This window comes from Sander vitreus, chromosome 7 (genome assembly GCF_031162955.1).
Source record: "Sander vitreus isolate 19-12246 chromosome 7, sanVit1, whole genome shotgun sequence".
NCBI lineage: Eukaryota > Metazoa > Chordata > Actinopteri > Perciformes > Percidae > Sander > Sander vitreus.
Window position 1 is genome coordinate 14,897,720 of NC_135861.1, and position 124,667 is coordinate 15,022,386.

The 124,667-nt window shown below is 40.9% G+C and overlaps 7 protein-coding genes, 3 long non-coding RNA genes and 1 pseudogene across 15 annotated transcripts in view; 5 read left to right on the forward strand and 6 right to left on the reverse strand.

Moving 5' to 3' along the window:
- rerea (arginine-glutamic acid dipeptide (RE) repeats a) overlaps positions 1–39,265 on the reverse strand; it is a 133,174-nt gene extending 93,909 nt beyond the window's left edge. For 2 of the 3 annotated variants that reach the window (XM_078254811.1, XM_078254809.1), the window contains exon 1: positions 5,160–5,809. The gene's annotated coding sequence lies outside the window, so the exon portion shown is untranslated. Of the gene's footprint in view, positions 1–5,159; positions 5,810–12,771; positions 12,853–38,989 lie in introns of those variants that run through there. The other variant, XM_078254810.1, reaches the window with a different exon arrangement.
- Positions 39,266–41,760: 2,495 nt separating this feature from the next.
- On the reverse strand, positions 41,761–52,094 carry eno1a (enolase 1a, (alpha)). Its single transcript, XM_078254816.1, has 12 exons — positions 51,985–52,094; positions 49,152–49,246; positions 47,056–47,151; positions 46,525–46,583; positions 46,009–46,078; positions 45,006–45,139; positions 44,609–44,831; positions 43,367–43,564; positions 42,844–43,045; positions 42,630–42,738; positions 42,448–42,506; positions 41,761–42,256 (listed from the first exon to the last, which is right to left on the reverse strand). Exons 2-12 carry the CDS (start codon positions 49,234–49,236, stop codon positions 42,193–42,195), a joined length of 1,299 nt encoding a protein of 432 aa, XP_078110942.1. The 5' UTR covers positions 49,237–49,246; positions 51,985–52,094; the 3' UTR covers positions 41,761–42,192.
- Positions 52,095–60,790: 8,696 nt separating this feature from the next.
- On the forward strand, positions 60,791–68,406 carry ca6 (carbonic anhydrase VI). 2 transcript variants are annotated; one of them, XM_078254817.1, is made up of 10 exons: positions 60,791–60,943; positions 61,502–61,681; positions 62,244–62,392; positions 63,117–63,212; positions 66,512–66,578; positions 66,655–66,812; positions 66,991–67,117; positions 67,247–67,330; positions 67,415–67,447; positions 67,552–68,406. In XM_078254817.1, exons 1-10 carry the CDS (start codon positions 60,853–60,855, stop codon positions 68,184–68,186), a joined length of 1,620 nt encoding a protein of 539 aa, XP_078110943.1. In that variant the 5' UTR covers positions 60,791–60,852; the 3' UTR covers positions 68,187–68,406. The 2 variants fall into 2 exon arrangements, with proteins under 2 accessions (XP_078110943.1, XP_078110944.1); XM_078254818.1 differs by having other exon boundaries at positions 60,856–60,943; positions 61,484–61,681.
- slc2a5 (solute carrier family 2 member 5) lies at positions 68,047–75,912 on the reverse strand. The gene is made up of 11 exons (XM_078254819.1): positions 75,868–75,912; positions 75,642–75,740; positions 75,366–75,526; positions 75,149–75,273; positions 73,756–73,908; positions 73,327–73,640; positions 73,021–73,131; positions 72,833–72,934; positions 71,671–71,746; positions 71,302–71,429; positions 68,047–68,897 (listed from the first exon to the last, which is right to left on the reverse strand). The coding sequence occupies exons 1-11, from the start codon at positions 75,910–75,912 to the stop codon at positions 68,673–68,675; spliced, it is 1,539 nt and encodes a 512-aa protein (XP_078110945.1). The 3' UTR covers positions 68,047–68,672.
- Positions 75,913–79,464: 3,552 nt separating this feature from the next.
- gpr157 (G protein-coupled receptor 157) lies at positions 79,465–84,511 on the reverse strand. The gene is made up of 4 exons (XM_078254820.1): positions 84,043–84,511; positions 82,430–82,643; positions 81,722–81,913; positions 79,465–80,864 (listed from the first exon to the last, which is right to left on the reverse strand). Exons 1-4 carry the CDS (start codon positions 84,417–84,419, stop codon positions 80,631–80,633), a joined length of 1,017 nt encoding a protein of 338 aa, XP_078110946.1. The 5' UTR covers positions 84,420–84,511; the 3' UTR covers positions 79,465–80,630.
- On the forward strand, positions 84,409–87,590 carry LOC144520787 (uncharacterized). Its single transcript, XR_013502250.1, has 2 exons — positions 84,409–85,964; positions 86,898–87,590. It is a non-coding gene; the product is annotated as an uncharacterized LOC144520787 (long non-coding RNA).
- Positions 87,591–90,817: 3,227 nt separating this feature from the next.
- Positions 90,818–95,583, reverse strand: LOC144520277 (uncharacterized). The gene is made up of 2 exons (XR_013502201.1): positions 95,346–95,583; positions 90,818–91,505 (listed from the first exon to the last, which is right to left on the reverse strand). It is a non-coding gene; the product is annotated as an uncharacterized LOC144520277 (long non-coding RNA).
- A 7,607-nt stretch (positions 95,584–103,190) lies between these two features.
- On the forward strand, positions 103,191–107,109 carry LOC144520788 (glycine N-acyltransferase-like protein 3; annotated as a pseudogene).
- An 86-nt stretch (positions 107,110–107,195) lies between these two features.
- On the reverse strand, positions 107,196–108,323 carry LOC144520789 (uncharacterized). Its single transcript, XR_013502251.1, has 2 exons — positions 108,264–108,323; positions 107,196–107,906 (listed from the first exon to the last, which is right to left on the reverse strand). It is a non-coding gene; the product is annotated as an uncharacterized LOC144520789 (long non-coding RNA).
- Positions 108,324–110,049: 1,726 nt separating this feature from the next.
- spsb1 (splA/ryanodine receptor domain and SOCS box containing 1) lies at positions 110,050–119,875 on the forward strand. 3 transcript variants are annotated; one of them, XM_078254823.1, is made up of 3 exons: positions 110,050–110,150; positions 115,820–116,706; positions 118,778–119,875. In XM_078254823.1, the coding sequence occupies exons 2-3, from the start codon at positions 116,013–116,015 to the stop codon at positions 118,903–118,905; spliced, it is 822 nt and encodes a 273-aa protein (XP_078110949.1). In that variant the 5' UTR covers positions 110,050–110,150; positions 115,820–116,012; the 3' UTR covers positions 118,906–119,875. The 3 variants fall into 3 exon arrangements, with proteins under 3 accessions (XP_078110949.1, XP_078110948.1, XP_078110950.1); XM_078254822.1 differs by having other exon boundaries at positions 110,072–110,251; XM_078254824.1 differs by lacking the exon at positions 110,050–110,150 and adding an exon at positions 110,462–111,657.
- A 4,200-nt stretch (positions 119,876–124,075) lies between these two features.
- Positions 124,076–124,667, forward strand: part of slc25a33 (solute carrier family 25 member 33) — an 11,507-nt gene continuing 10,915 nt past the window's right edge. Inside the window, exon 1 of the mRNA XM_078254825.1 lies at positions 124,076–124,251. Within this exon, the coding sequence (XP_078110951.1) occupies positions 124,211–124,251 (41 nt within the window). The 5' untranslated portion in view covers positions 124,076–124,210. The remainder of the gene's footprint in view (positions 124,252–124,667) is intronic.

Sequence of the window (124,667 nt, forward strand, 5' to 3'; positions counted from 1 at the left end):
ATTCATTCCTGCTTAGAAAGACGTTTTCCAGATGTGATAGTGTGCAGTCCTCCAGTGCTTCATTACTGGATAAAAAGAGGCTGTTGCTGTGTTTTCCCATTTACGTTGCCAGGGTGACAAATGAAAAGCAGAATCACCCGCACAACTAATCAAATGAGTGAGTGACAAGTCAATATTTTCTTATTGTGTGGACAAGCAATATGTCTACACAGTAACGGGCTGTGCTTCGAGGCTTAGGCAATGCTAGACTCACAGCATTATACGTATAATGTGCCAATAATCTGGCACTGTGCAGCTCTTCAGACCAGTGCTAATAAAGACACGGTATCAAAAAAACAACCGTTACCAAGTATGGGCTAAATTACCAACTCACCACACATCGTCTAGACACTGTACTTCAAACAAACGTACTCCGTTGTGTAAGGGCTATAAGCCAACAAAGACAAAACTGTAATTGGACATTGATCTGTCAAGGTCTAAGGATAAATAACTCATCGTAAGGGTAGCCACGAAGAGAGCGGTATGTAAACACACCCAACCTTACTGAGATGTTACAGAAAATGGGCAAACTGAAATCTAGGAGTACGTGCTCTGCTCAGAGAACTCAGATTGTGTCCATTTTGCTTTAATTCCTTGGGGCTCATTTGTCATTTTTAAAGGACATCTTATTTGAAAAACAGACCAATTATCTTGCTTTTGATTACATTCTTGACCCAAAAAAAAAAAAACTCCCTAAACACAAAATGGAGCAAACATCTCTACAAGCTTAAACACTGGTTAAACACAAGCAAGATCAATGGGTAAATTTATCAGCAAATATTACCATTCACTGCCTGGCAAGTAATCATTAAGAAATGGCACTGATGCATTATTCATTGGCTAATGTATAATTCAGACTTAACAGCAGATTCTATGCATAAATAAAGCTGTGATACATTTAAACACATTAAATGTTTACTTGCTAAAATAGAATATGAATGCGCAGCATGAATGCTTCCCTGCTGCTGTCACTCGATTTTCTGCTACCATGGCTGAGGATGCAGAGACGCAAGGTGGATACTGAAATATAGACTCTGACAGCCCACTCATCATAACACATACACTTAATGGTGGGGGGAAAATAAGCTGCTCCTGGTAGGTGATTGCTAAAAGAGTGTCTTGTTTCTTTGTTGTACTAAATCAATGGAAATTAGGATTGGCCAGGAAAATCACACATTACAGCATAAACAATTTTCCTTCTGGCACCTAAAGAATTATGTACTGTTGCTTTAGCTCCCTCGGACATCGGCATGTGTTTCAAACATCACAGCGGGATTGTGAGGATGTGTCAGAGCTGGTGTCAGAGGGACAGTCAACAGGGAGGACGAGGAGGCAGTGAGGACACACAGGCTCTATCTGACGGTGTTCGGAGCAAGCGGCCCTGTGGGGACCGCCATTCCACTTTATGACCATGCACTGAATTAACGAGGCCAGATGTCCCCCCACTTAACATGTGTGAAAGTGCCCTCCGATGGGCTCAGCTGCTTTACGGATGTACAGACAGAGTGCGGGGGGAAAGGAGACAGGGCCTATTTTCAATTATCCCAATTTCTCACTCATCGTTGGCTCCCGAGGTTGATGTTAATTAAACATATCAGCTTCTTCCTCTGTGCACAAAACAAATTAGATGGAATTTTTCTATGAACAATCAAAGCACCTCTCCGGTCCTTCATCCCTCTATTTCAGTAGTCACCCACCAGAGGGTACTGCCTCCTTAGCAGTGCTTCCACTGTTTCATGTATGTCAATCAGTGGCTAATGTATTATAAATGTGTGACTGGTGAACCACTATCTGCAAGGACAATAGTTCAGGAAGTGGCGAGCTGGCTTGTTCCATTTAGAAATGAAACTCGTCTAAAGAATCAACCAGACCTTGAAAAGATTTATCATCACTGCTCAAAAACCATGAGTCTGCTTCTGTATAGGGAGATGGAAATGATACCAACAATGGTATGGAAGCCATGACTTCTTATTGATTTTCCGCCTGGCTTTATGACACCGCGGCTTTTGCATTTTGGTATTGTTGGGGTCAAAAGTGGGAGGGTAACTGCGAGCCATACCTTTTATGTGGCTGAGATATAATGCAGTTAAGCCACATTCACACAAGCAAAAAGCCAGAGTTGTTATTTACCTACGTTTATCTGATCGGTTTGTTTTCAATGGGTCAAACATCACATCTGTTTTCATTTATGCAGCTTATTTTAATAACAATTGGGTCATTTATTCGTAATTACAATGAGATACAGTTGAGTCATTCAGAATAGTACCCCAATGGAAAAGACATCAAGACCCCAGCAGACTTACTCATTAGAAAGACAATTAGAGGCCCGCCAACATTGCATCAATTACAATTTCTCCAATTCTTTAAGCATTACATCACGCCATTAAAAAAAAACAACACATGGACAACCTGTGTTTTTCTACCAGCCAGCTACTGCCATCATCCTGACACAGGGAGAAAAAAAAAAGGGGGCAGAGACGCAGCGTGCTGCAATCCCAGTGAGGGCCATCATGCGAGCAGATTAAATAACGTTTTTCCAATGCCCTGTCAAACATTCAGCCGCCTCTGAGCAGCTAGACAGCCCTTACAGCCTCACTCTATGAAGCATCTCTCTCTCTGTATGGTCGGAAACTGCTTCTTTGATCCGGATATCGCCCCTCAGATTCCTCAGAGGTGACACTCATACACGCGTCTGTATGTGAGCTGAATGTTTACTTGCTCTCTGTACCTTGTCAACGGTGAGACTTGTGTTTATGAAAGGGGGGGGGGGGGGGTGACTCACACCACTACTATGATTCCCTTGGTTTACAAGAATCAACAACGCAGACTGCAGACTCAGACGCAGATCAAATTGCACATCAGATTTAATTTCCTACAAACACTGGTATGTAGCACTGCAAATAGAGATGATGTGAAATGATACCGACAGCGGTATGGTTGTGTGTACATAATTAAGCTTAGGAGTCTGCTATACTCTCATCTGATAGCAGTCTTACCGTGAAACCCTCAGTGCTCCCATACAAATCCTACACTGCAGAACAATTTGGGCTCTTGTGTACAACTCCATTAAGAGGTCTGACCACTTCCTCCATCATACACTCCACAAGTAGTGAAACTAAATGGATATCGTAACCTCTGGGGAACTGAGGAAGATGCCTTTTCTAAATGTGTTCAGAAAGACAAGTTTTCCCCCATGATAGTGCATGTTTCCCACATAACCAAAATGATTTCTGTCACACTGCTGGTTACCATTTCAGAGACAGGCCTATCACTCGATTCAGTGATCACCAAACAGAAAAGACATTTATGGTCTAAAAGCTCTATGAATCAACCAGAAGAGAAAAGCCTAAGTGTCAGCCAATATTGGTGGCGCAAATAAACTCATATGACAAGTGACATCACCTAAAAATCATCAATACAAAGGGAAGAAGCAAAGCGTGTTGTCTGTAAAGTCTTCACACTCCCATTATTTAAGGACATCTAAAATCAAAGATCACTCCCTCTTAAGATTAGAGAGCACCAACTGGCAGTTAAGCGTTGTGATTTACAGGAACACTAAGAAACACAACCACTGTTAACTTTTTAACTATAATTGCACCTCATGACTTAAATACAACGTCTCATTCACATGACTTTTAAAACTGAATGAGCCTCACATGTTTAAACCATTTTTAGGCGAAGCAAATGTCCTTTATGTTCCATTATCTGCAGTGCTTGTGCCATACATTAGCGCATGCAGTGTCATCCCACTCAAGTGGATTAATCACATCTGAATCATTAAGCTAGAGGTCACTTCTCAGCTAGCAGGGGGACAAAAAATGTGCCACAGGAAGCTGGGCATGGTGGAGATTAGCTCCTCACAATTAGCAATGTAACATCTGAGTCCGTGTAATAGCTCAGTGAAAAATGCAACAGCAGGGGGAGGATTTCAGGAAGGGATTGTTTTTATATGGCGGAGATTGAAGGCAATCACGGCTTCCCCCCTTCCTCGATTTGTATCTTGTTTCAGGGCTGAAGCTTTCTTTGTGCTTATGTGGCCACATCAACTTTGGATTTAGCTTCTGACTGGAGTCACATGAAGACTTCCTATGACCAATTTTACAGTGATTTAAGTAAACAAGCCCTCCTCCCCCTTCTACTGTAACTGGAAAACATTAGATAAGCCGCCTTTCAGACAAATAACTGTAGTCTGCTTTCAAATCCTAAAATGCCCCCCTCCTAAACACACACACACACCACCAGCCCCCCCCTTGCTCTTTTCAACAACAGGCACTGATCTCCCCCCTTTTCCCCCCCCCCACGGTGAGAGCTGCATGTGCTTAGGCCAGAGTTCATAGCCTCTGGGGTGCTGAAGGGGGTAAGTCAAGTTAATTTGGTGGTCCTTCAACAGTTTGCTGGTTCAGCCGGCCTCCCGCACACAGTCCCTTCCCATTCTTTCAAAAATACTCAACTTCTTTCCATTATTACAGTCCAATTATCAATTTATGACACAAGCAAGGCTGTAAATCCAACAGCCAATCCTTTTTATGAGAAACTTGGGGAAATCCCACCCGTGAAAATGTATGCCACTGACTCATCAAGATCCATCAACATTTTTTTACCTGTCAAAATGCAACTTTTCTTTCCTTGAAGTTGATTGATTGCTCGAATACACATGCACAAGTAGTTTTTACATCTTTGATGCATTTTTCCTGGGCAGCAATGTTGCCATTTAAGCTCTCGTGTTGTTTACTTCATTAGTCTGACTTTAAACCCATTAGCTGCTGAAGCCTTGTTACAGGCTGGCCAGGTCATGGAGGTTGCCTACTGGTCTGCTACACATAGTCGAGAGAGAGAGAGAGAGAGCGAGAGAGAGAGAGAAAGAGAGAGAGAAGTTTTACAACAATGCTGCCAACTTTCAAAAACATTTGACTCGAGGTCACACATGCTTCCTACTCCGGGGTATAAACAAAATGAGGATCTTTTTAGCTCAAACTGAGTGTCATCCGGCTTAATTCATCACTATATACCAAGTTCCGTTTCTTTATCACACACACATTGCTCTCCCTGTCCGCGGCCCCCACCTCCTCCTCCTCCAACCACAACCGTCTTTCAATCTTTTTTTGTATTCAACTACTCACCCGCCAGTCTGGTGATTCTTGGGAGTCCCAGAGACTGCTGCAAACAACTTCAAAACGCGATCCTTGACCGAGATGGCCCACCAAACTTAAGCCAGCTGTGGCAAATCCAAGAACCGGGACAAAACGAGGTGAACACGGACACTTTTTACCCCCCACGTGTTTTTTTTCTTCTTTTAAACCCGCTGCCTGCACGGAGGGGCTCAGGCGAGCACTTGTTTCAACAAAAGACGGTTTCACTTTACTGATTTACTGTTTGCGTCCGAAATCGCCGAGCAAAGGCACTATAACGTTAGCTGGTCCCCCTCGAAACGGCTTCTATTCCCTTTGGCCGTGTTGTTGTTGCTGTCGATGATAGTGTCCACATGAAAAGTAACACAGCGCTGGTAGTTGTTTCGAGGGGTAGGAAACCAGCGAGTTCGCCGTTTACAGGCTCCGCTTCCTTTTTCCACACATACACACACACGCACACATGCGCGCGCGCACTCTCTCTCTCCCCCCTCTTCTCTCTCTTTCCTATGCACACACACACACACTCTACGCTCTGCCTATCGCGCTCTCCGTCTCTGTAACCCCCCGTTCTCCTCCCCTCCTCCTCTTCAGCTGTTCAACAGACGCATCCACATGGCTGACCTAGTCTTTCTTTATCCAGACACTAGTGAAGGAGAATTACCCCGACCACAGTCAAAAAGAGGAGAAAAAAAAAAATCCGAGCGAAACAAAAACATGGACTGGATTCAAATAATCGTCAGGGACAAAGGGGTGGTGGTGGTTCGGGGGGACGCCAATGGGGCTGTTGATTGATGGCAGCCCCGTAGGGAAACGCTGAGCGCACCCTGCGTGTGTTTGCTTGCAACTGCATCAGGAAGCAAGATGCACGACAGCCAAAGTGGCCCGACTTACCATCATCAACCGATCAATGGTAACGCTTATTGGAATGTGACTGAAACACTAAAGCGAGACAATGAAAAGCCGTGAAAGATAGTAGAAGTGCCTTGTTAATAATGGCTTAATAGCACACTACATTTCTCCATCTGCGTAAAACCACACAGCAATGACACGTTGCAGTGATTAATAAATACATGGAATGATGTTCTTAAATGCAGGTCGCCGATTTATATCTCAAAACATTAGCATCTGCTGGAAACTGCACAAGAGGAAGGCTGACTGAATGCTGCTCAGGCTTGTGGAGCTCATTTGCATTTTTGGATAATGAATTAATTAGTCACCCCACCCATTAAAAAGGCAGAAACAAGCGGGGTTGATAATGTGAATAGTTCATTAGCAATATTTGGGAAGCTGATTTAAATGGCTATCCTGTACATCACCAAATGTTGTCCTGGTTATTTTCCAAGGTCTCAGTACTTGTTTTGTGGATGAAAATACATTATGGTTTGTTTTCTCTTTATTTTAATGATACCAATGAAAAGAAATCTCCCTCACATGAGAGGAGTGTGAAAACAAAGATGGACGGCATTAAGTTCTAAATTAATAGGATAATTTCCATTTTACTGAGCAAGTAGCTTGACCCATTTTTATTGTCTTGAACATGATATTGGATAACTGTCAAAATCCAATTAACTAAAGCAAATAGTTTAAGCATTGGGCTCTTTTTGCACTAAAGCCAAACACGGGCAGCAGTAGAGACAGGCAGTGAGGATCAATAGCAATTGAGTTGAGGGGGGTGTGTAGGGGGGTCTTTCATTGTGCTATGTTGGTCGTAGCTTCAGTAGCAGAGGGTGGGGGTGCTCAACAAAGTGCTGGTAAAAAAAACCTTTTCCAGCTCCTGAGGCAACTGTCCTGAGAAGTCGTACTCCCTCTGCACATAGTAACCTAACACCACACGGCCACAGCTCCTCCCTTATCACAGTATGTATACATTTCACAAGGTCAATGTTTATGATATTTACACACAGTCTGCCGCCTTTCCTGCGTTACACAAACATCCAGAGGATCCAAGATTGATAGAGGCAGACATGCACATCGCTCTCCTTTTCTGATGCTCAATCAAAGTGCAAAAAAAGGGAACACAATGATATTTCATGCTCCAAAAATTATTCTATCATGCGTTACACAAGAAGAAGCCAGCCAACATTTGCAGTACGTTTGTGAGGCTTAAGTTGGGCCAAGACAACAGTGAAGGGTGAGTGCAGTGAATCCTCTCTGAAGGCAGTGCAGAGCAAAGCTGGAATGGCTGGTGGGGCAGGCTCCCCTCCCCGGCAGATGAGATCCCATTATCAGGCAGACGAGAACTCCACCTCCAGGATTTCACAGCTCCTCTGTTTATCACATGGCTCTGTCAAGTTGGGCACCATTAACCGATAATGAAAGGAGACAACCGGTGCAGTTACAAGCAAAGCACTCCACATTCTACAGGCCTAAGCATGTATCTGGGAAGCTGTGTCTATTCAATTCTGTTCAGCATTCAAACGGCCCATCACAATACTTTTTCCCTGAGCACCCCCTTCTACAGCTACAGTGCCTTCGATCCCGACAGAACAAAAACTGGTTACATGGTGCCTCTTTCTGAATTCAGAGGAAATTAAATCTAACAGAGCTGCGTGCTGCTCGAGAGAGAAAATGACACTTTCCCGCAACAGTCTTTTTCCTAAAGATTATTAAAAAAGGAGAACAATTCCTTATACGAGCTAACAAACCAGAGGGGGCGTATGAGAAGGAAAAAAAAATGGCACAATAAAGCAACACAAACGATCATTTTGAAATATGTTTTCTTCATCCACATCAAACATAATTAGTACAAGTGTTACTAAACAAAAAGTCTGCAAGACAGCTACTGAATCAAAGGCCAACACGGCCCCCTCCTCAGTCTGACTACTCCATTTATGGTTTATAGGATTCTGTAGCCACTTACACTCATTAAAAATGAATACTTAACAAAAGCTGTGGCTGACACATACTGTTTGCTTTAGCCTGCTTTCTCCACACTGGGGGAAAAACAAGCCACTCAGAGAGGCAGCAAACACAGAGAGCAAGTGAGAAAGAGAGAAAGTCCTCGGCGTTACAAGTAAGTCAGCCAGTAGCTGAAACAACAGAAAAAAGCGACATGGATGACTGAGCCAAGCCTGTGAGAGACTTGGCAAGCCTCAGAGGCCTTGGCCTCTTAAGCACTCATATCTAGTAACTTCATTTAATACATTCACCAGGGATGAGCAGACAAGTTGAAGGAAAAAAGGGACTGAGAGAAGAAAACAGACTTGTAAACCAAAAGGAGGGTTAGGTTGTGGCGGTTGTACTTCAAAAGCTCGACTTTAACACGTGACTAAATCTCTACAGTGTAACAAGCTAACTTCCCCGCTGCCAAAACATAATACTAGGAGGAAAAAAACGGATGTTAGATTGAACCAATTTTCCCCATTCTCAGGCAGGTATTATCTACAGGAGCTGTTCTTCTCATATTAAAAACTTGAACACTGCTTTTCCAGATGAGGCTTTAAAGCAGCGACTCTCTCTTCGCCACACGTACTAAATCCATAAAGAACAAAGACTCTGTGTGACTGCTGCTTGAAGTTACTGTTCCTCATACTGACGGCAAGTGCTGATAGGACTCCCCCTTCACTGCTGGCAGGCAAGCAAGAAAAAAAGCTGACTTCAAATCATTCATTGCCCCTTTTAGCCTTCATGGATTCTTAAGAGAGCATTTTACAAGTTGGGGGAATCTAAAGGGAAAATAGGGCCTTACACGACTAATTAAAACACAGACTTTGCCTGGAGGGGGTTGAGAGAAGGGGAAGCAATAAAACAATCCTCTCCAATCTCCCAACAAAGTTAGAAAATTACTCAACTAAATATGGTTAACTACACGCTTGTGGATATGAAGATTCAAGGACTATTGCTTTAGGTAAAAAGAAAAGTACTCGACAGAGTAAAATTTCATTAACCAAAAAAAAAAAAAAAAAAAAAACCTTTAAAAGAATAGAGGTTACACATTTTCTCTGCACAAGTGAACAGCCCTATTATGGTGATAAAAGATGTCAGAAATCAAGATGTACTCTGGAGACAATCCAAACAGACAGCTAGTAATTAACCTGCTACCTAGTGAGCCTTTATTTGCGATCATTAACAGTTGTAAAAATGTGAAGGAAGCCAAGGAATGGTATTTCACTTTAGGCAATCAGTCTAGCCTCACATAGCTATCTTGTTTACATAGCTATTCACAGTCACATTTGGCAGCCTCGCAACACTCTGAAAACCAAGACACTTGTAGGCTACATATGTCTAATGTCTTTGCCAAGCTACACAAGCTACTCAAGAGGGTAAAACTTGCTTGCAACAGCCATTTGGTAAAACTATAGTGTTTGTGTGTATGTATATATATATATATATAAATGAATGTAACTAAACCTTATTCCAGATGGAGGTATCTACCACCTGGCAGACTAATTGATCAAATGTTAGTGAGAGAAATCACAGCATTTTCTCTTTTTTAAAATACAGCCAAACCTGATTGATCATTTGCAGAGACAGTATATAAAACTGCTTTTAATAGAAGCTCACACTGTCAACCATTTTGGATCACAGCTTGCTGAAATGAAAAACAAATCTAAGGTAAAAGAACATCTCTAAGATGCTTATTAACCAGAAAAAAACAACTCTGTATGGCCATAAACTCACACGTAGAGAAAGTGAAAACAGACGCAAACAATTGCACACGTGTAATAACTTAGATGCTATTTCACTGAGCTCCTGATTTTCCACAGACATTCTTCAAGCTCTCACATGGACTGTCTGTGTCTATCTGATTCTCCAGGCAAAACAGGGCCTCATTCATCTGAATAAAAGAGAAGTTTAGCCTGCCATGGCTGCACTAAGAACAGACTCTAAGGAATGAGACTGTATTTCCAAGAGGGCCACAGAGAGACAGAGCGCAGGCTGTGGTGAAAAGAGGAAGTTTACATTTCAGGCAAATCCTTTTTGTGAACAAAGACAAAGCAAGATAAACAAACAGTACATGTGTCTGATGTTTAGCTCTGGTAGCAGTTAGTAAAACCTTATTCCAGCAGGGTGAAACTGTCTTTTAAAGTCATCGGCAGTCAGCAAAGCAAATGGGGTCCATGATCATGAAATGAAAAGAGAGAGTGGCGGTTGGGGTGGGATTCCTGTGTGGTTACTGTCTCCAAGCTAATCTGCTCAAATAGCCAGTGACTGCTCCATTTCACACAGAGCACATGGCTGTCTCACCTCCATACACTGCCACCCTATGGACAGGGAGTGGAGGTGCAGCTTTGTGCTGTGCTAAAAGAGGAGGCGAAGTGGGGAAGCAGAGGCTTAGAATGAGTAAAACAAAAAATTAACTCCCTACACTATAATTCATGACACGCGTATTAAGATGCTCAAAATGGCGCAATGGCCCAAACACAAAGCTGTATCTTTTTCCCCCCTCCAGTACCAATGCTTATTCAGAAATCAATTACTCTGCTGTGGTCACACATGGCTGCTCTCAGTGTGTAAGATAATGATTCAGCCATCTAGTTTACAGATATATATAGTGATAACTAGAATAAGCACATCCATTATAGGTCAGAGGAAGATTCTCAAGTCATTCAAGCTAATTTTTCACATCTTGAATTATTTCATCTAGCTTTCCTCACATTCCTTTTTCAATGTGGCATGAATAATAGCACAGAAAAGTAATCTCAAAGACAAATGTACAGCACAGGGTGCGGTGAGGAAAGGATGCGTTATTCAAAAAGACAGCACACAGACCGGGTGATGAGGCTGTGTTATGAGATTAGACTGTTTTTGTGGGAGCGAATGGGTAAAATCAGTCTGTGTGCAGTCGGAGCAGAGACAGTTGGGAGATCAGTGCTGAGGTCAAGAGGAGCCACTTAGCTGTGCTTTGGCCTTCCAACCCCTACAGTGTTCAGAATCAACCGCTCAACTGTGGGAGTAGATAAAAAGCTTGGCAGCAGTCTTGCAACCAGAGACAGCTACATTTACTAATGCATGCCGGCTTCATTTATGGCTTTTTAAAAAGGTACAAAATGGAAATGAATGGGACTAGGTAGGAAGGTGGGAAGCTTGCTTATTAGCCAGAATATATATTAGGATAGCCTCACTAGTGCAGATCCCCGAAGTCATTAAATCTAGGGGTTTGTTGTAAACAATCCACACAAAAAAAAAAACTATACCTCTCGCAATTAAAACTAAACCAAGGTCATTTAAAAAAAATGGTTAAACTATTATTACGATTTAATACAAGAGATTTAAACCCTACCATACATTATTACAACAGCAATAAAATAAGAAAAATAGTTGTCTCTTTGATGACTCTGGTGAGGAGATATTGTGCTGAAATCTGAGAATAATATGTTAGGTGTCATATTTGATTACATGGCAAGCCCGCCATTCTTTGTCTTTATTGTTTGGACTTATGAATCAACTGAGCATGGAAGTGTGTTTCACATTAGGCTGTTGTGGACACACAGATAATTACTACTCAGAAGTGGTGAGCTGGAAATTCTGCAAATTGCTTGTTTGGATGCACATATTGTGTATAATACATGAGGCATCTAACATATATGCGCGTGTGTGTGCGTGTGTGTGTGCGCGCGTGTGCGTGTGTGTGTGTGTGTGTGTGTGTGTGTGTGTGTTGAAGATAGCGAACAAGTGGGAGAGACTGGGGAAATGAGAGATAGGCCGTCTTTCATATTCGACATTAAGCAGAATGGAAACCCAACATGCAGCATGCTAATTGACTTTAGAATAGGAACAGTACGGGATAGACAGGGGATGCTTGGAGCAGTATTAGCTCCTTAGGTCAGCTTGTAGAGAGGGATAGGTGGAGGGAAAGATGGACGAGGCATGTGAGGGAAGGAAAGACTGAGTGAGGGAGTGCAAGTTGTAGTGCTCTCCCTGTTCCTGCACACATCAGCAGCAGGAGCCAATTACCAAACTAATTAAGTAACCTTCTAGTCGGCTTTGAACTGCAGCCCCCCTTCCATTTCGTGGTCCGCCGCCGTTTTGGACATTCAGATATGCGCTGCTCTCACAATTTTTTTTTTTTTTTTAATAAATGGCAGGAGAGGAAAGCATAAATGGAAAGACCCCAAATAATAACATCACATGCGTTAAAATCACATTGGATTTAAAAGTGCAACGTCAGAAGTGAAATCGCGATAAAAATTATTGGTAGATTGGCAGCTTAAGGGCATCATGTCGCTAAAGACAGCATTGCACTGGCTGCAAAAGAAAGGAGACAGGTGTGCGTAGGTAATGCTAAAACATAATGATGCTGGAAATATGCAGGATGGAGGAAATAATGCATCCAGACACAAACACAGGAGTGGGTTAGCATGAGTTAGCAGCTGAGGGATGAATGAGTGCCGACAGGCTTGAGCTGTTCTCTCCACTGGAACAGAAAGTAGCAGGAAAGATGGGGGGGAGAAGGCAAAGCACAATGAGAGATAGAGTGGTGAGGATGATGATGGAACGGAATAAGGTTGAGAGCACCAAGGGCAGGTAGAGAACATGATCAAGGTCCATTGGTTGGGGCAGGAATAGAATTGTTGGGGGGGATATGAGATGGGGAAATAGGGCAGAGGAAAAAAAACAGTGTTAGTAAGCGCTCCAGTGTCACTAAGCATTGTTGACTAACCTTGACTGCATTCACCTCCTAGCTCACTGCCACACTGCCTCTCAACAAGTATTGACACAACGACAGTCTGCAAGAGAAAAACTGAAGGGGAAGACACACACAGAGGACAGGGGAAAAAAAACAAAACATAAATGATGTGCAAATGGAACAAACAAGGTGATAACAGCTTGACAGTAGAGGTGTATGCATGGGTGAAAACGGAAGCCATATTAGGCATCATGTTGAACACATGGTGAACGTAGCCACTGAAAGAAGGTGCACAAAAAATAATATTACCCCTCACTGCGCAGTTAACATTTTCTATGAGAGATTGTGATCATTTATTGTAAGACAGTATTCATTTCCCCCTCTTCTCAATAAACCTCTCTGGATACACACAGATCTAGGCACTCATACCGCACACACACACGCACACACACACACACACCATGAGCCCTCTCTTCTCTGCCTTGCTTGACAAGAGCTTGGAAATAAAAACATCACAGCACCTGTTCAATAACATTGACATTTCACATTCAGCATCCGCACAGCGAGAGATTCCCTGCATTTACTCTCTTTAATACCCAGAAACGCAACACACACACGCAATCTGCTACATTTCAATGCACATTTTAATACTGCACAGACTTGTGGGGTGTATGTACAGTGGTGTGAAAAGTGTTTGCCCCCTTCCTCATTTCCTGTTCCTTTGCATGTTTGTCACACTTAAGTGTTTGAACATCAAACCAATTTAAACAAAAGTCAAGGACAACACAAGTAAACACAAAATGCAATTTGTAAATGAAGGTGTTTATTATTAAAGGAGAAAAAAAATCCAAACCATCATGGCCCTGTGTGAAAAAAGTGATTGCCCCCCTTGTTAAAACATACTATAACTGTGGTTGTCCACACCTGAGTTCAATTTCTCTAGCCACACCCAGGCCTGATTATTGCCACACCTGTTCACAATCAAGGCATCACTTAAATAGGAGCTGCTTGACACAGTAAGGTCCACCAGAAGATCCTTAAAAGCTACACATCATGCCGAGACCCAAAGAAATTCAGGAACAATTGAGAAAGAAAGTAATTGAGATCTATCAGTCTGGAAAGGGTTATAAAGCCATTTCCAAAGCTTTGGGAATCCAGCGAACCACAGTGAGAGCCATTATCCACAAATGGCGAAGACATGGAACAGTGGTGAACCTTCCCAGGAGTGGCCGGCCGCCCAAAATTACCCCAAGAGCGCAGCGACGACTCATCCAAGAGGTCACAAAAGACCCCACAACAACGTCCAAAGAACTGCAGGCCTCACTTGCCTCAGTTAAGGTCAGCATTCATGCCTCCACCATCAGGAAAAGACTGGGCAAAAATGGCCTGCATGGCAGAGTTCCAAGGAGAAAACCATTGCTGAGCAAAAAGAACATCAAAGCTTGTCTCAATTTCTCCAGAACACATCTTGATGATCCCCAAGACTTTTGGGACAACATTCTGTGGACCGATGAGACAAAAGTGGAACTCTTTGGAAGGTGTGTGTCCAAGTATATCTGGCGTCGAAGGAACACTGCATTTCATAAAAAGAACATTATACCAACTGTAAAATATGGTGGTGGTAGTGTGATGGTCTGGGGCTGTTTTGCTGCTTCAGGACCTGGAAGACTTGCCGTGATAAAAGGAACTATGAATTCTGCTGTCTACCAAGAGATCCTGAAGGAGAATGTCCGACCATCTGTTCGTGTACTCAAGCTGAAAGCGAACTTGGGTTCTGCAGCAGGACAATGATCCTAAACACACCAGCAAGTCCACCACCGAATGGCTGAAGAAAAAACTAAATGAAGACTTTGGAGTGGCCTAGCCAAAGTCCTGACCTGAATCCTATTGAGATGTTGTGGTATGACCTTTAAAAAAGGCCGTTCATGCTCGAAAACCCTCTAATGTAACTGAATTAGGACAATTCTGCAAAGATGAGTGGGCCAAAATTCCTCCAGGACGCTGTAAAAGCCTCATTGCACGTTATCGTAAGCGCTTGGTTGCAGTTGTTGCTGCTAAGGGTGGCCCAACCAGTTATTAGGTTTAGGGGGCAATCACTTTTTCACACAGGGCCATGATGGTTTGGATTTTTTTTCACCTTTAATAATTAACACCTTCATTTACAAATTGCATTTTGTGTTTACTTGTGTTGTCCTTGACTATTGTTTAAATTGGTTTGATGTTCCCAAACACTTAAGTGTGACAAACATGCAAAGGAACAGGAAATGAGGAAGGGAGCAAACACTTTTTCACACCACTGTATGTATTTACAGTATGTCCTGCATGTGTGCCTGCAGTCATTTACGGGGTGTAAAAATCCAATTTAACCATTTTGTGGAAATAGTGTAGTGTAGAATTGTGTCTTTTTCAAGAAAACTGCTCATTGTAGTCAATTATCATCCATCAATTACTTAAGTTTATTCATGTGAATGAAGGTACTTTTCTTAAAAAGGAGGCTGTGGCTGGTTTCTTAAATTATTTCTTGATGACAAAGCTGGTACAAAACAAGGCAACATCCCATGATATTTACCAGATGTACAAAATGATACCGTTTGTTATTATGCATTCCCTGCTTCTGATGCAATACGCCTCCTGAATTCTGCTTGCATTTTGAAGTGAAATGGTCTGTTTTTGAATTTGAAAATAACACCAGGTGTGCAGTGAATGAAGTATTTTTATGTGTGCAATCTCAGTACTGTTCAACAGCACAGCCAGCAGAGCATACTGTAAAAATACAAAAATACACACGACAACCATCCAGATAAGCACATTACATTTATAGACACGCCATGATCAAAGTCAACTATAGAGGATTTTGGGGGTCATAGATGTTTGATGTACACATTTGGCTTGATTTTCTTTTAGATGCACCGTGACACTGATGCATGTTTTCATACAATAGTTGCCACTTGAGGAGAAGATGAAATGTGCAGTGGGCCACCTATTGCTAGGGCTCAATGGTGTGACCAGGTGCAGCTTAACCTGGGTGGCTGAGCAGGGACATCTGCTTGACGGCATTAGAGCCATCAGAGCCCTGACATAACCACAGATTAAATGCCAGTAAATCTGAGGATTAGATCCGTGTATGAATAGCTTACATTGATTTTGAAATCCCTTCAGTAACTCTGGAATTTCCACGGGGACAGACAATGAATGTGGCCATCACACGCACAAACGTATGAACGCAAGATCACTTCCATGCTCCTGGAGTTGAGGGTTATAATATGTGAGCAACATGGGGTGATTTGGATCATGACCAAAACAAATTGGCCTTTCCTTCTATAGTTGCCTGGTCGTAGTCTTAGAATGTGAATATGCATGCGCTGACACACACCCAGCCCCAGTGAGACCTTTCTGACATGACAATCCCCAAATCCCGAGCTGAAACCTCAATCCCCTCCGACCACCGTGGCCCTTTGGAAGCTGGCTGACATCAAAGACAAGCGCTTCGCTTTCATGATTTCAGTCCGCCTCTCAGTCTGTCAGTGTCTCTGGCTGTCCACCACATGCTCTTGAGAAAAAAAAACACTATTTTAACACCAGGCTCATGCTAACCACTTCAAACACCTCCACAGAACAACATGAAGAAACCAAGGATAGCCTGTGTGCTGCAACTTCACCATTTCCATACTGTAAGAGGCGGGTGTCGAGTGTGTTAAGATATGAGCAATGATTCCAAAAGGGGTTTCTAAATAGAAGACAACATACAGCTACAAGAAATTTAGACCAACCTGATTCCCTCATCCAAAAGGGCTGCACTGGTCATCCAAGCTGACCTTAGCCACCTATCAAGCAATTACTTGGTGATTAGTGTGTATTGGGAGGCAGCTCCATCAACCTTTGAGAAAGAGTGAGGAGGCTGCAGTGTCTAGCCAGGTGCAACACTCTCCTTACTACCTCCGAAAAAAGACACGAGTGAGGTGAGAGAGAGACTGAGAAATTCAGTGTGACAGTAGAGCAGCTCCTGTTAGGTAAGCACATTGAGCCGTCAGCCCGCCACATTCATCAACACAGAATGCCAGTCAGCAGCACCAGCAGGCTCGTCCGCCTCTCTGCCACACTACTGTTACTGTGGTGAGGGGGAGAGGGAGGGTGACAGGGAGGCATTTGCAAAGCAGATTTGGACCATTCACCCCAGCATTTGGCACTGCAAATGTTTCTATGCATGGTTTGTGGTGATTTTTACTAGCATTTCCCCTGCCCTAATAGATCGGCCATGGGCTGATAATGATAACATTATCATACATGCAGTGTAATAGTCTGGACGCAGGGTGTGTCCAGATCAATGGACGGCAAAATCTGGATAATTGATTAGACTGCTGCTGTTAAGCTGCTAAAAGATATTTTGCACACAGTCGATGTGTTGTTGGATAGGCTGTGAATAAATGGAGTCCTTGCCTGTTTTCAGAGTGCAGCATCCAGACATGGGGTTATGCAAGTGGATCTGTGCCATATGAGAAGTGAGCCGAATTGGCAGGGCTGATGAGCTTCCTGCACTCATCTTAATGTCAACCACAGCCAATGCCATTACACACAAAACTACAAATTAGGGCTAGAATGACTATTTAACATTGCTGACAAAGTGAAAAAAATGAATACTTCTATATTATTTCTATTGTCCCTTTGTCATTGTGAAAAGTCCCACCACCACAATATAAAAGTAGTTTCATTTTGAAAACCATGTAACCAGCAACAAGCCAACATGTGCTCTAACTTACAAACTGTGTAAAGGCAGATTTTGTTCAACATACATGTTTAAGCATACATCCACGTGTGGAAGATGGAAAAGTATCATCATAGTAAATTAGACGCTTCCAGTAGCATTGAGTTAATATTGCTGAATTTACAGTAAATGCTTATTTACACTATGACATTTAAAACGTTCTTAAGTGTATGACTAAGGTTGTGGACAAAGTCAGCTTATGTTTGTATCAATGGGGACACTTTAATAACACTTTTAAACATTTCCTCTTTTCTGTAGTGAAAATAATGTTGATTTTTATGTGTAGTATGACTAAAGAGTAGGCCTGGTTATTATTAAACTTTGTGAGGCGTGGTTGTTTAATTTAGACCTGCAACAATGAGGCTAGTCAATTAAACAATTAGTTGATCGACAGAAAATATATCTTCATAATGGATTTTTAGCATAAATAGAAAGAAATTAGTGGTTTTGACTTCTCAATTGTGAGGATTTTCTGGTTTACTTACTCTGCTATGACAGTAAACCTTTTGGTTTTAGACTGTTGGTTGAACAAAACAAAAATTTTTCCCAATTTACAGACATTTTATAGACTTAATTAATCAATGAATTAATCGGTAGATTAATCAGTAATGAAAATCTTTAGTTGCAGCCACAGTTTAATTTTGGCTGTGGTGCAGATATGAATTAAACTCCATTGTTAAAACAAAACAACAAAAACAGCTGACAATATAATACAAATCCTTACAAATACAAAGCATCACAATGGTGCCATTTATTGCAGGGTTTTTGCATTGGATTGCATTATATTTTACAGATATTAATTTATCGTGTCCACCTCCTGAACGGCGTTCATGCTTGAATCATAAGAGCTCTCGTCTTTTCCTGCTATGGACCTGTTCTCAATCATGACTGTAATTTGAGAGCAGGCTGATTGTGTTAGGAGGTAGCTGATTGCGCTGATGAGCAGAGAGCTGCTGAAGAGAAGAAAGTAGGCCATCCACGCTGAACAAATAATGACATCAATGACAGGCGGGGTGATATAAGGTTGTCAAAGAGACTATATTATTTTTAAATGATTGCACTGTCACCCGTGCTACAAACTGGCCAGAAACAATCCTGGATGAATTCATCTCTAGTCCAACCTTGAGATAACAGCATTGGCAACAGTAACACTATTGCAATGCAGCAACACCATCTAAATCACATTTTAGTGAGGCCAATCTATCCACAGGGTTAACTCTATTTGTGGCTTTAGGCAGCATGATGCAACTTATTCCAGTATACAAAGGCTAATGCAGGTAAATCACACCTAGTGGACTTGAATGCTTTACACTAAGCTTCCTGGCATACTAGCTAGCTCAAGTGGGCGAGAAATGAACCCTGTTATGTGTCCTGACACTGGGCCCTGCTCCCTGGCAAATGAAAACATGCCTCTCACTTACCGGCTGCCTGCGCCCACAGCTCAATACATCAGCATTATAAAAGGAGCTCGGCAGCCTCAAGGTCAGCTCAATTTCCTTCTGCCGTTATGAAGTATCAGAATCACAGCGAGAGGGGGCACCCACACACATGTAAAGAAATGATTTAGGGAGTAAGGGAGGAGATGGAGAGAAAGAGGGGGGGGTAATACAATAGGGGAACTGTGACAAATAACCAGGAGAGAACCAGCCTGATGTGTGAGTGTAGGCATTTGTGAGAAAATGTAGAGAACATTAAGCCTGCTTGCTCATTCTACACACTAAGAGAATATAGTAGTCTGCAGTATAAGTAATGGGATTGTAGGGCTGTAATCTCCCAGTCGATTTATTGGTCGATACATTCTGGCTCGACCAAAATTCTGATTGGTCGATTTTTTTGCCGTGTTAATTTCTTTCTTTTTTTTGGGAATTTATTTTTATTTTTATTATTATTTTTTGCCATGTTAATTTCATCAGGTGGAAAGCACTAATTGCTAACGGGGGTGTTTTCAGAGCACCCCTGTTTCACAGGTAACAGTCTGTCTTCAGAACACCCCCCTTGTTTTCACTTTTTGGATCAGCCCATCAACTGGAGACAGAATGAAGAAAGTACTAGAAGGCTTTGGTCTGGTGGTTTGCTGAATATTTATTTAATCGTGAGCGTTTAATTTATAGTCAGTCCTCCTCTACCATGTCAAAGACATCGGCAGTGTGGCAGCATTTTACAAAAATAGATAATGGAAAAAAAGTCGAATGCAAAGTTTGCAAGCAACAGTTTGCATATCACAGCTCAACTACAAACATGGCATATCACCTAAAGTAAGCTAACTTGTCTGCGTTTTGTCTGTCTTGTGGTTGCCCCGTCTGTTTTGATTAGGCTATATGAGCATATCAGAATTGGCATATTCTAATGTTTTAGTCCAATAATCGTTTTATAACTGCAGGCGCACCGGCCCGCAACTACAGTAGCATCCCCCAGCGTTAGCCGCGAAGCTGAGCTCCTATGTTCAGCCACGCTCTGTGCAAGGACATGCACAGAGCTGCTGAAATGATAGTGTCTGTCAGTTATTATAACATATGACAAAAACAATTGTCTTATTGTATATTATTGTATAGTATTATGTTGCATATTCCTCAACAGTTCTTGTGCCGATATCACTAGTTGACATAGTACTATTTTCGGAAATCATAGGCTATGATATTGCGCAGGTGCACGTGATGCAACGCTGTCAGAGCTGAAAGACAGACCAACTCGAGTGTCATTTCAGCGCAAAATAATTAGGTTAAAAAACGATTTAATATACTGCAAATAGCCTACTAGTTTTTTTATGTTTATTTATACTTCATTTAGACGGACAAGGCTACCAAGTACTGCGCAGCTAATTAATCTAACTTTTTTTTTTTTTTTCCTTCTTCGCCCCCCCGCAGTCGATTTTTAGTCGAAATTTCAGGACTTCAGTCGACCAAGAATTTCTTTGGTTGATTACAGCCCTATGGGATTGAACAGTTTTTGTTTAACAAGCCGATTCCACTTGTGTAATCGTTCAAGTTTAAGTCTGTGAAACTACAAAGCAATTAGGCCTACTGAATTCTTGTTTCAGAAAAAGTGAATAGGATGTTTACCATTTACTGTAATTAAATTCTAAGCTGTTACATGGGCATAACAGCTACCTAATGTAAACTAAATGTATTTTTTCCTTTTGAGATCTGGGCCCCATTCATCACATGCCCAAGCAATTTGATAAATTACACAGAAGCATGAAAGCTGATCATTTGCGTGGCAGAGTGTGGTGTGTGTGTTTGCCTCTGCCTGAGTCGGCAGTCATCCTTGGCTGCCTCACTGGCTGAGGTTTGACATCTTCAGCTAAGAGCCTGGGGAAATAACCGAAAATTCACTTAATGGCACCACCTGATCTATTCCTCATACAGGGAGAGGAGAGAGAGTTCCTTGAGGTGTTACAAAATGGCTGTGTGCTCTCGGCTGTGCTGCCGTCTCTCCCAACCGTGGGGGTGCAGGTGTGTGGGTAAACGCAGAGTGCATTGAGATCCATCACCGGCCTTGGTCAGCCACCAGCTGTAATTTGCAGTCAACTCTGACCCTTTGCGGGTTTGGTGTGTGTTCGCACATATATATATATATATATATATATATATATATATATATATATATATATATATATATATATATATATATATATATATATATATATGTGTGTGATGATCTGTACGTGCAAAGACAAACATATGCAGACCTAGATGCAGTGACGCTGTGCATGGCTGCAGGTACTTGTATGCATGTTTGTGCAGGTGTAAGTAAGCGTGTGTATATATGTTTGTGTGTGTGTCTGCAGGGAGTGTTGCAGAACCAGAGATGTAATGGCCCCACTTCATCTTTGCGTGAGGTATTGCAGAGCAATCCAAAGCAGCTGGGAGGGAGCCTTGGCTGGCTTGCAGTCAGATAACATCTCAGCATAACAGCAGGTATGCTATCAGTGCAGCCCGAATCCCCTTAGGGCTATTTTCAGAGCCTCTGACCCCAGCGTGACTGGCTGGATGACGTCCCTGTGCCAGCAACACAGGAAGAGCAGGACCCAAAAGCACACCACGGCTTTCTCTCAGCTGCATAAAATTTTATTCCAGCAGCACTGAACAGCTCCGTTATTGTTCAGACGTTTCACTAAATAAGACTTAACTGCTCAATGACTGACACAAGGACCACAATCTTTCAATAATTTACCCAATTGAGACAATGAATTATAAATCACCATGTAAACATACTTTTCTAATTACCCTAACCTGAATACATTCATATTCAGAGAAAGCTTAACCACATCAAGACATTCCAATGGTTTTATTCAACAGCATTTTAGATATGTGTACACCTTAATAGAGTGATGAATCACAATCGGAGCTTTGACAGTATTTTTTCAGAAATCCAACTGCCTGATAAAACAGACTCTACCATCTGAGTCAGCTTTCATGTAGCTGCAAGATGAATAGTACAAAGCACAGTGTTATTCCAGAGCCTGTACAAAGGCTATAACACAGTAGCAACATAACAGAGAGATATGGTACGAGGCTAAATACTGGGAAAAAACTGATGTTGCAACATAATATGGAAGAGGCATCTAAAGATATTAATTGGGCTATGCCGGGTAGGATGTAAATGGGAATTAGTAACCCACATAAATAGCTAATAAAAATATGTATGTAAAATAAGGTCAATTGTGAGATTGTTGCAGGCCATGTACATGAAGTTGATAACCCAATCCCATCCAGGACTGAAACTATACACACAATTATTGTCATTATCATCAACAGTCAAAAACCCAAAGATATCAGTTTATAGCTAGTTTCTATTGTAAGACAAGGAAAAAAACATAATTCTACATTTAAGAAGCTGAAACCAACAAATGTTTAGCATTTTTGCTTAAAATTACTGCAACAACAAAACCTTGTCTGAACAAAAAGACACAGGCTACTATCATTCAGTGCAAAAGTCTACTGCTGTTGTTCCACCAAGGCCACATTGTGTTCTTTGCATACATTTCTAGCAGTGGTGTCTGTTAATAGACCTAGCTGGTAACAGCTGAATAATATGTATCAGTGAGTGCAGTGGTGCTGGAGCGAGGTGACGGATGCCTCCTGTGTGTTTTCCTCTTATATTAAGCTCTTTCTCCTCTCCCATCTGACTGAGTGGCTTCCCACTACTTGGCTCCCCACGGTTAGCTTGTCAGTAAGCTCTCAATCTCTTTTCTCCGCACCTGCACCTGACACTGCGAGTGTTCTGTCACCCACCTCTCCTCACCCCACTGGAGAAAATGTTCAGCCCCGCCCACCTAGCTCCCAGCAGCCCCTGGGGCATGGGACAATTAAAAAACGAGGCAGGAGCTCTGTCGAGCTGTCATGCTGAGTCTCAGATAGGACCTTGCTCGTATTGCTGCAGAGGTAGGAGGACTTAGGTATTGGAGCCCAAAGAAAATAATACACTATGTCTGTTGTACTTGATATCCACAATAGTGCAAGGGGGAGATCTCTCTCTCTCTCTCTCTCTCTCTCTCTCTCTCTCTCTCTCTCTCTCTCTCTCTCTCTCCCCCCCCATTACAAGCCTTCCCCAACTGCCCTTGACTACACTCCCTAACCTCCCTCCTTCACAATCCATGTCAAAACCCTCTGCACCAATAATTTTTTTTTTTTTGCCCCTCTTGCTCCCCTTTTTGCTTCTTCTTCTTTCACTTCTTTTACTTGTCTGTCTTTAGGGTGTGGAATATTTAACAGCCCCATCTAAATACACCTTCAGGCACAGAGTCAGAGCCGTCGCTCTCCCCAGGTAAGAAATAATGAGAGGGGAAAAGAGAGAGGGAGACAGTAGAGAAAGGGTTGGTGTAATATCTCATCAACATTATTAAATCATTTCTCCCCTCAGCAGTCCCTGGGTGGTCCTGGGCTGTGTTATTTCTCAGTCAGGGTTCAGTGGCCTCAGCTCCTAGGGTTGAGTTTGGCCGCTTTGCTAGCCTAGTGCTGTGCTAAGCAGGTGTCAGGGGAGTTTCCCCTCAATTAAGCAAAGGTAAAGAAATGCCTCTCACCGTGCCGGCGCCGTGAATACATTAGTCTTGCTGTCACCACAGGCTAGGGCATCGAGAGGCATGAAGAAGACAGACAGCGGGTTGCTTGAAACGCTGCTGAAGCAGATTAAGCAAACTAACAGCAGGATCGTATAGTATTGTATTCAATAAAGGTTTATTTTAAGACCTCTGATACCAAGCATTGGGAAATGGCCTACAGGATCTGAAAACGCTAACTTATGTGGATGAATACATCAACATAATCAATTTATTATAATAATATAATAATATATAACAAAACAGTAAACAGTGTAATAACATGTTTTAGAGTTGCTGGGAGTTAGGCTAATTAGTTTGTATTAGCTGTCTGAGTGGATGATACTGCATCCTAGTTGTGTTAATTAAAGCTCAATGAAATGATGCCGATGAAAAATTAGCATGACCCACAGCCTCAGTGAGGGATACTGCCAGAAAAATGGATCTCTCTGTTAAGGCATTGTCAAGGCGAGGCTTGGACAGAAAACACTTTTTAGAAACTGAAATGAAAAAAAATTATATATACACCATTTATGTTTGTTACTTGCTAATTTGAAAAAACACCCACAATTACACCAATCTACACTGTCTTAGTTAAAAAAAAATAAAACTGCTTTCTTGACATTTTTAGCCATTACACCACAATCCCCTTACTATTTTCCTCCGTCTGACAAAGTCAACTGAAAAAAGGGTTTATAAAAACACGTCAACAGTAGCAATAATGCATCTTTTGTCAGTTTTTATGTGCGAGTATTACAGTGTGCTGGACAGGCGTATTAAAAAGGGCTGATTGATGGCTTCACTGTAGACTGTCTGTCCACCTCTTTCCCTGATGAGACATGTCAATGTAAAGACACATGAATGCAGCAGCCTGTCCTCCATTTTCTCCTCCTCACTTGTCAGAGGTAGGAAGAATGACGCAGTAAACACAGATGCTGTGTGCACCGTAATTCTGGGGCCCACTGCCTTTTATCTGCCATGACAGCATCTGCTGCTGTCGAAATCAAACGCCCGGGCGCAAGGAAAAAGCTAGTATTCCCTTTAATAAACTGCCAGGCAGAGCAGTGTGAGTAGAGAAAAGGAGGCACTCATCTCTGCTCTGCACTGGCCAGGCTTGGCTAAGCAGCAGCTGAGGGGAGAGGCGAGATAGAAATGGGGAGAGCACTCCTTCAGGCAATAGTTGGTATTATGCAGCTCACGCAGGCTCAGGCATCCAGCATCATTGCACTTACTAAGAGCCAATCGGTCAGCAGGGAGAGTTGGGCAGTCGGCAGATATATGCACACTGAGATGACTAGTGAAAGAAACGGTGGGCAGCACAGTCAGCACCTGCTCTCAGACTCACCACAGCCCCTCTGAGCTGCCAGGGTCAATTAATTACATCCCTCTCTGAACACTCTCCATTAGGATAAACAGAAATAAATAAAGAGCACTGATAACAAGGGGAGCACTAAACCTCCAACCCCCAGCAACACAACTGACCAGCTCCTCCTCCTGTTGATCAATCCATTAGTCATCTACAGAAATGACTACTTCATAATAAAGTAATCACACGATTCACTAATCAAATAAAAAAAAACATTTCCTCAAATTACATCTTCTTAAACATGAGGATTTGGGTCCGTTTTCTCCATTTAATTTTATTGTAAATTAATACTTTAGTTTGTAATGTTGGTTAAACAAAATAACAGATTTCCAGAAATTACTTTGAGCTGTGGTACATTGTTAAAAGATTAATAATTAATAATGAAAATAAGTTTTAGTCACAGCATTACAACTACTGTAGGACAGACATGTCATCTCCCCAAATTCTCCCACTGGTTCATTGTGTGTGCATGTGCGGATGTGTGTGTGTGTGCGTGTGCGCGCGCGCATGCGTTGGCGGGAGGACGAGGAGGGCTGCTGAAAAAGACCGCTTTTTGTTCTGACCCCACAGCTGTCACTAGCATAAGAGAGCCAGTTACAGGCAGCTCACATAAGCATTTTACTTACATACACACCCAGCCTTGACATGCAGAGGGGGTGGGACAAGAGCGTTGCGCTTTAGATACCAAGACCCCTGAGGATACTGTTGTGATGCACAACTGCATTAGATGAGGAGGCAGGAAGGGTAAATCACTAAATACCTGGTCAGTGTTTAGGATCCCACTCCACCACGATGCCCCCAACACCATTGACGTCCTTCCTTATCATCCAATTATAAGCCATGTGTGTCCACATCAATCAGCCATTTTCATCTGAGCCTGTGGACTTCTTTATCACCATTACTGCTACAGTAATTGAGGCAGTGCTATGGAGAGGCTGTGCAGTTTACCTCCATCTGGGAGGTCAAGAGGAATGCAATTGGTTGACAATGAGTAGGCTCTGGCTGATTAGGCTATGGGCTACCGCTGAATATTTAGCACTGATTAGACTAAGCCTGGTAGAGAACCATGTGGCTCACTAACAAAAGGGACGAGCCATAGGGCAGGGGGAGAAGGCTAGCAATCAGCACAGGCTAGCTCAAACAGACTATCAGAGTTTTAATGGCTGGATCAATCGGAGTGTCACATTTTTATGTTGTGTTTAGCAACATTTATGATGATGTTAGTTTTTGTTTAGCAGTTTTTGTGAAGAGAGGAAAAACAACAGCTGTGAATACAAATAATTAGGTTTAACAAATATGCAATCAAATGGTAACACTGAAAAATCCTCAGAGGTAAGAAATTCATCGGAGTGTAGACATTTATTACAACACTGAAATGTTACTGCTAAACTCTTCAAAGAATAATGGAGGTAAAACTTGCTGCAAATAGATTTATACGTTTGCCTGTATGAGAGGAAACAGTCCATACAGCTCAGGGGGAGACAGTGCAAAGAAGAGATGGACACATTAATGAGTGATACACAAAATGGCTCCTCTAATCCCCTTATTGAGATGCCAGCACAGTGATTGTGATATTTACACAGAAACTGTAGTGCACTCCTGATTGAAATAGGGGGAGAGAGGAAACATGGGAAAAATGTGGAGAGAGAGAGAGAGAGAGAGAGAGAGAGAGAGAGAGAGAGAGAGAGAGAAAATTACAGCAGGGATAGCTGAGCAGGTGAGAGAAGGAAAAACAGATGGAGGAAGGCAAAGAGACATGCACTTATTTGCAGAGGATTTAACTGTCTTGATCCTCAATAAAGAGGTGAAACTGATTAGGTTTATATCAAACGGCTGGTTGTAACACGGTGCCTGTCGCCAAGAGCACAAATCACAGTCATGTCAGGTTTTCCTTTTTTCCATTTGAAAGAGCCAGCACTCTCCTCAATTGTCTCTCACTCTGTCCTTTATTCAACGCCGCGCAGCCTCCTAAAGCGGCAGCTTGTCAGAGTGACAGATGCAGACACCACCACTGACCTAAATCACTCTTTTCCAGCACATTAACCCCCGTGTCCCTACACTTTTTACGCGAAAGACAACACCAACACTCCAACACAATCCTTACGGCACACTGCACAATGAGAACTACCCAAAAAAACCCACCCTGTTGTATTATCACCCTCCTCCCTGAATGAAGGCTATTTTTGAAATGCCTAAACAGGAGGGGGGGAAAACAAATCATACCATCAGGCTTAATAAATTACCGTCTGCTGTTCCTAGAGGGACTTTTTTTATCCAGTGACAAAAAAGGAGGGGGGGGGCAAAAAAAAATGTTTGTCCACCTTGGAGCCAACATAGAAAGAATCAATGATACTTTAATTACTGTAGCCTATGCTTATGAAATGCAATAATCATTCATTAAAGATGCAGACAGCGGCAAGCAGGCAGTCGGCCGGCCGGGCGTCAAGACTGCATGCATGGGTAGGAGAAGGGAGAGGAGGACTGGCGTAAATGATTCATGGTTTGATAGCTCTCCTGTATAATGGCTCCTCCGTGGAGCTGCTGGGGCTCCACTGCAGCAACTGACTGCCTGGCTCGCTCTGACTCTGCCCCGGCTGCTTCTGCCACCGCTGCCTGCTGCCCAAGATTAAAAAGCCTTGCCTTCCATGAAAGCAGCTCAGTGAAAACAGAGAGCGGGGTGCACATACACACATAAAAGGAAGCGACTTGATTCAATATCATCTGACAACGTATCTGGGGGCATGCAGAGGGGGGAGTGAAGGAGGCAAGACAAGAAAATATCAAAATCCTTCTAGGAAGAAAACATTGGCTGCAAAGATACTGGGGATACTTGTAACATCTAATGGGAATATGGGAGCATGTCTAAAGCCCCCCCCCATCCTCCTCATTCACCAGCTTATCAACCCCCCACACCCTGTATCTCCTCCTCACCCATGGAAAGACAGAGGAAAAAAATGAAGAGATTAAGGTTGTAACGTGTTGGGCTAATCATAACATAGACAGTTTAGTGCCATCTCGCATAATTAAACGCTTTGCACTAACCACCTAATGCATACTAATTTGGAACAATCCACTCCAGGAGTTGGCAGACCATGAAGCTCCCTGCAAAGGAGGTGCTCGTTTCCCTCTCTGCATGTGTATGTTTTTGTGTGTGACACACACACACACACACACACACACACACACACACACACAGATTTGCAGAGGAGTAAGGTGCTAAAGGTCAGGCCGTGGACTTGAAAGAAAAGGTCAAGCATTATTACAACATGACTAAATAACCAGGCTGCGCACAGCCCCGTGCCCAGCCGCTGTGAGTGCTAGAAGTCTCTACCTACATGCCGTGCTACCTGCCTGTCTGGCTGGTTGGTTGGGATTCAGTTTCATCCCTTGTCTTTATCCACATATCCCTCTAGCTCTAAGACAGCTGACATGAGGACTGTCATATCCTGCCTAGATTCTTATCCCCTGCTGGCTTTATTGCTCTCTTATTCACAAGACACACACACACACACACAGACACACAGACACACAGACACACAGACACACAGACACACAGACAGAGGGAAGCTGCGCTACTGGAGCGTGATTTAAAGCACATTAATATTAATTGCAGCACTAGCCGGAGTGATAAAACAGACAAGATGCCCCTGTGAGGGAACCGGGCACAGGCAGGTCCTGTTTTTTGTTCGCAGCTCTACTCATCTGGATGGCCATGGTGAGGCAGCAGAATGATGAGCATTTCATCTTTGATTTGCTTGTTTTATATTAGAGGGGGCCTACACTTCGCTAGCGAGGCGAATTTGTGTTTGTGAGTAGTTACTGTGTGTGTGTGTGTGTGTGTGTGGGCGTGCACTGAATGATAAAAAAAAAATAGGCAAGATGAATTATTAGGCTAGTGGCTACTAACAACAGCAGTAGGAATGTGCTACAAATAACACAGAGTGCTTAAGCGATCCTGCTTTTATCTCCCTCTACTACTCCTGGCTTGGCTACCTTTTATGTCCTCCACACTGAACGCAATATTCTGGGAGCAATTAGCTCTGCTAAAGATGAAAATAGTCTGCTGTCCTGCAGAGAGAACCAGCTTTTTCAGTACAGTGGAGTAAAAATACAAATCGAGAAGAAGCCTGGGTGCTAAAGCCCATCTCTACCTCTAAGCTTTTTTCTCCCACTGCAGGAAGACCAGGCGGCCGTAGGCATCAACAGATGACAGCTATATCTCTACAGTCCTCCATTTTTACCTCACCCTCTCTTTTTTTTCCTCTTTTGTCAATCGCTATTGAGAAGCCTGACACTGCCTTTACTGCCACCTCCAGTAGTGGATTTTCTGCTGTATGGTTTTGTGCTCCTTTTCTGATTTCCCCCCAAGACTCAATCAATGCCCCATTACCAAGTCAAATCAGGTGGTGCTGCAGAGATTTGCTGAGAATCAAAGCTGCAAGCACAGAGCGACACAGTCACACACACTAGAGAGGATTCATTCAAGAAGCCTGGGAGGTTTTCTACCAGCAGCTCCACAGGATCAGGACCAGGGCGAGGAGGTGAACAGAGAAGAAATCACTGCTGGCTAAATGCTTGTGAGTGGTTTATGGCTCAGAGGGACAGAGAGGGAGACAAAGATGTGGTAATGCATCTCTCTCTTTTAGCGGCTGACCGATCGTTGTAATCTCCTGGGTGCACTGGTCACACATTATTGTTTCTCATTTCACAAACGATTAAAACACGCCTGTCAATTATTGTGCCCCATAAGCTCCCTTACTACAAAAAATAAATAAATAAATCTTAAAAAAAAAAAATCCACTCATATGACCTCCAAACTCCCCCACCCCCCATAACACCCACATGCACAGCCGCATTCCTAAGCCAAATTCCCAGAGAACAACACACACACACGTTCCTCACTTCCATCGTCTTTATCTCTCTTCAACAGCAAATACAAGGTGAACGAGCCCTGTGTAATGTAAGCAGCTCCTTACAGAGAAGTGAAAAGAGAAAAGAAAGGGGGGGTGGGGTAAAGACGACGTGTCCTTTTAGTTTTCTCTGCCTGTTGTCATCCTCTTCACAGCAGCAGCTGAAGAGGCAAGACAAAAAAACTCTGGGGAAGAGTCAGGCAGAGGGAAAGAGAAAAAAGAAATAAAGCAGCACTGTGCATTGTTTTATGTAGAGATTTTCACAAGCCTGTCGTTGATTTGAGTGCTAAATACAGAGGGAAAGAAGGAGAAAAAAGGAAGGGCTGCTGGTTCTCCAAAGAAAGGTCTCTGAGGGCTGCCAGAGGTGGTGGTGTATCTCTTCCCTGTGACAAAGCTGTCGCACCAAGGAGTAAAATGTAAACCCCTGCTGCCAGAAGACCGTTTTGCCTTTCATTACACCGAGTGCACGTGTCTACACGCCTGTGCATGCATCGGAGTGCATGTACATGAGCGTGATACGAAGCCACATGCCACCTTACTCTTCTTACTACATTTGGGTTTTGCAGTGAGTGCTGGCTTTGTGCCGATCAGATCATTTTCTTTGTGCCAAGAATAAAAGGAAGAGACTAAAACTCTGACAGCGTTCTCCTCGCACTCGATCCCAATCATGAAATCTGTGCACAAAACATCCCCAACCTTTCTTTTTTTTTTTTACGATTATGTTTTGGGGCATTTTTTCCAGGCAGCTCACTAGAACCTTCCACAAGCACTTAACCAAGTCATCAATAGCACCCCACTAATGTATAACTGAAGAGGCAAAAAAAAAAAGAAGCTTTTGGGGGGGGTTAGACTGGAATAAGCTCATCTATACAGAGAACCAGGCCTCGCAATGCCATGCCAAATAGCATTTTATTCATTTGAGAAGGCAGTGAATGGGGAGAGGAGGAGGATTGGCCTCCTAGTGCGCTGCTATGCCCCAGTTCGGCCAAGTGACAGTGATTCCTACAGTGAGTCGATTTGCTGCTTTTGAGTGCCTGGAAACTTGTCTGGCAGAGTGCTCGCAAGGGAGAAAGATAAATGGGAGAATGGGGGGGCCGAGCCTCACCTCTCGCTGTCTTCCATTTGTCTGTTCATCCCTGGGGGCCTTTGGGCTGCTTGGTACAACAAAGAGGGGGAGAGGGGACATAGAAGGAGCTCTGCGGCCATCCACAGACAAAGCAAAAGCAGAAAGGACAAGTTTACAGGTAAATAGTGAGAAGCAGCTGGCTTGGAGCTGAGGCAAGCTCAGGTTTCAAACAAACAATCAATCACCACTCACTCACTCCTCCACAACAACAACGATGTGGCTTATAGCACAGTATTCAGTACTCACTCACAGAGCATATCTTATTATTTTCTATTAAAGCTACTTTGCAGGTCTATAGATTCTAAGAGCTTTGGTTAACACCAAAGCAATAATACATAACCAACGAATAAATGTTCAAAGACTTGCGGTGTTGCTGCAAAGACACGTGCACAAACAAATACCAACTGTGCAAAGCAAGATTTAACCTGACTTTCAACTCCACAAATGATCACACAATGCTGCTGGAATATGGGCGGCTGATGACAGGAGTAATTTTCCACATCGCTAATTTGAAAAGGAGTACTTAAAGATGACACAGTAAGACAACTTTATTGTCATCTTAAAGAGGATCTATGAAATCAATGGGAGGAGATCAATGCTGTCTCTCCCATTATCTCACAGCACTTTACATAAGCAGCAATAAGCATCACAGAGGCCATCATCTAGCTCACCGATTTCCTGTGCGGGACTCCCAGACACCTTCAGGCAACAAAGCTCCTCTCACTCCATCAGTGCAACAGTCACAAGGAAGGAGGAGGAGGTAGCGAAGGAGAGGAGCTGAGGGGGAGAAAATACCTCAGGCAAGCCAGAGCCAGATAGAGAGGGAGGGAAGGAAGGAAGGAAGAAAGAAAGAAAGAAAGAGAGAAAGAAAGAAAGAGAGAGAGAGCGAGAGAGAGAGAGAGCGAGAAGTTAGCAGAGCGTCTTCATTAGAGAATAGCAGCTAGCGCTGTCACTGACTAGCAGAGCACTGGAGTTAGAGCTGCTCATCCTCTCAGATAATTAGGGTTTCTACTGCTTCATTTTGGGGCGAGGGACAGGATGTTGGAGGCTTGATTGCCTTTTATTTCCCAGCATAACGGCTCGGCTGCCTCTGACGCTTTATTAATAAGAGATCTTGAAGATTTACAGCTTCGCAGCAAACATCGATTTCAATAATTACAAGAGAACTGTTAGCGGGGACACAATGAAACGCACATCCACTCCAACGCCCCTCCCCTCCGTCACAGGATCTAATTTACATAGATGTGCCCTCTTCATGATTGCATATTATAAACACGTTAAAAACACACAGTGATTTTCACACTTAGCACTTCAAACGCTTTACAACCAATCCTTGGCCTGAAGGGCAAAGCAAATACTGTGAATGTCACATTTACATTCAACTTTGAAACCTCAGCATTTGTGAAAACGTAACGGATGATAGACTATTTCTCTGTGGAGCAATTACAGATGGCTAAATGTGTTATGGTTCAGAATCGGAATGAATAATTTGGAGATATATGGGATCACAAGAGCACATGCTCTTTTACCTATATCGTAGAATTTGAGACTTTACCACTTGACACAGTGCATGTGTAAGACTGAAGTGAATGCTGCTCTCTGACAACAGCAATTGCGAAAAGAAATAATAGAAATCATACTTTAAAAGGCATCTAACATCAGATACAGAGCCAGAGATTTCATTTGAATAAAATCAATAATTGTGTTGACTTGCAGTGCATTGCCTTCCTGTCTTCTCATCTTGCCCGCTAATGTTTCTTTCATGAGCCAGCCCACTGCTGGTGACATTATAGCTACAGCACTTCCACAAGCCCCCGTTGGATCAGTGAAAATGGTTGGCGTAAAACACAATTAGTACGGTCCATATGGCTGCTGGTGGAGGAGGAGCAGGAGAGGTCCCTTGTGGTCCTTATAGAGGCCCGCTCTTTTGTTATCTTAAAGATCAAACTGTTGTCATAATAATGGGGCCATTTCAATTCTGCCGCTTGGTTTTCGTGAAGCAGCACTACTTTAACAGATCCTCACATTGTGGAATGACTCTTAGCAAATAAATTGACCAACCTTGGCTGATAGCCTAATCAATAGCTCCTTCATCATGATAAATGGCTCATATTGAATAATGGGGAAATTTAATGTGAGGGGAGCGTTACTTCCTTATTCCAGCGGTCAGCCCTATCGATTGGTTATAACCCCTCTTTTTGACCAATGGAATGTGCTGATAAGAGAGCAACGTGTCCGACCTATGTAAACTGAGCACAGAGAAAATGATTTACTGTGCTTTAGGCACGTCTCATTCACTGATAGCTCTGTATGCCCTGCCTGACAAGCATTTTCTTGCCTGAGAAACGCAGACACCTTTTACTGAGTAGAAGCGAACAACAGCTTGAGGCAACAGATTTATTACAAATTGATCAGTTAGATAGCACTGCTGTGCTTCACTGTTTTCTCTCCCTCTCTCTCCCCTCCTCTCTCTCTCTCCCTCTCTCTCTCTCTCTGACAGCCTCCCCCTGATGGTAGCTAGAGTGTATCAGAGTTGAAGTGCTACAGTGGCAAATCTAAACCCAATCCTCAGAACTCATTTTCTCTGTGCCGGCTGCTGGAACTGGGGTACATACAGAGACAAGATGTCCATCCTTAAACCTGTAGTTGATCCAGCTGCAAGTCCCAGCACGTAAACTGAAGGCTCAGCAGGCTCAATAGGTGTGCCTTACCTGCAAGGGCGAGCAAGGACACAGTTTACCGGAGGCACCTCGTGAACAGGAGAGTGGAAAGCGCCACAATGTCACCGGGGTCATTTCCTTATGGCTGCATGAACCCTGAGCTCACTAGTAGCCTGTGTGCCTACTCCATTAAAACATCAGTCACAGGTCTGGGCTCTGCAGCTCTGCAAACAAACTGTGCCTCGTGTGCAGTCACAACATCAGCGCAGTACCCGTATTAGTCACAGAGGCCACAGAGCACAACCAGCACATTGTAAAAAGATGTATGTGTAATTCGTCTCATCCACAGTGTTGAAAATCAATGTCCTGCATACCCAATATTGTACAGAAAAAAATCACAACATAACAAGCCACTACAGCCACTTTAATTAAAGACAGATGCGTTTGTCTGGACAATAGACAGCCGTTATTGACAATTCTCTCTATAAAACAATCAAATCAACTGCATCATTTAGACTTGCTGATCAAGGTAGCTTTCTGATAATTACAACAAAGTGACTATTTACCTTTATCGCTGTAGGAAATATGGTAGATCTTTACACTTCCTTAACAGGTCTATTATAAGCCAAGCTAATAGGTGAAAACTGTTAACATTGCTGCTGCTATATAATGGATCCAATACACTCCATTTCACAATATGACAAGATCCATATGCTTAAGGTTCAGCTAACACAGTAGATGGTCTGGCAGGTTATGTAGGCTATTTAACAACAAATCTGTGCTAAAAAAATACTGATGTCAATAGTAACAATAAGCACTGATAGAAAACTGCACAGACTATATTGTGCTTCTTTCCTTTAATCACCTCCATCTTTCATTTGTGCTACAGAAGAATGGAGCGCATGGAGAAAAGGGCTATTGGCTTCCAGAGGCTGTAAATGTGTGTGTCACTAAAAAAAAAGGGCATCATCTAAAAGATGTTGAAATATTCTAGGGAGAGAGTATATGTCTATATAAACATCGTCAGGCAAGCAGCTGCAGGGGGTGTGCGCAGTAAAACACTGGTATGCATGGTTTGTGTTTCTGCACCACTAGCGCCATGCCGTGTCATTACATGAGGCAATCTCTTACCTAATCAGCACTGACACACAGCGGCAACGCACTCCTCCTCATCTCTCCCCCCCCTTTCTCTCCCTCTCCTAAGGGGCCAGCCAGCTGATCCTACACCATTTCATTTTCCTCTTTTACTGAGATGGCAAATGGCTGACTGTTATTTTTGAACACTTTCAATTCATGCTTTTTGGCACTGTAATTGAGTAAGTGCTATTATTAGCACATCCTGCTCAAATGCTGAAAAGATAGTCCATCAGCTGCATGCCATGGTGTGTTTTAAATCTAATAATGCGTAATAGTCACAAATAGACTAAATCTGCTGTGCAGTCACCATCATTACAACTACATCACTACTACTATGTATTCATTGTCCTGTGTTTGCTGTTGCTTCACAACTCCTACAACTGTTAACCAAGCCTCCATGTCCAGTTTCCACACACTCCATTGTACAACCCCTCATGTACATAAATCACAGAAGAAACCGATATGTGGTGAGTTGCAACACTTTGCAATCTCGTAGCCTCAAAGCCACGTACAAATTTGAGGCAAATATAGAGAGAACTTTTTTTGCCGTACCTAGGTACAACACAAAACACAATGTGCCTGATCAGTTAAGATGTGAATCCATGCCAAGCCGACCCAATAAGACACAGGCGGCATTTGCAGGCTGATGCGAGACCGACTTCACTATGGCTGAGCTCAAAGGAAAAGCAGATTTGATCACATCTAGTACATCAAATACCACCAGCAGTATGTAGCAAGACAGCTCACAATTGTTAACACGGATAGTGTTTGCCGATATTATCTCCTTGGCCCAATTGTGGAGCTGCAGAGCTAGGCCTGAATCAAACAAAGATGAGATATGATGCAGCATGCTTGGATCTCCTCTTATGAGAGGTGAAGGGAAGCTGTCAAAGAACACAAAACACATCCGGCATCTTGCCTTCTCTGACTTACTGGGATAAGCCAGGAGGAGGAGGAGGAGGAGGAGGAGGAAGGGAAAGTGTGCTTGCCTCATTTCTGCCAGTGTGCCCTGTGCGTGTCAGTCCAATATCTTAAAACAACACACGCAAGGCTTTGCTACAGCCAATTACCCAGCTCTTGGCACAGGAACTGAAAAACATCTTTGGAGAACAATAAAGAGAGCTTGGCTTGTTGTGCTTGCTGTCAGTAAGTGCTGACAGATTGTTATTTTTAATGAATATACAGCACTTCAATGGCCCATCAAGAGGTCTTTGAGCGAACATTGCTCCTTTGTTCAGAGCATTAATTTTCTATGTAACAGCCAGATATCTTGCAATGGAATTGATATCAAGCAAGCACTGTACAGAAAAAAGCTAAATCACTTCATCCACTTGCTTCCCTATTGTGTCGTCTTTGCAGCAGCTATGCATAGTCATGAGAATATAAATACAAGAATACAACACACTTTCTTAATTACAAATCTGATATCTAAAGATGCTTGATTACACATCATTTCCTGTGTTGGCTCTGTACATCAGACATTTCACTGCTTACCTACCTCTCCTGCCAACATAATTTCATAGTGTATATGAAATCCCTGAGCAAAATTCACAATAAATCCACCTAATCACCTTTATTTGAAACACAATAGCCTTGCTGAGAGTAAAATGCTCCTTTTAAAATACAGGCTTGCCACACCGATGACAGGTTATAGCACCATCTCGTATTGCAACACAATGGCATAATGCTTCAGCATACAGCATGAAGTAGCTCTGAGACTAGACCCAGGCATTATTATGGGGAATCATCTTTCATGACAATTCATGGCGAAGGAGAGATGCAGTGACGGCATCTTGGTAAAAACAGCAAGATGCCATTCGAGCGCAGCATGTAAACACTGAATTCCCGAGCATGTGTATTGACAAATCATCGACAAAGAGGTGTCAGAGCGTAGTGAAAAGGGATTTTCCTTAACATCGTCTGGCCTTCCATTTGCCACATATTACTCATAGAGAGCTGCCATTACTCAAACACACATTAGTCATTAAAAGGAAAATAGCGGGGTTATTACACTTATCATTACTCTGCTGCTACTATAGCCACCCAGCTAGATTAACATTCAATGGATGGGGTGTGTCATTGGATATGTAACTCAAAGTCATTTTTTCTACTGCTGCTCTTGAGATCCCATTCAAATTGAAACACTATAAAACACCCTGCCCTCCTCTGACCTCTGAACTAACCAGATAATGAGGATTTAAAAAGGACTTTGCACATTTATACAAAAGATGAACAATTCAAATGTTCTGTTTTAAGCAATTCTAAATTGTGCTCTTGGTTGAACCTGAAACATTATCTTTCAACAACAATTATAAACCAAGGTTTAAGGTGCTTTTCTGTCAGAGCTGTGCTAAAGTAGTAATCGACATATAGCCTGTAATGGCAGACCTCTGTAACCTAACCTAAGTTTACAGTCTAAGAGGTAGTTTAAGAAAATCTAAATCACAACCACTAAGCTAGCAGCAGCAGGAAAAGCCACCAAAACATCAGATGTGCCATATGCACAACGTATGGAGCTAAAGAGGTGTATGAAGGGGCCGCTTTGGTCACAACTGCAATGACTTGATACAGGATATGTCCAGTAAAATCTAAAGCAGATTGAATGTATTTGGTGTCTTTTTTCAAAGCAAGAAAGGAATATTACCTGTTGTTAATCTTTTCATTTTTTTAATGAATTAACTGTGTAAAAATATGGCTTGCTGCAATATTCTTCTGAAAACATTTCTGACCATATGGGTGCATGCGTATGCGTTTTCTTGCCTAACCCTCTATTGCTAAACCATAATGTGTAACAGACATTACATGATGCTAGTACTTTCAGGTCATCACGTCATATCAAGACTAGTAGTGTACTTGACTGCAAAAAACCTGTCCATGTTAAGTTGTTTAAAGTCATTAAACAGAATGTGGTGTTGAGCATGTCTACGTTTAACTATGCAATGCTGTCAGGATATCAGATCATTCATTAAATATTTATTTATACCCAGCCTAAATACTTTGACAAGTAAGGAAATGCAGACTTTTGCTGTCAACAATATAACTACATACTTTCAGTGGACTGAAAATAGCTCGGCATTTATGGAGCAAATCAAAAGTTTCTCACGCCTTTGATCACTGTGGACATTGTATATTCATTACCTTAGTTATGGTGAAGCCCACAATTGTGCTGTGCTATGTAGCCTGTAAGTCACAAGACTGTAAATAAGTCATGAGTGAGTCATAAACACTCAAATATAAATCACTGGCTATTAATGTCTCTGCCTTTTTAAGTTTAACATATTAACATTAGCAGAAAACACTGTAATGTTGTCTGTAGCCAAAGAGTGTCTTTTGTTTACTATTTTCAAACTTACAATTCATGATAACTTAGACTAACCTCATGCAAAAACTCCTTCACTGATAAAAGCATAAACCCAGCAAATGTCATTACCCTTTATGTAGTCTCTACCACGCAAATGTTTTGAACTACCCAGCCTGTCAGAGGTGAAAAGCGTTCATGCCAATTCGGCAGATTCTATTTGTTGACAAATATCTCCCATGAAGATTTTACAAGCTTTGCATCTTTGTTTTCAAAAGTCAACATTGGTGTGCCGTTAGCCATTGTTAGCTTTGTTTAAAACCAGCCCAGACTAAGGTCGTAAATAATCAAAAACTCTAAGTTAGATAACAATAATTGAGCACAAGTCAAGCACACAAAGACAGCAAGTTAGCTCCACCAGCTAACGTTTCCATGAGCTAATGACAATAGCTGAATGGGCTCAGGCTACTCCCTGTAACAGAGATACTACACTGGGTAACGTTAACGTTAATTCAAAATGGGAAAACGTTTGCTGTGAGGTATTGCAAGGTTACGTGCACGTTAAAGCCAAAAAGCGTTTAATAAAAATGAAGTCATGGTGTGTGTGTGTGTGTGTGTGTGTGTGTTGCATGTGCTCTGTGCTAACCGGTGTCAACGAGCTGTTAGTATCCAGACATTACACTGCTCCTTGCTGGCATTACCCAATCAGTGCTAGTCACTGGCGCTAGCTGCTAACGTTAGTTCATGGTAACCAGCAACAGTAAGGGGCAAACAAGTATATTAGCTAACTAGCTAGCTGATGCTAATAGACAAATTAGCCAAATAGCTAGCAAGCAAGGGTGTACGTTAACGGTCCAACGTTTACAAACTGTTCCTTCATATTTGTCATTTCTTGCTCGTTTGCTGATAAAGTCAAAGGCAAAGAAGACGACTGGTTGAAGCTCACATCACTTACCTTAAAGAGCTTGATCTACAACATCTGTGATTTGTTTGATGAGAAACTGCAACAACAAACAATAGCAGCAGCAGCAGCAGCAGCAGGGGCAATTAGCCAACGTTAGTTAGCCAAGTGTCGCCACTACACAGAGTAGCACAGCAGCTGCAGTGCCACCTGTATATCTTCTCTAATGTAGCTATAACGGAACGGACCACGTTTGATATAATGCTGTCATAAATGATGGACTTGAGAATAAAGAGGAAGTAATCGTTGCCGGAATGCTCAGACTAGTGTGTGTGAGGGGCACTCAGCATGACAGCATCCTTCTTCATCTTGGGGTGAGAACAGTTGGGGGTTCTCAAAGTTCAACCGGTAAAATATCGTCACCCACTGGCCAAAGCTGGGAACATCCACACAGAGAGAAAGAAAGAGAGAGAGAGAGAGAGAGAGAGAGAGAGAGAGAGAGAGAGAGAGAGAGAGAGAGGCGGTGTGGGAGTCCTCGGGGTGTCTATTCTGTAGCAACACTTGGTCTATCTTCATCCTTATGAACCTGTGATACTGCCAGACTATATTTGGACTGTCAGTGAGCCCAGAAGAATAGAATACAATGGAATAGAATCTCTCTCAGGAGATTTGAGTGTACTGCAGTATTGAGTATAAAATAAATATAATAGATTGTTTACATTATAAGGCATAATGTAAAGGAATAATATAATTGGAAGAACAATATGACAAAATCTAACAATGTTTTATCACAAAATAGAGTAGAATATAATATAATTCCGTAATCAGGAATGAAATGCACCTGGACACATTATATAATAAAATAGAACAGAAAAGTTTTAACACCTGGCATGGCAGAACAGCAGAATTGAATAGGAAGGGTAGACACAAAAAATAACATAATAAATGAAGAACAATATAGCAGGAGAATAGAATAGAATACTTAGAAAAGATTTGAGTAAATTGCAGAATTGAATATAATAAAAGAGACACATTACTATTATGTTATGTATATGGGTCCACACATGAGATGACATAGTGACAAATGTAAATTTCATCACAGAATAGAACAAAATAGTTTTAGGAAAAAGCAGCAGCAATCTTTCACGACTGCTCATTCAAACAAATGTTTTATAACAGCAGAAGCAATCATCCTCTTCCCTAACATTTGGATGCTGTTTTCTATTTTCAGCACCGTTGACTGGAAAGGGGTGTACAGGTGCAATAGAAACACTGGCAAATACGTTTTGCCAGTTCATTTTTGAATAATTCTTGCCACATAGCTCTAACAAATGTGAACTTATCAACAGGCGCACAGGGTTTGGACATTATCTGTTTGATGAAGTAATTTTTATGTTAAACCAAGCTGCAGTTAAAGCTAGCAGCACCTATATTACTAATAAAATACACAATATGTGTCTTCTCTGCAACTGACCAGCACCTGTTTACTATGGCCTGTTCAATAGAAGAAGAATGCCTTTATTCACAATTTTCACTCTGTTAGTACAGTTGTACACGCATTGAACACAGGGCTGAATTACAAACATGCTCAGGACCTATACATGCTAAACACTAGTGGAGAGATGTCAGAGTGAGGGGGCTGCTCCTTGGAGGAGCACCCCGAGCAGTTGGCTCAAGAGCACCTTGGCAGTGCCCAGGAGATGAACTTGCACCTCTCCAGCTACCAGTCCACAAGCAGTACTTCAATCCATATGGGGACTTGAACCGGCAACCCTCCAGTTCCCCCTAACCTAACTCTCTACGGACTGAGCTACTGCCATACCCAGTATATTAAGTATCAGTTTGCTGATGATTTTAGGTGGCAAACTGCTGGTGTAACTTTCATAGGCTTTATATTTATATTGGTATATCCACAGAAACATGCCTATAAGATTTGATGAAGCCCAATAAAGTCAACTTTAAATGCAATTTTGGTCTAAATTCTTTTCTGCAAGGAACATGTCAGTAAAGTGTACTGCATATGTCTGACCACTAGATGGCGAAGGTCTCAAGGAAAAGAAATGAAGCATTGCAGTTTCTTAGAAACTCATGTATTTTAGGCTATAATCGACACTGTGATATCAATTACAAGTCACCCAGATTTCCTCCCTTATTCTTTTGAACATTTCTGTAAAAAATATAGTCCATTGTAGTGTGAAGATGTGTTGCTAAAGGAAATCTGCAGCAGATGATAGTCACAGGTTGTTTATAGACTCTGTAATATATGCTAGGTAGTTTCTTTGTACCAATGATTTGTAATACATCTCCTTGGTGACTGCTAAACAATGGAGGCAGGTTCAGACAGGGCTCACACAAAGTAAATTGGTGTGGCACAGACCCAGCTGGCAATCCCCCCTGGTACCATACCACTGGTGACTAGACCCTCATTTATCTTGGCAAGGCTCAGTACAAAAAGAGCTTGCAGAGAGCTTCTGGATTCTTTTACCCAGGGGGACAGAAATGGCTTCCCTGAGCACTGAGCTCATGTTTCTGCCTCTCGGTGGCACTCGGATTACATCACACACTTCACACAGACAGGAGCAGTTACTGAGAGAGCAGCACTTTACTGCAGATACTCTCCTTTTCTCTGTAAGTAAACTATGAATCCTAAATGATTCGTGATCATAACCTTGATAGTAATCAGTAATCATCATTATTATCTTTCAATTAATATTGGAATTGTTACATTGTAAGACTAAAAGTAGAACACAATAATTGAAGCTCTAAAGTAATGCCACGATTTCAGTCAGCACCTGAACATGTGGATAAAAATGAAATCACCAAAATGTTTCAAACTATGTTTATTTTTGCCAACGCTTACAGCAACACAAGACTTGCAACACATTGCACACACAGTACTGTCACTACTGCTTGAGGCAGAGCCATACTACAGTTAAAGTAGCTCAAATACTCAGTAGAGGACCAAAAATTGCAAAAACTCACAAGACGCTAAACAAAACTCTCACACAGTTACACGGACAAAAGATAGGGACCAACACTATTCAGGAGCTTAAGCATTTTTTGAGGATGAGCTAAGCTGTGGTTGTACTAGGATGTACTGTGGCTTCTCCACCCCACAGACTTGGACCTTGGATTTCAGCAGTAATCTCTCCATCTCTTTCTCCAGACAGGGAAGGCAACCTAGTGTGGCGTATAATATATGTGTGGAGATTATTTATGAGCAGTGAACACACAGAGGCCTGAGGAGGTGGACCAGCTCAGATGGGGTGCCTGAAGTTCTGGCCGGCGAAACGGGCCTTGTCGCCGAGCTCCTCTTCAATCCTGGGAGAGAGTGATGACATGATTATTAAAATAGATGGATCAATAGCCTGGGAAAATCTGCAATATTGTGCATCTAAAGAGCGATGACCACACAACTCATACTGTTGATAAAGTTCAGTTTAACTGTAAAAATGTGACTAAGCTTTAATTTAGCCATCAGAAATACGCATACGTTTCTGGTCGCGACTCACCTCAGCAGCTGGTTGTACTTGGCCAAGCGCTCAGATCGGCAAGGCGCACCTGTCTTGATCTGGGAAAGAAATGAAATGACATATAAGACCCAATCTGTAATTTAAAAGCTACACCTATGGGACAGTTTGAATAGTCAGCTAGATCTCAGATCTCATTAGTGACTTGTCTGTTAAGGTTTTACCTGTCCAGTGCAGAGACCGACCACCAGGTCAGCGATGAAGGTGTCCTCTGTCTCTCCAGAGCGATGGCTGACCATCACGCCCCAGCCGTTGCTCTGGGCCATCTTGCAGCTAAAAGAAAGACACATATAAGCCATGTTAGCCAGCTTATACCGTAGTTACTATCTTGGTTTTCGGCAACAAGTGTAATCACACTGCTCTGTTGTTGACACTCACGCCTGCAGGGACTCTGTGACGGAGCCGATCTGGTTGACTTTAAGCAGCAGGCAGTTGCAGGACTTTTCAGCCACACCCTTGGCGATGCGTTTGGGGTTGGTGACTGTGAGGTCATCGCCCACCACCTGGATGCTGGTGCTGGCTGTGAATTTGGTCCATGCCTCCCAGTCATCCTGGTCAAAGGGGTCCTCAATGGACACCACTGTTAGAATGGGAAGAAGGTGAGAGCAGTGTTTCAGCCATTCATAAATCCAAAACGTCAGCACTGATTAAGAAGCCACTGATCAATAGTTATCATCTACAGAATCCTTAAACCTGCAATGACCACTTGGTGGCAGCAGAATCAAGCTGCTAAATGCTCCACTATGTTCATCAGCTAGCTGCTAAATTGTACATTAGTGTACAATTTAATTGTTAAATTAAATTGCTCTCTATAATATCTTTGAAATGTTGCATTTTTGAAAACAGTAAGCAGTAAGAGTTTTAGGGATGTTAAGAAGAGGGGTATGTGTTAAAAACCCACCGGGGTAATCTTTGACAAAGCTCCTGTAGAGGTCAGCCAGCTGGTCAGGGGAGATGTAGCGGCTGGGGTCGTCAGGAGACTTGAAGTCCAGGTCGTACTTGCCACCCTTGTAGAACTCAGAGGCAGCCACATCCATGCCAATAACGATCTTATCAGTGTAGCCGGCCTTGGCGATGGCATTCTTCAGCAGCTCCAGAGCTGAGACAAAAACATACTACGATTATAGCTAATAAAATCCCAACATTCACTTGTCACAAATGAGTCACTTCTTAAGACTCTGCTCCACGGGGGCATTTGCCATATCAGCATCTTGAACTGACACTGGAGTCAGAGGCTGCAGTCAGTGCATTCGTTACTGAGTTTAGGCCCTAATTTAGAAACCAGATGTCGGCCAAAGGATGACATGATAACTTCACTTCCTTGGGAGGTCTAAGAATGTAATGCTTTTCAAGACTAATCACAGTAACAACTTTCTATGATCAACTCTTTCCTGACTAGGGTTGGGTACTGTTCACATTTTTTCCGGTACAGGTATCGAAACCTGAAATTCAGTTCCGGTACCCAACGGTACCTTTTTTTTTGGTCCTTTCCCTCTGTAATAACAAAAAATTTACTTCAGCTGTAAAAATAATTCCAAAACAATTCATTCTATTTACTTAGAAAAAGTTATTTATAATAATAATTATTAATTCTCACAAAGAATTAACTTATTCTTGTATTTCTGTATATCTTTTTAGCCTGTTTTTATTTTCTATCTCATTTTAACTGCTCTTTAATGTTTTATGTAAAGCACTTTGAATTGCCTTGTTGCTGAAATGTGTCAGTCAGTCAACAGGGCATAGAGAACACTGGTGTGCCTGTCTATCCCAGAGGAAGTGTAATTGCACCGCTATCGCTTTCGGCTCACCATTCATATTATATTGCTGTGAACTTGCGTGGAGTTTTGAAAAGTGTAATGACACTTGCAACTGCTTAACCGGCTCGCCCTTACCTGCTCTCAGGTACCGAAATTTGGCATTGTTTGATTTAACGTGAATCAGTCCTCGGTAGTACCGACGTAATTCGGTCGGTACCCAAAAAAGTACCGATTCCGGTACCCAATCCTGACAAATGAAAACAACCCTACAACAGTGTCCTAAAATAACAATTAATGTATTCAGCTGGATCTCAACTCCGTTGTCTTGCAATGGAACTCTGATTGTTAAACAGTGGTTATGGCTCTGATTTAATGTTTCCTCTCACCTTCCTTGTTCTCCAGGATGTTGGGGGCAAAGCCTCCCTCGTCTCCTACATTAGTGGCGTCCTTGCCATATTTCTCCTTGATGACATTCTTCAGGTTGTGGTAGACCTCAGCACCAATACGCATGGCCTCCTTAAAGGTGCTGGCTCCCACAGGCAGGATCATGAACTCCTGCATGGCCAGCTTGTTGCCTGCATGGGAGCCGCCGTTGATGACATTGAAAGCCTGAAAAGAAGAAGAGAGGATCGGCTTTCAGCCTAATGGAATCACAACTGAATGTATGATTCTTTGGATCAAACATTAGCGGTCATGTCAGTTAGGCCTTAATGCTAATAAGAGGCCGTTAGTTTCTATAAAGCCTGTGGTACATGACTTAGATCATTTCACTGTCATGCTCACAGGGACAGGAAGGATGACTTCAGGGTTGCCAGCCAGGTCAGCGATGTGGCGGTAGAGGGGAACACCCTTCTCTGCTGCACCAGCCTTGCACACAGCCAGGGAGACGCCCAGGATGGCATTAGCACCAAACTTAGCTGAGGGAGGGTAGACAAATAGTTCAATATATTGTGAATATTGTGGGTAGAGTGCATTTATGAAACACTAATGTCTTCTGATATCTATATTCTTTGAGCAAAAATCAATAATGCATGAACTTAAAATAATTAGAACTGACTTTTCTGTTGTGTAAACACAATGTATGAGCCTTTTAATGTTTCTGTGGTATTTTAAAAATGTCTGTGTCCAAAACCACTCCCTTGATCACACATTCACTACATAATAGACACTCAGTAGTTCAGCAGTGAGTGGAGATTTCTGTCAAGTTTCTGTTTTGCATCTATAAAAAAGTACTGCACTTGTTAGCAGAAAGAACTGTACATGCCATGGACGTTACTTACATTTTCTTTTTTTAAATAAGGTGTACTATAAAGTGGATATATTTTACACTTATTATTTATCACGGTATATGTAATTGTATATCGCAATATCAACATATATCAAGACATAAAACATTTTCTGGAGAGAAACTGTTTATGGATATTATAACCAGGGAGGAATTTTTTGTTTGGTTAATCCCTCAAATGAAATATCATATGACTAATCAAGATACTTCATTACATTGATGCAGAAATATTATTGTCATAAAGCAGTTCTGCTCATTGTACTTGCAACATTTCTCACAATAGCCTAATATACCCAGAGATATTAATAAATGTATGGCTAAATCTCTGAAAAAAGCGACTGTACTATAAATGTTATGTACATATAAATAGTTTTACTCCCAAACCCTTCCTGAGAGTAAATAGATTGTATTATATTGATAATATAATATTATTAATTATATCTCACAAAACTCTGCGCTGATATTGTCAGGCCAGTTAAAGTGCATAAAGCAGCATCTTACACTTGTTTTCTGTGCCATCCATGTCCAGCATCAGCTTGTCGATCTTGCCCTGCTCAATAACGCTCACGTCCTGGATTAGACAAAACATGACAAGTTATATTGTACGTTTGGAAACAAAAGATTAATAACTAGGTTTAATTCTGGCTAGTTAGTTCAGAAAAGCACACTCAAATAATGTTAAAATAATCACAGCATCTGAGAATTACATCACTGAAGCTCTGCTAATGCATCGGTTTATAGATACTTAAGATATATAATTTTTTATAACAATGAGGTCAATGTTAAATAGGAACAACAAACAACTGCTTAACATGTCAATTTTATGCAATGTCTTTCTTTTTAAAAATCATACAGTTAGTCACTTGGCGATTGTCAGTACTGCTGCCAATGTTACAGATATTCTTCTGTTGTATTTTGAAAATACATAAATAATGAATTCAAGACACTGATCAAAGCTTGGTTTGGGCTTGTGACACTAGCACACAGTAATATTAGTCAAACAACAAATGGTCCTACCTTGCTAACCAGTGCAGGTGCAATTGTTTTATTGATATTCTCTACAGCTTTTGAGACACCTGCAAGGGACAAGCAGACCATAACTGACTCAGACAGGAGAAGACCATGCAGAGCAGGCGGGACAGATGACCACAGAGTGAAGTAAAAATATTATTAATCCTTCTATGATTGTGCTCATTCTTTTTTTCCCCTTTAGATCTGTGAACATCTGTTAGTGCCTGTCAAGGTTAGTTTCCAAAGGCAAAGCCATTCTTCATGCTGCTGTGTGCACTGATATGTAAGAGAGTCATCCTGTTATTTCACACTTTATTTACCTGGTTACACAATGCAGGGGCCAAGAATTCATTTACATATTTAACTGCTCTTTTGACTCCTAACAGGAGGAAGAAAGATGGAAAGTAAATGGAAATAAAGAAGGAAGAATCAGGGACAGACAACAGAATGTATAATAGTTTTGAAAGGACATGAAAGATAGCTACAGAATAGTAGTGAGCAGAAAGTTTAGAGTGGGAATCAGTGAAGATGGCTTACCTTTGCCCATATAGCGTGTTTTGTCATTGTCACGGAGCTCCAGAGCCTCATAGATGCCTGTGGAGGCACCGCTGGGCACTGCAGCTCTGAAAAGACCTTGGAGACACAGAGGACATTTTGCAACAGTCATTTCCTAAAGTGCTGTGTCATGTCCAACAAGCCAGCAAAGGACTCACTGCAGTTTGATTCATGTTGAAATGTAATTTTCCATATCACCCGTTACTGTGACAACCATAACTGTAAACTATGTGATTACTCTGTGATACAACACAGACTCTGCGGGCATAAACATGTCTGACAAGGCATTAAAGAAGAATTTTACTGCTGGAAAGAGGGTCTATTTTTAATACAACGGGGCTGTTGATGCATTCGAATGGCGCAAACATCCCGAGAAAACAGAAAAGAAGCTGTGATATTCCCTCTCGCTTAAAAAGGTAGAAACCTACAACTACCAGAATGCACTGCACCGCACTGGACCAATTAAAGCTCCCTCTGGTAGGTGACATATTAAAAGCTTGTCGAGCTTGTCCGTATTGACTAGTGATAGACCGATTCGGGCTGATTAATGCCATTTTGAAATGATCGGTATCGGCCAATGCCTGCGCTCACAAGCCGGAAAAATTTCTGCAGACACTTCTGTGATGCAACAGTGGGAGACAGGCTGCCAACGGAGCATGTGCAGTGCATCGGTGGAAGGATGCCAAGCCACGCCCATGCAACCATCAACCAAGTGAGGAGAAATTGGGGATGAGCAAAAATCTATTTAGTTTGCTCAGTGGACCGGCAGAGATGGTGTGAGTCTGAGGGGCTTTAGGGCTTAGCCCATGGGTTCAGGCTTAGCAAATCATCTGCATCAAGACATCACCTTGCTGCAGCTGGTGGAGCTGGCAACAGTCCATCAGGCTGTAAATTGAACTGGCGTACTGTCACATCATAATAACATTTTATCTGGATAAAAACCATGGCCCAAACTAGAGCATAAAACAGGAACAGTGACTGTAAATGTCCAGATTACCTGAGCTACTGAAATGATATCGTTTAAAAAACAAGCATAGGAGATTTTCTGGTATGACTGTAACCAAGAGGCAAGCTGGTTACATAACACAGCAAAACACAGATTTGCTCTGGGTGCAGCACACTCGCTTTGATCTGTGCCGTTAATGATGCCAAAATAGGCCTGGTGGACTTAAAAGGGAATCTTGTTAAAAAAAAAAAAAAAAAGGAATAAAAAGGTGCTATTTACAGTAAACTGGAGCACTTAGCAAACATCCCAACTTAATGAAAAGATGACAGGGCTGCAGAATAGAGCAGCCAATTTCCAGCCAATGTATTCAAGACAGTGTAGCCTGTTCCACTCAATTCCATGTCAATGGTCATTGAGGTTGCTTCATTAACATTCTCAGGACATTTCATTGGGTTGAGCTGATCTTTTGTTTTAGCGCTCAGAACAGAACAGCTCGCCAAAAAAACTTCAATCAAAGTCAAGCTATTAGTTAATTGGATGAATTGATCTCAAATGTAGCCAGACGTGTCAAACATTGCAGAGTTTGGATGTTTCATGCTCAGCAGCTTCATTATGTGATCTAGCATACAATTAGGTGAGGGAATACTGTAGATATAATGTATACAACATCTCTACCTTGCATGCAATATCAAGGATTCAACTCAACTCAGAAGTACCTACTGTATGAGCTATCTTTGCTCCCAAACAGGAACCATTACAGTAACAGTGCTGTAGAGACAGTGTGATATTACAGGAGCTATTTTCACACATCCACCATCTGATCTGATCCACTCTGGACCCACTATACAGTGTAGGGCAACACACTATCCTGGCCATCCTAATACACAATTGAACTGGTTTTCACTAGCTAGGTAATTGGGCAAAACACGAAAAAAGTATAAAACTTTGCTTCCAATATGATGCAGCATTACACTTCAAGTTATAAATACGTTCAAATTACCTGTTAAACTATGTGTAGAGGTTGAACATGCACTAACATTTTATTTGTAACAGCCATCTAGTTGTGCCACCCTTGACCACCATTTCTAAACTCAGAAAGTAAATGAAAACATATATATTAATTGTACAGTACCTTTCTTGGTGTACAGATCAACCTCCACAGTGGGGTTGCCACGAGAGTCAAAAATCTCACGAGCGTGAATCTTCAGGATGGACATGGTTCTGGATCTGTAGATAAAACGACAGGGAAGAGACATCAGTATAGTGCTGCTCCACAGGCCAAGCAGACAGACGGCTGCACCGTTACTTACTGAATTTAAGCTTCAAGTCAAAAGAGTGAGTTGGCAATAAATTAAATGCACAATGAAACACGCTGGACAAAATGTAATCTAATTTATAGCTTGAGTTTGGAAATAGAGGAATTTACCGTCTAATGGTTTCTTTAATTCAACATATATATGAGCCGTGCACACCTCCGGAACCGACTGATGTAGGCTGGCTAGGATAACAGATATATTAGTCACAAAAGGGCGTGGCTTATGAAGCAATCTCTGCAAGCAGGGGCAGTTCTAGACCTTTTTAAAAGGAGGGGCCAGGCTGGGGCCACATGCAATTTTAGGGGTACCAAATATATAAAGTGTTACATACCACCAACCCTCCATAAATTTGGTTCTACAATAGACTAACAATATACATATAACAATAAACACAATAATACTCATTCAGTCCTAATCTACATTTTATGTATCATTGCATATGAATAATATCCCCTCTTTGGGGATGAAGGTGGGGTTAAAATGTATGAAAATATTTGCCACAGTTAGGGGGGGGTCGAGGCTTAATATTACGGGGGCACTGGCCACCCTTGCCCCCTCCCTAGAACCACTCCTGTCTGCAAGTCCATTCAGTTTTCCTAATATAACGGATTACAAAGCAATATTGCAAAATGCTTGCAAAACTGAGTTGAGAAACAGGGAACTCTTGATAACAGTAGTGAAAGGTCACTATAAGCAAGAGTAGGTGAATGATTTGGCACAATACATGTTTGGCTTCTTTTTGTCCAAGTTGTACTGTACTGATATGGGTTAAAGTCCTGAGTAGTGGTGTAATCTCAGTGAGCCTTTGTTATCTCTCAAAATTCCAGTACTGGAGGTCAGGAAAGGACAGTCTGGCCATGATTCCTGATGTGCCATTGATTTCCATTTGTTTTATCTAACTTGCCCTGTATCCATGCACTTACTTGCTCATCTACCCACTCAGAATGCACGAGTGAACTTTGAGTACAGCCTCCATAGTTAAACTAGAGTACAGCAGAATCAATGGAAAATCCTCTGTCCTTAAAAGTCTATGTGGAAACTTGCCACTGGCAACAGCAAAGAGGCAAAATCACCTATCCAGACACACACACACACACACAGACCCTCCTCTTCAGCTAAATGGAAATATTTTACAGTTGACTGGGGCTGGGTATTGGACCTCAATACTAATACTATTGACTAATAGTCCATGATTGAAATAACATTTTTAGTTTAGGCTGTTTTACCTAGGCAAAGTTCTTGTAAAGTTGTGTTGTTTTTAGAATGTTGGCTTCTTCTGTTAATATGTGGAATGTATAGAAAAACATGCTAATATTTTACAAAGTAAGGTATGCAAAAAGGTACAGAATGGTAACCGAATCTCAGAAGTTTCAGCTGATACTAAAATTCACCACCCTTTTGAATTGGTAACAGAAACAACATTAGATCAATATATGAACCCAAGCAAAAATGCCCAAAATCTCCAACTTCCAGCAATTGTGAGGATACATCCTCACGCAATTACTTATCTTTTGAGATCATAAACTAAATATCTTTGGGTTAAGCTTGTTGTAGAAAAAAGCTATTTGAAATAATTATTTACTGCCATTTTATTGATTGATAAATCAAGAGAGTAATCGGCCAGATTGATCAGTAATGAAAATAATTGTTAGTGGCTGCCCTAACATATAATACATACACTATGTTTCTGTCATGGATGTCTCACATGCAGTCAATTTCTATTCCTTTTTTTTTTTCACTGCCAGATTAATGCATACAGTATGTGAAGAGCAAGGAGGAAAGCTGTTGGCACAAAATGGCACCCACAGATAAATAAATAATTGAGGATTGATACCTGATATATGTGTACGCATGCTAGTTTGGCTTGATCCTCAATTAAGCTACATTAGGATTTGCCAGCAAGCCATATCAACACAATCTGTTTAATTCATTTATTAAAAAATACCTTTAAAACTGCATTAATACACTTTACAGTCTACCTAACTGAGTGACTTGATAAAAGTATCATCTGCGTCTGTAAAGTAGAGAAATGACTAACCATCACAAAGAGACACACTGAGTGTAATTTTACAACGTAAAGTAATTTTCCTACAACCTGTGGACACACCCCCACGTCTGCTGCAAGCAACTGTTGAGTTAGCTCACTGAGCATGAGCCAGCATGTGTAGTCAGTCTTTACAGTAAAAAGGACTTTACAGTCCTTTACAGCTTTGGACAAAAAAAATACACAAATAACGTTAATTATGATAGCGGTTCTTTAATAAGGAAGGAGACTGCTGGAAGTTGGACTTGCAACTTGACGCTCTTTTTCCCCACACACCCTGCAGCTCTAAATGGAGTGATATCTCGCCAGCTGACGGCCTGATTTAAAAATAGACGGTGGGCTGCAAACTATAAGCCACAAAACCAACAAGTGAGAAATAAGCTGGCGTCTATAATAAATAATAATAAAAAAGTATCCGCTAACACAATGACAATACTTTGAGGTTACCGTCGTGTAAGAGGAACATCATGTAGGCCTACACATTTATAAATGAAGAAAAGTAGTTATAGCACACACTGTCTTAGAATAGGCTCTTTAAATCTTAATAGACGTTGTCCTATACAAAATGTGCATATAAAAAGCAGAAATAACGATATCAAAGTTACCTTTTCCGGGTCTAACTGTGTGCAAGGGCAGTGGTGTCTCTCTCTCGTGCGGGCAAGCAGAGAAGGCGCTCGTGACGTTTCGGGCTCAATGATAAGTGTACGGAATCAGGAAGAAACGGGCAACGGAGCAACGCCATTGGCTGGGACTGGCTCACGAGACAGACTAGTGCGAGGAAGGATGCACGTCCACCGTCACATCACATCCCAAAATGAGGACGAAGAGGATGCGGATGTTTTAAATCTTTGCGAAAGCATCACTTTTGATTAAAAAAAAACAACAACATATAAACATACAGAAAGCAAGAATGATTGTTTGAGGTGAATTATGGGAAAATTGAATTTTTCTTCGTGTGAGGATGAAAGAGGCAGTATGCGGAAAGATGACGCATTATGAGTACGTGCAGAGAAGCAGGCAGGGATCTCCGACGCAGTGGTTAGTTGTTGGTCACATGTCACTTGCGGTCACGTTTTTTGGCAATGGCTTTTCTTTTCCCATCACGAATATAAAAGGGTGTGTGAGGATGTGTGCTTTCTTAAAATGTCAAACACCAAGAAATCGTTGATGTGGTGATTTGCAGGTCAGAATATGTCTAGACATCTAGAGTAAAAAAACAGGTTGAAAAATGAACCTTAGTTTCAACAGCATTTTAACAAATGTAGCCTATACTGTGCATACCTTTTACATGACCTGCATCACAAAATAGGCTATATCTAAATGCTGCTGAAACATAAATTGAGCCCTATGTATAACTTAGACATCTAAAACTTTCACTTTTCAACCAAATGCATCCCAGTTTGGGCCTAAATATAGGCTAGGAGTTTTTGATCTGCAAACCACCACATCAGTGATTAATGGGAACCTTGTGTTAAAATACAATATGATCCCAGAATAAACCCATTTAAGACGTTTCTGCTTTTTATTGTATGTGTTTTAAAACTTGTTTTCCCTTCAGAGTATAAAAATGTGGAGCTACTTGCATTTGCACAATTAAGTATTTTAAAGGGTGACTGCACCGGTAATGCATGTGGACATTGATGTAATGAATCAAAACATGAATGAATAGTGGGTTTCCCCCTACACATCTGTCTCATCAGTACAGGACATGGTTTCATGCAGCTGCGCAGTGCAGTGGGAGGGAGCAGCATCCATGACAGACCAGAGCTGCTGGAGCTACAGTGTAATGATGAAAGCCTGCTGCAGTGACCTTGACTCTTCTGTCAGTGTTAAATCCAACTGCGCCATCTGCTGCCCACATGCTCTCATTAAAATGTCTTTGCAACAAGTTCCTGCAGCAGACGTGCAAGTTTGAAAGGAGTTCCTTATAAATATAAGGATTGAGAAATATATTGACTCAGTATTTTTATCCAGTACCTGTTTCTTCCATTTTTCTTTTCAAATAAAATGTATTTTCTTTTAATTTGAATGTATTTTCTGAATGAGCTGGTGTATTATAGCAGTTATATTGACAGCAGTGGGGAAATATCAAAAATAAACTTCATGTAGTCTACTGTGGGCTGAGATTTGTGACTATATGATTTAAGGTCTGTAGTGGAAAAATATTCAAAACATTTATTTAATTAAAAAGTAGCAATACCACACTAAAAAATTCTAATTTACAAGTAAACATTCTGCATTCAAAATCTTACTTAAGTAAAAGTAGAGGTATTAGCATCACAATGTACTGAAATAAAAGTACTCATTATGCAGAAGGTCCTTGTAAGTGTATTATTATTATATTATTATTTTATTGTACTACTAGATCATTATGGATGGATTAATATGTGAGCAGTGTTTTGATGTTAAAGTTGGTTGAACAAATTTGACTACTACTTCATGTACTGTTGTTTAATCTATAAGAATGCATTATATTTTATAAACTGATCATATGTTTTGAATGTAAAAGTTTAATCTGCATAGTAATTATCGTCAGTAATGTCGTGAGATAAATGTAGCGCAGTAAAAAAAATTGAATATTCTTTTCTGAAATTGGAGTTGAAGTATAGCATAAAATGGACAGTAAGTACAAGAAGCTATAAACTGTTCTTAGACAGGCCTACAGTGCTTCAGTAAATGTACTTCCTGTTTTCCTCTGTTCCATGTAAGTAGACATTAAACACTCTCTCTCTGGCTCTGGTAACTTGTGATGAGCATATATATTTTTGTATTTTGTAGACTGAATTGGTGATCACGTAATCAATACAACAATTTAATGATTAGTTGTTAGGATAATTATTTATCAAAGAATGGACAAAAATGTGGCTGGTTTGCTCAGTGGGTAGAGCAGGCACACATATAGGCCTACATAGAGGTTTATACCTCGACGCAGAGGTCCAGGGTTTGAGACCGACCTGTGACGATTTCCTGCATGTCTTCCCCTTCTCTCTCCCCTTTCTCACCTAGCTGTCCTGTCCGTTAAAGGCGGAAAAGCCCCAAAAAATAATCTTAAAAAAAGAAAGAAAAAAGAATGGACAAAAATCACTGGAGTTCTCTTTTAGTTCGTTTTTACTTGCGCAAGCGGAGTCAATTTTACAGCACCCAGTAAGTACAGAAAAAAATGACTGACTGTCTGTTCACAGCAGTGTCTTTTTTATAACAATCAGGGGGTGTATTACAAAGGAGATACTGTCTAATTATCTCTGGTCAGGCCACGCATCTCCTCCACATGCACTCTGCCCTCAGGGACATTCTGTGCTTTTCACGAGGTCAGTTAGCTCTCATGATTATGTCATGAGAGGCAGAAATAATTTGCATTTACTTCAAGCAAATAGTTTTAACACTTACGAAAAGTAAGCATAACTTTTCTAACATTAATTGAAAGTAAAAATACTTTTTTCTTCTTTTTCACAGCAGGCTTTTTGACCTGTCATAGTATAAAAAGCACAGGTGTTACTAATACAAGTAACAATCTGTTGTATACATGTCCCAGTAAGCCATGACAGTGTGACAATAAGCCAGCATGTACAATACCAGGACTTTTGTCTCTTTTCCCATGTTTCTGGTCTGGCAAAATGCAAAAAAAAAAGGGAAGGCAGACCCATTAGACCAATTTAGTTATGACTTACTAACTTTTATTAGAAAGTGAAATTTGTTGAATTTGCCTCCAGCCTGTCTCCTGCGGTATCTGGAGATTCTACCACCTGTGTGATAGGCTGTTTCTGGCCCTGCCTGTTTTCTGGCCACCTGTGAAATGGTTGGAGGCATCAGCACTGCCACTCTGCTAATTTGTTGGTCAACATCAGAAAGCTGCACCATGATGTGAAAGAGTTGGTGATCTGTAGCATGTTGCTGTCAGTCAATGTGAAATATTTTCCAATAACCAAAGCACCAGCCCCATGATGTCAGGCAGCCAGGGTGGAGGGGTGGAGGCCAAGCCAAAGCCAAAGCTGCATTTGTTTTAGGAATTTGCTAAATATGAGCTCCTCCATATGCCCTCTGGCTCCAACATATCCCCAGTTCAGGAATCTACACCTGCTGTGATATTGTCTGAAATATGACATGCATACATTTCCATTGCTACGATGACGATGACAGTAATATCCCATTCTTCAGAGAAAGTCTTTGTCATACAGTATGTCCTTGTAAAAACGTCATTTCCACTGCTGAGCTGCCCAAAGCTTAAGACTCCAGTGGAGCATTTTTAGTGGCTCAGTGGTTGTGCTGGGCAGCTTCCAGGTGTGGACGTGTGCAACTGAGCGAGCAGGGTGTTCCTGGAAAGAGCCTTCATGCTCAGTGGACCCTGGTTAAAAATAGTAAATAAGAACTTAAGACCCATCAATTCGTTCTACAGTGTGCATGTCCTGATCCAGATGTCTCAAACAACCACATTCTTTTACCACATTCACGTGATAAGAAACCCAACTTTTCCAGTTATCTGAGTTTGCATGATTTGTGTGATAGGTTCATGTCTGGATGGATTTTATTTACTAAGGGAATTCCCCCAAATATTCTTAACAGTGGTATGTATTCACCCCGGAGCAGACGTCAAAATTGCTACTGATGTGATTTTCAGTGTCACAGCGACTTCAATCCATCTCACCTGATGCTACGTGTTTTTTCCTGGGTGATTTTAACAATGTTGATCGTAAAAAAGACTCTGAGCAGCTTTACCCAGTACATCACTTGTCCCACTCGTGGAAACAGGACATTGGATCTCTGTTATGACTCTATTAAGGGGGCCTATAAGTTTATTGCGGGTCCTCCTCTGGAATCCCTTCATATAGGACTGTGCTGCACAGGGACAAGGTGCAGACACGTGAAGTCCAGGTGTGGAGCAAGGAGAGCTCTCTGGCCCTTCAAGGGGGCTTTGACTGTACGGATTGGTCTGTCTTTCAGGAATCATCCAACAGTATTGATGAACTTTCTGTTTTGATAATGTGATCCCATCAAAAACGGTTGCCTCCTATCCTAATAACAAGCCTCGGATCACTAAGGAATTGAAAAATCTGCATTGGGAGAAGAAGACTTGTTTTAAAAGGGGTGATAAAACTGGTTATGCTGAAATTAGGAAAGCCTGGAGTGTTTATCGGTGTTTTAAGCCCCCAACGTCTCCTTTCAGGCAGTGCTGCCTGGAAGGCACTAGGATTAGGCAATGGTTATGGTTATGGTTAGGGTTATGGTTAGGGTTAGGGTTAGGTGCCTTGAAGTCAACGGTCGCAGCATTGCCTGGAAGGAGACGTTGGGGACTTAAAACACCATCGAGCATCCGGAGTGGTGTGAAATTGATGACAGGTCTACATACAAGCTCTAATGATGTCTGTCTAAATGTGCAGCTGGCAAATAGATTTTATTTGAGATTTAACTGTGATGATTTTTGTGAGAAAACCAGTAACAAAGTGTGGACTTGTCAGGGACACCTCTGCTTTTAATATTGATATCTCTATGGTTGCAAAGCTTTTGTGGCTAAATGTAAGAACCCTAAGATATTGAATGATTTTAGACCATGTAGCTCTCACCTCACTGGTGATGAAACCCTTTAAGAAACTGGTTTAGCAGGAGATACTGAGGAAGGTTGAAGAAAATTTCTTCTTTCTTTGTTTAACATCTGGAGGCCTCAAAAACCCACTTGACTTTTCATCCACATTTAATACCATCCAGCTGTATCTACTTGCTGCATATTTTAGTGTGAACTTACAGTAAATCTTGTTGGCTGGATTGTGGATTTCTTGTCAGACAGGTCACAGTGCGTCAGGGTTGATGGTGTCTTATCCTTTAAATTATTTTCTTCCACTGGTGCTGGTTCCCCACAGGGCTGTATCCTTTTACTATTGTAAGCCTTTTAAATAATGAGGGCACTGTCCTGTAGTTGATGACTACACTACTTGGTGCAAAGAGTTTTATTTATTGATAAATGTGTCCAAGACTAAAGACATGATTATCGATTTCCGTAGGCTCCAGCCCAGCCCAGCGTTACACATACTGTCGTTCAGGAGAAGGATATTGAGATTGTTTGTCAATATAAATACTTGAGAACCATTATTGATAATACATTATGTTTTGAACCCAACACCGACACTGTTTGTAAAAAAAGTCCAGCAGAGGCTTTTCTTTTTGAGAAAAATGAAGTCATTCAATGTGTGCAATGGTTTTTTAACAAGCGACTTTGAGTCTGTGAAAAGCGCTATATAAATAAAATGTATTATTATTATTATTATTATTATTATTATTATTATTATTAATAATTACTTATTATTTATTAGTTTTATTGAGTCTTACGTTTTGCATGATGGCGTGGTATGGCAGTCTTCCATTGGCTGGTAAAAACAGGCTAGCAAGGCCAAAGGTCAAAGTGGCAGGTAAGGTGATCGAGATATTTATTGTAAGCGTGTCACCTGCAAGGCTCAACAAATTCTCAACTGCCCTAACCACCCACTCTTTGAGGAGTTTGGTCTCTTGCCCTCTGACCGCCGTTTCAGAACGCCCAGAACAAGAACAAGGCATGCCAGGGCTTCTATTATCCCTGTAGCCATTGAAAAGCCTAATTTATTTCATTAAATGCTGCTTTTCAGATCAAACATCAGATCAAATTTCCTTCGGGATAATAAAGTTGGAAAGTTGGACATTCCAGGAAATGGTTATTATCACCACATACAGAAAGAATATGACAATATATTCTCACTCGAGGACCTTTTTGGTGCAGAAAAAGAAAATACACTGACATTCATAAACAAAAGTAATTTAAAGGATTACCAGGTACTCCAGCATCATTGATCCATTTATGTTTAATCCCATTATCACCTTCATGTGAATAAATGAACCTAAATTCCTGATTAAGTGAATGACAAAACAAGGAAAGATAATATAAAATAAGATTAAAAAAAAAGGAAATTGTGACAAAAGCAGCAGATAATTACAAAATGGTTGTATAATAGTTTAAATTATACTATATGTACAATGTGGAGGAGAAAACAGAGGCACAATGAAACATTTACAGGAAGTGGGTTAGGTTGGATCAACCTAATCAATATTGTTATCGGCCCTGAAAAACCAGTATCGGTCGCCCCCTAGTTTGTATGCATTTGTTTGTATAGTGGTGTCTGTGGCTACCGCATCTATGTATAGATGCAGATAAACATTTCTAAGCACAAACATATTTTCTTTTTATCTATGTGACATATATGTATTGTCTATTGTCTATTTGATATTTTCTGTTATATTGACCTATATTGACCTATTCTTAATAGTATTCTCACTAATTTAATCATCACATCGGACAACATTTGCTCCCATCTCAGTGTTCAGATCAAACTGTTCTTCTTCTCATGGTTGATGGAAGTCACTGTACATACTGGATAAAAAGTCAAGTTCCTGGGAGTTGTATGGTTGGAATTGGCCTGTTAACTGCATCACCATCACACATCATCAAAACTAGATTATTAAGTAGTTAAGAAATTGGAAAAAAAGAGACATTTAGTGTAATAAATTCTCATCTGACTCATAAAAATACAAGAAGACACTACAAGTCAAATTCCGGCTCCTTGTGATGAGGTGTCGTATCCATGGAGTTTGTTCATTGTTTCCTCTGTTGTAAATTTGATCCCACAGACAGCATATAGCTTTTGTTTTGTTTATTTTTTAAACTGTTTTGTCTCCTCTTCACCAAGACCAGCACAGGACACTGTACATACAACCTGCAGCTAAAACATATATGTCAAGCTTACCATACGTGGGCTAAAATAACTACACTTGCCCTTAGCCGGTACAACTACGTCATTTAAGCCCCTATAAGACCTTAAAAACTATTATTGTCCTTGAGGCAAACATAAAACTAGTGATTTAGGAAGAAGAAAGCTAAGAAAGCTATGATCTCAGACTTTGTTTGAGTTGAAAATGCTCTCCTGTCACTTCCACCGTAGTCAGTTCTGTTTTCTCCACCTGGGCTTGTTAAAAATAGTTTTTTTTATCATCCTTTATGATAATTAAACAAAAACAACTGGTATCAATGAAATGCAGGCCGCCGAAAGACTGTAACTCCCGTCCAGACAGGAAGGATGTGAGTGCAACAATGAGTCTTAAATCAAGGTGAGTCCTTTGATCATTTTATAACTCAATCACTTCTTTGCACACACACACACACACACACACACACACACACACACACACACACACACACACAAGGGGTTTGCATTAGGCTACTGCTTTTATGAGGACTCTCCTTGACTAGATAATTCCAAACTTATTTTTACCTTGGACTTCATTTCAGTGCACAGGGCAAATTCCAATCCTAAACTGCGCAAACCTAACCCTAATCCCATTGTTTAATCTGTTTTACGTGGAGTTGTGTTGCAGTGTAATGAGGCGTTATGTGCTGTTTATGACTATATTGGCAGAGCACAGCGACTTCCTGGAGTCTCCATTGTTTGCCCGACAACCTCACAGTGGAAGGCAATCAAGAAATAGTTCAGACGTCCCTTAAAACGGCAACTCTTTTGTTGTTTTACGGATGTGTTAATTATTGAGTTCATTCTACTCCTTATGCTAACCTAAGATAACCGGCTGCTGACTGAAGCCTTATAGCCTATTTAATGGACAGATATAAAGGTGGTATCAATTTCCTCATTCAATTGTAGGCAAGAAAGTGAATAAGCATATTTCCCCAAATTTGTAACTATTTCTTAACAACATTATCCCTCTGAAGACAACTTATTTGCATGTTCTTGTGAAGCAAACTGCACATTCACACATTCTGGCATGTAAGGTGGAAGCGTTGGACATGTTGTGACTGGTGTGCATGAACAGGTGGTACATAATATAATATGCTATGACCTACTACCATTGGCTCTCATGTTTTTGTTTAGCAGAAGCCATCTGGGGTTTCTAAGAATGACTAGCTTTTCCAGCTAAATGACAGTAGCATGTATGCGCTTGTATCATGGATTCCTGTAAATTCAAAAGACAAGCAAAAAGGTTCTACGAAAGTGAGTTATTTAAAAAGCAAAAGTAAAATGAAAACGTTAAAAACGGTTAGTTAGCCTACTGACTGGGATGCTGAAGCAACAGCATATAAGATATTTGGTCTTTTATCTCCTTGTATACACATATTTAATGATACTCTAAAGTCAAATATATGAGACTAACTTTTGTCCTCAAAGACAAAATAAATGATTTATTTGGGTTATTTGCGTGATTACCCGTAGTTTTATTCTGATATAAGAGTAGAATAATCTGCAGACAATGATCAGTTGTTTCACATTGAGAGATAACATTTCAACTCGAGTCTTTTTAACAGTTCAGTCACTTTGGAGCTGCTGGGCAGAGCTCTGGGCGTTTTGAGCATAGATTTCAACACCTCCCTCTACTCGCAGTTTAAATGTGGAGAGAAAACCTCTGTGAGGTGTCAGTACCCTGCGTGAAGGAGAAGAGGCACAGCGATGGTGTTCTTCTCGGTGTTTGCCTCCGCTGTTTTAGTCTGTGTTGTCAGTGATGGGATTCCTCCTGATGGAATACACTGGACATACACAGGTAGGCTTTTTTTCATTTAAAGAATGTAGAATGATCATTTTAAAATCAACCCCTAATTTACCACTTATTTACAAAAGTGACAGAACTGAACTGGATTTAAAGGTGATTGATGCGTAAAACGCGCGTGACAACATATCCAATGCGTATTTGTTTTGGTAGAAGAATCTGCCCTATTATTATTATTATTATTATTATTATTATTATTATTATTATTATGTGTTTCTAAACATTAACCCGAGGCACTTGGTAGCTATGTTTTCTGGGTGGCGCGCGCTGCATTGGTCAAATACCTCGGACAACCACATGTTGTGAGACATTATTAGATGTACACAGCACGGGAGTGAGTAGGTACTACATAATTTGGGGGTGAATACAATTGAGGAAATGCACATCATCTGTCACAATATCCAGTTGAACAAGTTATTTGCATGTGGTGCTTGCCCAACAACGTGACGTATTTAGGCCCACATACACAAGGTGTGCACTCCCTAAATAATTTCTTTCGGGGTGATTTTTACAATGTAATTATAGTTTTCGGAGTTTGACTTCTTCCCACAGAGGGAGCTTTGGACCAGATGCACTGGCCAACCCAGTACCCTTCATGTGGCGGTAAGAAGCAGTCCCCAATAGACATCCAGCGGCGCAGCGTGAGACACAACCCAGATATGTTGCAACTGGAACTCAGCGGATATGATGCTCAGAGAGGAAATTTCCTCATGTCCAACAACGGACACTCTGGTAAGCCAGTATGACAAACATTATATTTCTCACCCTCAATATTAGCTCACTGTTAAAGGAGCTATGAACCACACTTTATGTGACTGCATTTTAATGCCAAGAATTTAAAATGTTTGAAAGTTTATTTTCTTCTTTTTAGTCAGCCATTGATTTTTATTCATTTCTTTATGGTGTTAAACTCAGTTTTTAAACCTTTTTCGAATTGTGTAAAACCATTACAGTCATCAATTCTGCACATTTTCCCCAAGCAGAGCACCAGTATTGTTGCATGGCATTGGTTAGATTTGAAAAGTTTGGCTGCATTACTTCTTATCAATAATATAACTTTGATGAATAATGATTACAGCCTTTATGTCCACTGTGGTAGATTATATAACTCAAACAAGTATTAAGAAATAAATGGAAGCCAATGGCTGCCTCGAATTCAGGAAATACATTTCAAAAGCTGAAACTCAACAGCAGTTATGTACAGTATCCGTAATTTGTATGCTGACTCTTTTGTTTTTTTTGTTTGTTGATAAAACACTCTGAAAATGATGGGGTTTTTTTACGTTTCCATCAGTTCAAATCGACCTGCCTCCCACTATGGTGATCACCAAGGGCCTTCCAGGGAAATACACAGCTGTCCAGATGCACCTGCACTGGGGCGGCTGGGACCTGGAGGCCAGTGGGGCGGAGCACACTGTAGACGGCATCCGTTACATGGCAGAGGTTGGCTTGAAAAAAGTTTGAAAGTTTGAAAATGAGAGTTTGGCTTGAAAAAGAAAGACAGGGTATAAACTATCAACAAGCTGGTTGAGCTAGTGCACCACTGTAGTGATGACAGGCCTTTAATGCACAATTCAGACATCCTCTATTCATAAAAGCCTGCACTTATTCAAACAGAGACCTGTGCAGCTATTAAATGCATATATAAACATAAATTACAACAAAGCACAGAAACTGCATTTGTACAAACATCATTACACTGCCTCAGTGCACTTCTACAGTGTAGAACAACTAACATATTATCAATGTATATAATGTCAGGGTTACATCCATGTGGAAACCAGAACTGCCTACATCTTTTAATTTGAAAACTAATACTCACAGTCTTCTCTGAGTCCATTTCTGAGCCACCTACATGCACATTTATTTGACAGATGCCTTTATTTTTCTCCTGTATATTATTCTGTATGTAATATATTTCTTTGCTGCCTCTAAGTTAGCCTTAATTTGCTTGTATTTTTATTGAAAGTTAATTACAAGGACAAGGACTGCAAATTAGCATACGGCTATAAGTCCCACATACATTGCATCGGTTGCACTTTGGATGTAACAATGCCTATATGTATTGTCCCTGACAAATAAACTGATCAGTAGTATTAGCCTCATAGAAGGTCATTGGGCATGTTTTGGCACCTAACCTGTTTTGCATTACCATCTTGTCTTTCAGCTCCATGTTGTCCATTACAATTCTGACAAGTACAAGAGCTTTACTGAAGCCAGAGATAAGCCAGATGGTCTGGCAGTACTCGCCTTTTTCTATGATGTAAGTACACTGTTATCCCGAATGAGTTGACTTTACTAGAAATTTGCATTGAAACCTGTTGCCACCATTTAAGTTTTTACACAAGGTTACATTTAACAGGTCAAGTTGATGCAGTAGACAAATGAAGTTTACATTAGTAGTGATTACTAAACATCATTAGTAAACAGAAATCATTTTTTTCTGGTGTCATGTTGTCTAAAATAAACATGTTAAGTTAAACATACAAAGACACTTAAAGATGCAGTAGGTAAGACTTATAAAACTAACGTTCTGTAATATTTGCTGAAACTGACCCTATGTTCCAGTAGAACTATATGAAGCTGGTAGTTAAAAAAAACCTGGCTCCTCTGGCACCACCTACAGCCTGTAGTGCGATTTGCACAGCTCCCTGTTCAGATGCTCCAATGATGGGTGTCTAAAGCGAGAATTATACTGGACGCATCCAAGGTGGCGCGCGCCATCGTGACGTCAAAATGACGTAATATCCTGCCGGCGCACCCAATTTATGGCGCACGCCCAGCTGACTTTATCCACGTCTGCCTCAAGCAACTTGAATCTTATGAAGCGCCTCACATCAACACATGCTAACACGACACTTGCTGCTGCTGCTAACCCAACCCCAAGCCCAAATGCAGCTAGCGTGAGCTCCAGCGAAGGAGACGGAGCCACTCTGTTAAAACCAACAAGCAACGCTCGATTATTCTGTATATAGTGTTTTTATTCTTCAATCAGTTAATATAAACATCTTTGACGTTAAAGATGTTATAGAACGTAATAGTGTTATAGAACATAAAAAATAACGTCACAGTTACTTTGCTGAGTAACTAATTACTTTTACAATGTGGTAACTGAGTTACTAACTCAATTACTTTTTGGGAGAAGTAATTTGTAACTGTAACTAATTACTTTTTTATAGTGTTGACGAACTGACCGAAGAGCTGGTTAATTAACCCGACTCGTGTCACTGAACCGGGAGAATCGAGTGCCATACGTCAATGAACCGACTCACTCCTGTTTTCTTAATACATCCATGCATTCGTGCCGTTGTGTGTAGCTGGTATTCTTCTGCTAGACTTCTACTGTGTGTGTAGTAATCTAGCTCATTAACGCCTCCAGTGGAGTGGTGGTAGAATCAATCAGGAAATCGCCTAGACCGCGCTCCAGGCTACTGAACGAGACCGAATGTAACCGTGCAACCGGCCGCTCGAGTCTAATGTAATCAAGCGGTGTCTTGGTTCTCGGCAAGTTTGAGATATGAACCAAGTCTTGTTTCTGGTGCATCTTAGATGATTGTGTTCATGGCAATTCACACATTATCGATGGGGAAGTACATCACATACAAATACACGTCATGTTATCTTGGTAGTTATGTTAAGTTAAATGTTAGAGAAGTGAATGTTGCTACATGGTAGGTAGGCTGTCACGAGGAGACCGCGCACCAGGCTACTGAACGAGACCAAGGACCGTAACCGAGGGTACTGCATGAGTCTATGTAATCAAACGTGTGTCTAGGTTCTCTGCAAGTTTGAGTTATCAACCGATCCCAGAAGCCTTTATGTCTCGTGCATTTTAGAATTGTGTTCATGGAAATTCATAGGCTACATTACCAAGGGGAAAGTATTATATCGCATACAAATACACGTAATGTTATCTTAATGTGTTAATGTTAAGTTAAATGTTAGAAGTGAATATTGCTACATGGTAGTTACACGAGGAGACCGCGCACCAGGCTACCGAATGTAACCGTGGCCAGTGTGTGAGTCTAGTGTCGGTCAGTATGAGTGTGTAAATAGTATGTCGAGACCGAATGTAACAGAAACCGCTCGAGTCTAATGTAATCAAGCGGTGTCTGGCGGGGGAAGTAAACGCGCACGCGAACTGGTGACCGAATCTATTAACTTGGTAGGCTAACCTACGAACCGACTCGCGTTGAACCGACTCGCGTAAAAGAGTCGGTTGTCCCGTCACTACTTTTTTAAAGTAAGATGACCAACACTGGTTGGGAGTCGCACATGCGCAGTAGATAGGTAAGGACTACTACCCAGTTAGAAGGAAGTAAAGGCTGGACTACAATAGAGCTGTTTGGAGCAGTTTGTGAACAGTGGTTTCAGTTGGAGAAGGTAAGTGCCTTTGGGGTGGACTTTGGGCTTTCACTTTCTTTCACTTTGTAAATCTGTAACGTGCACAAAAAAGATATATAACACGATAAAGGAAAGGGAAAAAGCTAAAAAGCATTATATGAGCACTTTAACAGAACATTATTAACACACACTTTAACTACGACAGAAACCATTCAGAACATAATATTTTTCCCTTGAGCTTTTGCACCGCTTCAGCGCAGAACAGTTTAAAATGACCCTGCCCCTCCCATACATCTGCTTTGTCTGACCACAAAGTTGATCAACATCCTACACAGGATACCAGCACTATTTTTGATAAATGATCCTCACTTCTGCTATGAGTTTACAAAAAAGTCTTTGTAGTAGAAAATGATACACTCCAAATGCCCTTTGAAGCGTATGATACTTTTTTTTTTTGGTCATCCTGCTGGGTAAAGGCTCTATGAAGTGTTCATTTACAAGCCGACATATTGAATGAGTGCTTGTTTCCAGAGGAATGCTCTGGCTCTTTGACAGTCAGCGGCTCTCAACTGCAAGGGGTCATCGCTGCAGCAACGCCACCGCTGGCATCCGCTGTAACAGCAGCACAGAGTGGCAGAGAGTTATTGCTATTTGGACAAACTCATTTAGCAACAAATGATTCAGATTCACTCGCAAGGAAGTTTAAAGGAGGATTCTGTTTAATTACATCTGGGAACTCAGCAACAAAACACCAGCAGTCAGATTATCAGACGTATGTAATGTATTCTGAAAGGAGAACATAGGTGAAGGCATACATTAAAAACATCCATTACAGTTTACAGACCGACATTCTGGTTCAACTTTGATCTTTTGTGTCCAACAAACTGTTTTCAACACAGGGATTAACAGGGGAATTTTAAGGACAGCTTATGTGCACTCACTTTTACCTATTAACTCCAAATACAGGATTTGAGAAAATCTGACTAAGTTTCTCGCCCTGTCAGACTTTTTTAGTGATGCTGCTGTGTTCCCACATTTAAAAAAATACTTCTGTGAATAGAATATTATCATAATATATAGATACAATGTCCCAACTCACGAAAACAACAAGGCTCAAGTTATAATAAACCAGAATAATCAAGTCCCCCTTACTATGCTTACACACACTGTTTTCCGTTTTCACTGAACATTTAAATTTCACCTTTGGTTTACTTTCAGGATGGGCATTTTGAGAACACATACTACAGTGATTTCATCTCCAACCTGGCCAAAATCAAATATGCAGGTACTTAATGCAAACACAAATTAACCGACCAACCTTAGTGTTTGAGTCTAATGTGATTTTGATGTGATCCTGACAGGTCAGAACATGAACATATCAAGCATTGATGTGCGCTCTATGCTCCCTGAGAACCTCAACCACTTCTTCAGATACCAGGGCTCCCTCACCACGCCACCCTGCTACGAGAGCATCCTCTGGACTGTGTTTGATACTCCCATCACTCTCTCACATAATCAGGTACAGCACACAGGAGAAAGCAAAAGAGTGTTTGTAATGTTACAGCTGATAGAAATAACTAAAACTTTCAATTATTCTGTCATGTATGGAACCAAACTGTCACCATGAGAAGGATATTGGCTCATTTTAAATATTATGTGGTGCAATGTCATAGCGTTCTCTTCTTTGTCGTGTTTAGATCAGGAAACTGGAGAGTACTCTGATGGACATGGACAACAAGACCCTGTGGAATGATTACCGTGTTGCTCAGCCTCTCAACAGTCGCGTGGTGGAGTCATCTTTCCTGCCGCGCTTAGGGAAAGGAAGTATGTTGCTTGTTGCGGCATTGCGATTACACAATAGAGCAATATCATTTATTTCTCAGAATTGACATGGGGCGCAACCGAGGCCTTAGTCTAATCCTTGTCATTTTCATTCTCCGTTTGTCTTTTCAGCATTTTGTCGGCAAGATGAGATTGAATCCAGGCTCCTGAAGATCGAGGGTCTAATAACATCTCTTGGAAAGCATATCACTTCAGGTGAGTCATAAAAACTGCTGAAGATGGCGGGATGTGAAATGAAAATGCCCATATTTACTCTTCTTTCTTACTTATTCCCTTAAGGTGGATTTCGCAATTCAGGGCCTTACAGACATGGTGAGTCATTGATTTCCTTCTGATTGAATTTGAGATCTAACTGGGATTTGTGACTGTGGATGATTAAAAGCAGATGCTGATTCTAGTTTTTCTGTTTTGCTCAGAACCTCATGGTCTGTTTCCTTTGATGCTCATCTTCCCGGAGAAAAATTCCGGAAGTTATGCTTTGGCCCGCCTCAGCCATCCCATGGAGCTGGACTCTTTCACAGTCTGCATGCATGTCTTGCCTCAGCTCGAGGGGGTCCACACCGTCATCTCCTACGCCAGTAACGGCAATGACAACGAGATGATGATATCCATTGGCGAGGACAGAGATGCGAGAGAGGTGGGCCTCTGGATTGGCAACGAGTTTGTCAACCTGCCGCACAACTTCAAGTCCCACGACTGGGCCAACTACTGCATCACCTGGTCGTCCCACACTGGAGGCGCGGAGCTGTGGATCAATGGCATGGTGGGGGAGCAGCGGTACCTGAAAAGCGGTTACACAATCAGCCCCGGCGGTGTGTTCATCCTGGGCAAAGACCAGGATGGATTACTGGGCATCTCCAACGCAGACGCCTTTGTGGGTAAGATGACTGATGTCAACATCTGGGACTATGTGCTGACCACAGCAGATATCCGGGACCAGATGTCATGTGAGACAAACAACACCGTGGTGGGAAATGTGTTCAGCTGGGGAACCACCAAACTCAGTCTGTTTGGAGGGGTGCAGCTGGACAGTCAGTACAGATGTTCTTGAAGAGGCTCAGCTGCTTCTGTTCACCAGTGCTTTCAAATGCTGCAGTAAACCAAAATATCAGTGCTAATGGTGGGGATTTTAAAATGTGTATGACACGTGGAATGAAGGATAAAATGTCTTTCAGGCACCTGTAATTCAATTTTTTACGAAACTGTATCTTATAGCTCCAGCCATGTATTGTATTCTTACCTTTGCATCGTCAATAAAGGCTTATAAGTGACTTGTTGGTTTGTTTAATGACTCAAGCACCAATTCACACCTCTATAAGGTGGCGTTGCAATGCTCAGAAGTTTCACTGTATTTTTTAGCTGGAATTGAATTGCACAAAGATCTTCGTCGCCTCAAACAAACTATATACAAAGGGATTCTGTAAAGGTTCTTGAAAGGTTGGTGAAATAGAAAATAGGCTAAATTAAGACATTCCCAGTCCATTACGATCCTCCCAAGAGTGAAGACTTCCTCTCCTCTGAATGCTCTCATTTGTCTTCAAAAGGCTGTGACCCTCACTGCATCCTCCAGGCTTTCTTTGCTCTCTTTCAGTGGCAGATCACCATCACCCAGTTTGATCTCCACGTTGTTCCTCTTGGCGAATATCTGGCAGATCTCCAGGAACGTCTTGTTTTTGGTCTCCGGGACCACCAGCCAGATGTAGATCAGTGTGACCAGACAGATGAAGGAAAAAATGATAAAGCTGTAGGAGCCCAGACCTCTCTGGAGGGAGGAGGAGGAAGAGGAAATGTGATTAGTGTGTCCCCATGATGAGACATCGTAAATATGTTAGCCAGAAACAGTTGCATGCTACTTTTGTTGGAATGCTCTTTTTGGTTTCTGTTACTCAAACAAATTCCTCAATGCTTTGTGGTTTGAAGAAGAAATATTGAGAGGAAATAAACATGATACAAGTATAATGGTGGCATTTATCTCTAAGATTACGCCACTCACTCCATTGTAAAAGACACAATGACAAAAGTGCTCCTAATAAACAGGCATTGATGCTACGTCTAGAACATAAAGACAGGGGGAAACAGCTCGCCTGACTCTGGACAAAGGTAACAAAATTGGCCAACCTGCACCATAAAGGTCAGCGATTAACATGTACTGTCCTATCTGTTTAATACGTGAAAAAATTAAAACAGAAGTAAAAAAGAGAACTTATAGTTATGTGCTAGATTGTTTTGTGGCTGGGAGCAGTGTACCTATAGTCTTCGCTGGTTTCCTGGCAAACTCATGGTGACGACAAGACTGTATCAATAGCCGCTTTCCTACCAAGTAGTTACAGGAACGTAGTTATAGGAAAAGTCCACTTCTAGACAGATCTACGAACTACTCTCCCTCAAAACCGTTTTTTCCGTTTGCATTCCCACTGGCCAAGTGGCCATAGGGACTGGTAGGAGGGGTAAGGGAGTGACGCAAGCACAGCAACGGTCTTTATAGCGTTAAAATCAGAAAACAAATACACCAAAAAAAGTATGAACTAAATACTAAATCTAATGTATATAGCTTATTTGTCATAATTTAAACAAGTCTCCTGAAGAGAAACGTATCTCTCTCTCCCCCGCCTCTGCCTGCTACGCTGTGGACGTGTGTGTGTGTGTGTGTGTGTGTGTGTGTGTGTGTGTGTGTGTGTGTGTGTGACTGTGTGTGTGTGTGTGTGTGTGACGGCCGGCGAGCCGCAGGACATGCTTGTGGAGTTTAACTCCGAAAAGACAGTTAACCACAGGTTCCCGTTAATCTTATGATGGACATGTGTTGTGATATTTAAACAAACGAACCGTCAACGCCGAAATAAAAGCCTCTTATTTACGAGACCGGTCTGAGAGACCTCCAGCTTACGGTGGGGTCTCTGAGCCAGCCATGGCCGAGCGACGAGCTAGCGGCCGGGGCAGGCGCCTGCTGGCTGTCGCCTCACTTCATGGAGCTTCTTAACTCCGAAAACTTTGAAGCAAGTTGTCAATTCGGCATCAATTTTCGCAAGTTTAAGTTTCAACAGTTAATTTCTCGCCTAAACTGTTTGTCAGAAGTGAAATTAGTGATGAATAAGATGGTGAAAATTGTTAAAATTGTCCCGTTGTTGGTCTGTCTGTACCGGAAACCCGACCCTCGTTCACCTAGGTTCATATCAAAGCCTGTCTACGTTATTAGAAATTATTTGGTTCATATGCTGAAAAGGGAAAAGACCCTGCCCTGAAGTAGGAGCTGAAAGAGTTATAGGAACTGCGGCCAGAGGGACTTCCAGTCGGAACAAAATGTTCCCAAAATGTTGAGCTGTTGTTTTAAGAATCATTGTTTTTCTCATTTTAAATATGTTTATTACTAATCAGTAATGGTGTATTTGTCTCCTTTTTGATTGGTTGTTGCAGTTGTACAGTACATACTGAAATAAAGTAAGTACAAATAAAGACTACATTGTCATATCACAGTCAGAATGTGACTTGAATTGCCTTGCTGTTTACACTTGAAAACATCTGTAACCAATTACATTTTGAAATACAGTTTTCAGCAAGAGAGGACATCCAATGCTGAGAGAGGCAGGATTAGCCCCACAATTCTTTGTTACTATTATGTACCTTTAGTTTTTTCCAGTTATTCCATAAAGTACTACAGACAAAATAAAAAATATACATCTATTGATACTACTACTGATTTTCATTCCTTCTTGTTTACATAAAAAAACTGGTATTATATAAAAAATAAATACCATCATGTGAAAGAATTTTACTATTTTCTTTAAAGAAAATATTGACTAGTGTGAAGTCACTTAAATTATTCAAACTGTAAAGATGAAAAGTTTATAATTTCTGTATTGGTGTTTGATGCTAGTGTTTTTACTCTGAGTGTGTTCTGAGTGACAGTGTGTGTTGTGTCAATAAGGATTTTCAAAGTGTTTGGATGCACTGAGCCTGTTTTGAGATGTGTGTTAAGAGTTGTGTGGCTTGGAATGAGTTTTGCAGGTGATATGAACTGTTTAGCTCAGGTGACTGTTGGTAATGCAGACTGTAGTTAGAGTTTTGCACACGTGGCTTCAGTTGTGACCACTGTCGTTTAGCCATCTAAAAAAACTGTAATAATCTTTAATTCCCCCAACGTTAGAGTTCTTAGGAACTGTGTAACTGACCTCTAGGAAGGGGAAGATGAGGCCAACAGTAAAGTTGGAGAGCCAGTGGACGGAGCCTGCGACCATGAAAGCAGCGGGCCTGGCCGACTGCCTGAACATCTCGGTGGTGACCACATAAGGAATAGGACCTGAAAAGCACAAATGTGGTTAACGACAACCCAAACACTTGAGACACATCGTTACTCTTCAGGGTCACAGGGATGATGCTCATGTCTCAGACAACTGAGTAGCAGATTTACAACGTACTGTATATCATTACATGTCTGGTCACATCTAAACAACACTTCAGCTAATGGAGCACCCTGTTATCTGTGTGTGTATGTGTGGGTGTGTGTGTGTGTAAATAACCACCAGCGGGGTCAGACTCACTGGGTCCTATGGCATGTCCTATGACGTAGATGATGACACAGGTGATGCTGATGTAGGGCATCCATGTCATGCTCTCCTGTCAACTCAAAGCTGCTGTTATCATTAACCATGTTGATGCTTTTCAAACAGCAAAAAATACGTAACAAAATCTTCTTAATGGCTGCATTGTGTGGGAAGACTTAAACCCAATGTACTGTTGAAAGTAAAGCATGTCTGAAGATGTTGGGTCCAGGTGAGATTACAGGGTTACAGGGGGCAGCACTGGTTTTGTGGTTGTCTAATGGTCGGTGTTTCTCAGACGTGGATGACTATGTTTTTATGTCTTGAAGTTCTCATGACCCCAGCAAATATAGACGTCAAGTCATCACATTCATTTTCCAGACCAAGCTCTAAATGTATAATAAATTAAAATTACAGTCCAGTAAAAAATTGTAGCGCAGTGACACATTTCCTGTTGTTTGGCTCTGTACCCCAGCACACTGGACCATGAGGTTAAAGTGCTGACTTTTAGCTTTAAAACAATCTTCTCTATGTCATGGTGACAGCTAATTCATAAAAAATTTCACCTTTTTGGCTCTTTTGCTATTCTAGCATACACTACTGTTTTCCCTATGATGTCCTCCCTGTCCTGTGGTAATACTCAGGTTGTGTTCACACTTTTCAGCATCGCCTGATCTCCACAAACACACCTGCACACCTGCTCCCAATTCCTTCATCAGCTCCCCAGTACATTTACCTGCCCCTTATGCCCCATACATGTTATGTCAAAGTTATAGTTTCCAACTTGTAAATGATGTTCATGTAAACATCCAAGTCGTAACTACGACTGTGAAATTAGTTAATAAGTTATATCCAACTTGGCACTTAATAATATGGAAGTAACTAAAAACCAGACAAATATAGTACAGTACATTATCTATCCTCATACGTTACACGCCCAAATTAAAACAAGTGATCAAAGCATAGAACATGTACATTAAAAATAATTTTTTTAAACGTTAAAATCACCACTCAGAGACTGATATCTACTGACTGAAGGCAAGTCCCCCCTAAGAAAGGTTGAGAAATTCTAACAGCAGATTGTTTTTGTATGCTGAACCACTAGAGGACAGCAGAGTGACATGTTGAGGGTGTGAGACAAACTGCAGCTTTCACATGGTACCTGGAAGGTGAGAGCGACAGTGAGCAGCACACAGGCTCCACAGCAGATCCCAAAGCCACAGAGCAGGAGCAGCCGTCGTCCCGAGGCTTCCACAATGAAGACCTGGTGAAAGAAATGAGCTGTTCCGAACTATTGTCTCCTTCTAATATGATCAAACAACAGATTGTTAGATATCAACAGGCACCTACAGCAGCCATGGTCATGAAGACATTCACTGCACCTGTTCCCACAGTAACATACTGGATGTCACTCTGCTTGACTCCTGCAGTGGCATATATGCTATCTGCATAGTAGTAGATCTGAGGAGGATGAGAGAAATGCATTATGTTTAAATAGTTAGCCAATAGTTGGAGAACAGAGGTAAATCATTAGCAGGAACAGTACTGTAATTGAAAATAACTGAACAGAAGAAATTGCTGTTTAAGCGATGCTCTCTGATCTGGTGTTATATCTGAAATAGAGTCAGAGTCAGGGACAAGAACAACCCGGCTCACAGCGTTGACCCCCGACAGCTGCTGGCCCATGTTCATGGCGATGATGGAGACCAGCTGCCAGCGAAGGGAGCGCTGGGACAGCAGGCTAAGCACAGAAAGTCGGCCATCGGCCCTCTCTGACTGGTCCTCCAGACGCATCTCTGACAGCTCTGCATCCACGTCGTTACTGCCACGCAGGCGCTGTAGCGCTTTCTTTGCTGTCTTTTCATCTCCTCTCTGGATGAGCATGTACCTGGGGCTCTCTGGGAAGAAGGGCAGCAGCAGGAGCTCTATCATGGCAGGGATACCAGTCAAACCCAGCATGAGGGTCCACCCTGGACACAGGGGGAGCACATCTTTTACCAATACCAACCTATAAAGCTCTCTCTTGAGTCTTCTAAAATCAGCTGTCAAGGATGTGCTTCAACATCTAACCAATGAAGGATGTACCTGTGCTGTTGCCCAGTATGTTTCTGATGCCCAGCACCTGTGCACTGAGGATGCCGATGGTGATGAAAAGCTGTGGTATGATGCCAAGGGCTCCCCTCAGGTTTTTGGGTGAGAGTTCTCCCAGATACATTGGCACCACGTTGGATGAGAGACCTGCAGATAGGGAACTTAAGATACATGAAAATGACGGTAACACTTTACTTTAAGGGGTGTGTACAAGACTGACATGACACCGTCATAACCATGAAATGACACATGTCATGAACATCGAGTCTTTAAGAATGTTTATGACTGTTGTTATTAAGTGTCATTCGGTAAATTATGACACTTTTAATGCAAAGGTAGCATTGTTTGAGATGTTTGTGTTATGACAACTTGACATTAAGCAAGACAATAAAACCTGTCATAAATATGTCATAGCAGGCCTGATGATCAAACTTAAAGAAACTAGTTAATTAAGTGGGTTGGGTTTTACATTGGATGTCATGAGACCATTATAATTGTGTCATCAATATTTTCCTTTTTGGAACAATTTGGACTTGTCATAAAGTTTGATTACACTGTCAAATGATTTTATAACGGAGTCATGAATAATTCCCTTGACTTCAAGTAAAGTGGAACCATTTGGACTTGTCATTAATATGTCATAAAAGTTAGATGACAGTGAATACAGTACCAAATTGATTTAATGTGTTTTGGAAAGATAACATTAGCTTTAATGTTAGGCTACTTGTTGCTAAAGTTACCGCTAACTGTAGTTAGCTGCCATTAGCTAGTCAGCTCGGTTAGCTTTACAGCTGACTCAGCCCCAGGGTTCAAGGAGCCAAACCCGGAAAGAAAACCATCTCGGTACTGTTTTCCCTGTCGTAAAACTGCGTTGAGTGAATGACACAAATATTATGGTCTCATGACAGCCAATGTATTAAACAACTACTTATGACAGTTTAATGTAGGCCTAATGTTAACACATAAAGCTAAATAGTTTCTTTAAGTTTGATAATTAGGTCTGCTCTGACATATTTATGTTGACATAACCTAGACAGGTTATGTTGTCTAGGTTAATGTCAAGTTGTCATAACAAAGACATTGACAGGTTATATTGTCTTGCTTAATGTCAAGCTGTCATAGCACAGATATTGTCTTGTTAATGTTAAGTTGTCATAACACAAACATCTCAAACAATGCTAACGTTGCATTAAGTGTCATAATTTAGAATGACACTTAATAACAACAGTCATAAACATTCATTAAGACTTCTTCATGTTCATGACCGGTGTCATCATGTCATGGTTATGACAGTGTCATGTCAATCTTATGCACACCCCATCAAATAAAGTGTTACCAAAATGACTCTTATACATTTTTATTACTTTAAGAGTTGAACATATCTGACCTGCGCAGATGCCCACTATGAACCTAGCCACAATGATGATCTCATAGGTCTTGGCAATCTCACTGACTCCCATCATTACAGCAGGGACGATGGAGAAGATGTTGTTGAAGAGTAGGGTGCCCTTCCTGTCCCAAGGTAGATGCATTTAAAGTTGATGTTAAATGTTAAACAAACAAGTAAACTGTTTTAATAGTGCATGATACATTTGACATATTACCTCCCTAATTTGTTGACCAGAGGGGCCACCATCAGAGAGCCGAAGAAGCCTCCTAGTGGGTACATGGACACAGAAAGAGACCACAGCAGAGTTAGGAGGTTCTCCTCCATCGGACTGCCATAACGCTCCATGTAGGTGGTATTATAGAACTGCTGCATGAACTAAAGAGAGCAGGAGAATACTGATAGAAACACATCATCATATACAGTATAAGTGACACCTGCCTCTATATCACTGTGTGTGACAGTTAAGCTTATGTTTCTTTGCTTGGGTTACCGGTGATGGAGAGTTGATCACAGCCACATTGTAACCATACTGGAATGATGAACCAAATGCCGATATGAGCGTTGCCAACACCAGGACCACAGTTAATCTCTGTCGGGGGACATCAGCGCACCAGGTGAAGTCTCATGATTACACATACATTTGCACACTGTCACAGAACAGACAAAGCAAACACTGATGTGATGGTGGTGATAATCACACCTGGTGTGTAACTCACCCCTCTCCTCACCGCAGGCTTTCCCCATTCCTCATTCTCTGCCATGACTGTGTTTGGACACTCTTTCAGCAGTAACAGCAGCACACTTTGTTGTTACTGCACCACTGCATTCTGCTTGCCCTTTGGACAAGATCAGAGAGCGTAGCAGTGGTTTACGGCTTGGCTTCAGTTATCATTTTCGTGTTGCTGACGTTGCCCTCTGGTTCAGGAAATTTTGTATGCAACACACTCAAGATATTAAATGCTGACCTGGGCTGAATGCTGATATCTGATGCTTTTATTGCACTGCACCTTCAACTAAGAACTGAATTGATTAAATGTACAGCTGTCATAATGGAGTTATGTTATCATCAAAATTATAAACCACATAAGCGTCTTTATTATTTACTTACCTGCAGGCTGGATTACAGGAGAGGTGCTTTTACATGACGACACACCGCTGATCACTGACAATTGGCAAAGACTTCAGTATAGATCATTATTGAGCCTTGGGTCCGACTGCTTTTATAGGGATGATTGTGTGAGTGCAGAATGGTGTATACAGTGTACAGTGTAATATATATACAGCATACAGTATAATATGGAATGATTATAATAATTTAAAACAACACTAACATCTTAAATTTGATTATTTCAGGTCAACATACAAAAATCACCAATCACTTGTACAATTTGAAGTATTTATCTGTTCTCACGCTAAATACAGTTCATCTCCCACTGATTACTGAATAGATATGTTTTCTGCAGAAACTCCACAGCTACCAATCGTTTTTTATGTTTACTTTGTCTTCAATTTGTCATGTGCTGCAATGCCTCTTATCTCTAAAGGTGAGTCTGTTTATTATCACAACGGCCAGTTTGTTTGCTCTGAAAGCTGGATTTTGGTTATTTGCTTTAGGGATGCCTAACTGCAAAAAAAACAGGGTGCTGGTGGGAAATATGAACTTATTTATATATTAACTAAATGTATATTGTGCTTATATAGACTGTGAAAACAGCTTTTTAACGGAGAAGTATTTCAATCATCAGAAATAACATATATTATATCCAGTTCTTTTATCCAACAGTTTAGGGCCAAATAAAAGTTTATGTGCAGTGGTTGCAATATTAGCATTTAACAGTTGAGGGAGCTAATGTTGTGGTTGGTTGCATCTCAACATTCAAAGAAGGAGAAGAAAGACATGTCACATATAAGTAGATTTATACTGTCACTTTAATATCACTAATATATAATATCTTACTGCCTAATTATTCACAAATCTGGGAACCAACCATTAACCTCTCTCCTAATGTGTCTATTGTTTCTGATGTGTGACAAATAATACAACTAACATGTTCCTCTCCAAATGCTCAACACACATTTATTGCAGGTACTCTATGGACAATAGATAAGAATAAGTTTCCTAACAGTTCTTACCCCTCCAAAATCATCTTCCCTGAAAAGAAAGTACCTTCTAACAAGTGATGAGTGCAGGTATATTCATTTATTTAATTTTTATGCTGTTGCAGCTCTGAACTATGGCCCATTACGTTTGGTGGAGAGTGTGTTTGATTATTGGCTCTAAGTGTTAGGCGGTTCAAAGCCAGCACACAGAGAAAACAACCACGGACTCAGAGTGTAGATAAACAAAAGTGATTTTAATGAAAGTTCAGTTCATCAAGTAACGAAAAAATGAAAATACTAAATAGGTCGGCTCCGGCGGGCAGGCAGGGGAATATCCAAACGAGGTGGTGGAAAACTGGAGGTGAAAGAGCTGGAGACACGGAACGCCACAGCAGCAGGTTGAGTGGTGTGGGTCTGAGCGGAGCAAAAATAAAGCACGCTAGCAGGAGCAAGCGATAATAACAAGGAAACAAAACAAACGCGTTAGCTAACTGCAACTTGGGAGCCTAGTTACCGCACTGGTAGGTGCAACGACCTGGCGCCGACGGAGAGCCATGCCCAGGAATAAATACTGCCAGGTTGATAGTTGAATTAGATGCAGCTGCGCAGGTAAGAATCAGTGGAAGCGCCCGCAGCTGTGCGGAGAGGTAGATCTTCCAGCCACGCCCCTTGACCTACTTTCAGGCGAGTCTACCATACACACCGGCAGACACCACAAACACAGTGGACACACACACACACACACCACCGACAAAGTGGGGACAAAACAAGGGAGGAAAGGGACAGAATGGGGAGAGAACAGCTGCCCACATAACACTAAGAACCACTGACGCAGCCAAATGAACAGCGTGTGTTAAAAAAACCGACTTCCATTATCTTGACTGGTGAATGGTCACCCCATGCAGGGAAGTACGGTCCTCTGGTACTCTTTAACCTAATGAATTAAGTGGGCAGAGAGCCAGCAGAGGAGAGCATGCAGAACTGCCTTCCTTAAGTGTTTCCACAGGCTTAAATGACTTCAATGTCAGCCAAATCTCACAACTGAGACAATGGATTAATTCCTGTATGAAATACAAGTGTCAGTCGTCTGTGTGGCCTCTGTCTCCTCAAGGACAAAAAACTGGCAGTTTAGATGTCACCAGCATAAACAGCATTCACTTCCTCCATGTTTCCAGACGTGGTATCCAGTGCTCTGTCACTTGTTGGTCCTGAGAGAACGACCTCTGCACTGTGTCACATTACTTTAGACCACAGATACAATTAGATAAAAGGAAAACTCTTTAATCGCATAAAAACTTTGTATTTATGTTGTTAATATTTTTAGTACAAACAGCATAAGGTCTCCATGTTCTGGAAATTATGTCTGAGAACTAACTGCCCTCATAAGTGTACAGTGTTGTTGCAGTGTTATGAAAAGTCTGTCCTCATATAAAGTCTTATTACTACAATATTACCCACTTCTGCAGTGTCTAATTCATCAAACCAACAGAGACCATACAAGATCCATCCATCTACTTACTTTGATGCCACCTTAACAACCCAAATAAGTGCTTGCCCCCTGTGAGAGTCAAACAAACACTGATCACTTAAGGATAAGAGAAAATTGGATGTCAACAAGGTGGAAATTCTCCATCCTCACCTTTCCCAACAACCGCCACAGTGATGAATCTAATATTAATGTACCTCATCATCTCAGAGGCAGGCTCATTAAAACTACATGGATCTTAGACAATATTTTCAAGAGTTAAAGGAACTATGGGAAGTGGCCAATGTGGTGGGAAGACCAGGTCGGTCCCATGATCTCTGTGGGGTTCAGTGGGTTCACACTCCTCATTGGTATGCGTTTGGCCTGTAGCTCAGGGGGGAAAGGGAGCCAACAACAGCAGGGGTCAAAAGAGAAGTGAGGCTCAAAGGGAGAGCTCGGGTTTCAAAGAGGAAGGTAGGACATGTGATGATAGGTCATGCATCCTGCCCACAGAAACAGTAATGATGAGGAGTTAATTTTGGCGACACGTCATTAAACACTGATGGAGTTTTGCAACAACTATCTAAAAAATATTGCAACTATGAAGTTAGGCAAGGCTTGACATCAAATATAACGGAATATATTAACGGAATTAATACCGGATATGTGCATCATAGGAGAATGTTTTATATTTGAATGTAACTTTAAATGTGTATATGTCTAAGTGAATTGACCACAGACAGATAACTGTGCTTATATCATGTCATTTACTATTCTTATCAAGTTTCTTGCACACAAAACTTTGGAACATACCCAAAGCTATACTGGATATAAAGTTGGAATTTTATATTCAAGTTACATTGCAGAACATATTAAATGAATAATATATCCAAAATGTAAACAAACACAAACAAACGTGTAGCTGTAAGCTGTAAAAGGTTTGGAATTTCCTCACTACACAGAACAGCAGCTGTGGTCAACTTGAGTTCATGCCAGTTACAATGGATTGTAACCGAAACAGGTTTTCACTTTGGAAAAATAAATATCGAAACATTAATTGAAGCTTCTCAAATCACACCTCCAGCATCCTTTCCTTGTATTTCATTCATCCACTACTTAGTATGTTACAAAAACTATTTGATTCACCATGCACTGCTTCCATGTTGTGCTATCACCTTTCTCAAAGCTCCGCAGCTCTGTATTGGCCTTGTATTTAGCCATATTATAGCAAACCAATGACTAAGGAGAGAAGTACAGTACTGAGTGAATCCACTCTAACATGAACTCAAGCTGACCACAAACATTTTGCAGCCATCTTTCAAGCCAACCGACTTTGATAGTCTAAAGATAAAATTTTGGGTGCGTTCTCACTTAAAGCAATTATGTTTATCACCTAAAGTGAGAATGCTGTACAGGCACTAACATGTAGGTCATTTCCCCCTATAAATACAATACTTGAAAACTCAGTGTAACAAGATAAAACCTGAACATTCATTTCACAGTGATAACCTCAGAATGCAAGTGAATTCACACAGTACATGATAAATCAAGCTGCTAAACTGTCTTACAAGGAGTGTACAGCTATTTAAAATGCAATCAGATAACATCAACAAAGAACAACTTAAAGTGAAATGGCAATTTGAAGTTTGACGTACAGCACATCTATGAAACTCCAATATTCATGTGCAACATGTTCAGTAAGCAACACTCAAAATACTTTACCAAATGCTGGTGCACAACCATACAGCAGCATCCTCATCACCCAAAGTGCAGACATGTGTGACTTTTGCTGTGACACAGATGTGCATGCACCTGCAGAATCTCCATCATCTCTCAGGAGGCACTTGCTGTTATGAGGCTCAATGTGAAGCAGAGACCTCCACCACGCCCTTCATGTTAACCTTTGTTTATCTTCTAATCCACAGAATATCCTCTATCAGTCCCGACTTGACTGGTGTTGTCTTCTTCTCTCTGTGTGGAGGTGTCCTGTCCCAGCAGCAGCCTGTTAGGGGCGTCATGCGAGTGCTGCACGTCCGCTCGACTCTTGGAGCAGCAGCAGAGCGCGGCGCAGAGGCGTGTGCGGATTGGCCGAGTAAGCAATACAAACATGATGCAGTTGGCTGCTCCCTGCGAGGTGTTGCCAATTCCCTGTTGGGTCCAAACAAAAGCATTTATTAGGGGAGTGTAGCAGTAACTGTGTATTGTGTTTTTATGTAAATGTGTTTTAATGTGTCCTGTCTGGATGTGATATGATGTGTTAATGTACCCTTTTTAATAGCAGATTTTGCACAAAGACAATGCAAAACAAAGACAATAATGTATTTTCTATTCTAATAGATTATTACATTGGAATACAATGTCCCTTAATGGTTTATAATTTAATGAAACTTCTTCATATTATTATCTGACAAATATATGACATCATATTTAGCTCATTATTGTCATAAGTGTTGAATTGTATTTGTACTACAATATTTGTTTTAATTGACTAATAAAATAACACATTTTTATTATGAACTATTAATATATAACAAATAAATATATTTGACACACACATGAATAATATCATGTAATTAAACTGTCCAGGAAAGTATTACATCATAATGGTTTTACTCCATTTCAACCCATTTAGAGAGACAGTTTAATACATTTTGAAAAGTTATCATGCTTCTTTTCAGATTTTCAAAAATATATTTAACACAGGAACTTTTCATGATAAATATGTGATAATTCACAGACTTGACAGCATGAAATAACACCATCATAAGTTTAACAGCACATAAACTAATGATAGCGCACATACACACCCACACATATGTGCTGTCATACACAGAAAACACACACACACACACACACACACACACACACACACACACACACAGACACAGACACAGACACAGATGAAATAAATTGTACATTACAAATTGAGATTAAAGGAGATTACTAGACATCCTGGACATTGGACACATTGGACATCATTGGTTTAAAAGAAACTTTAAACTCACATGTAGAGTGACCAGCACTGGGTTCTGTCTGGCTGAAGAGCCGGCTAGCAGCAGTATGAAGCGCACTGTGCTCCAAATGCGCAGGACAATGAAAATGATGGGAATAAGTGTTAGCTTCATATCCGCCATGGAGGAGGAGTGTGACAGAGGCCTGTTGGCCAAGATGGGACGGTACTCGGACAGGGCAGCATGCTGTGTCAGAGTACACATAGTGAGAACAGATTGCACAATAGCAAACAAATATGTAATATTTTAAAACATGAAAAGGTTCAGAATACAGAGAATGAGGTGTGTCATCTAGGATAGCAGATGATTTCCTTACAACGTGGCGGCTGCTTGAGGCAGACACGACCAAAGGAGGGTAAAAAAAAAAGGATATGTCATATCATTGGGGTACAACACATGCGCAGTAATATCTGGTCTGCACTTGCCGAAAGGCTCAATAGCTTATTGGCTGGTGCACGCTCCAGCTACATTGCACATGTGTCGTACCCCATTGCTCCTATGGGGTTAAAGACTGTGTCCCAGGCTCTATTTAATGGCCTTGACATGACCAAAGAACAAAAAATATTTGCCACTGCCAAGAAGGTTGTGTCTATATATATATATATATATATATATATATATTGGAAACATTGTTTTGTATTCCACTGTTCATGTCTTTGCAATTGGGTGTCATGCTACATAGAAGCTAGCAGATATCCTCACCGCTGTGTGGATGTGCCTCTTGATCAGGATGTAGAGGACAGGCAGGGTGAGGTAAGCCAAGAACTCCCAGATCTTTCCAGTCAGCAGCATCCACAGGACCCGGTCAGGGGCGTGGATCCTGACCCAGCACCAGCCCACCGACACCTCGGACGCATCGTAGCCAATCTTGTTCAGGCACACGGCTGCAACAGTGATGGCCAGAGGAACACCCCAGCTAGATCACAAAACAGAAGGTTGAGAGGATTAAACATAACTTCCTTAAAAGTTCAACGTCCTATCTTTAGACATCACAAAGTGAACAATCGCAAATGCTGCAAAGACATGTGACACCGTGTGATAGATTATCCTATGCTTAAGGCTTCTGTTGTGTTGCTTTTTCTGTATATCATAAAACCACAAAATGATTTCACTTTAACAAGCAATGTTTCCCCCTGAAGCATTACATATTTCCTTAAAACGCCAATTTAAAAGAATACTATATTTTCATAGCAATACATGGCTGATCACTATAAATACCACAATGCGTAAGGCCACATTCAGTGTAAAACAAAATCACAAAAATCCATTGTGTGTGTGTTATATATACACAAGCCTCTGTGAATGGCTCTGTTGTGAGATCTTCAATTCAATGAAGCATTTGAGAATTCACAGAAACATGGACTGTACAGAAAACTGACACAAAGGATGAAAACATATGTGCCGATTCAGAGCATTCAAAGTAAAGTCTAGCTGATAATAAAACAAGTGGCTTGCTAAACCTGTTATTAACTTTCAAATAGATGCTTGTAAAACAGTGAAACCTTGTTTGATAAGGTTTTTATCCTGAGAAACCTCATTCTACAGAGTTGTGAAGCTGTGATATTTAACTGTTTTCGTAGCTGGCGTGCCTAAAAGACATGCATGACGTACAGTAGTTGCTCAGCTTATCAGTATTGGGTGATAATTATGCTATGTTATTATATTTATGTCATAAATTCTGCTTATATATTGTGGTGTATTAGGCATACTTTCAACTTTGTTGTTTAAATGTGACAAAAACTAAATATGAACATATATTTTAATGTCTACATTTATGTAGTGTGGAAACACTAGGCTATTCAAATATTCTTCACATTAGTTGTCTGACTTATTGTAGATAAAAAACTAGGGTGGAGCTTTAAGAGTTTGGTTGGTATGGTTTGACCCGCAGAGAGATCAAGTTAAGCTCGCCCAATGCCCCCTTGATGGTGTTACCATGGAAACGTAGCTCCTAGCACTTCGATAGCCTGGAGTAGCTAGTGAGGCTAACTTGGTAGTCTCTTTTTTTTCTTGGAACAAAGTAGACCAGTGTAACACATAAACTAAGCCGAAGCCAGCACCGTTTTTCCAGTTCCAAGTTTAAGGAAGCATTAGATAACTTTATTTGATTTTCCTGTCCAAAATCAATAAAATAATACGACGTAAATTCGGTTTTAGGCGAGCGTGCAGTCGTCACCAAGATAATTATCCCAAGATGCTTCCGGCTACCAGTTCGGCGGTATCCCACTTAGCTGCATGAACTTATATTGAGAATTTAGCTTATAGTTAGCATTGTAGTCAAAAATAAAACCCATCCCACGTAGCTAGCTACTTACCTGACAAGGTGGAAAAACAACACCAAGCTGTCAGCAACTCTTTGGCTGGATCTTACGATAAAAACATACAGGTAAACAGCAATGGCCACGGTCCAGAAAAAAGAGCTGGTGTTGGCGAAAGTAGATATGGCTCCTTGAACGACGCAGTCCAGCGAGTCGGTGTGGAAAACCCTCCAGACTCCGAAAGCGTAGGAGACTGCGGACAGCCAGTCAGAGATCGACAGGTAGACCAGCAGTCTCCTCGGAGTTGTCCTCAAATCTGACCAAATAATGTAGGTGAAGATGATCAGCGAAGAGCCCAGAAACGACAACCCACATGAACACAAAACGACCACCTGCTCAGACAAGTACACAACTGTCTGATTTATATCTGCCATAGTTTAGATTGATTAGATGGATCTGAGTAGCTATCACTGTTAACGTGCAACAATGTCTGTAAATACTCCTCCGACGAGCAGACTAATCCATGTTATAGATTTTTTTCATAACCATACTCTCTCCGCATTATTTTCCCTAAGTCTGGCGAGGCTTTACAAACTTCGTCCATTGCTTTTGAGGCAGCTAAACAAACTTTTCTTTCAGTGTCTAACCCCTCCCTCCCCGCCTCCTCTCTACTCCGAGCTGCACCAACCGGAACCCAAAACAGAAGTCAGTCAGCTGGTAAGGGGCAGACTCATAATCTATTTTTGACTCGATTGGTCTTTACTTGTGTAACCCTAGCAAAGCAATAACAAATCTGTCACATGGGTGAAAGACGTGCCGCTCATTTATTTCTGTCCCTGAGGTTTGAATAACTTTAAAAATGTGAAAATTTCATAATAAAGTTATAGTTTACTTTAAAATATCTTTTTATTTGGGCCCCTATCTTGAAATGCCTGATTTTATTAAGTTTTGAGATAATATTGAGAGAATAAGTGCAAAATTGTCTAAATGGTGTAACCATAAAAATGCAGCACCACGAATATAAGTTGTTGAAAAAAATGTGTAATGATGTTCTAAACAGCCTCTGAAATACATTGGTATACTCTTAAACAAGTATTTTTTAATACCAAATAATAATAAGAGAAACATGGCAGTTCTGAATATTTCCAATAACATGGGGAATCATGTCTGCCAAGTCAAACTTCTGGTATGTCTAATGGTGTAACCATTGACATATATATAATGGACCAACAGATCCCGTTGCTCTGGACGGAGACCAGTGAAGGCCATTAGAAGCACTTTTCTGGTGATGGCTGAGCGTTACTGCGCAGCCTCCAACTGAGAGAGACGACGTAAATGTGACGTGAGCAACCTGTCTGAAAGTTGTAAGTCTTCTGGTAGCTGAGCCAAGAGAAATCTCAATCATTCCCAATCTTGCAGAGACGGAGAGTGTAGGTATATGTAAGGAGATAACATAGGCACAGGCTAATTATTGCTAACTAAAATGCTAGTTAACATTAGTAATTAAACTTAAACAGCTAATGTGAGACGAAACTGCCTGCGAGCTTCTCCTGTACTATACGGTAATTCCTCTACTGTGCGACAGTAAGTCGCATGGTTATGACGCAATCGTTAGTCTTTTTTTACAAAAACGCTTGCTACGGAGCCATAACGTGAGGTACAAGGTAATGGAGCCTTTTATACATTGTCGTGTTTCTTTAGAAATAAACAATGGACAAACAGAGTCTTTAAACGCTTCAGATGTAAAGTTATTCGCTGTTAAAGTGGCGCCAAAATGAATGCCAGTCAATGGAATGCTAACGGGAGGTGATGGCTTATTAGCATCAAAATGGCTCCATAGGAGCTATGCAGTCCGAGGAGAAGCTTACCCCCTTGGGTGTAACCACCCTTTTTGGAGCCATTTTGAGCCCAAACATCATGTGACAGGATGTGATGTCAAACAGAAGGACCCCTGAAGACCCCAACTGCCACAAGTCAAGGTTAGTAACGCTCTCTAAAATTTGACAAAATAAAGCATTTTCAGGTCATGGTTAGGTATGATTAGAATACATGTCAAATGGTATGACCTCAGTAAAATGTTAATAAACATAAATGATCATAAAATATTCAAATTAATATGAAAAATAGTTTTAAATATTCAAACCAAGGTCAAGTGTTTACATAGTCGTCCACAATAATGCCTGCAAATTTTGGTTTCAATTTGAAATGTCCAGTGGTGTTACACCATTGTACCTCTTCCTTTATGAGACTATTTTGATCAATTTATGGACAATGTAATGCTTATTATTGTTATTATTATTATTAACAATGTTTTATTTTATTAATATATTTATTTTATATAATTAGTTTAATCACTCCCAGCACATCCATCAGGGGCTCCAGTAGAGGAGTAGAGGTCATGCTACTAGCTAGAGAGGAGTGCTAGCTAGCGGGGCTAGCTAGCACTCCTTTCTAGCTAGTAGCACGACATAATGATTACATCTCCTTGGTTGTCTAAATACATCCATTGCTTATTTTGATAAGCATTACTAATTAATACATGCCAACGTGAAGTGTTATTATGAACATTGTCGTTGACTGTTGATGTCAATTACAACAGGCTAACCTTAGTAGCTAGCTAGCACTACTAGCTAGCTACTAAGGTTAGCCTTATTGTTTGTTGGATTTGCGAGATCTCGCAAATAAAACTCGAGATCTCGCAAATTAAACTCGAGATCTCGCAAAATAAAACTTGAGATCTTGCAAAAGTATAGTCAGTGTTTGTCCCCAGTACTTTTTTTTTTTTCGGGGCTCCGTAAAAATCTACAAAATCTGTTTTTAATTTCACATTTCTATAGGATAATGTAAGCAAGCAATATGTGGGTGGAAACTTGTGTATGCAAACAACAAACTCTCTCTTCTTCTCCTAATAGATGCCTCTTACAAGTAAAGAAAAAGTGGCTCGCCACAGAGCGCGGGTTAATGCGCATCCTGCTGCAAGGGCAAATGACCTGGCTAAAAGAAGGCAAAGGTACACTACACCCCGAATGTTTTCACCTGGCCTCACCCACCCGACTTCCTCTTCTACTATGAATCTGATGTGCTCTTCATGATCTCTGAGCCAGAGCCTGTCAACTCCCGTCATTCCAAACTCACAACAGAAGACCGGAAAAAATTTCAGACTCAAAGCCAGGATGTGTAATCCTTGTGAACTTTTCTCAGAGATATGGATGTTTGAAAAGTTCAAAACCTTAGAAGAAATAATTAGAAAGTATATAAGTAAGTAATAAAAAATCTCTCTCTCTCTCTCTCTCTCTCTCTCTCCCTCTCTAATGCACAATGTATACACAATTTGAACATAGAGGTACTTTTTTTTCTCTCTGCTAGATATTGTCTTAAATTTGATTGTAGACATGGTTGTTTTTAATGTAATATGATGAATAACATGTATGAATTGTTCGTACTAATGTTTCCTTCAGAAGTGCCATTTTTTGGACTCTAAGCATAAATTGTACTGAAATCAGAGGTCAATCTGTTTCTTCATTGTTAAGAGTATTGTTTTTATGTGTTATGAAAAAAATCTATTAGAGTGTGTTCACAGTTATTAAAATACCTAAATCATTTTACTCCATGACTTTTCATTCAATTTTATGTGTCAATTGCTTGTGGTTCTCTGTACAGATAGTATGGTCAGTTGGTGTAACCGATAAATGTCAATTGGTGTAACCAATGTTTCTCATAAAATTCTGATATTGCGCAAAAACGTTACTATGAATATGATTTTAGCACTCTACTACACTGTAAAAATGAAATTTTAAATTATTTTAAACCAACTGACCCAAGAATAGAGAGAAAACATTAATTGCGTTACCCATCCAACATGTAAGCCAGGGACGTCACTAGGATTGAAAGACAGGGGGGGGCTTAGCCCCGAGGCTATGCAAAACTTTCCCTTGCAAAATCTTACTTACAAACTCTAAAGTTAGCTGCATGGGGGGATTTACTTAGGCCAGATTGTGCTCCTGCTGAGGTCTTCTTTAGGCTAAGACTTAACCGCTATCTATCTGCCTGTGTAAATGTGTGGTAAAGTAATACCATACCTAATCCCTCTCTTTATTAGATAATTTGCAGGTCAAATTGTTTGCGCATTACAAACCGAACGATTCGTTGGACTAATCCTATTTCATTTTTTAAAAAAGAGCTTAAATTGTGTGAAATATAATGTTCTCAGTGCCGCTGCACTCAACAAGGCAGCCCAAATGACGAAACAGGCAACATGCTGTCTGCCCTTCCCAGTCCTAAAGAAAAACACACTACTCCAGTCAGGCATGATACTGAACTAGCTCGTTGCAATATGGTTGACCAGGATTTAAAGTATGTCTGAATTTAATAACCTGATGGCGAGATGAATAAAAGTTTGAGTATGTATGTATGTATGTATACGTATGCTCATATATAGCCTAGTCTACATTTAGGCAACATCTACATACTTGTTTAATTTATTACAGCAAAGGAATGCAGAAAGTTAACTTGGTCAGAATCAAGCATATATAATAAATATCATGAAATAATTTAGTTTAGGCTATGCCTTGATGCCTTGGTGCCTCTCTCTCTCTCTCTCTCTCTCCTAAAATATCTTCCAGTATCCATTTGTTCAATGAATTGAAGGATATACTGGTACAATAGCATTAACAGTGACACTATGATATTTAGGGACTGATATTGTTTTTAATACTATAGAGAAAGCAGGCTATATTAATGGTAAAGAATAGAGAGCTCCGGATACCTTACTAGGCGAGCTATTTCTTGTATTTCACTAGTTTACACTAGCTAGACTATTGTTTTCTATAGCCAACTAAAATATTCCTTTATCTTTACCTCAAGTAAATGTAGCTGAAGTGAAGCAAGTAAAAGTCATTAACAACAACTTACAATTTCACTCTGTATCACTCACTGTGTCTGCGGTAGCAAGTCCAGACCAAAGATTTGCGACGAGACAAGATAAATCCTGCAGCTACTTGCAACACAGCGGTCTGCAGCATTCTGAAAGCTGCCAGTTTAAACCAATGAGAAGAGGCAAGACGGTGTATCATCTTCATAGCCATGGACTCTTTGTACTTCTGTCTAACTTTCGACTTTCCGGCTTTTTTGTAGCTGGATATATTATTTGTTGTTTCTAATTATGAATTAATCGGCGAAAACAACATTTTATTTCTCTGATTTACTGCTTGTTTGAATGCTGCCTGGCGCTCTCTCTCTCTTCAGTAGGCTAACTCTCTACCTCGCTCGTCCACATACCGTTACCGTGCAAGCGGCCGCTCGTAAGCCTCTCTCTAAAACACTGCCATTTCGACCAGTTGACAGTTCGTGAAATAAAAATAAAACAGACTGCAGTGCACGACGACACCAACAGATGAATTGTGAAGGAAGATTGATTCCACGTAGTGAGTGATACAGAGTGCACTGTAAAAAAAAAAAAAAATCTAATTAGGCCTATTATTTTTCTTATTATTATTTGGGGGGGCTTAGGAACATTTTGGGGTAGCTTCCATCGTAGGAGACCGTCACCCTCACTGAGCATAGACTGTCGCAGCATGCTGGGCAATAAGACTTTTTAAATTAAATTGCATTACAAATTTAATTAAAATGTGTTTTGGTCACCTTTTAGCTCAAAGTAATGAGTAATGTCTGCCACGCTTTGTGTCAAGCAGCTGTGAATTCTTTGGTGGCCTTGTCATTGTGGTACCAAAGAGTTGAAGTGTAGAAAGGTCCAAAGCAGTGACCTTGCAGGATTTTACTGCTTCTGCATTGCTGCAGCCCGAAAAACTGCAACCCCTTTTTCAGTTTGCAGCAATGCAGTGGCAAACACATCTGCATTTAGGCCGGCTACACACTGCCTGCGTGGCGTGAGCGTGGCGTTTCTGTTGCGTGTCAGCTGCGTGGCGGCTGCATGGATTTTTCTATGTCTTTACACACCAGAAACGTGTGGCGCTGCTGCTGCTAGCCTTGTCTGTACACATGTGTGATACATGTGTGCAGACAAGGCTAGCATGTTTCCCATTGATAAAATGAAATACCATGTTAAACATAAATATAGACTGATTTGATTACAGCAAAGACAACGTCGGCAGTATTGACGGCAAAATAGGCTAGAGAATATTTCCTTCTGTATTGACAGTATTGATTGTATTCTTTTTTAAATTACATTTATATCTGCATTTATCTCAAAACCTGGAGACTTTCAAACATCAACATGTCATTTATTAATATGTATTCGTGTCAAAATGACATATAAACATTGACATGACATTTCCTATTCTATTTTGCCTGGAAACGCTTCCAACATGCTTGCATGTCTCGTGAAAAATAGGCGTTGGTTCTATTTCTAGCATGCACGCGTTTTCGGCGTGTATCGTCAGAATCACACATGACCAACAATCACTTTTACAACGCACAACTTTTTCCATCAAGTGTTAACAATAAATCAACTAAAGAGGATGTGGTTCTGTAGACCAAAGCCCTATTTTGCATCTTAAATCAAGAGCACACTATACATTCATTTGCTGTGTGCCTATGAAACCCTAAATTAGTGTGCACATGGCATCCAGGCTACTCTGCCTCAGTGACACTCATAAGGTCTACTGTGTTCGCATGGTAACGTTATTTTTTCCAAGGGTCTCAAAGTGCAAAGTGGTTTATACAACACCATTTTTTCATAATTACAAAATGCATGTGTACGGTGAAAACAAGCAAGTCAAATGAATAAATCCGTCTTTATGGAACTTTTATTAATCCCTTTTTACAGTTATAACTTATGACATTACGCTGCAACTGATAAATTAGGAATCAAACATAGAAAAAAATACTTATTTATTAATGAAGCAAAATTAAATTTGGTGACAAAAACAACATACAACTGAAAAAAATAGAATCTGAAGTCATGGTAAGCCGAGCTATATTTTCTGAATTAAAGGGATTTTTTTAGATTGTTGTTGTAGTTTTTTTTACAAATTGCTGCAGTGTTAAATGAACAAAAGCATGCTGGGAGGTTGCTTCCATTCACAAGATGGCAGCAGTTAATTCTTTATCAGGTCCTCAGCCGTTGTTAATGTCATTGTCCGGAAACATGTAAAAACTTACAGTAGCAGCAGGATCCATGTTTGCTACAATGCTGATACGCATTTTGTCCTTTACTGTCGTGATGGCTCTGATCCCAGGGCCTCTATTGCGAAGAATTTCTGCGGCAGTATACTTGCTGATTGCTTCGTTCTCACTCCTCACAACAACCAGCTAAGACACTGCCAGAGAAACACCCACAGCAGCCACGTCCAACCACCTGTCCCTCTGCCTGTCCCTCTGCCTGTCTCTCCTGAGCAGGATCCTGGCTGGTATTTGCTGTACACTTCCACCTGTGAGTCTGGCACTACGGACACTCACACGTTTCATGTCCAGCTTCCTGGTGGTCGTGGTGGTTGGAAGGCAATGGCCTCACACTAAAAGCCCCCGGGGGTGGCGTGGTCCCATGCCAACAGCCAAAAGCTCTATAAGAGAAGTAGGAAATAATGATTCAGTAGCAATTGCTCCATGTAATAAACCTAATTTGACCTAATAAATTGTAATGTAAAATTTAAATAAATATTGGTTTCTATTTAGGAATTTATTTAAGATTTCACAGAGGCACCCTTCCCGAACTGCCTAACTCAATTTTATATAACTGTGATGCATCGATAAGTCTACGCTCCTGCTGCCCAAAGTGACCCAAAGCTTGTTCCCAAACAGAGCCTTGATACTTCTCTAGCCTTATGCAGCATTACTTTAAGTGCACACAACTTGGGCAAATACAAACACCCCCGAACTAAGAATAGACTTGCCATGACTCATGATTCTGCAACAAAAAGCTGTTTGATTTAGCTCTCATCTATTTGTGTGTCTGTGTGTGTGGCTATATGTTCACATGAGTACTATATAATGCAAGTACCTGTGTGTTTATGTACCTAAGGGACTAAAATCCCCTCGCTATCAGTTGCGTTTGCTCGCTGCAGTGCTATTTTGGGCCGGCTGACCAGTCCATACTGTCCTCTCCCTGTGGACTCTGCTTGCTTTGCTGACAGGACAACATGGATACTAGAGAGCGATCTGCAGTCACTAGCAAATGAAGGAACAGAGGCAGTTTATGAAGGAGATAGAGAGGTGTTGGGAGGGATATTTGGATGACATACAGTTGGATGAACGTCCTCTATTTGGTGTATCTTTACTGTTGAAATCTGCAGCAAGGCTATTTGTAGCTCTCCGTGTCTGCTTTTGGTGCATTTTATGACGCATTTTTGGTTGTATAACTGGAAATTGGCTTGGAACATCTTGACCTTATCTAATGTCAAAGAAAGACTTTAGATTTTTCTTAAGAAACATGTTTGTGATGTGCTGATACTAACACAACATATGTATTTGTCTGCCTGTGTCTGACCCACACAGACACAAGTGATGTCCACTGACAAACACAGAAACACCTCTTGGCCTGCTTTCAGTTTGCTAAACGGCTGCCTCCGTGTCTCTTTGTGGCGAGCCAGACGCTGCCTTCACTGAACACATGATGAGAGGAATTCTTTCCTGTTCAGGGCTTGATGTAATCCCTAATACAGAATTGAGGAATGCCAGTGAAAACAATACCCTGCTACTAAATGAATGACTGGCTGCCTCACTGCATCAAACAGCAAACAGCAGCAGCAGGAGCCGCAACGAGCCTCGACTCACAAACCTGTCCACGAATATGTTTCAGGCCTCAGGCTGGGCTCAGCTCTACTGACAGAATTTAGTCTTTCTATTTCTGCACTATTTGCCCAACAAAGAAAAATGTAGTGGGACATTTGTTTACAAATACTAGTGTGGGTGTGGATGCATTAATTTACCATTTTTAGGTTTGCCAGATAAAAAAAATATGACATAGGTAAAGGCCTAAATTCTAGATATTATGAAAACAAATAGCTTGCAATGGATTAATTGTCCTAAAATAGGCAATATTCATAAAGTGTGCTGATGCAGGAGTGGGATATGGCGCAAATATAATTGAGAGCTAGAGAGATATCCCGATGAAACAACATGATTACGTCTGCGACCAATAATTCATTTAATTAGCGATTGATCTGCCAATTATTTTCTCAATTTATCAATCGGTCACCTTTCCTTAAATCCAATGTGGAGCCTTAAAATGTCTTGCTTGGTCCGACCAGCAGTCAAAAACCCAAAGAGATTCAGTTTACTGTCACATATTATGAAGGAAAACCCTCACAACAGAGAAGCTGGAATATTTAATTTTACTTGAACAATTATTTAAACGATTATTATTTGATTATATTTCTCATAATAGCTGCAGATAAATGGTCAATATTATTTCAGTCACATTCTTACACAAGGTATTGAAGTTATTTTATGTTATTTTATGAGGAAAATAACAAAATAATTAAAAACAAAATGTCACACTACTGCTAAGTTTAAGTTTGGCTTATTTTGTTAGATGATTTGTTAGAGTTCAGAAATTCATTTTGGTAATTGTACTGATTTTAGGTATCTTACTGACTAACTTTGAACCATAGAGGTGCCTCATCACACCCATGTACAGAAACTAAATTAACTAGTTTTTTAATATATATTTATCTTTCTTAAGAGTTGATATTTGTCAATTTATTAGAATATTAGAGGTGTTACATCTACAGTGACAAGTGTAATAGTACACAAAATGCAGTGTTTTTCTTAGACTGGTATTTGTTTAAGTAACCGTGAAACTCTCACATGGGACGTTCCTTAATAAGTCGTATATTTCATGATCATTACATCACCGGAAAAGACACACATACACACATGTATTACACACCCTAACCCCAGACCCACCTAATCTTCCTGAACATGCTGGGTCCCTCTGTTGTCTGGCCTCACATACTGAAAAACACACTCACCCAGCTATACCCAACATCATCAACCCTGTGCATTATACTTCACCTCCTCGCTCCTCTCCGCTGTGCACTTCTTGGTCATTCCAGTGTTGGTTAACAACGCTTAAACAGTCATGCTTCCCCGCTATAGTCCTATTCCACGAACCTAATAATCTTATAGCTAACAATGACACCAGTATTTACTGTAGAGCTTTAGTTTCTGAACAATGCTACACATGACATGCACACTGATGGCATGCCTGGTACTGGAGCTTAGCCCCTCCTGAGGTTTTTGAAGCACAGTTACGTATATTGATTACATTTTTTTGATGTTTTAATGTCAAATTAACAATTCAAAGCCACCACTTGAGGCATTTTAAGTTGATAGAAAATGATAAGAAGTAATAAAAGCCTGGTCAGGAATTTTATTCTCTACCTTTGTTTCAAACTGTTTTGGGGGTGAGAATTGCTTTCATTCGTATTCATTTATCAGTATTGTATGTCAAAGTGCAGTGTGTTAATTCAGTGGTTTTGAGTCTTACTCACTGTGCCACTAGCCCTAGTTACCAGAAAACAGAGTTGCCCCAGTCACTATCTGCGGGCTTGACGACACACACAAGTAAAATACACAGATCATAGTACAAGACACTAAATGATTATCATTTAAGTCACTTGAGTGATTAATGTATTTGAGTTTTGACATATGAGGTTTTTACTGTAGAGCGTGACAACGTGGATAGTCTCACACAGTTGTCGTTATCTGCTTTTCCATGTACAGTAAGTGTAATCCTCCTGTCAAACATACAGTCATTTTGTGAGCAGGAAACTTCATCAGCTCTGACTCCCTGCCTGTATTTATCCAGACACAAATCAGTTGTCAGACATGAGGAACTCTGAACTCTTTATCTCTTTGGCCTCTGCTTTTAAGAAAAGGAGAGGCGGCCTGCTGGGTCTCCTGACGAAAACCGGCTTGTCAGTCTGAACAGAGGAGAAAACAACAAAAACAGTTGTCCTTCTCTGGATCATACTGTGGTCAGACAATGATCATCATGTCCCTGGTGGTGCTCTGTCTGTGCGGAGGTTACTGTGCCAGCGTGTGATTGGTAACTCTGTAACTGTGCGTATCACACTTCTCTGCATTCAGTATCCTTTTGAATAGTTACCATGGCATCATATTAGCATCAAGACTCGGCTTGGACGCTTCTACAACACACTTCAAATTAACATTTTCTCATTTATACTTCAATCAACTTACAGGTCTTATTAAGCAGGTCTGAAGGACTCATTTTAGCATATTTTTATTTCCCCATACTAATTAGTGTTTCTGAAGTTTTACTCAAAGTAAAGGCGCCCTGTGCTCCTCTTTGCGATAATAATTAACCCGGACGCTCACAGAAGGGCCCAGTTGTGATGTTACATGTCAGAGGCTTTTATTCACACATTTTTGACACTCACCAAGCAGCAAGGCAGCAGTAGAGGTCCACCATGCACGCTCGTCTTCAGGGAGTGCACTCTGGTGTTGACATCAACAGGAGTCTGTCCATGGTGCAGCAGGGCTCTCTCTTTGTGTGGGTCACTTCACACTGGCAAACTGTTGACCACTAGCATCTTCTCTCTCCCTCTCTCTCTGTGGCTGTCTGTCTCTCTGCCTGACTCAGGCAGTACAACAAGTCAAGGCATGTTCCAACACGCCACCAACAGCCGGACTGCTCCTAGACCAGAGGGGGAGGAGCAGAGGATCAGAGAGGGGGGAAACCCAGAAGAAGAAAAAACAGCATGACTCAGCCTGCTTCAATCGGTTAGCATACACTGCTTTTACTTTGAGCACTTTAACACATGAATGAGTTATTGTTTGAATATGCATTAAGATTGGTTCTCTGTGTGACATGGTGAAGTAGATTTCTTTACAAAAGCAAAGGTGGTGAGATGATGTGAGGGATAGTGGCAACTGACTGAAAAAGTCTTAAAGAGAAGAGCATTTTTGAATTAGACTGAGTTGTCAGATTATCTCTGCCATGTTCTAAAATATAAAGTACAGTAGTGAAGTACAGTTTGCCTGCAGGCAGTGATTTCTTTCTCTTTTCAACACTCACTCACTCTCACTTCACAATGTTGTCTGTCTTTTCTGGCTAATGCCAAAACCTCAGTCTTTACTAGTAGAATCTGAATGCAAGTAAAATGAATATCTTAAAATCAGCAACAATATTACTTTTCATTATTACTCTTATTAGCAAGTAGTCCTGTTTTCTTTTTACCAACGCAGAAATAGTAGTTTACAGAAGCTGTAACCGGGCACCAGTACAGCATTCTAATGAAAGCTGCTGATTCATCAAATCATTTTATACAGCAGCAGATGAAGCCCATCAGTATGAATTACATGACTGTGAACATCTTGCACTTGCAACAGCATGCATTAGCAAATATATGGAAAACCTGTGAAATATTAATATTTTCCTCTATCTTTGATGTTTAATGTCAAATATGAATTTAAAAGCAACTCATTAATGTAGCGGATAAATAATCCTTCATCTGTTCCACCAGAGATATAAATATGTATAGACAAATGTACATTTCATTCTATTTAGCTACTCACATTAACCGTATCAAATCTGCAGAAGCATCACCATCCATGAGTGCTAATTATGCAGAGCTGCTCTGATGCAAGCTGGGGTTTTTACTAGAGGGGGGTTATGCCAGTTCATCACTGCTGTAGTGGAAGTTGATCACTAGGCAGATTCTAGCTGCAGCGGCAGAACCAGCTCAGCAAAACTCACCTGCTAAAATATGGTCTCAATCTGGCTGCCTGAGCATCTCTAAAGCACCAAACTGTACATCACTGGTGCTGCTCACCACTGCAGCCCGTCGACAGACTGATGACCTTATCAATGAAAGAACAAAGTCAGTATGATGTTATGCCCAGAAAGAACTCAAAGCACTTTGCTGCTGATTGGAGGTTTGTCTTTTCCCCGCTGACCGCAACTGGAAAAGCTGTACAACTTTGTAGAAGAGCAGTAGATGTGTATTCGCCTGCAGATACTTGCTTTAATTTATTGGAAGTGGTGATGCGGCACTGCTTTTGACAAAGTGCCAGCATTAGTTTCACCAGTTTTAATTTGTGGAAGCATGCGCTGATGATCTGTTTGCACAAGAGTGAAATATGGACAATCGTTGAGCTAGCCCACTCACAGGAAATTATTTTCTGCACTTCAATAGCTAAATCATCACATAAAAGTGTAATTTATACATCTTCCTACCTGGGACACAGACTGCAGCTGAGGCCTCACTTTTGCATCTGTGTTAGTTGGGGTGTGTGTGTGTGTGTGTGTGTGTGTGTGGGTTGGGGTAAGGAGCCCCTAGCCCAGCAAGTTCAAAGCTTGCTGCATTGATTACATCATCGGAACAGGAGTGCTGGAATGGGACAATGCACCATCGGGGGGGTGAGCGCGGGGGGGGGGAGGGATGGACCTGCTAATCTCACCATTGCCTCCCTGTGGAGCTCCATGAGCAGAGTGTGTGTGTGTGTGTGTGTGTGTGTGTGTGTGTGTGTGTGTGTGTGTGTGTGTGTGTGTGTCTGTCTTTCTCTTTCTCCTCTGTCTCTAAAGTCAGCCTAGAACGGTCCAGAGTGAGATGGCCTGCGCTCCCTCACATTCACCCCCACTGTGTCACGTGATTGAAGCACGGTCTGTGTCTGAGAGAGAATGATGTGGATCCCTCTGTTTCTGTCTGTGTGTGTGTGTGTGTGTGTGTGTGTGTGTGTGTGTGTGTGTGCTTTTAGAGGCCAGCACTGCAGGAACTCAGCTGCTGCAGGACACTGCAGGATTGCTGCTCTGCTGCTGGCTGACTCTCTCTCTCTCTCTCTCTCTCTCGCTCTCTCTCCTCTCCCTATTCACTCAGGCAAATTGAAAGATGGTGAGATTATGTGCTGCATACTTTTTCAGCAGGGGGTAGGGGGTGAGTGGAGGAGGAGGGAGGGGGGGCGGCAGAATCACAGAGGTGCAAAGCATGCTGGTGAAGCGCTGTGCTGGGACACTGTACCTCTGAGAGAGACTACAGTAGAGAAATTGGAGATGTGGCAGGAGGAGGGAAGAGGAGAAGAGTCGGTGGGAGGTGGGGGGAGGGCAGAAGTGAGGTGCAAGGAACATCAGGTGAGTGCGGCAATTTCTTTTGCTGGCAGTGCAGCACCCTCCCTCAGTATAAGTGTGAGCAGGACAACTGCAGATGATGTCAGGCTCCGGATGTGGCGCGGACCTGATTTACAGTTTGCTATTAATCTGTTTCCTCGCACTCGCTTGCCTGCAGTGGGGAGAAATCTGAAAGGCCAGAGAGATGCAAAGCTGACGACGTAGGGCCAGCTTTTTCAAGGTCTTAGCACAGTTACCTGAGGTGAACTCAGAGCGGACCGAGCCTGCATACTGGTGAGCTGACCTGTCTGGATCCATCATCCAGACCTGCCAGACAGGTTTCAGAGCACAATTTGAATACTGACTCACTTTTATATGAAGCTTTTTTCACCCACAAACTATTTTTACATGGCCTTTGAAAAGGCTTGCAGTTGAGCTCAGACGGTGCAATATGGCATAAAAGACAAAAGCAGCAATATCGACTTTTAGAGCAAGAGAGTTTCTGAGATACTGCTGCCGCAGAGATATTGCCTTTTCATTTCTGATTTTATCTAACAGACAAACAAAAACGTATCTAACCACATGCACAAACACCTCACTACTTTCCCTCACACAGTTTGTGCTAAACTCTCCAAAAAGAATCGTACAGAGCTGCAGTCTGCCCTGTATCCACTTTTCAGACGGCAGAAAAGTCCTAGTAGCTAGAGCACAACTTCATGACTGCACCACAACTCCCCTGTCCCATGCAGGCCACTGTATCCTCATTCTCAGTACCCCATTTTCAGCCCACCGACACTGGTACAATAGATCCTTCATACTGGTGTCCAGCATCATATTCACAAATAACACATGCTGCTAAATATAAATCCACAACTACAAAAGAAAAGTAGAGAGATGGGACTGTCTGTACTCTCCTAAAAGCTAAGTCAGCAAAGCTGAAAGTCCCCTCTAGTGGAGGCAACTCTTTGCATCCTGGTAAGTCATTTTGTCCTTTGTCAAATGCAGTCTTCTCAACCAGCCGCTATCTGACACGCCGGCTGCTATTTCCAGCCTGACCGTGTGTTAAACATGGATGAGGGAGCAGTGGAGCCTGACTGCTAACCTACTGGCTGTCTGGCTGGCTGTTGCCTGGTTATTGCTGGTGCAGAGGAGGCTGACACTGATGAGACAGAAGCAGCTGGGAGCTTCAACACCGAAGGCATGCAACACCAACATACGCATATCAAGTCCTATCAGGCTGATTTAAGAAGTATACCGTCCTATGCAAAGAGGTAGACACATAAGGAGACAACATCAAAGGTAAATAAGAGACTAGAGAGGAAATAAGTGTTTACCTACAGATGAGTCCCGCACGGCGTCTCACCCGAGGTGGAGAGGAGGAAAACTTCTCTGCACTCACTCTGAGCCTCTTGGTTGCTGGTGATGTGCTTTCATGGCACTGCAAAGTTGACTGCAGCATTGCCTCCTGAACAGAATGACATTGTTTGCACTCTCTCTCCTCCATCTCTCTCCCTTACTCCTCCTCCTCCTGTACGCTCTGGCTCCCCCTCCTCTTCTTTGCACGCTTGCTGGCAGCATAAACTGCACAGCTCAGCAGTGTTCCCCCACTGCCGCAGCAGATCCTGCATGAGCTCTGCGTATCTGAGTGGGATGGGACTTTTAAAGGGGAACACAACGTCCAGGGTCAGTATGTGTGTGCACATCCTCAGTCTGCCCTCCTCTCCTCTCTGTTCCCCTCTGCAACCCCCACCCCCGAGAATCATCAGTGTAAAGGAATCCTCACAGGAGAGACCCCCTCCACGCACACATAATTCTCCATTCCCTTTTTTCATTTTCACACTACAGCAAAAGCTGCTGTGAGATTTGAGTGAGTGTGCTCAAACCTCAATGAGGAACTGTGTGCCACAATATCTCTGAAATTTAATATTCTATTGTCTGGAAGGATTTTTCCAGGAATGAGTTGCCAAAAAGACGTATTTAAGACCATTTAATACAAAAAAACTACATGTAAGATCAAAAGATGTAACACTGCTTCAAGCTAAATTAAGAAAATCACAGACTTCACCGTTTTTAAATTAGTTTGTTATGGTTTATTTATTTTACCCATAAGGAATCGCTAAGAATCATATTTCAACCAAATGCGCCAAAAAAACACAAGGCACACCACAGCGTTGTTGCACACAGGTCACAACACAACATTTTGACAAATGAGCACTAGTCATGCAATCAATAAGTGAATGTCGCTATCTAAAAGCTGCTGTCTCAACGCCCGCTCAAAGTTTCGCAATTCTTAAAGATACAAAATCCCCTTCAGTAAAGTGAAATGTCATTAATCTGCAATCCCTATTACCTGCCTTTCATTACCCAAGGTGCACTGCTCTCCTTGTGCTATTCTGCAGTACACTAAAATATAGAAATAACTTGACAAACCAAATTTGTCTTTTGCGCGTTGTACAACTCTGTGAGAGTGAGATCATCCATCATTTAGTCAGCCAATAAGGTTGAACTTCAAAAACACACTTGGTGGTAGACTTCCAGTGAGCTGCATTGGCTTTGTATGAATAATGGTGTCCCTATTATAAAATTGGTGCATTTTAGGCTTCAGCGTGGCTTGGCTGTTCTCTGCAGCAGTGCAGCGCTTTCGGCTTCTCACTGCGGGAGCGTTTTTTTTTTAATTTTTTATCATGACTTTGTTCTGCCCTGTGATCTTTCGTCCTCTGGTGCAAAATTAGGAGCTGCCTGCATCTCATATTAACATATTAACTGTGAATCCATCAAGTCAAGGTGTGTGCTTGAGTGCATTAGAGTTTGTGTATTATTTCAGGGCTTTTCACCCTAATAAGCTTGTATCTCTGCCCTTGTAAGATGTGCCACTGCTGGAACAGATTGCTGAATCATCAAAACTCCTATAATGGAACATCTCTGACTACTAGGGATCAGCTACATGAGACTGTCCATCAGTCAGTGTCAGTATAAATCATTGGCATGCATCATGCAAATTATCCATCAGCTGAGAGCAAAACATCTCTCCCTGCATGTACAGTCTGCATGCAGTGCTGCTACTGCATCAGTCTGCCGATCCTCACAGCATCTGTCCGGTCCTCTGTCCGGTCCTCTGTACTTTGTGACACCAGGGGAAAATGCTCCCGCCAGCATATCCCTCACATAGCCAATGCCATTCTCAGTAATGGCATCAATGATGAATAAGCCATGAGGAGGGGCCCTTTTACATGTCCTATTAGATTACCTCCCTATGCTTTATATCTGGCTACTGTCACCTCATCGCCTCTGGCTCCGCACTCTTTCTTAATATTCTCTCTGGTTAGCCCAGCCAAGGGCAGAGTGTGTAAATGTGTGTTAAGGCTCATAGATCATATGAATGTAGAGATTTGGAGTTGAGTCATCTTATGCCTTTCGTTGAATGTGTGCATACACGACTCTTACTCATGTTTATGATTTGCATTAAGGTCTGGGAAAACTGCCTGACTATTAACACTTTTTGCAGTTGATAGGAAAATGTAATGCACATCTAAAGGAAAAAGTAGAGAATAGAGAATAACCATCAGCTGGTGAGTTTGCGTCTTTTTTTTTTTTTTTTTGCCATTCACAGCCCATTCCTCAGCTCTATTGATCTGTCCGGAAAAGATAAAAAGACACATTGATTCACAAGCTCAGCAGCTTGCTTGGTTTACACATCAATTTAGACCAATTCTCAATAGTCCTCAGTCAAGGAGGAAAATGGTCTTGACTGACTACTGGCTCTTTAAAACTGTAGATTTAAAAGCCGTGCTGTGAAGATTTTCTCTCTTTTGGGTACACTGCATAGCTAAATTTATTTCTGAAAATCTGACAAGATGTAAAATAAAAAAAGGATTTCTGTGTGCATGAGTGATTTGGTGGTTTTAAGGATATTCTCAAGGGAAACCTGACATTTCCAATTGAAGATGTAGTCAGAGGAGGTAATTGAGGCTAGCTAGCAATGAATTCACTTCACAAAAATCTTTCTCTCTCTTCTCACGTCAGTCGGTCTGGGATAGAGATTGACTGAATAATGGGATCCTGATTCTGTAGACGATGGCATGTGGTGCGTTTCACTGCACCAATGCTTCTTTGTTGACTGCATTTTTGTAAAGCTGAGCAGATTCCTCCCAAGGCCAAAAGAGTGGAAAAGACACACCGTCAACAACGAAACAGGTCAAACAGTAATTGCTGTACAGAAATAACTGTAAGCACACAAACATTCAGAACTGTGATTTCACAACAGATGAATTGCTCCAGAGATAATTTATTTCACATACAAGAAAACTTGTTTATCAAAGAATCACTCACAACATTACTCACGGTGATGTTAAAGATCCCATTTTGAAAGGCAGAGCTCGATACGTGAAACATATGAAGTGTGAGGAGTCATCAGTTTCTCCCTTAGTATTAGAGGGATAGTAGTTAAAGATCTATGATGGAATGACATTTTGGTGAGTGGCTGAACTGACAGCTGGCTGCTCTGTTGTGAATGAGCAGCGGCTCCATCAGCAGCAGCTAGTTTGTTCTCTACAGAGGTGTTGAAGTAAAGCACACAGACCAGTTTCAATTTCAAGCATCCCTACAATATGTAATATTTCAAGATAAACAGTAAAAAAAAAAATAGTCGTATAAATTATGTTTTTGTTTGGATTTCTCTTCAGCATTTTGTGTATTTAAAATGACTGTAGTTAATAGTGCACATTGTGGTGCAGGTTAAGTAAATATTTCTTTGAATAGAGAATAAAGACTTTGGACTTTGTGTTAAACTTATCTGTGGCAGTAATATTGAAGCTGTAAACCAGCTAAATTACAATAGTCAAGGCTGAATTGCACTTCTTTATACTGAACAAATTCAAAGCAGAGGCAAGTTTACACAGTCTATGGTTTACCCTGACAAAAACAATGATCATCTTGAAAGCACTCAAGGACCTCCCTTTGATGAAAAATATCCTTTACAGGGAACTGCCACAGTCCATCAATGCAATGCTGCTCTCTTGTAATTTATTTTTATTAAACATTAATATTTGTGTGATTGTAAGGCAGAAAACAACTTTGTGTTTAATATGAAATGTGCCACTCTACTGATTATAGTTGTCAGTGTTATTTGTGTCATTTTCATCTGCATAGATGTCGAGCAGCCTGTTATTTTGGTCTTTTTTCCCTGCTGCATTGTGTTCTGCGTTTCAGGTTCTTGGAGGAGTGTTGCATATCCTCCACAACAATCCGTGTCATCTGGAGATGTGTGTTGACTCCTGGCCTACATTCACTACTGCCATTTGTTACCGTCAAAAACAGGTATGGCACACGGGGACAAAGATAACTTATAGGCTCCTCCAGAGTCGCCTGTTAATGTATATCTGCCTGTGAAGCATTACAGCTGCAGCAGCTCTGGGGGGATTCCTGACATCTGCACAGTCTTCACCAAGAACCCAGAAACTCAGAGAAGTATGCTGCTTAATGAGAGGGTTGTAAACTGGAGGAACAGGCTCATATTCAGAGGTAGTGTGGCAGAATGCAGGAATAACATTTCCACGGAAATGACAACAATGCAATGGTCGTGAGTCTTTTTCTCTGTACTCTGTAGCATTCAGCTTCAACCCCATTAGTTGCTCAAAGAGAAATCTTTATAGAGAGTACACACACATATTATATACTTTAATTTAAAAAAAAAAAACTGTTCCTGAAACAGCTGGGCACTTTTTAGCAAATGTTACTCAAACAGGAGTAAACAGTGCATTTGTTGGGAACTATTTTTACCCATGAATTAATGTACACATTCAGTGTGCTAGTGAGCATTAGGACGGTGCACGTGGTATCAACTCAAAATAAATTACATAAGATATTTCAGGCTTTGGAATACATACACAATACTTTTTAGCCAGATCAATTCATTGTTGGTTTTTTTGTAATGTTTGTGTTTGCGCTTGTAAATAATGTGTTGTCACTTATTGAAACTTCCAAAAAGCAGACATGTTTATCATTAATATATTTTTAAGCGACAACTAAGTCAGATGGTTCTGTAACATGTAGTTTTGTTTGCCCATGCCATGATTAGGGATGCACTAATCTGATATGCTGGAATAATATTGACGATGATACTGACCTTATAAAGCAGATCAGGTCTCACAATTGATCTACACTAAATACAGTGTTTTTATCAATGTCTTTATGACAATTTTGCTATTTCTGCTACGAGTTACATTCTTTCAGTCACAGCGTTCCATCGACTCATGTTACCTTATATAATGATTCCTTAGAGTTCCATGCAGTGAGGTATACCGATTTTAAATGTGGGAAAAGGGAGGTATCAGATTAGTATTCTGTATTGGTAGATACTCGGAGTTGGGGCATCAGTATTGGGTAAGAAAAAGTTGGATCGGTGCATCCTGGGCCATGATAATGAAGGTAAATTAAAACAAATCATCACTTTGCTTATGTGTCTCTGAAAGGTATACCAAACTCACATCATCTCATCAAATAACTTGCCTCTCGCAGTGGGCTCGATATCACAGAATATGGGGATTTTAACACCTTCATCTACCACAGGCCAGAGAATATAGACTGGCAAGAGTGAGTTTCTGAAATGCATTCATGACCTCAGTTCAAGGCAGCTCCATTATTTTTGTGAGTTAGATTAGCAAATATAATATGCATTTCCTTGGTTTATGTTCATGATTTCTGTTCACATTTTTCTCCGCCGACCAGGAAGGTGTTTCCAGTGCCAATTTCCATTCTGAACGAATCTCACGTGGAGCTCGTTGACACACACTTGCCTTATGGAGGCAGCCAGGAGAGCCTTGACCACGTGAGAGTCTGTATACGCCATCTGCCAAACCACTGTGTTACAGATGAGAAGGGCCGGCCTGTGTCCTGGATGCTGTGTAATGAGCTGTTTGAGTTGAGGATGGCCTACATCCTACCAGAGTAGACGGGTCGGCCACCTCCTGGCTCTGTCTCTGGCTCTTATCCGCAGGATGGGCTCTGTGGGTCTGCCCATCTACTGCCACGTCAACCAGCAGAAGCAGGCCACCATTAACGCTGTGACCTTACTCGGCTTCTCTGCTTATCCCAGTATGGAGAAGATCTCAGTGCTGCTAATATGCAAGGACAGAGTCTGAGTGATGACTAATGGCAATAACGTCTGTTGGATGATTGAAACCATACTGGAAAAGTGATGTTTTATTGTAATAGCAATTGCTCTCCTTGCTGTGCTTTCTGTTTCCTTGCAGTGCTCAGGGGATGCTGTGCTTTAGAGAGTTTCTGACAGCAAACTGCAAGTAGAACAAACTCAAAAATAACATTTTCTGTGGCTTATAGGTAGATTTGATGAATATGGCAGCCATGCTGCTCTTTTTTATTCCCTGTAAAAAAGCCCGTCAATATGAAACAATTCTTTAAGTACAATACAAAACTTCAGTTTGACCCTCTGGCGTGTGCCGAGGAAAAGACCCCTTAATCTGCAGATCACCCAAGGAGGCTCTCGTCCACCTGGGACCCCTCCCTGGAGGTGTGCTGTTCCACTGCTGATTGCCTCTGTGTTTTAGCAGCAATGCACCATTCAAGTCTGCAGGCAACTTGACAAATGAGTAGCGATCTGAGCAGAGGAGATGCTGGTACTGCACCACACATCCTGTCCCATCCACATCCCCCATGTCCCGCAGTGGTGCACCTCTTTTAACTGATGCCCTTTCCTTTCTCTAAACCTTCAAGCGTTCTTCTCACACCAGCACAGTACACGCTAAATACATGCTTGCTGACGCTTGTACATTCAATGACACAGCGAAAAGAGTGAGTAAACATAAGGCTTGGACATTTCTAGTGCTGCTTCTTTATAGAAATGTTGATCTTTATTGTAAACAAGTTTCACAAATTGACATACTATATCCTTTTAATACTTAAAACAATTAGTGAATGTTTCACTTTGGAATATTATAAATTATCAAAACTGCATGTCAAACTTGTAAATAGAGCTGAAACTGTAAGTTGATTATTCGAATTGGCAACTATTGTGATAATCATTTGTCACTTTTGAAGCAAAAAAACAAAAAACATCAGCTTTTTCTCTGTTTTTATATCATTGTAAATTGTATATCTTTCTGTTTTGGATTTTTAGTTTATCAAAACAAGAAATTATTATTCATCACCTCTGGTTCTGAGGACATGTGACAGGCATTTTTCATTTTCTTATGACATTTTATAGACTAAATGAGATTAATTAAGAAAATAATGGTTAGTTGCAGCTCCACTTGTAAATGTTGTGTTAGTATTTGTCAAAAATACAAGTGTGATTAACAATTTGTGTAAAGGTTAAACAAATTGGAGAAAAAAATTCTGCTTTACAAAGCTGGACTGCACAGGTCTTAAATTGCAAGCCATCTACTGAAATATGAGACGTCTTCTCACCTACAGCATGAATCTATTTGAGTGCTCAACCTCCAATACAGTCAAATAGGTGTAGGACGATTCAGAAAAAGGCAGCAGAAGGGTTTTATGCAAGCTGCATCGGTTGCATATCTACTCATCTCAATGCCGATTTGTGAGTCAGCTAAAGAGGAAAAAAAGAGAGCATGAAGTACCTGACGGCTAAACTAGTTCTGTGGCTTCATCAGTATGTTGCCTGCAACTGCAACCATCACTTGAGGACAGCATCCACCCACTGGTCCTCCTCAGAAACTGCATCTCAGAACAAGTGAGGAGCTGAGTGTCTGACGCAGCATGCGATCATTCACCTTGCTGCTCGGACTTGCCTTGGTGCAGCTGTCCACACATAACCCCCCCCATAGAGGCAGTGCACTTTGCCTGCCGTGGAGTGGGACGTACTATCGATCCTGCTGAAATGGTGATTTCTAAAAGGGAGGCAGTAAGCATGTCTGCGCTCCCCTCCTCCACTGTGGAGGGCCCTGAGATATCACCAAGCTCAGCACATTGCACCATCAGTGCATGGGAAAATGGGATTTTCACTGGGAGACGAGCTGAGGGGAAGGTAATTCAAGCCACTAAGCTATGTTCCCCACCAAGGATGTAAAATGAGCCATATTACCTTCAGACGCCTCACACAGTGGACAAATGAGGTCATTTTAAATGTGCTATTAATTCCAGTCCTTGTCACAAAGAAATCCGATGCCAAAAGGAATATGCATGAGTGTTGAAGTTAAGAAGGAAATGAGAAGGAGCATGTTTATTCAGATCTTTGTGGGTTTAGCACTTGTTCAGGATGAACACATATGCCATCACATGACACATGTATTCTATGATTCTGCATTGCATCAAAGTTATTCTGAATGAGTGATCAATTAATGAAGTAGAGCTTTATACAGACAGAATTAATAACCTAATGTGAGGTTCTAAACCTCAGGCATAAGGTGTCTATTCCAGAGAAACCACTAGATGGCAACAGTGCCCTAATATTTCTCAGGTGAAATTTGGTGCATGTGTGTGCTCTGATTTACACAGCGATGAGCTTTAGAGGACATTCTGAGCAGGCTTTTTAATTGTTGTTAGTGTCTGGTACACAAACTAAAACTAAATAGGCTAGGAGTTGATAATTATTTACTCGGGTCACTATTATGGAACAAATGACTGTGCTTGTTTCCATTCCTTTTTATGAATGGACCTTGTTATTGTAAAGGAGCTCCTGTTACTGAAGAAAAGTGACTGCATCAGTTGTCCGGCACATGAAGGTTGTGTGCAGGGTGCATGTACTTGTCAGTCCAAATTGATGGTCAGTCACCGTACTTGGCATTCCCCTGGGGTCAGTGTGTCAGTGGAGTATGATTCTGACTTACTGAGCAGCAGTGACCGAGGTTGAGGATCTCCACTTGTCTTAATGTCATTCTCAGCATTTTTTAAACTGGGTCAGCGAGGGACTGGAGACCTGAAGGTCAAATTTAACAACAACAAAGTGTGTCAGTGTATGAGTGATCATGGTTCACTGGTGGTGTCGATAATGTCATGCCCCTGCTGATGTTGTTCATATGGTGTCTGTGTGTGTGTGTGTGTGTGTGTGTGTGTGTGTGTGTGTGTGTGTGTGTGTGTGCGCATTTTAGGACACAGTAGGCTACACAGCAAAAAAAATATTCTATTGTTTTTGGCGTAGCCATTATAAAGCAAGCACACACGGGGAATGTAATCCCACCAGAGAGTACCACAGACTATAAATTATTGTAAAACTTCTTTCCTTGCTGTCGAACTAACAAAGACGTGAAAGTACAGTGGTTGTGTGATGTCTTACCTGACTTGTTCAGCATGCCAGCCCAGTGTAGTCTGCAGTTTAGGTTACACATTAAAAGGATCCTGTGCTGGTGATGCACTGTACTAAAGTTAGCTTTATATTGGTAAGAGGCTGTTGAGTGGATATTTTTTAATCTTCATGACTGAATAAATAACAATGTATATTTCAATGTGACGAGGACAATATAAATATGATTTTACCTTTATTTTCTGTTTTTATTCTATAAATGTCAAGACTGTACGAAGTATTATGGTAAGTGAATATAAATATATTTAAAATAATATGTGATAGTTCAGAAATACTTAATTTACTTATTTACTTTCTATGTAGCTACAACCACATATTCTAAATGTATAAAGTACTCTCCCCATGGGTTACATATGTGAAGCCAAATTTGTCATGTGTATTTATATCTTTTTTAAACATAAATATAAACATACAATGACATTTATAAAAGACTACTTTTTTATACTTTCTGTGTCAACACAGCACTTTTTACAGCCTGACTTGATTTTATAAAAATACCATGCTTTATTATTAATTATAGGATCATTCATGATTTATTTTAAATATTATTGTTATTATAACCACTTAGCGGCCAGGGTTTTAGGATAATGAAACCACTTAAGAAAAAAAAAAACATGTTCAAGAGTTTTGAGAAAAAACATTTTAAAATCTTATTTTCCAATGTAGAAGTACTAAATTATAAAAGATATGAATTATAGTGTGCAGCCTTTTGCATAGAAATGTTAGTGAATGTCACTTAAAGGTCACATATTGTAATATGTCTTTTTTTAAATTATAAAACAGGTGGAGGTGCTACAGTATATGAATACTGTGAAAGTATAAAATCGTTCAATCCATGAAGAAATGCACACAGCCCATATTCAGAAACTAAACGAGCCGTCAGGACTTCTGTACAGTTGTGATGTCACAACTATATTAGGCCTATATATATATATAGGTAGAAAGTGCCGCCACAGTGCTGTTACGCTGTGTTGACACTAAAAGTGCCAACGCAACAGGCTACAAGTAATTTTCAATGGAAGCCAGTGACATAAAGCTACAAACTGATGCCAGTCACTTGTCACTCTGTGACTGTGCTGTGTTTCAGCACTCCAATTTTGCTCAACCAATCATGTTTTGTATAGGCATACTCTGGTACTGTGTTATTTAGTAACGTTAGCTGACGCTATGCTAGCTTTTTGTGTATTGGGCGGCAAAATGTGAAACGAAACAAGCACTTGAGCAATGGGGACTCTACAACAATGTAGCTGGCCAAGCTTGGCCATTTTGTAGCTTTTGACACTCGTAGTGTGAACATAGAATTACAGTCAAAGAATTTCTAATAAGGGGCTTTGTTACAGTCATGCCCCAGCTGCAATGATGGTGGGACAGTGCAGATGCAGAAGACCCGTAAACACTGAACAATCAGAGCAAACTGGGCTTTTTCAGGAGGGGGGCTTAAAGAGACAGGCACTTAAACGGAGCGTTTCAGAAAGATATTGTGTGTTTAAAGCATGTAAACATGTTCTAGTAGAAACCTAGAATACAAGTATGAACCATAGACTGTATGGCATGAACCTGCATTGAGCATATGTCCCTGTACATCTTTAATTTTTCAGAATTATGGAATACAAATGAAACCTGTCAACTGTGAAAGGTAAATGTGTGTATAGTTTAATAATTCAATTTACAACCAACAAACATAAAACATAAAATCCGTATAAACTGCAATACCAACATGAAGCTGACTTTGCAGACTGTCAGTAGGGAGGTCCTAATCTAGCATAGCAGCTGGGAGCATTTTATCACGTGATGCGAGAGATGTTAGAGAGCAGCCATCATCATTCTATCTAATTCATGTCCAGCCTGAAATGGTAAAAGGTAAGACGACAAGGAAACGGAAAACTAGATGGAGTAGGGGAAGACTCTGAATCCTCTCGAATTTGCGTCTCATCCTCTCTGTTGTTTCCCAACTTAACAAGGTCTGTTTGATGTGTGCTTTTCACCCGCTTCTCCCCCTGTTTTCTGCTCATATGGTGGCTGCCGAAGCGCTTGTTTCGATTTCTGTGTTTCTCTTTACATCACATTTACATACTTGGTATCGAAAACAACAACCGCAAAGGGTTGTCACTTCCCAAACGTCCAGTATAGAAGGAGTAACGAGTTGTTTTGTTTTCGCTTATTAGCATTAGCCTTGTTTGGTTGCTGTTTATGCTAACACGGTTGGTGCTGCTTGTTGTGTAACTGTTTCGAACGCGGTCGAGCTTCAAGTAAATCGAAACAACGTTCAAAAATCTGGTTCGCTTCATTTACGCGCTGCTCCTGTCTTGTGGTTGCGCGTGGACTTTCCTTGGGCCAGGAGCACACGGCTACCTGGCCCAAGAGAGCTTGAAGAATAGGCTGCTTTTACATTAGCTAGCATGGCAAGCTATTGGTTAACTTCTCCAGGAGGCCTACATAACTCAGTTGGCAGTTTATGAGGTATAGCTACTTACCATAAACTAAGACAATACATTTAACTTTCATTGAGGTTACTATACGTTTTTGTTGAAACCGCTTTAGAGAGGTGTTAATTAAACGTTATGCTCATTCTGGAGGCTGTAGTTAGCGGTACTTGCTTACTTGTATTGGTTGCATTATAATGAGGTGTTTTCTGATTTATTGATCCTAAAAACGGGAAATGACAGTGTTACAGCAGCGAAATATCAGACACACAGCACACATACAGAATATACATGAAATAATAGGATATAATATACATGAAATAATAAATGGGATAGAATACAATAACAAATATTTAAAATAAGTTAGGAATAAAAATGTACAACTACTTAAATAGTCTTTAAGATGTAAGTAAACCTGTTGTGCAAGTTGCACTTGTGTAGTTGTGGTTTTATCATAAACCCAATTTATCAGAGGCTATACCAAATAATAGAAACACCTATTAGTGTAATGTAATACAGTTCAACAGCACTATGAACCACACCCTTCAAAATTACCTGTTCATAATTGAACATGGCAACAAAAAAAATTAACTATACCCCCTTTAAAGCCTCAAACATAGTTTTCATTTCATCATAAGACAGAAAATACTATTCAACAGTCTTCAGTACAATGGATGACTTTGTCTTTAGTAAACATTGAGCTTTATACACTCAGCAGGTCAACAAACAAGCTAGGGCTTAAGTTCAGGTGGGACCGGTTTAAATTAGGCCTTACAATAGAGACAACTGTTTCCTTGGCTCAGCAAATCCAGCAACCCCTTCCTCCTGCATGTTAATAAGCTCCAAACCAACCCAGGGGCCCAGGAACCCCAACCAGGCCGTCCCAGTCCAGGATCCCAGTCCAAATGTATCCCTCCACAAGCCATCTTTTATACTACTAATGGGTATGTTTGTTTTGAAGTCCATGGTAAATGTGGAAAGACCTTTTATTGTTCGGTTACTTTTAATTTACTTACTGCATGTTGTGTGCGTTGTAAGGTGGCCCGTTGCCACAGGGAGAGGAATGATGAACTCCTGGCTCAAAGAGTGTGCAAATTAACATGTTTCACTCTGCCTGAATGCTGGACAGGCATTGAAAAAGAGATTGTTTACATTCAGATGCTGGCCACCCGCTGCTTGCTTTTTCTTCTCTCCGGTTTTCCAATCACTGAACAGACATGACCCATTTAAATGGTTGTTTACTTGCATTAGAAGAAGAGCCAAAAGCCCTTCTCAATGAACTCTTGTCTACAATTAAATTAGAGTGGCCTTCCCAGCAGCACAGTTTTCCACATTACACAATGCTCTATATAGCATAACTGCAACACAGGCTGAAATACGAAGACCAAAGAGCACCTGCGGCCTCAAAAAGTCACATATGTCTGGGATATTGATACTTAATTCGGAGTGTGGGGTATCGGACCACGGATTTCACTATAAAATAAGGGCCTGACTATTGACCTGTAGTTGTCCCATTGGCTTTCAGATGTCTTTAAAGTTTCAAATGAAATGTAAAAATAAGCGAAGATGTTGTTGGATTAAGGGTCCACAGAAAATGCCCCGTCACAGCTGTGGTTTATTGTAATGGAGCTGGTGAAGTAAAGCACAGCAGGTATTCATCAGGCTTTTGTTGTCAAGTTTCTGAGTTCCTGAAACTGTTCCTGCCTCAAGTGGAGAGAGAGAGAGAGAGAGAGAGAATTTTTTATATATAAAATATTTTTTAGGCAAGACATTTTATTACTGCTTTTCCTGTTGCCCTCTGACTAGACAACCATATAATAATAAATGGCTGGATTTTTTTTTTTTCCCCCTCTCTTTTTTTTTTTTTCCCCTCCTATTTTTGGAGATGTGGGAATAGTAGCTGAGTAACATGTCAGCTCATGGAGGGCCTGGGATCTACTATTGTGCTGCTTAGTGTGTTTCTTCATGGTCATTAGCTTTTGAGAAACCAACACTGTTAATTATATCATAAAACCTAATCACCTGTTGATTTTATTATATCCTCCTTCACTGTGTGTGTAACCGAGCCGAATTGGCGACATCGTGTTATCACAAATTCTAGGATTGACTCTGCTTTATCAAGAAAAGCTGGCGAAGAAGTAATGCGTAGAGTTGTGGACAACTAATCAAATCAGGTTTTAATTATTTATTTTCATGTTTGTGCGCCATGATACTAAATGAGTTACTTAGCACAAGGAGCACATCATAGCATGGGTGTTTACCAGTTAGAGCTCTAAACACTAAATCCAAATGATTGTTTTATAAACTGTAGAAGCTGATGATGTGAATATTAGGATCATGCATCATGTTACTCTTCATGAGGCCTGTACTACGAATCAAGATCAACATGCCCTGGATTTCTTTCAGTTATCCGGCTTCACTAACCCTAACAACCGCGGTCCTGCATAAGCTGTGTCACGACGCTGGTTATCAACTAGTTCAGTCAACCCAGGGTTTCCCAGTCCAGCAGCACGCGTTCAGATAAAAGAGGCAGTGTTTGCGCCCCACGACCAATCGCAAACATCTACCAGAGCCGCATATTTTAAACAAGAAGAGCAAACTATAATTCTACATAAATATGAAGAACACAATGCTTGTTTTACAGGTAAAATGCAGGAAGGAAAGCTGGCAAAAAAAAGCTGGCAAAAAAAAGCTGACGCTGTTTTACGTAAATCACAACGCTTATCCTATCAATATCACTTCCAGTGGTGTAGTCTACGTGATAGTAAGCTCCAGGATTTCTATATAGGCTACCCACTTAAAAATGCCCAATGACACGTAACAACATAGGCTACATTATATTTTTGATGAATTTTGAATTGTCATCCGTACTTTTTTTTTCTTAACATCTATAGGCTGAATAAAGGTATTTTTACCGTAAATTGGTGCATTAAAGTGTATCGGAATGCAGGAAATGAAGTCGTTGATGCTTAAAACTTTCCTGGGGGAGGACACCCAGGACACCCCCCCCCCCCCCCCCCCCTATATGTCCCTTTCCTCCCCCAAAGGCAGATTCTGGCCAATATACAGTAGGCTACAGTACACCCACTATAATAGTATAGCCTACATTAGACTACACTGGTCACTTCCCCATCAGTCAGGCACAAGATCTGACCATAATTACACTTTTGCTTTCCATGAACTGTTGTTGCTTTAGTCTAGAGATGGTCTGATACCATTTTTTTGCTTCCCGATTCCGATACCTGAACTTGCGTATCGGCCGGTACCGATCCGATACCAGTATGTCATATATTTGTTTGTTTTAACAACTGTATACTACTATCCCTGTATGGATGTGATATTATTTCTATCTTTGTTATCGGTCTGGCTGAGGTTAAACTCTTTGTGAAACATGAATGCCACAGAACTTTCTGTTATTATGCAGTTTGACAGTCAGTTATAACGGAAAAAGAACATAAATAAACTACTTTAACGTAGATTTTCTTTAGGGCTTTATTACGTGGTATCGGATCGGTGCATAAACTCCAGTACTTCCCGATACCAGCGTTTTAGGCAGTATCGGAGCCGGTATCGGAACATCTCTACTTTAGCCTTTTATTTCAGTTGAAACCCTGGCAGTGGTAAGAAATTGTGAGAGAAAATAAAAAAATATCAAAACATAATTCGAACCGATGTGCGTATTGGCAACACACGGCTGAAGAAGCCGACAAATAGCCTATATGTAATTCCCTCCACTTAAAAAGAAATTCTAATTACATTGAAAATATCCCAGCTAATTAAAGCTAAGCAGTCAAATCAGGTAATCTTTGTTGGTTTTACAGTTGGATTTTTCAAAAACAGAATAAATCCAAAAATAATGCATTCAAGCAGATATTGATTTATTTCAAAATGCATCCACTGTTGGATACGGTTTGTTGTCTTTACTGTGGGTTAAATCATGAAGGCAAAGTTAAAAAAAAAAAATAGGATGTTTGCTGTCCTCTTCAGTTGTTAAATTTAAATATTTTAAGCAGGCACCTCCTTAATTGTGCTTGCTGACATTGTTAGGCATATGAATCGATCAAATACCTCTACAAAGGTATATGTAATTTGATGTTGCATTATTTTCAGGAAAATCAAGTTGAGAAACAACTCAATACCTCAAATAACCAGAAAGGAACGTCTGCTTTTGGCTTATCCAGCGAATTCAAAACCTGACAAAGTACCTAACCATGTTGATGCAAAAATGTTTCCACAATGCGTGGTATAAACAGATAGCAAAATCTCTAAAGGTGCTGCTTAATGATATATAGCCTACTCTTATACAACCCTATTCAGTCATGTTTAGAAAGACTGTGTTCTTACGTGCTGAACTGTAGCCCTTCAATCGGACATTGTGGCAAGTGTATTCTCTGTAAAAAGTCCAATCATTATACATAATCTTTTCAACCAATAGAAAAATACGTTTATGACTGTTTAGTGGCAGAAACTTGTTGGTCTTGTCTTTCTTGGTTGGCTCGACATTATAGTGAACTGGTAGGGAGGGAAAACGAAGCCATACAGTCAGACTGCTTCAGGCTTTAGATTAACTTCAGATGGTTGAGAATGGGTGAGAACATTTGTCGCACTGATATAGAACCTCTTTGGTCAGCAGATACATGTTTCTGTTGCCTTATGATAATGCTGTTTGTGTAAATCAGTTTTTTGGTTTACATCTCAGAAATCTTAGGTCATGGGACACTGCCTTCTTTGTTTATACACTAAACCTCACATGAGAACAAAGCCACTTTTGAGGCTGCTCAACAGCCCTGCGTTTTAATATCCGTTGTTGTCCACTGATGACCAAATGAATCTAGTTAAACCATTGAGTACATGTACCATTAAATGTGAACACGCACTTTAACATTTCATTTAAATGAAGTATGATGCAATTACAGCAGATGTACCATTTAGTTGCCATCAAAGGGCATGATAAGGATGGACTTACAATGTACCTTATGTTTACAAAAGCTGTTTTGTACAATCTGATGCTAATGTTTCCTGGCTCAAACTGAAATAATGCTAATTAGATTAGGTAATAATGAACTTGTTTGTCTTATTTGCTTGCTTCTCTTCTAATATCTCCAGGAAGGCTTCAAAACACGCCTGGTGTGAGCTTCGCTGTCTGCAGCTAGTGACAAGGGGGAGCAACAAACCTTCTTCTTGGGTTGCAGGAGCACAGTGGAGGAGAGGGTTTGAGGCTGATTACTCCCCCCATTGGTCTTTGAGGAGGGGGGAGGAAGAGGAGAAGCAAGAGGGAGCTGCTATAACCACCCAGAGCATGGGGCAAAAAGTCCCAGGTGGTATTAAAACCATTGATATGCGGGATCCGGCATTCAGCCCCCTGAAGCTGGAGCTACAGGCCCTGAGTCACACCAAGCCGTCTCGACTGGATCTGCTGCTGGACATGCCACCTGCCAGCGTGGACGTCCAGGTCCAGAACTCATGGAACAACGATGACCGCTCCCTTAACATCTTTGTCAAGGACGACAACAAGCTGGTGTTTCACAGGCACCCTGTGGCGCAGAGCACGGACGCCATCCGGGGCCATGTTGGCTATACAAGGGGACTGCATGTGTGGGAGATCAGCTGGGCTATGCGTCAGAGGGGCACACACGCTGTGGTCGGAGTGGCGACAAGTGACGCCCCGCTGCACTCGGTGGGCTACACAGCTTTGGTAGGAAGCAACGCCGAGTCCTGGGGCTGGGACCTGTGCAGGAGTAAACTCTACCATGATGGCAAGAATCACCCAGGAAAAACCTACCCGGCCTTCCTCGAGCCAGACGACACCTTCATAATACCAGACTCCCTTTTAGTAGTCTTAGACATGGATGAGGGGACTCTGGGTTACATAGTAGATGGACATTATCTAGGGGTGGCATTCAGAGGACTTAAGGGCAGGAAGCTGTACCCAGTGGTGAGCGCCGTGTGGGGACACTGTGAAATAAGAATCCGGTACATAAATGGACTTGATCGTAAGTACAAACTTTAAATGTTTTTGAAATACTGTTATTTCTTTCTCTCATGAGCGATGGTGTTTTGCCATCCGTGATGTCTCGTGTCCAGCTCTTAACACAACCACTGCCTGCATTTATTAATGCAGTAAACAAAGGTGTGACAGTTAAGTGTTAAGTCATACTGTCTAAGCAAGACATATTGCAGAGGGTTACTGTAGAGCTGACTTTTCAGAAGCGTTGCCTCCCTAACAGTTATGTAAAGCAGTGATAACATGACATTATTTGTGTTCTTTTCTGGTAGTCCAGATTACATATGAATTAATATTTAACTACATCCCTGGATCACCTTCTCTCATATGAGAATGATGTCACTGTGTCCTAATCTTGGTAAGGAGTTAACAGAGAACATCTCACTGTAACCTGCCCTAGCTTTTGTCAATAACTGTTCTTTGTTTTTGTTTTTAAACTACACTGTAGCCCTTTCATTATAGATGTTGGTGTTTTATCGTTTTCAAAACATCCAGTGGCCCTTAAGTACAAAAAAAACAAGCTGCTTGTTCCAGACCTTTTCCAGGACTGTGTGGGTGTGATTAGACTGAGTGATTGACATCTTCCTGAGTCCACTGTTAGTGTTAGCGTGGGACAAATGACATCTTTTGTCATCCTTATTGGTATAAAAGAATTTGTGACCTTATAAGTTCCCATCAAAGCTCCGGCCCACCTTCAACCTGAAAAGAGTCTAATCGGCCAGAATAACTGAAAACACCTGTGTGGGTGTTCAGAGGCTTTAAATGAGGAAACCTAGGTCTTCATCAAAACATGTTGTACTACCCACACGTCCCAAGTGCTGTGTGCTCATTAGATGTTTATGTTCAAGCGCAGATCCCTCGACCTAGTTTAGGCCTGTGGAAAAGCTGCACTACAGATGCAGCAGTGATGTGCATTAAAGCCAGCTTCAATTGTATGACATTCCTCTTACTGTTAGATGTAGAGAGGGGAAATCCTTAATCTTATAAATTGATGTTGAAGGCAGTTTGTCTCTCAAAACATTAATCCTGTGGCTGTTTGGAGCCAGTATGCAGTGTTGGCACTGCAGCTAAAGAATATGGCTGCGAGTAAATTAGTTTTAGGTTGAGTATTAAGATTTTACACTGCCTTGTTTTATTTTTTGATAAGATATTTCCTTATTTAAATCACACATTTAATTTTGGACAATATTAAGTTATATCGCTTAACATGAACTTAAAATGAAATACCTGTATTTAAGATTTTTTGGCTTATTTAGTTAAATAAAAGGGTTTGTAGATTTTTATTTATGTATATTCCTCTAGGTAAGGTTTCCAAAGTGTGTGTGTGTGTGTGTGTATATATATATATATATGTATGTATGTATATATATATATATATATATATATATATATATATATATATATATATGTATATATATATGTATGTGTATATATATAGTGTGTGTGTATATATATATGTGTGTATATATATATATATATATATATATATACACATATATGTATATATATATATATATATATATATATATATATATATATATATATACTATATCTCTATCTCTATCTCTATATATATATATATATATATGTGTGTATATATATATATATATATATGTGTGTGTATATATATATATATATATCTCTCTATCTCTCACCCAGATGTGTTAATACCACCGCTGGGAATGTTGGTCCATATCTTTTCTTCAGAGTGGATTCCACATCAGTGTGAACTTCATCCTTATATATCCTTCCTCTAATGGGAGCTGCATGCCATGGCTCATGTTTATCTTGCACAACAGTGACTTTATGCCCTCAAACACTCTTATTGTGTTCTCTATGGCAATAGAGGATAAAGGTTATATACTGTTCCACTGCCATTTTTATAGTCGCTCACTCCCTCTGTGTTCACTTTAATTTATGCTGGTGTCTTATACTTTATACACAGCCCCTTGCAGATTTGACTTAACGCTTGACATTTACACACTCCTGAAATGAGATTCAGCCATTGCTAACACATAAAACCTCACCCCTCTTCCTCTCTTGTGTCCCTCCCCCACCAGCTGAACCCCTCTCTCTGATGGACCTGTGTCGGCGTTCGGTGAGGGTGGCATTAGGAAGAGACCGCCTGGGTGAAATCCATAGACTGCCACTGCCGGCCTCTCTCAAGAACTACCTGCTCTACCAATGACGGCGCTGATGGTGACAGCACACCTTCGTCTCTTTCTCATGTTTCTCTGGGATCCTTCTTGGGTTGAACCCGTTTGACAACATTGCTCAAGCCTCCAGTACTGACTCAGCCTTCAAGTATGCTTCTGTGTCAGTAGCTGGACACCTTTTTTGAGTTTCTTATCCTGTTTTTATGACTCTTTGCAATTGTATTCTCTAACTTTATAAAATCAGGAATCACTGAGCACTATGCACATGCTGATCCAGGCGATGCCCTGACAGTCACCATGTTGGTGTACCTCCTCCAGTTTGTAGGTTAATGTGGCATATGTGGTCGGTTTCTCTGCTGTGACCTGCAGACTTTATGATAATGAATTTATATCTTGTAGCCTTTTAAATTGATGTATTTGTTGTGCTAAAACTAAATTGTGTGATGGAATTTAAACTGATTTGGTGCAGAAATACACTTCTAGCCTCTGACCACAAGGTGGCAGAACACACACATCAACCTGTACATCCTCTCAAATTGAGAATTATAACATGAAATCCTAGTTGCTTTTAGAATTTTTTTTTTTTTTTTTTTTAAATGGATACTAAATAAAATTGTGGTTCACACAACACAGAAGAGATGCTGACCACTCCATAGAGAGTCTGTAGTGCAGTGTGGAGGAATGCACTGTTAGGCAGCTGAAGAGCAGCTCCGACCACTCGCTGCATTATCAGGTTTCTCTGCGATATGGAAGTTTACCCCATTGCTTACCATCTAGGCATCCGTCAGGAACAACATCAGCAGGAATTTTAACGGAAGGATAATGTCACTGTGATTATTTGTAGCATGCATCTGCAGGAAATCTTTCTCAATACAATCATGTCTTTTTAAAAAAAAAAAAAAAAAGTTTCACTCCTGCTTTTTTGTAGTGCAGTAGATTTCAACCACATGCTGTCAGGGGCCCAGAGTGCTGTGTTTTTTGTTTGTTTTTTTTTTTTTTTTTTTTTTTATATTTTTTTTTTTTAAATTATTCAACCAGTCTCCATCAGCTGATTTCACTGGTTTGCACATATTCAGCCAGAAAATGGAAACTAACCAATGACATATCCACTTAAGTGGTTCTTTGCAATGAAAACTGCTGCTACTCTTGGGTCTCACTGGCCATTGATGTAGTGTTTGACATGTAAAGGGGGGAAGCAAAGGGGTTGGGGAAACAGACTTATGTTGGTGAACGGTGTTGTGCCTAAATCAGCAAACTTTAGATTTAATGCACCATAACGACAAGACAATCCACAAAGTGCTGCACAAATGTAATAGACCATCGGATTGCCAACATATTAAATGCCTGTTGACTAGTACTTTTTAATGTGCAGATGTGCTCCTTATTCAGTGCTCAGCTGGATGTGGACATACTGTGTCACACCTTATTTTCCTTGCTTGCAGCGTCCATTTTATTTGTATTCCATGTTGTAGATTTGTTTGTAAGTATCTATTAAAGTTTATTTCAAAGTGCATTGTACCTGAATCTATTAAATGTCAACAAGCTACAGGTGATGGACAAATATTAGTTGTAGTATTTAGGCAATATCATTAAATGCTGCAAATGATGGTTTCAATTACTATAGACTAGAATAAACATTGTTAACATTTAAGGCAGTTTCTAACTTGTAGTGAAATGACATTAGATTGAGTTGATACAATATTCTAAGCTGGTTGGTACAGGCTGCGTTCCATTTAGCTGCTTCAGTTTCAGAGTCCTGGTATTGCGCACACTGGCTCAATGGGCCACTTCAATAGAATGAAGCCATCATTAATGTTTATTAGTAACACATGCTTTTTCTATTGTGACAAGTCAACATGTCTGCTCTGAAAAAGGCCTATTATTGCTGGAGTTTGGTGACCTCACTCAGAGGTCTCATCAGCCAGAATATTAAAACCTCTGTGGATGTGCAGGGTATTTAACCTCTCAAGGTAAGGTTTTGCTTCTATAGTGCCTTCAAACTGTGTGTGGAAAAAAACAGTATTTACCATGCAAAAAGTCTTCAGCTTCTCTTTTTAAAGATTATTTTTTTGGGGCTTTTCCCTTTATTGACAGTGGATAGACCAGAAAGGGGGCGAGAGATGGGGGATGACACGCAGCAAAGGGCAGCAGGTCAGATTCTAACCCTGCGCAGCCACTGTAGGACTCAGCCAACATGGGGCAAACGCTCTTACTGGGTGAGCTAGAAGCCGCCCCGTCTTCAGCTTCTCTTAAAAATGTGTAGTAAAAGCCAGTTCTGCGCAGAACTACACTATTATGTAAACAAAAGATAAGATGCACCTTTATTAACCCCCCAGCAGAGAAATTCTGTTGTTGCAGCAGAAAAAGAAAAACAAACTAAGCAATCCTATTTTAGTCACACCAATTTAAGGCTGCTGGGAAATTATTTGTAATCCTTATAGTTATTGTGTATATTCAATCTATTTGTTTTTTCTTGTGCAAGAAGGCAGAAAATACTGTTTTGTGAAAATGTTGCCAAACGACCAGCTACAGGTGGTGAATATAATACTACATACATGCCACAAACTTCCCTCAAAAACTAAACAAAACCTGAATGTTTTAAGCAAATTAAAAGGCAGTATCTAACTTGCAGAGATATTACGGTGCATTGGGTTACACTAAATTGCAAGGAAAGAAAACAAAAACACTGACTCAAACTTTAAACTAAAAAATGCTACCTTAAGAGTCAGTGTTACGGTAGATATGCGAGAGCATTCAAGCTTGATTACCTCATTTTTGTATAGAGAATGCATGAATTTCACATCAGTGAATGTTGCTAATTCAAAAATACATCAAGATTTAGGGTGAGTATTAAACGAGCAGGTTTACACTGGAATAATATTGAAGATTAGACAAACAAGTTATATACTTTTGAAATAAACTGTATTTAAATGTACATGAGCCAAAGACTGAGGGAAACCAATATTGAAGGGGCAGGAAGTGATTTAAGGGTCATGGGGAGCAGATTTAAATTTCTTTTACTGTTGCATCAGTCTCCAACTACTGACAGTTTTGCTGATACCGAAACTGACACACTTTAATCCCTGCAATGGTTTATCTTTTTATATGAGGCACAGGATTAGGTTCAGCTAAATTTATACACACACACGTCGTGTTCAGCAGCTGATTTAAATAAACTCAGAGATGTCTAAAGGCACCCAACAACCCCAGTGGGATTTAAATAGCAGCTGCAACCTAACAAGGCCAGCAGTTCAAAAACACCTCTATAATGATTAAAAATAAGACAGAGGTGGAACGACAAGGAAACTAAACCTGTTCTCTAGCTGTAGGTTTCATATTTGGCCCCTTGGTGGCAGCATTTCCAATGTATACATAACCATGAAGACCAATAAAGATCATCCAGTCTCATTATGAGCACAACATGGGTCTGACTGACAATCAGTGGTAGAACAAATATTCAGAGCCTTTACATAAGAAAAAGTACCAATGACAATGTAGAAGTACTCCATTACAGTTCCTGCCTTCAAAATCGTTTCTTATCTTAGACTTATCAACAAAATGTACTTAAAGTATCAAAGTAAAAGTACTTGTTGCCCTTGTAACTGATGCTATTATTAAAAATGACATTAGATTGTTAATTCTTATGTGTAAGCAGCATTTTACAGTTGTAGCTGGTGGAGGTAGTTAGTAGGCCATGAGATGATTAATGGAGCAAAAAAGAAGAAAAAAAACAGTCCTGCTATACACTTTTGTATTCACTTTTTAGACTTTGGACTGGATCTTTGATTATTTTGTGAAATACTGGATAATTTTACCTCTTTGGGCCTCAAACAGATATTTAAATGAAACCATCTGAGAGGAGGGGAAATGTCTCTTTGAGTGAATTGCTAATATCTGAATTGTAACAACCAGACACAGCTTTTTTTTTTTATAATGTCTCACGATCCAAAAAGTTGGGAACCACTGGTTTAAGTCTTCAACAATATATTATATTTTATAAACCCATATGTTTTAATGTGTCAATCTTAATCTGAAAAGGAACTAGTAACCAGAGCTGTGAAATAAATGTAGTGGAGTACAAGTATGAAAAAACATTAAAAAAACAAATACTCAATTAAAGTAAAAAATATTTCAAAATTGTACTTAAGTATGGTACTTGAGTAAATGTACTTAGTTACTTTTAACCATTGATGACAATAGTGAAATACATTGGCCAGTGAGCAGTTCATTACAGGAGTTCATGTAGGCAAGACTCATATGCAATGCAAATAGGCCTAATAAGCTTTATTGCTCACTCTAACTTTCTTTATATGTTAATCACAGAATTAGAGTGTAGACTGTCAACACAGGATGACAAACCGGTTGCTAGATTTCAAATATAGGACAAAAAGCAAGTGTGGCTGGTTTTGACACGATGGTATTGTACAGCCAAACAAGGTGCTAGTAATGTATCTTTCTGTAGATCAAAAGCATATCATCAGGGAAGAGTAGGAGTTACATACCAGCTTTTATTACACACAACTCATTGGTTGACAGTGGACACACCACATACTATCACGTGTCCATTATGTCACAGTTAACAGGCATGGAGTCATATTAGGTCTTCAGTTAAAATCATGGTCTTTGTTGTTGTTGTTATTCTGTTATCTTACTGCTGAAAAGATTAGGTTGTTTATCGGGATATCGGTATCTCCCTCTGTCCCTTTCTTATGGAACCGCCTAATCAAAGATAGACAAATAGGCCAGGTTCCATTTTTGCAGGATATTTCATCAGAATGTTCAGACATCAAAAACATGTTTGCGCCTATAACCCTGTCCAACCAGACCTTGATTGAGAAACCTGAAAAGGTAATTTACCAAATGTAATCATCATGGCATATTCTTTTTTGAGGTTAGTCATACTCATATCTACTTTACAAGTGAAGTGTGAATAAATAGTATAATGTTTGGTTTAGAATATTGTTGCAAATCATGCAGAAGGCAAAAACGGTTTATTTTATACTGAAACCAGTGAAGGTCAGGAGGGACTCGGAAGTTCAAAGTGTTGTCTGCTGTTTTTGAAGCCTTGTTGCTGGTTATAATCATGCAACAACTTGAAAAAGACCAATCGCACACCGCAGAGTGATAGAGAAAGACATCTCTGGCACACCGTATGCGCGGTGGTGAGCACATGTCCCTACGTCACAGACAACACCCCCGTTCGGCCCACTGACGTAAATCGTGAGCAATCACGTCGCTCCCTGCATACTGGGATCACTCTATTCCTACTCTTTGATACAAACGCGAATTCAACAATTGACTTAACACAACTATGGTGGCTGTTTGAAAAAGAGAAGGATGGCACAGAAAGACACTCTGCTAAATCTCTTCGCCGGGGGGTAAGTTAAGTCACATTAATGCCAATGGTTCTATCGGAGTAAAGTTATTAATAACTCAAAGGTTAGCTAGCTAATAGAACACGAAGAGGTAACGCGACATTGGGTTGCACTTGTTTGAAAATCCTGTATAAAACCAGGTAGAATTTACTCGTTATTATAACGCATTTTCAGCAGCCGTAAGCGAACATGCTAACCGGTGGTATAGAAATGCAAGCTAGCTCGTCTTAGCATAGCACAATCCACCGAATGTAACATGTTTCTTTCACTGTGTCCTTCACTAGCTAGCTCACTTACTTATTGTGTTAAAATTACTACTTGAAAATAACGACTAACGTTTGTGTTAGCTTTTTACATCTAGATCAAGCTAATTATCTAACTAACGTTGTTGTCGTGGACAATGAACCAGCCGGCAACAT

Excerpts from the sequence above, each read along its gene's own strand:
- ca6 (XM_078254817.1), top strand. The coding sequence starts at position 60,853 with ATGGTGTTCTTCTCGGTGTTTGCCTCCGCTGTTTTAGTCTGTGTTGTC. Across the intron at positions 66,579-66,654 it reads GGCCAAAATCAAATATGCAG|GTCAGAACATGAACATATCA; the intron begins GTACTTAATGCA and ends TGATCCTGACAG. Across the intron at positions 67,118-67,246 it reads GCCGCGCTTAGGGAAAGGAA|CATTTTGTCGGCAAGATGAG; the intron begins GTATGTTGCTTG and ends TTGTCTTTTCAG.
- gpr157 (XM_078254820.1), bottom strand. The coding sequence starts at position 84,419 with ATGGCAGATATAAATCAGACAGTTGTGTACTTGTCTGAGCAGGTGGTC. Across the intron at positions 81,914-82,429 it reads AGAGGCACATCCACACAGCG|CATGCTGCCCTGTCCGAGTA; the intron begins GTGAGGATATCT and ends ACTCTGACACAG. Across the intron at positions 80,865-81,721 it reads CAGTGCTGGTCACTCTACAT|GGAATTGGCAACACCTCGCA; the intron begins GTGAGTTTAAAG and ends TGGACCCAACAG.
- spsb1 (XM_078254823.1), top strand. The coding sequence starts at position 116,013 with ATGGGGCAAAAAGTCCCAGGTGGTATTAAAACCATTGATATGCGGGAT. Across the intron at positions 116,707-118,777 it reads GTACATAAATGGACTTGATC|CTGAACCCCTCTCTCTGATG; the intron begins GTAAGTACAAAC and ends CTCCCCCACCAG.
- slc2a5 (XM_078254819.1), bottom strand. The coding sequence starts at position 75,912 with ATGGCAGAGAATGAGGAATGGGGAAAGCCTGCGGTGAGGAGAGGG. Across the intron at positions 75,527-75,641 it reads TGATCAACTCTCCATCACCG|TTCATGCAGCAGTTCTATAA; the intron begins GTAACCCAAGCA and ends TGCTCTCTTTAG. Across the intron at positions 68,898-71,301 it reads TCATCTTCCCCTTCCTAGAG|AGAGGTCTGGGCTCCTACAG; the intron begins GTCAGTTACACA and ends TCCTCCCTCCAG.
- eno1a (XM_078254816.1), bottom strand. The coding sequence starts at position 49,236 with ATGTCCATCCTGAAGATTCACGCTCGTGAGATTTTTGACTCTCGTGGC. Across the intron at positions 46,584-47,055 it reads AACACGCTATATGGGCAAAG|GTGTCTCAAAAGCTGTAGAG; the intron begins GTAAGCCATCTT and ends TGTCCCTTGCAG. Across the intron at positions 43,565-44,608 it reads CATCCTGGAGAACAAGGAAG|CTCTGGAGCTGCTGAAGAAT; the intron begins GTGAGAGGAAAC and ends TTTTTGTCTCAG.